Genomic DNA, 144,179 nt, shown 5'->3' with positions numbered 1-144,179 from the left:
TTGTGTTTTTTCATGTTGGGCAATTATCTCCCAAGAAGAACCCCCTGTTGGACAGAAAGGTAGAGGTGTGCTCCAGAAACACAGTGATGGCAAGGAGTCCTCCACTTCATTCTGGCATTTTTTTCCAGCTGGAAGCATTCCCAGTTGTCAACGGAATTGGTTTTGAGGAGTAGGAAAGACAGCATTGCTGGATTTCTGCTTTCTCCTCCATCCTATCAGACCACATCATGAGAGTTGTCTTTGTTTGATGTTCCTATGTCGCGTTCTGTTATTCTATATTTTTTTCTCTCTGATGTGATTTTATGTTCTTCTGTTATGTTATGTTCTTATGTTCACAACAGGAGTCCTTGCCAACACCGCCTCACAGACACCTGGGCCAAAGAGCAGGGCCTTGAGCGGCTAGCTCACCATGACAGAGCTCATTTCCTTCCCAGTAGCTGCCAGGTGCCCTCTGGGGGCATTTTGGGGCTACAGCATGGGAAGACTTCCTTGGGGTGGGAAGCCATTGGGCTAGGAAATGGGCAATGTTCCCTAGGAAGGAAATCCCTGGGAAGCAAAAGCCTTGGGATGGGAAGTCTTGAATGGGGTGGGTACCATTCCCTGGGGAAGGAAGTGCTTGGAGAAGTCCTCCAAGAGAGGGGAATTCTTTGGGACGAGGTCTCTTTGGCTGAAGAAACGCTTCGTGTTGATGGGGCAGATTTCGTCTGGGTTGCTGGGAATGTGCCATGCGGTGAAATGGCAAGGATGGGCACTGCCGCTGAGGCCGAGAAGCTGGTCCTGGGCTGGGCAAGCCTTGGGCCGGGCAAGTGGTGGTGTGGAAGCGTCCTGGGCATGGCAAGTGCTGCGTGGGAGGGAAAGCCTGCTGGGGATGGCCAAGTCTTGCGCTGGGCAGCCTGCTTGGCTCCAAAGCCTGCAGTCCTCCCCAAGATGTCGGCGAGGGGCTGGTCAGCCGTTGGGACGGAACCCCCGTTGCCCGCGTTCCCCAAGCAACCGCCCCACTCTCCAGCCACCACGGCAGGTCCAGCAGCCGGCTCCCGCTCCTCCTGGGGCTGCGGCCCTGCTGGCGAGCCCAGCGCCCCAGAGCAACATGCGGCTTACACAGTAACCTGCTGAAATTACAGCTATAACCATGGAGCACAGCTGCCGATCAACACAAGACCACCAATCGCTCACATTTCTAAACTGCTCGTCACAATTCTTCCGTATGTAGGCTGTGATGCTGCTCATTTCTTAAGCACCCATCCATTTCTTCTCTTCCCAGACCCTCAAGGTGTCCTGGTCAAACCACCTCCCTTCCTCTTGCCCCATCTGGCTCTCCCACCTTCCTTTTCCCTCAAGGCTCAACTTTTTTTTTTTTTTTTTCAGCATAGGAGCTCCATAGAAGCTGCTGCTGCCCGCCTCCGAGTTGACTAGGGCTAAACTACTGAAAAAGAAAAGAAAAGCTATAAATAATAGTGAGAGATGGTGAATACCTAACCATCTCTTAAAAGCAGGAATTGAAGAGAATAAGTAATTGATAAATGGAGTTAAGATCGGAGGGAAAAAAATCCACTGTTGCAATCAATAGAGTTAAGAAGTTTTTCAAGTACATTAGGAACAAAATTTAGACTAATGACACTGATCTGATATGGGATGGGTATTGCTTCAGTGAGAAATGATGGAAAAAAACACAACACAACACATGTGTATGTGTTGCTGGGTATTTGTAAAAAAAAAAAAAAGAAAAAAAAACAGGTTAATGAAAACTGCATGCTCAATTAGATGATTTTTTTGTTGTCATTGGTAGGGAATTGTGTGCTTTACAACACAATATGTGTTATATATATATATATTATATATGTTTTATATATGTTTTAATAAAATAAGGAAATGATATTTTTTTTCTACGTTTGTGGTTTCCAAACTGTAGTTAATAAACATTAAACAAGATGCAATAGGATCTCGTTAACTCTTTTGTTTGAAAAAACAGTGGCTCAGTTGAAAAAACTGGTGCTCTACTAAGCTAGTGAGTGAACAAGAGAGAAATCCTCTGCTAGATGACTTGACAAATTGGGTCTGAAAATAGTGTTGAGGCAGAATAGTCCACGATTTTTGCCTTGGGTGCACAGAGGGATTGGGTGTTGTAGACTTCTTTTATTCTTCATTAAGATAAACATTTTCAAAAATGTGCTTGTTCAACCTTGCTCCCACTGTGTGCATGGGAGGGAGGTAACTGAAAGTGGGGAGCGTTGCTTGGATCCTGCAAGTGGCTGAGGTCCAGTGGGGTTGGAGGCTTTCTTCCTCCTTTTGGAAATGCAAAGCAACCCTGCACCTCCCCTGCACTTGCAGAAGGATCGTGACAGCCCAAAGCACAGCGGCTTTGTAATTGCTGCATACACTTCGATCGGATTTACGTGGCAAGGGTTTGGTAGCAGGGGCCTGCAGGGATGGCGTCTGTGAGAACAATCCAGACAACAGCCAGCTCCAGATAGCTCCAAAAGGGCCCCGGCGCTTGCCAGAGCTGAGCCAATAAGCGATGTTGTTTGCACCTCTGGGAGAGCAGATGTAAGAAGGGGGAAATACTGCTGCACAACAGAAGCTGGAAGAGCAAGGAGTGAGAAGCAGCCCTGCAGCCCCCAAGGTGAGTGCAGCAGGAGGCAGGAGGTGCTCCAGGCTCACAGCAGCAGTTCCCCTGCGGGCTGTGCAGGGAGAGGCCCCTGGTGGAGCAGGCTGTCCCCCTGCACCCATGGGTCCCCCATGGAGCAGATCTCCACGCTGCTGCCCCCCTGTGGGTGGAGGAGCCCCCGGTGGAGCAGGTGGCTGTGGCCTGGAGGAGGCTGCGGCCTGTGGAGAGCCCCCGCAGGAGCAGGCCCCGGGCCGCAGCTGCAGCCATGGAGAGGAGCCCCCACAGGAGCAGGGGGGCTGGGGGGAGCTGCCGCCCAGCCGTGGGGGACCCGTGCTGGAGCAGTTTGCTCCTGGGGGATGGATGGATGGATGGATGGAGCCTGTGGAACGGAGCCATGTGGGAGCAGTGCTTGAGGAGCTGCTGCCTGTGGGCAGCCCGTGTGGGATCAGCTGGGGAAGGACGGCATCCCATGGGAGGGACCCCACGGGGAGCAGGGGCAGGGAGGGACCCTGAGGGTCACTCTGCTGAGTCTGCTTTGCCCGTCACGATACTTGTTGAGCCATCGCCCTGTCCTTATCTCAGCCCTGGAGCCCTTTGCATCGTATTTTCTCCCCCTTTCCCTTTGAGGAGGGGGAGTGAGAGAGCGGCCGTGGTGGAACTCGGCTGCCCACCCGCTTTGAACCACCGCAGTTGCAAAGTCCTGGGAAAGATTTCTTTCAAGAAATTAAACAAGGTGTTTAACAAAGAAATGCAGAGTTTCCTTTTGAAGGCTTCCTGGAGAATTGGGCTTCTTTCCTATTCCCAGCTCAGAGGAAGGGAATTGTTGATTTCACCTTCTTTTTTCTGACATGGAAATCAAAGGTGAACTGCTCTACAAGGACGGGCAACGTCTCAGAATCAAGCTCTTTTGCTCTGTAGTCCTTTCTCAAGGAAACGATTGATCACACACCTTCCACAGATGTAGGGGAGCAGGGAATAATTTGGGAACTACTCTAATTCAAGTCAGTTTGGGCATAGTGGTACTTCCCTAGCTGTTTCTGAGACAGACGCATTAGCAACAGAGAGTGTTGTGCCGTCACTGGGAGGCGCCTGCGGTGATGACTTCAGAAACAGAACTGAATTGTGACACCACAGCACTTTGCCAACAGCTGCCTCTGTGCACGTTTAGCTGGGAGGCACAGAGAAGGGTGCTGGATGCGATGAAACCACGTGAGGATTTGTGGATCTCCCCTTGAGGTGCACAGAGAGGGACCATGCCCTTCTGTAAGTGTTTTGATGCTTGGCTGAGGAAAAAAATGTGGTTTTGTTGTGAATGCTTCATTGTAGTATTCTGTAGTTTGTGTCAAGTCCTTACAGAAGCCTCAAGGTTGGTACTTTGCTCAATGATGGAGCTGCACAGAGTGAGAACAGACCCAATGTACGGGTGAGGGCCTCTGCACGTTCTCTTCTTCCTACAGACGATCAACAAATAAGGGGAGACAGAGAAGAGTGTGCTGTGGTCCTCCCATAGACCGCAAGTACTAAAGCATAAACAAGAGGCTTAAGAGTCCCCCTGTCATGTTAAAATTCAGGCAGCAATGGACTTCCTCACACGGGCTGGCCTGTCGACTAGTGTCTCAGGCTGTGGCGTATGAAGATGCACTCCATCTGCTTTCAGGGTAGCAATGGCAGTGGGCAAGCTGCCTGACCTTAACATTTGTCATTTCATTTCTCACCTGAGTTTTGGTGGTTCTCCACGATTCATTCTTGGTCTAGAAAAAAAAAAAAAAAAGTGAATTTGGATCAAAATAAAAGGATAAAAGGATTTCCTTTCCATTAATTACATGTTCTTACCTTTGTAACAGATTTGGTTATTGACTTAGAAGGCAAATATCTGGCCAGACTGCAAGACTTGTGCTCGCAGCGTGGGACAGCTCTCGTAAAGGTGATTCAGGGCAGTTTCTGGAAAACAAGACATCAGATCTCCCAAACAGCTTTCTTTGTGCTAATGTAGGAAGGGTGAGTAAGTGTAAAGGTAAGAGCCCAGATACCGTAAGAAGCAGAAAGTGTGAAGGAAACTTCCTTCTGGCTGATACAGCTCCATATCTAGTTGTCAAGTATGAAGAGAGCAGTGCTAAGTTTCTTGGGGAGAGGAAAACAAAGAGGCTGGGAGAGTGTACAAAGAAAAAAATGGGATTCCCTATTTCAGGAAATCCTAGGAACTGGAAATAGAGATTGGAAGAGTGCTTTAAGCCAAGACAGACATGTTTTAAAACTAAAACCTAGGAGTTGAATGAACCAAGAAATGAATCCCTTTTGATTATGCAGTTGTGTCCAGTGTTATCTTGGGAAATATGGTTTCCACATAAAACGTATCTGGGGCTTGAAGTTCTCCTAAGGCCCTTCTCTGTGTATTCCCTACTGTTTGGTAAGCGCTGAGGTCACACTGCAGACAGCAGCACGTCCCCTCCCCACTACTTAGCTGTCTGTTCTCACAACACGTCTAGGAACAGAATGGCTTGGACACAACTGCGCCTAGGACCGAGTTCATTCAAGCTGCTGGACGAGGTAAAAGCTCTGGACAAGCGAAGGGGAGGGAGGGATGGGTGGACATACAATATGATCACTTTAATCTCATTTCTCTAAGAATCCTGGCTGAGAAAACAAAACAAAACAGAATCAAAAAGAACAGAAGAGAACAGAACAGAACAAATGAAGCAAGCAGCTAGCTTGCTGGAGACATTGTCTGGGAAGCAGTGAAAACACTTGCAAACAAAAACACGTCAAAGGACTAACTCTTTGAGCTTAATTCTAATCCAACAGCATAACCTCAAAGTCCTGTTTCTGTTCGTAACAGGCTGGTCCAGTAACATGTCCCATTGGATGACTTTGCAGCATAGATGTCAGGAATGCAGCTTGGGATCCCCTCCTTCTACTCAGAGTTCACTTTGAAGGGATGAGCAAGTAATTCTTCCTGGGTTGACGGAAATCTAAAGTCTGTTTTCTAACACTCTTGCAGACGCTTCTCTGTCCATCGGCCTGTCCTGCCAACTCTGGTGTGAGTGTGAAGTTGTGGCAAGAGGGATTTCCCATTCCTATTTGACCTGATGGACACCAGCTTTCCTCGGAAATGGCTGATGTTGCTGAGGAGGCAGCAGTATCAAAGCCCTTGCTGATGAAGGTACAACCAGCTAGGGAGGCTTTGGCATTTCTGCACAACGCTGCTCCCTGACTGTCACTCCAGACTCAGATTCGGAAAGAAGCAAAGCAAGCTAGAGGAAAACTGGATGTCCTGGTAATTTTCTTTTTCTTTTATTTCTTCATTCTTCACTTGTAAGAAAATCTAAATCTTAACCCTTTGTTTGAAAACACGGCTTTATGGAAATGCTTATGGGTGTGCTCCTTCACCTTGTGTGGAACCTGCTTCACCTCGCTTCAGCTATAGGACACCTATGCTCCAATTTATGCTTCCCATGATAAAGCGGTGTTCTTTCGGTGTTCTTTTCTGTGATGCTTGCAGGCGAGGTTGAAAAGAGTTGTCAGTAGGATTCTTCGTTTCCTTTGCAGTATCCAAAGCTCCGTATTACCGTGGATCTTCTCCTCTGATCTGGAAAGCTTCACAGGCCAAAAGAGAATTGAGATGAAGAAGGAAATAGAGAATGCTGACCAATATTGCCAAGTACCACCCGTAAGTTTTGTGAAAGAATCCGGTGCATTTCTGTAGTGGTAGAAAGTTCATAAAATCATCGTCGTGCACTTGAAGGCAAGCAATGCTGTAAAAATGAAGAATGCAAGGCCCTGCTTAAGGACAATCTTCAGGCTGCTTCTAGATCAACAGCTTATTTGCTTCTTCCACAACCTCATCTCCGCTTGCTTAGAAGTTGTGAAGGTCGGAAGCACACTCCGTCTTTTTCATCCCCTCTGTGTATCTTTTCCCTGACAGCAACTTCTGTCTTGGCTCTTCACATCCAGCCAGAGCAGTTGCTTTGCCTCCGCAACCTGCAGGCTGACCTCTCGTGTGTACCTGTGCTGGACTGAGGGTAATGCTTGTAACGCACACAGATGCTGCATTCACTGTGACTTTTAGAAAAGAGAGCAAGAAGCTAACCTGCACAGCAGACTCTTAGGTTTCTGTATCTCTCTCTCTCTCTCTCTCTCTATCTGCATATATATTTCAGTACTTATTTACTTCTTTAAAGATACCTTAAATAGAATAGATACTTTAAGAAAGCTTACTTGTTCTTCCCCTTTCCTTGTTTTTAACGTTTGCTTTTCTAACCAATCCTTAATGTTACAACATGGGATTGATGCAGTACTCAGTCCTTAGAAGTTCTCAAAGCACATCAGTGATTTCTCTATTTCTCAACCTTTCCATCTTCATTGAGATCTCTCATCTGAATTTAGGTAGGAGGTGAAGAAGAACACTGCAAGCAGCTGAAGCCGTATCAGACACATGCTTCTGCTAGGAAGTCATTCCGAGTGATTCCACGGTGTACTTTAGACAGGTTTGCTCTGGTCCTCTGGACTCAGCATCCCCAAGGGATATTTCAAAGCTCTCGGAAGGACCCGTCATTATCTCTGACACTGCAGCCTCCAGTAGGAAGGGGTAGTTATTCCTTGACCTTGTGCAAAGGAACTACTCAGTTAGCTGTTTCTAACCCAAATCTCGTTGTTGTCTTCTATTGACAGACACCACCCGGCTAGCCAAGCTAAACCACTGAAAATGGAAGGAGTGGGACATCTTGCAAAGCCTGCTGCTGCTTCTAAGCAGAAGTGCGCTGTAGGTGGGGACACAGCAAGAGGAAACGTCCAGGCCACGGTGGAACTGCAAGGCACCTGTCTGAGCCACACAACGAAGTCAGCGATTCCCAGTTGGAGACTGTTGCTCGACCAGTGACACAGCAGCTGGAGCGCTTCTGGTTGCTGCTGATGGGTTCCCGTGAATCAGCCAGGGACAGGAGCTATGAGAACGACTGAAGCGATTTGAAGTTACCCGAAAGAAAGAAGAGAGGAGAGAAGAAGACAAGAGGGGAGGGAAGGGGAGGGAATAAAAGGAAGGGAGGGCAGGGGAGGGGAGGGCAGGGGGAGGGTAGGATAGGATAGGATAGGATAGGATAGGATAGGATAGGATAGGATAGGATAGGATAGGATAGGATAGGATAGGGTAGGATAGGATAGGATAGGATAGGGTGGGGTAGGGTAGGGTAGGGTAGGGTAGGGTAGGGTAGGGTAGGGTAGGGTAGGGTAGGGTAGGGTAGGGAAGGGTAGGGTAGGGTAGGGTAGGGTAGGGTAGCGTTTTAGAGGGGAGGGGAGCATAGGAGAGTATAGGGTAGTGTAGGGGATCGGAGTTTAGGGGACTGTAGAGTAGGATACGGGAGGGGAGTGTAGGAGAGTGTAGGGGAGGGGGGCATAGGGTAATGTAGGGTAGTGTAGCGAACGGGAGTTTAGGGTAGGATAGGGGAGGGGAGTGTAGGAGTGTGTAGGGTAGTATAGGGGAGGGGAGTGTAGCAGAGTATAGGGACAGGGAGAATAGGGGAGGGGGTGTAGGGGAGGGGAGGAAACGGGAGGGGAGGGGAGGGGATGGGGGGGAGTGGAGGGGAGGCAAAATTGGGGAGAGGATCAAAAGAGGGTAGGGGAGGGGAGGGTAGGGGAGGGGAGGGGAGGGTAGGGGAGGGGAGGGGAGGGGAGGGGAGGGGAGGGGAGGGGAGGGGAGGGGAGGGGAGGGGAGGGGAGGGGAGGGGAGGGGAGGGGAGGGGAGGGGAGGGGAGGGGAGTGCTACCATAAATAAAATTGCCAAATACATGACACCTCCGTGTTGACTAGGGCTGAACTACTGAAAAAGAAAAGAAAATCTATAAATAAAAGTGAGAGATGGTGAATACCTAACCATCTCTTAAAAGCAGAATTTTAAGAGAATAAGTAATTGATAAATGGAGTTAAGATCGGAGGGAAAAAAGTCCACTGTTGCAATCAATAGAGTTAAGAAGTTTTTCAAGTACATTAGGAACAAAAATTAGAGTAATGACACAGATCTGATACGGGATGGATATTGCTTCAGTGAGAAATGATGGAAAAAAACACAACACAACACGTGTATGTGTTGTTGGGTATTTGTAAAAAAAAAAAAAGAAAAAAAAACAGGTTAATGAAAACTGCATGCTCAATTAGATGATGTTTTTGTTGTCATTGGTAGGGAATTGTGTGCTTTACAACACAATATGTGTTATATATATATATTATATATGTTTTATATATGTTTTAATAAAATAAGGAAATGATATTTTTTTTCTACGTTTGTGGTTTCCAAACTGTAGTTAATAAACATTAAACAAGATGCAATAGGATCTCGTTAACTCTTTTGTTTGAAAAAACAGTGGCCCTGATCGAGAGGTGCAAGTGAGAGGAGACAATATTCAGTATTTCTCTATGTTGTCATTTATTGGTGAAGATGAAAGTCTGCAGTTCATGTTCATTACACTAGCATGACAACATGACCACAAGGGGGACTGTCTGATAGTGAAAAGGAACTTCAGCATGGATTAAAAATCTTTGCCTTTCTTTATTCTGAACTGTTTTTCTTATGGCTGCTAGAGAGAGATTCTCTGCCTTAGAAATAAAACTGCCCAGGCTGTTCTGATAAACCTGCAGGGTTAAGGCACTTCTACCAAAACAGATTTCAAAAGGCAAGAAGTCAAAAAGCAACAATTCAGTAATCTGTGTACGCTTCTATATTAAGTTTTAAGATCACCTGGTTTATATTTAGTTCACACAAATTAACCAAACATAGCAGCATACAACCTAAGAAAAGCTTAAGAAATTTATTAGATGCACAGATAAAGTGCTGTAACAGAGAAACTTGTGTAAATCTATTCTAAAATAAATAAGGTACAGTTAAACCACCTTTGACTCGTTTTAACTCGGAAAGAAATAACCTAAGTTTTAATCATTTGAATTTTAAGGTCAAGGTGAAATATACCATAACTATAACAGTGGTTGTGATCTGTATCAACTATTTGAGGCTCCTGTTCCTCTTGAGGTCTCCCAGAAACAGGAAGGCTATTGCAAAATGTGTCCATTAGACATAGTTCCTTTTACAGAAACATTTTTGTAATAAAGTCTGGTTGCTCAAATACATGTTAAAAAATTTAACAAGGAAACAATTTTCTCCTGATCCAGTCAATCTTTTAAACAAGACAATGTATTTTTCCTATGACGCAGCCCACAGGAGGGAACAGAAGTAAACATCCTCCTGAACTGAAGACTGTTTTGCTTGAAGAACTAAACTATTGCATTATTATATGAGAGCAAGAAATATCCATTTGGGTTATCCCTTTCTCCAAACATGGTGCCCAGTGATACATGTATTTTTGCCTTAATCTCAAAGGCCCGTTTGTCTCCAGGTAAGGTACGTTAAAAAGAGATTCCCTTTAAGCATCTTATCACAAGATCTCTTACTGCCTTTCCACCCGGGGAAGCTTGTGTGTTAAACTGCCCTTGGAGTTTTGGATGCTACTAGATTTCTGTGCTCTGTTATCCATAATTTCAGGCACTTCGGGGCTAACATGGCTGTTTAAGTCAATGCAATAATATTACCAATATATTCAACACTCAGAAGAGTCACCACAGTTTCCTTCACACACTCAGGATTTCAAATTCTTCTTCCAATTCAAATAGCTTGTCAGTAGATTCAATGAGTTCTGTAAAAAAAGATAAAGAAAAAAATGCTTCTAAAGACATGCCTGATTTTGTTCACTTAAAAAAAAAAAAAAACTTTGAAAGACGCATTCCAGAAAAGTACTTTGTAAGAGTGAAAAAAAAAAATCTGTGCTAGCAATTGTATGGCTTGTTTGGATACATGCCTGCTATATATTGCTTGACACTCACAAAGGATAGTTATTCTACCTGTGATTATTCTTTTATTTGCTAACGAGGAACATAACATTGCACAATTAGGCTTTTAATCAGTGCCTTACCTGCTCCTGTGGTTGTCACTTCTGGTTTTGTTGGAGGTATGAAAGGAGGCCAGTGTGGCGGGTGCTTCTGGACCAGCTCAAACATCCGTAGACTCTGCTGCTTTAGAATCTCCTGAGGACAGAATGCTTTCATTTTAAAAGCTGGCTCGGGGGACGCTTCAAACACAAAACGTGTCTGCTTAATTGAAAGTGTTTTTTAATTACGCATGTCCATCAGGAAAAAAAAGTCTTTATACAGACATACTGTGAAATCCAAGCACCATGGTCTCTGTAATACATCCCTAGTTAAAACACATCTGGAAGACAGATCTCTTGAACTGTACTACAAATTATCAGTCTTATCATCTTTTGATATCAGCTTTGATATCTGCAAACCTGTAATTTTGTTTACAGGTAGCAAGCACACTAGGAATGTACAATATTTTCTGCTTTTTAAAAGAAAGTTGCTTGCATAGAACTCTCCTCAAGTTTTCTGTTGATCAATAGCACAAAAGACAGATCTATCAGCTCCTCCAAAGGGGAAAAAAAAAAAAAAAACGCATCAGATTTTGAAGGACAGGTTTTGGTCAGGAAAAAAGGTGTTCCTGAAGCCAAACGCTATTCCTCTTCAAAGAGAAGTTACCTTCTGTCCTGTATTTCAGTTATTTACAAATTGTTTTCCTTAGATGATTTTTTTTTTTTTAAATAAATGCCCTTAGAGGTTGATGGTACTTTACATTCAGACGTCTGGTGCTTAGCTTAACAGCTGCATGCAGAAACATCCTCAAGTCTGTTTCCTGTGGCAGCCAGCACCTTCTGTTCTCCCTAGATCAGCAGGAGCTAGAGGCCTGCAGCACTTACAGAATCAGATCTTTAAGATAGCAGGGACTAACAGTCATAATTAGAACACGCAATCTACTATGTCAAACAATAAAAAAGGATCAGGAAGCAAATCATTGATACATCACTACAATATGGCAGTTAAACCTTAGTCATTTAGTGAGAATTAGAAGTTAAAAGCAAGTGTCACCCAGTAACACCTTCAAGTGTGGATGTTTACACCCATTTTCCAACTGGCAGGGTTTGTGGCTGGTAAAGTGCTGAACAATTTCCAATTAGCAATTCAGTAGTATTGCCTTACCCTGATGCTTTAATGCATTCTTCTCCATGGCTCATACAATTTGTATACAAAGGAAAATGCAAAGGAAAATTTTACAAAAAACAGACAATAAAAACCAGACTTTATAAAGAACAAATCGAGATGCTAAGTTCCCACTCTTACCTTTTGTACAAGACTACACCGGTTATCAAAATCACATTCTTCTTTGCAAAAGAAGCCCTTAGGGGAAAAAACAAACACACAGAGTTTTACCTTTGCAGATGGTAGGTATGTGGTACCAGCAGGTAAGGCGGTTTGACCTCTGATACAGTAATGCCCTGTACGATCAGTAGATATAAGACTCCAAATATGTGGCAGCTCTAGGGAGAGAACCCACGGGGAGAACAAGGCCCTGCAAACCCCTAACGAAATAGTCAAGCAAAAAATAGCAGCAGCTCCTGTGTGCTCCTCCATGGAGCGCCACCCAGTTCCTACAGTCCAGGTATCAGCAGAAGCTGAAAACTTGTAGATGATGGACCACCTAAGGAACATTTCCATTCTGGTATCTATACTGAAAATATTTGCTCTTCATTATGATTTTGTCTGTCTCGTTGCATCATGCCACATTTTGCACAGTTACGTAGTTAAGTATTAAAACAAAACAAAACAAAAAAACTTTCTAAAAAGCAGCAGTATTAAAAAACAGGTATGTGAATGAATGACAGATACCGGTATCTTTACAGATTGTTTAAAGCTTTAGAAACACATCCCACTGGTGACAACTGCCAATCACCCAATCACAGGATACTGGCATGGGATCAGATCCAATTTTTTCAAATACCACAGTACCCCCATGACATTTTGGGTGAATTACAAATAATACATTTGTATTTGTAATTTGGGGTGAAATACAATAATTCCACTTAAACATTTTCAACTTATGATAGAAAGTAAGTTTAAGTAACTTGTCTAGAGGTGACCAAACATAAAGTAGTGATAGAATAAAACACGTAAACCTGTTTCAGTTCCTTGCTCTGACCATTATAATGCCTCTTGAAAGAAGTAAAAGCTGCTCAGTAAAGAAAACAAAGCGAGCTCCCTACAGTACAGACAGCTCCCCACTTGCCCTAAGATTCTCCATGTAGTTATGTACAAACTACTATGTGTTGATCACAGAAGACAGCTTTGTGATCTTGGTTCTGTTCAAGGAGATGCATTGCTGCCCTTACCAATGTAGAGAGACATTACTTTGAGATAAAGTACATGCATTCAAGATTTCCTGACACTTACTAAAGCTACTGAAGGGTCCAAATTCATGATCTTCATTCTATGTGGGGCTTCCTGGCAGTGGAAACTCTCATCGTCAACCGTGCCATTTTCTTCTGAATCTACAAAGCTTTGAGTGGTGTGAGGGTCCAGATAGATCAGCTCATTGCCTGGATGGGTAAAAGCCGTATGTTAAAAATAAGCAAGTGACATTAATAAGCACTTGGTCCAGAACTGTAAAATAGAAATTAGATTGCCATCGCAGTCAGTATAATCTAGACTTTCCAGCTAGGGATTCTTTAAGAGAATCGGAAGGTTTAGACACAGCGTTTCCCACAGGGTATTTAGTATAACTTCCTATTGTCACCTATTACTGTAATTTTTTGGTTGGTTATGTTCTATCTTTGTCACATACTTTTATTTTTCCATGTGAGATCCAGTACTTTTTTTTTTTTTTTTTTTTAAATCTCAAGTGTTGTAAACACTAACATTTGACAGATTAAAAGGTACAGGATGTTCACAGATGCAATCTGTAATCCCATTAGGCATTCATTCAGAAATTGGAACAAAAAAGCCTAACTAAAACAGGTTAGGTTTTACAAAAGGACAAAATAGGGTTGCAAAATTTTGGCCCAAAGTGGGGTGAAATCTGAAGGAATGCATTTTAAATTAATTAGAGCAATACTTAATAACAGAAGGTATGCAAAAGGTGAAAAAGATACTGCTATCAGAAACAGTTTTGAAATACAAGAAAATAAAAGTGACATTTGACCAATACACTTGTCAAATGCTATCAGCTATTCTCAGTATGTTGCTCTTGTTGATGTCATCACTTATTTTTACACCTAGCTTTGCTGTTAACTTTCTGCTCCTGTTAAGGATCATCTCATACTGTTTCTAAACTCTTTTAGATATGCTTCTTCATTTATTTTATTCTATTCTCATCTTTCTTTACTTCTAGAGGTTCACGCTTAGACCCCTTACTATTTCCCCTTCAAAAAATGTTCTCTTTTGATCATCTGCACATTTGGAATAAGTTTCTTTTTTCCTTACCTAAAAATCCTATGAAATAATAGGCATTATTTGGTTTCCCTCCTAATGCTCCCAAAGACTGTGGCATCTTAAAGCATTCCTAGGAGTTCAAAAGGAATAAAGGAAATTGTCATTCATTTCTTTACTGACATCACAGATACCCAAACTTATTTGACAGTAACGAGCAATGAATTGAAAGAAAACCTTACTTTAAATGCATCAATATATACGGGATTTATGTGATTTATCCCTAGTCGTAGAGGTATAATAAGCAAGAGGGCTTTCCAGCCTGTGCAGAGTCCTCCTGCCTTCTTGCTTCGGCCAAGAGCACTTCTGTGCAAATGTGCACTGCTGTGGGACGCGCTGCTGCTCTGAGGAGGGCACCAGCACATTTTTTCTGCGGGAATAAAACTAGAAATCAGTCAACGCACAGAGGAACACAAAGCAGATCTTCCTCTCAGTAGTGAATTAAGCTAGTTTGCCAGGGATCTTTATAGGGCACCCAAGACAAAACGAGCCGGGCATGGCAATTACAGCTATTTAGTAGAAGTAATTCTAGCAGACAGTATGTGCTGGCACGTCCAAGTGAGACGTTAGATCAATGATTGGGGGATGACAATTTAAGACTGCAGTGACATGTCCTATTAATGTTATTAATAGTGTCAAGCTTTGCCTATAAAACGCCAGAGAAATGAAATGGCAGCAATGATGACAGTAGAAATTCTTCAAGGAGCTCTTCACATCCAGTGATGTGAGCACGAAGTTGGCATCAGGGATCAAAAAAACACAACTGAGTTTGTATGTCCTTCTTCCCTCTTCTTACCCTTGCAAGACAAACCCATGCCCCCCCAAGTATTTGTTCATGTTTAGATACATGCTGGCAAATGGAGTCAAATCAGAAACTGTTACCAGAAAACTGATGAGGTGTCACTTCCTGATGTCTTCAATGACCACCGTATTGCCCATAGATACATAAACTGCTAATGAATTCCATTCATCAAATAAAGCAAGCTTCCTAGAAAACATTAAGGTACTAATTAATATAAACTAGTTGGATCAAAAGGGTAGCTTTACACTCAAAACCATTTATTTATTCTTTTTTTCTTAAGAAAAAACATCCTTTCTGCATTTTTTAAAGTCTCCATGTAAGAAAAAGAAAACTTTAAACATTAAATGTTTAATATCTTTAGAAAAATAGGTACTGAGTGGTACCAGGAAAAACATATGCGCTGCACCATGTGCAAACTGTTTTGTCTTACTGCTAAGTGCAGTGACAGTAACAGTTCAACTACATCAAGTTTATTACTTTTTATTGCACTCGACAGTCTCTGCACTGGGTTCTTGCCCAATTGTGTCTTTTCTCATCTGGAAAAGAAAAAAATTCCTATGCCAGTTTTGCAGATTACTTTTTGCTTAAGAAATTCCACTGAATTCAGTGGAATTACTTCTGCCTGAGCCTGCGTGCACAGCAGAAATGGGGCGTTAAAAGCTAAATCAGCTAAGGGTTTGGGGCACCAAAACTTCAGTGGGAGACAGCAGCACACAGTTTTATGTCCACTTCTGCAAAATCCAAACCTTTGGGGAAGGGAGCTACACTCTTAAGCTGCACTGGCAGAATTAGCTGTTTCAAATAAGCCAGAAAGAAATGGGGGTGAGCGTTTCACCATGAAAAACTTGGCCATGAAAGATCTGGAGTCCAGGGCATGCTTCAGCTCCCCTCCCTCTTCAGATCATGTGCCTGTTCCAGGGTGTCAAAGACTTGCTGCTGAGCTCGCAGGACCTGTAGCCTAGCCCCTGCCTGAGGTAAGACACCTCCACGTACCCCTGGAGAACTGAGCAGCCTCAGTTCCTTTCAGTGTGGCTCCCAGACTATGAGGAGCTGCCCATCTTTATCCAGTAGCCTTGCTGGCAGAACTGCTGCTCAGAAAGGGAGGAATTGCAGCTCAGTTCCCTCCTCAGCCGAGATGGCTTCTCTCTGATGTTTCACACCACCACTCCGACCTACACGGTGGCACTCTCGACCTGCCAGAGCTGTGCCACTGTGCAGAAAGGAATATACATCTGTGGTGTGACTGGTGAGGGCATGCAGACGGCGTAGCAGGAGACTTTCCTGCAGTTTCTTCTCCTCAGGCTCTTCCTTTATTAAAATTTAGAGGTCACCCATTCCCAACTCAGTACCTGCACACCGAGCTGTGGCATGACATTCCATGCTGCACTTGTAAATAGATGGCAAGTACATTCCTGACTGTGGGACAGGGGGAGATGCAGCCTTCAAAACTCTGCCTGGGCCTTCTCTTGGCTGCCCCAGGGGAGTACGTTCTGAATGAGACTGGTATGATCTCACTTACTTTAGTACTTGAGCAACTGTATTTGGTCCAAACCATTCTCCAATTGACTTCCCCTCTCCAACACCCACCTGTGCTGTTTTCATAGTGAAAAAAAGACACACGTACACAAAATCAAAGAAAAATGAGACCATAAAGAATGTGGGAACAATATACAGTAAATACCGTGACTGTCAAACATTCTAGAGTAACTGCAATCTGTATTTAGCAATAACAATTATTTTCTCAATCTATGCTCTTTTCAAAACTTAGGGAGTGCCAGTTTCTTTAATAAACAAAAGGCTTCTAAACTACAATGAGAATTACAAGTTAACAAATGTTAGTGCCCTTTATTACAAATTACAGCAATAAGCTACAAGACTGTCTATTCTAACATTACTGACTCTGGTACCCAAGGCTTACAGAGTTTATCAAGAGCTACATTCTAGTACATGGCTTTATTTAGGTCTCAGGGAATGTTTCTGTACTACTAGTCTTTGCGCCCATCTGCATACCTTTTTATTTTTGTATAAGCATACACCTTGTCTTCACATCCACTTTTTAAAATTATGAATTAACATACTGCAAATTAGTGATTCAACACAGTAGAAATTTCAGTGGAAAAAACCTGAAAGTTTATGTTTGTTCTTACCCATCTGGTGGATTGAATAACAGCAAGCCTTCCTGTCGAGAAAGCATCGTAGGATTCTGTGATATTCTTCTGGTTGTTTTTTGTGTTTTTCCCATTGCCAATCTGAAAGGAAAAATTGATATAGAATAAAAAATGGTGACGTTTTCATTACACTGATCAAATGTCTAGACAGCAGAAAGCTTTATAATGAGATGTTAAAAGACATTTCAATTCATCTCGAATATTTACATTTTGTGTAGAGCTCCTAGAATTCCAGGCTTGTTATTTATCATCAAGCTGCCCTTTATCATCATAGGCTAGATTGTAAAAACAGGGAAAATAAAACAAAACAAAAACATCAACTGCAAACATATTCTGACGGATCATGCTGCGTGTTGATAGCCATTCCAGTATCTCTGAGCTTCCAAGATTATTTAAAAGTACAGGCTGTGTTTAGACCTTGTTGGATTTCTAAGCACCCATTAAATAACAACATAAGATCCATACAGAAAGTCCAAACACTCCACTGGCAGCATCCTGGGATGTGACATGCATGCTTAAGAGCTTGCACCAGGGGCGTTTGGACCTCGTGCTGCTGACAAGTGAGTAGTGAAGAGAAGGGTAAGAGCACTGTCCCACGGTGGCAGGTTTTCCCTTGGCCTCAACTTGGGTGTTACACTAAAAGCTTTATAAAATAATGGCGACAGGATTCCCCATTTGTTCTCCTTCTATGCCTATTTCTCTGCTTCAGGCTGGGATGATTTCACCCAGCTGAATATGAATTGATTCATTAGGAACTGTTACCAGGGCATCAAAGAAAGTCTCACTAATAAATTCAGGGTTTGTGCTTTTAATGGAGTACTTACGAAGAAGCGTCTGCAGACAATACCGAAGTTCCCTCAGGACCAGCACTCACCTCTCCCTAAGTGTCTGCAGATCAGTGCTTGGGCCAGCATCATCTGCCCGCATCGCAGCATACATCCCCAGCCAGCGTCCGACGAAGGACTCGTGCCTCCTGTTAGGAAAGTTCATCACAATCAGTGCAGGCTTTCAACTGGGTGCAGCACCACAGAGGACATTTCAGACTGCTAGAAAACAGATAGGGCTGCTGAAGCCTCCATGAACTGTCCTACAGATAAAAGGCACACAGCAAGACTTTGGTTCCATGCTGTTGGTCTAATTCTAATCTCTGCATTGCACAAATAAACAAAATTCATTTATTCCTTGTGGAGCTGACTTACTCTTTTCATTCTTCAAGCAGCATTCACAAACCATTTACTGCATGCTATACAACATGATCACCTGTTTACATACAGACCTAAATAAACACTGATTTTAATAATCTTCATGTTTGCATAAACAGTTAAAATGATGCTCAAAATGCGCTAATACTCTAGAAATATTTTCCCAGCCTACGATGCCATCACTTATCTTGCTATTTAATTTAGAACAATGCAGCAAATCTGCAGTATACTCACCAATAGGCGAAAACTTTCTTCTATACGTAAACCACACGTAAACCACAGTAAACCACACGTGAACACACCTTGGCTTATTGTCTGACTTTGGCTTATGGTGCGTCTGTTGCTGTGTCCAGCACAGTGCAGCCCCTAAATTGCTACCAAAACCTTGCCACAAACCTCAATCCCCCTCTTAAAAGAGACCCTCTTGTTTGTTGCCCTTCTTTCGACACTCTCTAACAGTTTTATGTCTTCATACATATATATACAACAAAACATCAAAGAGCTCAGCAAGGTCCACCAAGGAAAGGAAGCAATGCAGGAGAAAGAAGACAGGACAAGAGGGAGAATGGGCAGCATAAGGGAGGAGGCAGCCAGTGGCCTTAAAAACAAAGCCTAAAAAATAACTTCCACTAGTGGGACATAGTGAATTGGAGCTCTGGGGTCTGCATCTAGAGATGTCTTTTCTATTTATCGTCTTGTTGCGGAGATGGGTCCTCTGGCTTTGGTTGTGTTTTTTCATGTTGGGCAATTATCTCCCAAGAAGAACCCCCTGTTGGACAGAAAGGTAGAGGTGTGCTCCAGAAACACAGTGATGGCAAGGAGTCCTCCACTTCATTCTGGCATTTTTTTCCAGCTGGAAGCATTCCCAGTTGTCAACGGAATTGGTTTTGAGGAGTAGGAAAGACAGCATTGCTGGATTTCTGCTTTCTCCTCCATCCTATCAGACCACATCATGAGAGTTGTCTTTGTTTGATGTTCCTATGTCGCGTTCTGTTATTCTATATTTTTTTCTCTCTGATGTGATTTTATGTTCTTCTGTTATGTTATGTTCTTATGTTCACAACAGGAGTCCTTGCCAACACCGCCTCACAGACACCTGGGCCAAAGAGCAGGGCCTTGAGCGGCTAGCTCACCATGACAGAGCTCATTTCCTTCCCAGTAGCTGCCAGGTGCCCTCTGGGGGCATTTTGGGGCTACAGCATGGGAAGACTTCCTTGGGGTGGGAAGCCATTGGGCTAGGAAATGGGCAATGTTCCCTAGGAAGGAAATCCCTGGGAAGCAAAAGCCTTGGGATGGGAAGTCTTGAATGGGGTGGGTACCATTCCCTGGGGAAGGAAGTGCTTGGAGAAGTCCTCCAAGAGAGGGGAATTCTTTGGGACGAGGTCTCTTTGGCTGAAGAAACGCTTCGTGTTGATGGGGCAGATTTCGTCTGGGTTGCTGGGAATGTGCCATGCGGTGAAATGGCAAGGATGGGCACTGCCGCTGAGGCCGAGAAGCTGGTCCTGGGCTGGGCAAGCCTTGGGCCGGGCAAGTGGTGGTGTGGAAGCGTCCTGGGCATGGCAAGTGCTGCGTGGGAGGGAAAGCCTGCTGGGGATGGCCAAGTCTTGCGCTGGGCAGCCTGCTTGGCTCCAAAGCCTGCAGTCCTCCCCAAGATGTCGGCGAGGGGCTGGTCAGCCGTTGGGACGGAACCCCCGTTGCCCGCGTTCCCCAAGCAACCGCCCCACTCTCCAGCCACCACGGCAGGTCCAGCAGCCGGCTCCCGCTCCTCCTGGGGCTGCGGCCCTGCTGGCGAGCCCAGCGCCCCAGAGCAACATGCGGCTTACACAGTAACCTGCTGAAATTACAGCTATAACCATGGAGCACAGCTGCCGATCAACACAAGACCACCAATCGCTCACATTTCTAAACTGCTCGTCACAATTCTTCCGTATGTAGGCTGTGATGCTGCTCATTTCTTAAGCACCCATCCATTTCTTCTCTTCCCAGACCCTCAAGGTGTCCTGGTCAAACCACCTCCCTTCCTCTTGCCCCATCTGGCTCTCCCACCTTCCTTTTCCCTCAAGGCTCAACTTTTTTTTTTTTTTTTTCAGCATAGGAGCTCCATAGAAGCTGCTGCTGCCCGCCTCCGAGTTGACTAGGGCTAAACTACTGAAAAAGAAAAGAAAAGCTATAAATAATAGTGAGAGATGGTGAATACCTAACCATCTCTTAAAAGCAGGAATTGAAGAGAATAAGTAATTGATAAATGGAGTTAAGATCGGAGGGAAAAAAATCCACTGTTGCAATCAATAGAGTTAAGAAGTTTTTCAAGTACATTAGGAACAAAATTTAGACTAATGACACTGATCTGATATGGGATGGGTATTGCTTCAGTGAGAAATGATGGAAAAAAACACAACACAACACATGTGTATGTGTTGCTGGGTATTTGTAAAAAAAAAAAAAAGAAAAAAAAACAGGTTAATGAAAACTGCATGCTCAATTAGATGATTTTTTTGTTGTCATTGGTAGGGAATTGTGTGCTTTACAACACAATATGTGTTATATATATATATATTATATATGTTTTATATATGTTTTATATATGTTTTAATAAAATAAGGAAATGATATTTTTTTTCTACGTTTGTGGTTTCCAAACTGTAGTTAATAAACATTAAACAAGATGCAATAGGATCTCGTTAACTCTTTTGTTTGAAAAAACAGTGGCTCAGTTGAAAAAACTGGTGCTCTACTAAGCTAGTGAGTGAACAAGAGAGAAATCCTCTGCTAGATGACTTGACAAATTGGGTCTGAAAATAGTGTTGAGGCAGAATAGTCCACGATTTTTGCCTTGGGTGCACAGAGGGATTGGGTGTTGTAGACTTCTTTTATTCTTCATTAAGATAAACATTTTCAAAAATGTGCTTGTTCAACCTTGCTCCCACTGTGTGCATGGGAGGGAGGTAACTGAAAGTGGGGAGCGTTGCTTGGATCCTGCAAGTGGCTGAGGTCCAGTGGGGTTGGAGGCTTTCTTCCTCCTTTTGGAAATGCAAAGCAACCCTGCACCTCCCCTGCACTTGCAGAAGGATCGTGACAGCCCAAAGCACAGCGGCTTTGTAATTGCTGCATACACTTCGATCGGATTTACGTGGCAAGGGTTTGGTAGCAGGGGCCTGCAGGGATGGCGTCTGTGAGAACAATCCAGACAACAGCCAGCTCCAGATAGCTCCAAAAGGGCCCCGGCGCTTGCCAGAGCTGAGCCAATAAGCGATGTTGTTTGCACCTCTGGGAGAGCAGATGTAAGAAGGGGGAAATACTGCTGCACAACAGAAGCTGGAAGAGCAAGGAGTGAGAAGCAGCCCTGCAGCCCCCAAGGTGAGTGCAGCAGGAGGCAGGAGGTGCTCCAGGCTCACAGCAGCAGTTCCCCTGCGGGCTGTGCAGGGAGAGGCCCCTGGTGGAGCAGGCTGTCCCCCTGCAACCATGGGTCCCACATGGAGCAGATCTCCACGCTGCTGCCCCCCTGTGGGTGGAGGAGCCCCCGGTGGAGCAGGTGGCTGTGGCCTGGAGGAGGCTGCGGCCTGTGGAGAGCCCCCGCAGGAGCAGGCCCCGGGCCGCAGCTGCAGCCATGGAGAGGAGCCCCCACAGGAGCAGGGGGGCTGGGGGGAGCTGCCGCCCAGCCGTGGGGGACCCGTGCTGGAGCAGTTTGCTCCTGGGGGATGGATGGATGGATGGATGGAGCCTGTGGAACGGAGCCATGTGGGAGCAGTGCTTGAGGAGCTGCTGCCTGTGGGCAGCCCGTGTGGGATCAGCTGGGGAAGGACGGCATCCCATGGGAGGGACCCCACGGGGAGCAGGGGCAGGGAGGGACCCTGAGGGTCACTCTGCTGAGTCTGCTTTGCCCGTCACGATACTTGTTGAGCCATCGCCCTGTCCTTATCTCAGCCCTGGAGCCCTTTGCATCGTATTTTCTCCCCCTTTCCCTTTGAGGAGGGGGAGTGAGAGAGCGGCCGTGGTGGAACTCGGCTGCCCACCCGCTTTGAACCACCGCAGTTGCAAAGTCCTGGGAAAGATTTCTTTCAAGAAATTAAACAAGGTGTTTAACAAAGAAATGCAGAGTTTCCTTTTGAAGGCTTCCTGGAGAATTGGGCTTCTTTCCTATTCCCAGCTCAGAGGAAGGGAATTGTTGATTTCACCTTCTTTTTTCTGACATGGAAATCAAAGGTGAACTGCTCTACAAGGACGGGCAACGTCTCAGAATCAAGCTCTTTTGCTCTGTAGTCCTTTCTCAAGGAAAAGATTGATCACACACCTTCCACAGATGTAGGGGAGCAGGGAATAATTTGGGAACTACTCTAATTCAAGTCAGTTTGGGCATAGTGGTACTTCCCTAGCTGTTTCTGAGACAGACGCATTAGCAACAGAGAGTGTTGTGCCGTCACTGGGAGGCGCCTGCGGTGATGACTTCAGAAACAGAACTGAATTGTGTCACCACAGCACTTTGCCAACAGCTGCCTCTGTGCACGTTTAGCTGGGAGGCACAGAGAAGGGTGCTGGATGCGATGAAACCACGTGAGGATTTGTGGATCTCCCCTTGAGGTGCACAGAGAGGGACCATGCCCTTCTGTAAGTGTTTTGATGCTTGGCTGAGGAAAAAAATGTGGTTTTGTTGTGAATGCTTCATTGTAGTATTCTGTAGTTTGTGTCAAGTCCTTACAGAAGCCTCAAGGTTGGTACTTTGCTCAATGATGGAGCTGCACAGAGTGAGAACAGACCCAATGTACGGGTGAGGGCCTCTGCACGTTCTCTTCTTCCTACAGACGATCAACAAATAAGGGGAGACAGAGAAGAGTGTGCTGTGGTCCTCCCATAGACCGCAAGTACTAAAGCATAAACAAGAGGCTTAAGAGTCCCCCTGTCATGTTAAAATTCAGGCAGCAATGGACTTCCTCACACGGGCTGGCCTGTCGACTAGTGTCTCAGGCTGTGGCGTATGAAGATGCACTCCATCTGCTTTCAGGGTAGCAATGGCAGTGGGCAAGCTTCCTGACCTTAACATTTGTCATTTCATTTCTCACCTGAGTTTTGGTGGTTCTCCACGATTCATTCTTGGTCTAGAAAAAAAAAAAAAAAAGTGAATTTGGATCAAAATAAAAGGATAAAAGGATTTCCTTTCCATTAATTACATGTTCTTACCTTTGTAACAGATTTGGTTATTGACTTAGAAGGCAAATATCTGGCCAGACTGCAAGACTTGTGCTCGCAGCGTGGGACAGCTCTCGTAAAGGTGATTCAGGGCAGTTTCTGGAAAACAAGACATCAGATCTCCCAAACAGCTTTCTTTGTGCTAATGTAGGAAGGGTGAGTAAGTGTAAAGGTAAGAGCCCAGATACCGTAAGAAGCAGAAAGTGTGAAGGAAACTTCCTTCTGGCTGATACAGCTCCATATCTAGTTGTCAAGTATGAAGAGAGCAGTGCTAAGTTTCTTGGGGAGAGGTAAAAAAGAAGAGACTGGGAGATTGTAAAAGGAAAAAGTGGGATTCCCTATTTCAGGAAATCCTAGGAACTGGAAATAGAGATTGGAAGAGTGCTTTAAGCCAAGACAGACATGTTTTAAAACTAAAACCTAGGAGTTGAATGAACCAAGAAATGAATCCCTTTTGATTATGCAGTTGTGTCCAGTGTTATCTTGGGAAATATGGTTTCCACATAAAACGTATCTGGGGCTTGAAGTTCTCCTAAGGCCCTTCTCTGTGTATTCCCTACTGTTTGGTAAGCGCTGAGGTCACACTGCAGACAGCAGCACGTCCTCTCCCCACTACTTAGCTGTCTGTTCTCACAACACGTCTAGGAACAGAATGGCTTGGACACAACTGCGCCTAGGACCGAGTTCATTCAAGCTGCTGGACGAGGTAAAAGCTCTGGACAAGCGAAGGGGAGGGAGGGATGGGTGGACATACAATATGATCACTTTAATCTCATTTCTCTAAGAATCCTGGCTGAGAAAACAAAACAAAACAGAATCAAAAAGAACAGAACAGAACAGAACAAATGAAGCAAGCAGCTAGCTTGCTGGAGACATTGTCTAGGAAGCAGTGAAAACACTTGCAAACAAAAACACGTCAAAGGACTAACTCTTTGAGCTTAATTCTAATCCAACAGCATAACCTCAAAGTCCTGTTTCTGTTCGTAACAGGCTGGTCCAGTAACATGTCCCATTGGATGACTTTGCAGCATAGATGTCAGGAATGCAGCTTGGGATCCCCTCCTTCTACTCAGAGTTCACTTTGAAGGGATGAGCAAGTAATTCTTCCTGGGTTGACGGAAATCTAAAGTCTGTTTTCTAACACTCTTGCAGACGCTTCTCTGTCCATCGGCCTGTCCTGCCAACTCTGGTGTGAGTGTGAAGTTGTGGCAAGAGGGATTTCCCATTCCTATTTGACCTGATGGACACCAGCTTTCCTCGGAAATGGCTGATGTTGCTGAGGAGGCAGCAGTATCAAAGCCCTTGCTGATGAAGGTACAACCAGCTGGGGAGGCTTTGGCATTTCTGCACAACGCTGCTCCCTGACTGTCACTCCAGACTCAGATTCGGAAAGAAGCAAAGCAAGCTAGAGGAAAACTGGATGTCCTGGTAATTTTCTTTTTCTTTTATTTCTTCATTCTTCACTTGTAAGAAAATCTAAATCTTAACCCTTTGTTTGAAAACACGGCTTTATGGAAATGCTTATGGGTGTGCTCCTTCACCTTGTGTGGAACCTGCTTCACCTCGCTTCAGCTATAGGACACCTATGCTCCAATTTATGCTTCCCATGATAAAGCGGTGTTCTTTCGGTGTTCTTTTCTGTGATGCTTGCAGGCGAGGTTGAAAAGAGTTGTCAGTAGGATTCTTCGTTTCCTTTGCAGTATCCAAAGCTCCGTATTACCGTGGATCTTCTCCTCTGATCTGGAAAGCTTCACAGGCCAAAAGAGAATTGAGATGAAGAAGGAAATAGAGAATGCTGACCAATATTGCCAAGTACCACCCGTAAGTTTTGTGAAAGAATCCGGTGCATTTCTGTAGTGGTAGAAAGTTCATAAAATCATCGTCGTGCACTTGAAGGCAAGCAATGCTGTAAAAATGAAGAATGCAAGGCCTTGCTTAAGGACAATCTTCAGGCTGCTTCTAGATCAACAGCTTATTTGCTTCTTCCACAACCTCATCTCCGCTTGCTTAGAAGTTGTGAAGGTCGGAAGCACACTCCGTCTTTTTCATCCCCTCTGTGTATCTTTTCCCTGACAGCAACTTCTGTCTTGGCTCTTCACATCCAGCCAGAGCAGTTGCTTTGCCTCCGCAACCTGCAGGCTGACCTCTCGTGTGTACCTGTGCTGGACTGAGGGTAATGCTTGTAACGCACACAGATGCTGCATTCACTGTGACTTTTAGAAAAGAGAGCAAGAAGCTAACCTGCACAGCAGACTCTTAGGTTTCTGTATCTCTCTCTCTCTCTCTCTCTCTCTCTCTCTCTATCTGCATATATATTTCAGTACTTATTTACTTCTTTAAAGATACCTTAAATAGAATAGATACTTTAAGAAAGCTTACTTGTTCTTCCCCTTTCCTTGTTTTTAACGTTTGCTTTTCTAACCAATCCTTAATGTCACAACATGGGATTGATGCAGTACTCAGTCCTTAGAAGTTCTCAAAGCACATCAGTGATTTCTCTATTTCTCAACCTTTCCATCTTCATTGAGATCTCTCATCTGAATTTAGGTATGAGGTGAAGAAGAAAACTGCAAGCAGCTGAAGCCGTATCAGACACATGCTTCTGCTAGGAAGTCATTCCGAGTGATTCCACGGTGTACTTTAGACAGGTTTGCTCTGGTCCTCTGGACTCAGCATCCCCAAGGGATATTTCAAAGCTCTCGGAAGGACCCGTCATTATCTCTGACACTGCAGCCTCCAGTAGGAAGGGGTAGATATTCCTTGCCCTTGTGCAAAGGAACTACTCAGTTAGCTGTTTCTAACCCAAATCTCGTTGTTGTCTTCTATTGACAGACACCACCCGGCTAGCCAAGCTAAACCACTGAAAATGGAAGGAGTGGGACATCTTCCAAAGCCTGCTGCTGCTTCTAAGCAGAAGTGCGCTGTAGGTGGGGACACAGCAAGAGGAAACGTCCAGGCCACGGTGGAACTGCAAGGCACCTGTCTGAGCCACACAACGAAGTCAGCGATTCCCAGTTGGAGACTGTTGCTCGACCAGTGACACAGCAGCTGGAGCGCTTCTGGTTGCTGCTGATGGGTTCCCGTGAATCAGCCAGGGATAGGAGCTATGAGAACGACTGAAGCGATTTGAAGTTACCCGAAAGAAAGAAGAGAGGAGAGAAGAAGACAAGAGGGGAGGGAAGGGGAGGGAATAAAAGGAAGGGAGGGGAGGGGAGGGGAGGGCAGGGGGAGGGTAGGATAGGATAGGATAGGATAGGATAGGATAGGATAGGATAGGATAGGATAGGATAGGATAGGATAGGATAGGATAGGATAGGATAGGGTAGGGTAGGGTAGGGTAGGGTAGGGTAGGGTAGGGTAGGGTGGGGTAGGGTAGGGTAGGGTAGGGTAGGGTAGGGTAGGGTAGGGTAGGGTAGGGTAGGGTAGGGTAGGGTAGGGTAGGGAAGGGTAGGGTAGGGTAGCATAGCGTAGTGTAGCGTGTTAGAGGGGAGGGGAGCATAGGAGAGTATAGGGTAGTGTAGGGGATCGGAGTTTAGGGGAGTGTAGGGTAGGATACGGGAGGGGAGTGTAGGAGAGTGTAGGGGAGGGGGGCATAGGGTAATGTAGGGTAGTGTAGCGAACGGGAGTTTAGGGTAGGATAGGGGAGGGGAGTGTAGGAGTGTGTAGGGTAGTATAGGGGAGGGGAGTGTAGCAGAGTATAGGGACAGGGAGCATAGGGGAGGGGGTGTAGGGGAGGGGAGGAGACGGGAGGGGAGGGGAGGGGATGGGGGGGAGGGGAGGCAAAAGTGGGGAGAGGAGGCAAAAGAGGGGAGGGGAGGGGAGGGGAGGGGAGGGGAGGGGAGGGGAGGGGAGGGGAGGGGAGGGGAGGGGAGGGGAGGGGAGGGGAGGGGAGGGGAGGGGAGGGGAGTGCTACCATAAATAAAATTGCCAAATACATGTCATTTTGGATCTGGAGCCAAATCTTTGTGTACATGTCCTCTCCGTAGCCCCACGTGCTGACCACCCACCCGAATCTATCATACTGTTGGTCAGAAAGAACAGGGAGCATAGGGGAGGGCAGGGGAGTGGAGGGAAGGGAAAAGAGGGGCTGGGAGGGGTGGGAGCGCTACCATCAATAAAATTGCCAAATACGATGAAGGAGCAGCAGAGCCTGCAACCTCCAGTCCCCAGCATCCTCCAACCACCCCCCACTGCTCCGTGGGAAATAGATAGAAGAATCAAGACTGAGGTTTAGCCTGGGATGGAGGTAGTGTGGCGAGGTGGTTTTCTGTTTGTTTGTTTGTTTGGTTGGTTGGTTGGTTTTAAAGTTTTTAAATTCTCACTGTCCTACTTTGTGATCAGTTGGCAATAAATTCAATTACTCTTCCCCAAGCCAAGTCTGTTTTGTCCATGAAGCCATCTTCCAGTCCTGAAATAAGAAAGGAAACAGACCTGCAAGCAACTGTTACACAAGTGCAGGAAGAGTGACAAAGGAGGGTTTTGAGGCATGAAGTTCCTGCAAGGATGCTCTGCTCTTTCCTCACTTCAGTATGAAAAGCACGGCACTAGTGGGTGGTCTGTGGTGGTAGTTGTTTTTTTGTTGTTTGTTTGTTGTTTTGTCAGCTCCACCCCACAGTATTTTGCTTGTTCTACTTGTTTTGGTGTGCCCCCATTCCCTCCCTCAAGGTAAAACATCCCTAGGGGCCATAACTTGCTGTTAGCAAACAAGATCTTGCAAAAGAGTGAAGTTAACATGGCACCACCTGCACTGGTGTATAAATAGTTCAAATATTTTCCCTCACTTTCCTGTAACTTTCCTGTAAATTGCTGGTCAGGAGATAACAAGTGGAGAAATTTAGGATAAGAGAGAGAAAGTTGTGTTTCCTATTGCCCTGGAGTTTCTGTTGGTCTGGCCACGGAAATGGAGTACTCAAAATCCTCAGGACACTCAGTTTATACCAGATTTATCCTAAAACTGCAGTATTTCTAGGCCCTTGGGATTCTTATCAATTAAAACATACTTTTTCACGCACAGAAGATGCAAAAAAGTGCGTCTACTGCAGTATGCAGACAGAGCCAGTCCTGTCTCTTGATTCCTTCTGCCTTCTGCCTGAAGAGCAGCAGACAATCGAGTTCTTGTCTTCAGTAGCTACGGCCTTAACCAACTGTGCAGTCTGTCCATTCATACACAGAGGAGGAAAAATAGCGTGGAATAACTCCTCTCCTTTGTGCTAACAGAGGAGGGTACAGCTTCCTCACTCCAACCCCACCGAGGCAAACCAGTCAGCAGTGCACGCCAGAGCCTCTGTCTCTTCCCCGTCTCATGATGTGCAGCTGGATCACTCTCCCTTCTATCCCCAGGATCGCTTTCAGCACAGTCACAGAAGGGTCAGACTCACAGCTTTAGGAGCCATCAGAAGAGGCTTTCACTCTTCTGCCACCACACCCCCTATACACATGCAATTTCACACATGCAAAGAGACACCATGGATTGGGGAGTTGCACAGAGAGGAGACCACACCCGTTTGCCTGCCTGCAGTTTGACACCAGTAGGGAGGTAATTCCCGTCAGGAGTTTCCATAGAGATGACAGAATATGGCCCTAGGGTCCTGCTGCTTCTTTCAGCCCTAATTCTTCAAATCCATAGGAACGGAAGAAACCTTCCCAGCCAAGTGCTGCATATCTTGAAGGTTGGAGAACCCACAGCCTTCTGCTTCATTTCATTTTAAAGATCAATCCCAATGTCACTCCCATAGAAGTAGTGGAAGCCATCTGGCTGGCTTGGCTTTCTCTCCAAAGAAGACCAAATGAGAGTTGGTCACGGGTGAGGATGAGCCCTGACAGTTCCTGCATTTTGGTTCTCCTGCAGCCCACAAAGCTCTCACTGCCTTGCCTGAATTTGAACCCCTTTGGAACCAAATCTACAGATTATCTCTGTAAATCCAAAACAGCACTTATTCACCATGTGAACAACAAATGCCTGGGATGGTTAACAGCACTTAGGTGCAAAAAAGAGCCCCCGCAGGAGCAGGCCCCGGGCCGCAGCTGCAGCCATGGAGAGGAGCCCACGGGGAGCAGGGGCAGAGAGGGACCTTGGAGGAGGGAACTGTATCCTCTTTTTTCATCGGTGCTGAGATTGAGGATCAGGATTTCGTGGTAGGAATTTGTTTAGATGAACCAATTTACCTCCATATGGGTTTTGTATGTTTCTTTCACCTTGTCTTGCAGGACCATCTTGGCTGGGTCTGCAGTGTTGTGCAAAAGTGAAGTTTTTCACAATAAAGAGCAGCTTTCTTTTCGGGGAAAAGGCTGAGGTGGCCTTCATCAGAGTCTTGTGACCTGAAAATGCAGAAAATGGGTGCATGGCTGGCTGGATGGGTGGGTGGGAGTTGGGAATTCAGCCTTGGGATCAGAACTGGGACGTTGTTGGGATAGGAAATGATCAGTGGGATGGGAAGTGATGATGGGGATAGGAACTCATTGGGATGGGATAAATGGGTTTTATTTTTATTGCATTCAATCCACTTTCTTGACTGTGTTGTACAGTATGGCGTTGTTTTATTACTATAAAATTATGATGATTATTATTTAATCTTATTAATTAAACAATTTTTATACGTTATTATATTATAAATTATAAATATTAATATTTATTATATTGTTTTTATTCCTTTTCTACCCTATTAAACTCTCTTTATCCCAGTGCACTGCTTTGGACTTTAGTTTTCCTTCCGAGTCGTTGTGGATTCACTCCGGATGGGGGGACATTAGTGAACGCCTGTGTGCTTCAGATCCAAGGTCACCTTTGCCCTCAACTCAAGATACATGTTTGCATCTATTGTCGTGAAACAATGTTAACAACATCAACAAAAAAGTTCCCTACTTGCTAGCAGCATCCCTACGTTTGCTGGGGTCTGCTCTGTGCATTTTGAAGACCGTTCCATGCTATTCAGCCCCTTCAGGAGGAAATGGATGGTTCTAGGAAAATGCGTCTTGACCTGATGCAAAGCTGTGACTCAGCACCCTGCAGCCCCCGCAACCCCTGGCATTTTACCTGCAGCCCCTCCAACAACTCTGATGTTCCCTGCATCGACTTCAACCACTGCGCTGGGACCTGAGGCCCCTCAAACCCGTGTCACTCGCCCTGCAGCCCCTCCAGCCCCTGGCATGTTCCCTGCAGCACCTCGAGCCCCTGGCATGTTCCCTGCAGCCACTCCAAGCCTGGCACAGGCCCTACAGCTGGCTGCGGGGACTATCCAGAAATCTGCTCCAGAAATACAGTGATGGCAAGGAGCCCTCCACTTCATTCTTCCTTTTTTTTCTAGCTGGAAGCATTCAGAGTTGTCAACGGAATTGGTTTGGAGGAGTAGGAAAGACAGAATTGCTGGGTTTCTGCTTTCTCCCAGAAACCATCAGACCACAACATGACAGTTGTCTTTCTTTTACGTAATTTTACACCGCCAGGGTCCCTTTTTATATCTTGGTAATTCCGGGATTACGCAGCACATCCTGGTATATTCTGCGACTGCGCGCACTGTTGCTAGGGGGTCGTCTCTGTCCCTCTGGTGGTCATGAAGATGAAGGCCGTAGTCTTCCTCAGCGTTGTGGTTCAACTTCTTTCTTTATTTGGTCATGTTGGCCCAGCGTGAGACAGGAAGGCAAGATGTTGATACACTAGTTTAACAACTTATCAGGAGATGGTTACATGAACTTTGCAGCTGTGTTTTCTGAACAAAAGAGGCTACTGAGATGCAGAAGGAGGGAAGGGGAGAGGATTCTCTTTTTTGTTACATTAAGCAATGGAATTTTCATAGTGTCTAGCCAAGCATTATACAGCTCCTTACTTCAGCAGGGAGTTTTCACAACTCCCGTTCCTCAAACAGAACTCCTTGTTTTTACAAAAGACAATGAACAAACATTTATTGTGTATTACACACACTCCACTCTCTGCTTCCTCAAAATGGATGTTTGGACCCTAAAATTCAGGCCTCGGCTCCTAGAATGAGGATTTGGGGATTTGAAAGCAGGGCTTTCTCACTTACGACTTTGCCATCTAAGAAGGACGCATTGCATCTTATAATAAAATTGTGGACCCTAAAAATAGGGAATTGCCCCTTGGAAATGGCAACCTACTCTGTAGGATTGACGTGTAAGCAAAGGCGGCTTTGGATCCCAACTATAGGCTCTCTTGTCCTGAAAACGTCCTGAAAGCTGGGTGCTTAAGAACAAGGCTGTGGTCTATACAGAGGAGCCTTGGTGCCATGCCTGTATGCTTCTCAGCTGCAAAGGAAGGGTGAGAAAAAGGGTTTGGATCCGCAAAAGATGCTCTTAGCCCTGAAGAGAAGGGGTTATAGGGTGAAAATGAGGCATTTGGCCCTAATGAGGAAGGCCCCAAGAAGGCGGCTCTGAATTCAAGAGGTGGGTCTCTGGGCCCTAATATTAAGGCTTTGGTCACCAAAAAGTAGACTCTTGGCCCTACAAAGGAGTAGGTAGGCAATCAGGAGGGGGCTTAGGATCCCAAAGCAGCGTCTGGGCCCTGAAAATCAGGGTTTGGAGCCTGAGCATGAGACGTCAGCCATGAAGAATGAAGTTTTAGAGCCTAGCATGGGGGTCTCTGGACACTAAAATGGGGCTTTGAACCCAGAAAATGAGCCTTTGTACCCCAACCTGAGGCTTTGAGTCCCAAGGAGAAGGCTCCGGGTGCTAAAAAAGAGGCTTTGGGCTCTCAGGTTGAGCCTTTGGGATGTGACTGTCAGGCCTTGACTCAGCAAATGATGATCCTGGCACGGAAAAGGAGGGTTCGTTCTCTAAAAAGGGCTTTTGAGCCCAAGGAGGATGCTTTTTGCCCTAATATGTGATGCTGGGGCCTAAAAATCATGGACAGCGCAGCCCGCTTCCTCTGTCTGGATCCTGAAGTGATGCTTTGATCCCTCCAGATGGGTGTTTGGACCCAAAGAGGAGGCTTTGGACTCTAACATTCAGGCCTCATCTCCTAGCATGAGGATTTGGGAATTTGAAAGGAGGGCTGTTCCTCTCCAATAAGGCCTCGCCATCTAAGAAGTCCGCATTGCAGGGAACCAGGTCCGTTGTGTCCGTTGGGACAGGACCTGCCACAGAGGCCCTGCTCCCGGTTCCAGAGATGGTCCCTGGGCCCTGATGTGGCAATAATAAGGTTATAATAAAATTGTGACCCTAAAAATAGGGGTTTGTTCCTTGTAAGTGGCAGCCTGGTCTGTAAGATTAATGTGTAAGCAAGAAAAAGCCACTAAAAAGGAGGGGTTACCCTTTCAGACAAGGCTTTCAAGCCCAAGGAAGAGGCTTTCTGCCCTAATATGTGATGCTGTGGCCTAAAAATGGTGGACAGTGCGGCCCGCCCTCCACTCTCTGCTTCCTCGAAATGGATGTTTGGACCCCAAAATTCAGGCCTCGGCTCCTAGCATGAGGATTTGCGAATTTAAAAGGAGGGGTGCCCTTCTGATTGCCTTGGATAAGGCAATCAGAAGAAGAGTTCAGATACCAAGTGGAGGTTGTGGACCCTGAACATAGGGATTTGGGGTGAAATAAGGAAGCATGGGGCCCTAATAATGAGGTTTGAGATGGTTAAAATATCAGGAGGGGAGGAGGCAAGAGGCAGTGAGGAGGAGGAGACGGCGTGTCTTGTATCTCCAAGTCAGGCTTTGGAGCTGAAAGCTGGGCCTTTGGACTCTGCAGCTCAGGGTCTGGGTTCAAAAGTGTTGTTTTGCACCCTCCATCTAGGTGTTTGGACCCAAAGAGGAGGGTAAAAAACAAGGGGTAAGCATCTTAATATCTTTATTATCTTTTTTATAATATCTTTTTTATAATATCTTTATTATAAATGGAAGGCACAAAGCAAGCCAGCAACAGTCTCTGTCCAAGAGAAATACTTGGTGCTTTATAAACAAACAAGGAAGTACCCTTAGGTGGGTGTGATAATCCTCCTCTAATGCGTTTTTGGAGTGCAAAAATAGATCTGTTCTTTTCTTGCTCTTCTCTCCAGGACAAAGGCAGAATAGGCAACTGCAAAGTTAGACCAGGGAGGTCAGTTTGTTCCATACTGAGAAAGACAAGCCTGTAAAACAAACTAGACAGAATTTCTTGGTACTATTTATCTTCCTTCAGCAAAGGCAAAGCTTATGACACTTGTTGGTGTGTGTATATATATTTATCCAGTGCTCTCACAACAAAATTTTGATTTGAAGAGGACACACAGATCTGATTTTTTTTTCTTTTCCAGTAACTAGTATAATAAGCACTGGTATTTTTGTATAAAAACAGAAAAATACAAAACAAAAGACTGAATATTATGTGGTATGCATGACATTAAAAAAAAATGGTGGTTTCAAAGCAATATGTACCCTGGTGTGTTTGCCATATCCTAGAGTCCAGCTTAAAGTGCACCTGATCTGTATTGCATTTTGATATTAATCTCTATGTACAATGTTTTGCATGTAATTTATATGGTTCTTGGGAGAAAAAAAAAATGAATGAATTGTCAGTTAGCTTCTTCTGAGAAAGCAGAGATATTACTCAAATCAGAAGTGGACGAGCAGTTGAGGGGTGGGAAAAGGGATACATATACTAAATAAATAAATAAATAAATAAATAAATAAATAAATAAATAAAAACATGCTGGGGGTGGGGGAGAAGGGAAATGGTTTTGAATCAATAAAGCTTTGGCTGTTGAGCAGAAACAATGCGCGAGTGCATCCAGAGAATAAAATGTGCCCACATGTAACTGTGACGTCCTCAGTGTGTCCACCAGCTTGTGAAATCAATCCCACATCTTCTCGTGGTGCTGGATGAATGGCTGAGCTTCCCATCTGAGCAAGGCAGAGCGTGCGAGTAGGGCCTGCAGGGTGGAAAGAGGGATGGGGATCAAGAAGCAAGCCCACTGCTATGACAGAGTCCCTATAGGCAGTGTGGGTTTTCTCTCTATGCAAGCCTCATTATTCAGAGGCAGAGTATGGCTTCGTCCATTCAAGGTCCAGAATCAGTTGTCAAATGCTAGCCAAAGCCAGTGGCTCCTGGGCTATGTGACAAACTAACCCTAGAGCAAAAACCCTCCTTGTCCTCTTACCTGGTGCCCTTTCTGCGATGCCTTTAGGGTGAGTCAAGGCTATGATCTCCACCTTCTGGGGCTGGTGTTTGAGCTATGTCCTACCTCAGTGCTGAGACTCTTTTGCCTCTGTAGAGGCCCTTTGCCATGACACGAGTGACGATGAGAACTAAAATCAACTAGCCTCTGAAACGTTCTTGTTCCCAAGCACAGCTTTTTCACTGGATTGCTTGAACTCCTAGTTTTTGGCCGAGAAGCTATTGTTTCTCTGTGCCTTTAATAAGAGGCTTTCTCTGGAGCCAAGTCAGGATGGCAAGATTGAGCTGGGCAAGGCTATCGAGGAGGAAATTCAATCTTCCCAGCTGGGTGTCTGACCCTTGGAGCCCGGGCCAACTGATCTGAAGCGGCTGTAAAAGCTTTATTTCGCAGCATCGCTGTCTTCCCTGCTCGCATTCTAGGCACGGTGTTTCTGCTGACAGCATCTTCCACCTCCTCAGCAGAAGCTGCTTCTTTCTTTAAACGTAGTACAGGCTGGACGCAAAGAAAGAAACTGCTAGCGGTGCTTTTAGCTATTTAAATGGGGAGAAAAACAGCCACTGTTTCTTTCTTTGTCCAGGGCAGCCACGAATGCTTGCGTGACGTGGGCTCCTCTCCCACGTCCTTAATTGCCAAGCCGATAGCGGCTCTGGTGACGTGTCCCATGGGTGTCTGTGCAGTGACGGGGCTGCCTCACCCCTGTGTACCCCAGGACAGACATTTGGGGGGCTCTTTGCTGCTACCACAGGGCGCAACCTGCGGGTCCTGGGGCAGGCAGGATGAGTGCTGCTGGGCCCGGAGGGTAGGCCTGGCCTGAGAGGAGACAGTAAAGGAGGCAGGTTTGGGGCTTAAAGCAGGCTTGTCCTGCCCCAGCCTTCTCCAGAACCTGTGTGCCTGGCTCTGGAAAGCTGTGACAAGACATAAAATGACTCGCAGCTTGCCAAGAGAGCTGCGGTGGTGGAGGAATGGCCGCCTCAAGGGGCTGAGGCCAGGCACCATCACGGGCAGGACTCGAGAGACGAGGCACGATCTTGGCACAGACAGAGAAGGGAAGGGGAAGCACTGCTCTGCTGGCCCTGAGCGGTGCAGCCCCAGGAGAAAAGAAAAATCTGTGTTTCCTTCCGCTGATCTCCACGCTGAAGGTGCAGAAGGGTTCCGTGCTGTTGCTTGGGTCAGCCTTGTTGCCAGGTTGGGAATGTTTAGCCTCCCGGTGCTTCGGTGCTGTTGGGCTGCACTCAGAGTGTGAGCTCTGGGCATTATTTCTCAACTACTGCATTATTGGAGCGTACAGACCCAAGATATTCTGCGGATAGGTGATTTAAGCCACGTCAGAAACACCGCTGTGGCATGTGCCAGCGTCGGACGCCCGTTCGACTGGTCGGGCGGAGCAGGTGAATTGAATTTGGTGCTGGATGGCAAGGTGGTGTTGGGAGAAGAGCTAGGCTAAGGAGAGCTTCCTCTTGCTCTACCCCTTCCCATCTCAAATGGCCGCTTCCTGGGGAGATGGGTTCGTTGGGAGGTTAACTACAACGTTACAGTGAGGATGAGGAATCCTCTTTAGTCCCGTAGGTATTTGCTGCCAGGCGGCAGCGTTGATTTCAGAAATTGTATTTCAAAAGGGAAAAAGAAAGGATATCTGTATTCTTTGACATACTCTCTTTTCTCGGAGAGTAGATGTAGGAGCTTCAGCAGTGCCCTTCCTCCAGAAACGATTCCCAGTGTCTGCTCAGACACTGAGGAGGAAAATGGAGGAGAGCCACCCGTTATAAATAAAGGAAAGAAGGGGTCATGGATTAAGGGAGAACCACTACTTCAAAAATTGGTGCTCTCTACAAACCGGTTAAGGGTTTGGGACCTGCAGGTGCTGCCTACACCTGTGTGCGTTGCAGTCGTGCCTGTTGCCACTGAGCAAAACGGGGAGAGCTGCTTTGTCGAACGCGGCGTGTTAAAGCACGTGACACTGCCTGGAAGAAAAGCACGGACTTCTTCCCTCGTGTGGGACTTCTTCCCTAGCGATCTGTGGTTTACCTGATGGTTTCCCATAAGCTGTGAATGTTTAAAAGAAAAAAAAAAAAAAACAAAACCAAAACCCAACCCCAGCGTTGAGAGTGGTGAGGCAGATCCTCACCTGGGGACTCAGAATCAGCGGTGACATCACCATGCGAAGCATTGTGTGCGCTTCGGGTCGGGGCTGCTGTGAGCCTCGCAGCGGGGAGGGAGAGCGGATCCGGGGTGCCTCTGTGTCAGCCCTCTGCCCTGGTGGCTTCGTGAGCACTGAGAGTTTGACTCCTGTGTTCCCAGCTCTCGCTTCCGCACCTGCGGTGTGGCAGAGCCAGCGAGCTGCTTCCTCAGCTGGAGGAGGAAGAGGAGTGACCTCAACATTGCTGAGGTAAAGCACAATTATTGAAAAGATTTGGCAAAGATGTGGGTTGTAGCAGCGCGGCTGCTGCAGCTGCAGCAGATCCTGGAGTATTGGAGAAGATAGAGAGGGGTTTCTTGGTGAAAAGAATGCTGTTAAAAGTGTTTTCATGCCAGAAATTAGGATAAACGCCTCTGTTGTTTGACATCCTCTATTGACCTGGCACATTGGCATTACAGCGTACCTGGCACGCTGTTTGTATGAAAAAAAAAGGTCTTTTAGTCAGGGCAGGCCAGAAACCTGCCTTGGCACTTCCACATCGCAGCAATGCTTACAGACCCTGCATCCTGGCTGCCAGGCCACGATCTAAATCCGATGGTGCTGTTGGTAAACTGAAGCTCAGGAAGCGCTTCTGGGTTTTTCTGTACTTCCATGTGAATTTTTACCCTCTGAAGATGGTGTATTAAGCTATTTTTGTAACAACAACTAGGTTTAAAAGCAGTTTCAGTTTAACATCTACATGCTTGGGTGTTATTAACAGAGCTTTGTATACTGAGCTGGTGCTTGGTAGGAGAAAAACCATAAATCTTCCCTGGGAAAGTTGGACCCCCTCAGCTACATACTGCTATGAGGAAACTCAGATGTAAGAACACACTTAAATAACACATCAGCAGAGCTGTTGTGCTCCTGACCACCAAAGGCACCTTTTTTACAACACCGTCGTACTGGAAGTTGATGCAGCTGGTTCCATCCTTAACGTGGGACTGTACAGTGCTGTAAAAGAAATATTTTTTCACAGCTTTGGAGAAAGTGAAGCAGAGAAAACCCCACCTAACCACTGATACCTGGACCCCAAACTGCCACAGACTGACAGCGATGCCCACTGGATATCTCCTGCTGCCTTCTGCCTGCTCCAGCAGAAGTCCCGTTTGAATTAGCCAGCAGGTCCCTCTGAGTGGCTTTGCTGAAACTCCTGCCGTAGGAAGTATCCTACGGGAGCCAAGTTGCTAAACTGATGTGTGGTTTTCCCTTAACCCCCACAGCCCTGACTTTGCAGCTCCTGACGACACTGCCAACGTGTGCAGTGTCACCGTGTACCAACTAGGTGCCAGCTGCCATGGTTTATAGATTGTAAAATGAGTGATTTGGGACTCGTGAGCACTGAGAACAGGTTAGCAATTGCTTAAGAGCTTTACTTGTGTCGCTCTGGGGCAGGGAGATGGGTGAAACATAGACCAAGAAGAACCAGCAAAAGTCGGGTGAAAAATGAAATGAAAAATGTTAAGGCCAGGCAGCTTGCTCACTGCAAGTGCTAATCTGAAAGCAGATGGAGTGCATCTTCATACACTCCATCCTGAGACACTCCACTCAACAGGCCAGACCAGCTGATGAAGTGCATTGCTGTCCTGAAGTTTCATGTGATGGGCTACTTTTAAGTCTCTTGTTTATGCTGTAGTACTTGAGGTCTATGGCAGGACCACAGCACACTCTTATTTGTCTACCCTTCTTTCTTGATCGTGTGTGGGAAAGAGAGAACGTGCAGAGGCCCTCAGCCACATGTTGCACCTGTCACTCTGTGCAGCTACATCCCTGAGCCAAAGTACCAAACTTCATGCTTGTGAAAGGACTTTACACAAACTACAGAAATCTAAAATGAAGCATCCAAACACTTACAGAAGGGTGGGCCCTCTCGATGCACCTCAACGTGGGATCCACAAGTCCTCACGTGGTTTCATCCAGCACACTTCTCTGTCCCTCCTCGCTAAACTTGCTCAGAGGCAGCTGTTACCAAGGTGTCACAGTGACATCATTCAATTCTGTTTCTGAAGTCATCACCGTAGGCCCCTGGCAGCGGCAACACAACACTCTCTCTTGCTAATGCGAATGTCTCTGAAACAAGTAGAGAAGTCCCACTCTCCCCAAGCTGACTTTAATTGGAGTAGTTCCAAAATTATTCTCTGCCCCCCTACATCTGGGGAAGGTGTGTGAGAAATCTTTTCCTTAAGAAAGGATTACAAGCCAAAAAAAGCTTGCTTCTGATACGTTCCCCTTCCTTTTAGAGCTGTTCACCTTTGATTTCCAAGGAAGAAAAAAGAAGGTGAAATCAACAATTCTCCTCCTCCGAGTTGGGAATATGAAATAAGCCCAATTATTTAGGAAGCGTGAAAAAGGAAACTATACATTTCCTTGTTAAACACCTTGTTGCTTCTGAAAACTTTTCCAGTACTTTGCAGCTGCAGTGCTTTTCGGTGGGTGGGCAGCCGAGCTCCATCACGGCCACTCTCTCCCTCCCCCTCCTCAAAGAGAAAGGGAGAGAAAATACGATGCAAAGGGCTCAAGGGTTGAGACAAGGACAGGGAGATCGCTCAACAAGGATCGTGATGGGCAAAGCAGATGCAGCATAGGGAGACAGTAAGATTTCCTGCCTAACTACTACTACTACCAGGCTAGACAAGTGAGAACCAAAGGAAAGAAACCAAAAACACCTTCCTTCCCCCCATCTGAGCTCTTCCAGCTCCTCCCCCCGTGCAGCGCAGGGGAACAGGGGGACTGGACTGGGGGTTGTGCTCAGTCTGTAGCACTTCATCTCCACCACTCCTTCTCAGTCCCTCTCTGCCCCTGCTCCACGTGGGCTCCTCTCCACGGGCTGCAGCTCCGGCCCGGGGCCTGCTCCTGCGGGGGCTCTCCACAGGCCGCAGCCTCCTCCAGGCCACAGCCACCTGCTCCACCGGGGGCTCCTCCACCCATGGGGGGGCTGCAGCGTGGAGATCTGCTCCATGTGGGACCCATGGGTGCAGGGGGACAGCCTGCTCCACCAGGGGCCTCTCCCTGCACAGCCCGCAGGGGAACTGCTGCTGCCTGCCTGCAGCACCTCCTGCCCTCCTGCGGCGCTCACCTGGGGGGCTGCAGGGCTGCTTCTCTCACGCTTTCACAATCCTCTCTCCCAGCTGCTGTTGCACAGCAGTATTTTCCCCCCTTCCTTAAATCTGCTCCCCTGAAGCCCACCCAGCAGCACTCCCTACCTTGGCTCTGGCCAGCAGCAGGTCCTTTTTGGAGCCATCTTCAGCTGGCTCTGCTGTGACATGGGCCAGCTGCTGGCCTCTGGTCACAGAAACCACCCCTGCAGCCTCTCCATTATCAAATCTTTTTCATGTGAACCCAATTAACCGACTTTCCACAGAACACTGAGAAGAGCTTAATATCAAAAAGTCCTTTACAGCCAAACGTTTACCACAAGCAGTTCAACCATGATCAAATATCTTTCAAGGATATTTCATTGCATGTTAGTTTCCAAGTCTCAAAAGAGTTTCAGAAACTGACAAATCAGTTTGCTATGGATAACAGGGGCAAAGAGAAGTAATGTGTCTTTATTGAACACTGAAAAAATATATATATGTTGGTACCTTTTTATAAGCAGCAGTGCACTTTTCTATTCCGTTACCTAGCATACAAAATGGATGTAGAAAATGAATGCCAGGACACAAATGAGGGTTGCCATGATGAGACTCACGCTAAGTCAGTTTCTCTCCACCTTTAAAGACACATCACAAAGCATTGCATTGCATTATCTCACTCTCTTTCTTTAAAGTGCATAAAAACTATCCCTCCTACTAGATTCAGAATATTCCATGCCATATTTTTTTCTGAATCTTTTTCTCTGAGCTGAGAGAATGACAACTTCAGCCAGTACTGCAGAGTTATAGAGATAGTCATTTACCTCTGCTGGAAATCTTCTACAAGACTTTTTATTGATGACTTTGGGCTCTTGCTACAGTTGGAGCAAGTTTGATCTGGGATTTCTGGACATTTTGTCTGAGCAGCATGGTCCATTACTTACTTACATGGTCTGTTACTTTCTTATGGGTACCAGAGAAGGAATGTTTTGATTTTGTTTTCCTTATATCTAGACTTTTGTTGCCCTCCACTGGACTCTTTCCAGGAGATCCCTGTCTTTTCTGTAGTGGGGAACCCAGACCTGGAGACTACTCCAGGTGAGGCCTGACCAGGGAAGAGTAGAGGGGGAGGATCACCTCCTTTGACCTGATGGCCACAGTCCTTGTAATGCAGACATTAAAAACTTCCTATAGTCAGCAGGTTAAAGATATTCAGAGAGTAAACACAGATCACATTGACGCATGGAAAGATCAATATCATCCAATTTTTGTAGTGGTGAAGAGTCTTAGAAAGATACTGATATTATGCAAAATGCTACCAAAGTGAGAGAAATACATGAGACATGGTTTTGAAAGCTCTAATAAAAAAGTGAAATATTGTTTATTTGTAAATGGCACACTGGCCTAGTTATCAGTGAAGCATCTCAGGCCTAGTTATCAGTGAAGCATCTCAGATCCATGCTTTAAAATGAGATTCTGCATGCTGAGTCATTAATATTTTTATTCTTCATACCTTTAATTTTTCTCATGAAGTACACATTGCATTTTGACTGTACTTTCTTCTGGATCACTAACATCAGAAATGCAGTGTACCGATAACAAAACTAAAGGGAATTTTGGGTAACACTGACAAATTCAAATTAAAAGTAGAAAGAGGAAAAAATAACAGCTTTTTATATACTAATCACCTACATATAATAGTTAAAAATATTGCAAAATCTCACAAACATTTCCCTCTGTTACTCCTTTCAGTGCAATATCAGAGAAACGGGACACTAATAATGAAGTTGACAGAGCATCATAAATTAAACTCTAATATGTTTTTTTTTGTTGTTTTTGTTTTTGTGGTGTAGTAAATTTTCATAATGAAATGGGACACCCATTCATAAGTTGTATTTCCTTCTCAAAAAGTACTTAAAGCAGCTTTTAAATATATGGTTAAAATAACTCAAATTCATAAACAAAGATCAGAAAATGAGTTTTAAAAATGAGGTATTCATACTATAAAAGCCTGGCAGCTTTCTAAGACAAAGAATGTCACCTCCCTGAATGTGGATAATGGCTGAAAGAAAATAATTTTACCTCTAATGGCTTTGATTTTGTTAGCAATATCTCATAACAGGGTGCCTGAAAAACAGCTTCCAGACACAGCCTCCATAGTAAAGCAGGAATGAATGTGATAAAGGGAGCACTCTGTCAATACCACTTTACAATAAAAGGCCAAAGCAAATTACTCTCAACAATGAATGCAGACAAAATGAAGATTCAAACAGGATTTTTTTTAAGTAGGGGACATGGAGTGAATTTCTATATAAGCAACCCATAAATTTTGCACCCTCATTTTAAATTCCAAGAGATGGGGAGAAAAAGAACATGATAGGCCTTCAATCCACAGGACAGAAAAATGCAGGGATTTCTTGTTTTCTTTCTCTTCTTTATATCCCATGTAGACAATCTAAAAGAAGCTTGGTGTTTAAACTCTAAAATAATTTTTGGCTGATTGTTTTGCCATGGCGTATATTGCTTTGTGCTTTCTCTGGGTCATTTTTTCCTTCCTGAATGTTGTGCAAATCTAATTTGCCATTCTGCTCTATTATCACTAAATGAGCTTGATCTAACAGTGTAGACGTACAGAGTTGCAAATCTAACTATAATGTAAATCTAACGAGAAAGGAAAGGAAACAAGAATACAGAATTAAATACAACCTTCACCATGTTACTTTCATGAAATAGAGTGAGATACCAGATGTGTAAGTACCTTTTGCTATGCTTGCTATACTGAGAGCTGCAGTGAGTGCAATTGGTCCTCTCTGGACTTTTTCACATATTGGTCCTCTTACCTTTTGTATGCCTTATGTAGAATAAACTACAGAAGAAGTTATAGAGAATTTCAGAATTTTCAGCCAGGGTACAGAGTAATGTAAACACTAACAACCCCTCTCTCTCTTCCCTTCATGATCCAAATAATTCCCTACATTTGTAAATTTAATTGGAATCAAAGCTGGCTATAAAATTTGAAGAGTGGTAAGGGAGTATGAATGGAAGGAAAGCAAGAGAAAAGATATAAAAAACTGCATGCAGAAAAGCATGATAAAAAGTGAACTTTGTGTCACATGAGTTCTGTGTATCAATTCTCCTCTTGTTTGTAAAAATGTTCACAAAGATCAAGGGATAGTTACACAGAAATGTTTGTGTTATTCAGAGTCCTGTCTTTGCAGATGACATGAGAAAAAAATCTTAATTACTTACTTAATTAAAAGCTGTTAAGAAGAAGCTACTTAGATTTCTATGCCAAGCACAAAAAGTAGGAATAGTTAAACATATGTTTCAGTGAAGCTAATCATACCTTGTTGGTGCATACACATCATAGTACAGATTTTATGAATTAAACAGCTTGCAAGATCATTTAGTTATTTTTGCGAAGGTCTGCTGGGCAGTTTTATAGAGATACGCTCAGCCCATCTGCTGATCTTTGTAAAGTAATTTGTGGGTCTGTGTGGTGATTTATTACTGAAACACTGTGAAGACGTACGAGGAACAGCTGAGGGTGCTGGGCCTGTTCAGCCTGGAGAAGAGGAGGCTGAGGGGAGACCTCATCACAGTCTACAACTTCCTCGTAAGGGGGTGTCGAGAGGCAGGAGATCTTTTCTCCATTAACACCAGTGACAGGACCCGCGGGAACGGGGTTAAGCTGAGGCAGGGGAAGTTTAGGCTTGACATCAGGAGGGGGTTCTTCACAGAGAGGGTGGTTGCACACTGGAACAGGCTCCCCAGGGAAGTGGTCACTGCACCGAGCCTGTCTGAATTTAAGAAGAGATTGGACTGTGCACTTAGTCACATGGTCTGAACTTTTGGGTAGACCTATGCGGTGTCAAGAGTTGGACTTGATGATCCTTAAGGGTCCCTTCCAACTCAGGATATTCTATGATTCTATGATTCTAAATACAAGACAGCATGTAAGACATAGGGGATCTCTTAAAGAAATGTCCTAAACCCTGTTGGATACCAAGAAAAAATTCCTCATGATCCAGAGTCACTAGAATTAGGTATATGAACTAAGACTTCCTAACACAACAGAAAAAATACATAAGATACAGTCACACAAATTTCTTCTCAGATCTCTACAAGTTTCATTGCCTAGACATTATCAGATTAAATAAAAAATTATCAACAAAAAACCATTAAAAAAAAAACAAACAACACATTAAAAATAAAATATTAAATAACGTGTAGGTACTAATACAGCAAGAATAATTCAAATACTTTAAAATCAACAATTAAATTGTGCAAAACTTCCACCATGTGCATATAAACACATACAAACTATCAGGAATAAGCAGACTGATAGCCTGTTAATTAAGCAATTATTGCAAGCATTATAAAATGCAAAGAAGTACCTAATGTGTCTCAGCAAATGTATTAGATTTCAAATAGATTCAATCTTCTAGCTCAGCAAGTTCTCTTGGAGTTTGCATCTCTTCTATTCTTGATTATAGCCCTCCTGTAGGTAATTTTTTTTTTGTTATCTTGGGTAAAAAATGGTCTTGCATATGAAAACTCACAGGTGTCAGGCTGTATTTATAGCTTACGTACTAGCCTTTACAATGGCAATGCATATATTTAATGTGACAAATAAATTTTCCAGTTCCTTTCTCAATTTGCTTCTTTTTAATTGAGTAAGCAATCATTTTGTCTGTGTCCTGATTACATTTGGGATAATTTTCTTTCTAGTAGCTCATATGGTAGCTGTGCTTTGGATTTAGGTTGAAAATACTGGTCATAACATACCAATGATTTAGTTACTGCAGAGCAGTGCTTACACAGAGCCAAGGACTTTTCAGCTTCTGGTGCTGCCCTGCCAGTGAGGAGTGCACCAGGAGCTGAGAGGGAACAGAACCAGGACAGCCGGACAAGACTGGCGAAAGGGATGTTCCATACCCTGTGGTGTCATGTTGAACAATAAAAATAGGGGAGTTGTCTCAAGTGCAGTGGAGGGCTGTTGTTTGGGGTCTGGCTGAGCATGACCAGCAAGTAGTGAGCACTTGCATTGTGCATCACTTGCTTTTCTTATATTCTGTTGTTGTTGTTATTGTTTCCCTTCCTTTTCTGTCTTATTAAACTGACTTTATCTCAACCCACAAGTTTTTTTACTTTTTTTTTTTTTTTTTTTTTTCATTTATTTATTCCTTCTCCCATCCCAATGGGGTCAGAGGCAAGGGGGTAGTGAACAAGCAGCTGTGTGGTGCACTCAGCTGCTTGCCAGGTTAAACCGCAGCAATCTCAAATACAGTTAAGTGAAGTTAAGACAACCAATGAAGTTATACTGGTAGAACAAGTGGAAATTCCTTGAAGTTATGCTATACATTGGACACAAGCAACTATACAAAGTCACAAGAAGTTTCAGGCATTTGGGCAAACTAACTTTTTCAACACAAGGTCCCTAACACCATATTCAGAACCTGGGAATTTCACATGTATGAATAAGAAGTTCATAGTGCTAACTACTCTGAAAATCATACCCCTTTTAACATGGATAAGTTTGGCTGTCAAGATTTAACTTGAGGGAAAGACATAGTGATATGTGAATGTCCTGTTGTGTACTATTCAACTACACAGTCCTGATATCTATAATGTATTTAACTACCAAAAGTATCAGGTGAACACTAAAAATTCATGGTACTTCTCTAAGCTAAACCTGGAAATTTATTAAGAATTGCTTTTCACTGGTAGAAAAGTCAAAATGTTAACTGTATTAAATTTAACAGTTAAATTTCAAAGCTTTTGCCATTAAAAAAGACACCAAATGCTACTCTACAATTTCTGTGAATAACAAGGTATATTTTTTCACCAATTGTCCATTTGCAATTATTTTAAGGAAAATGGCAAAAGTTGCGAAGAGAGTTTAAGGCATCACATAGCTCTGATAGAAGATTTAGTACAAGATATTAATTGGATAGTAAGCAAAATAATGAGAATATTGAAAGACAAAATAATGAGAATACTGAGAGACAAAAAAAAAATAAAACAGCCCCAACCCCCCCCCCCCCCAAAAAAAAAAAAAAAAAAATCTAAGCATTTAGAGCTCTCAGAGAAAAATGGGATGAAAAACAGCACTAACATTGCAAATCTATGCTATCTGGGAGGCATGATTTTTCGTCGGGAGCTAGGACTAATAGAAATGCTCTAAGGTATGAAATGAAATCATTAAATATTTAGACACAATATAAAGACTTTAAGTTCAGATTAATTAGCACTTATGTTATTTATTAGTTGGATTTGTTTTTACAACAGGAAGGATCTGTCAGGGCTTTGAGGGCACCGAAAGGTTTTTATGTCCCTGACCAGCCTCTCCTCAGGACCATACCCACACTTCCATAGACTTAAGTTCAGGCCTGGGCTTTCTGTCCTTGTCTGAATTATATTGTAGGTGTGCCTGTCTACAGTTCTGTCTCAACCTGGACAGTCTTTGGACCCATGCTTCAGGCAGCTTTTCTTCTTGGATGGTACACTTTGATGTATTCTATAGATTGCCTGTAGTCTCACCTTTGGCTCTGTCTCCTTTCACTCTTGACTGGATTCCTTGTGTACCACTGGATCTGGCTTATTGCTTGCTGTGTCTGAGGGTATTGATGTTACTGACGCAGTTACCAGCACCTATCTCCTGACTTACCTGGCTTTAGGGAGCAGCTAGCTTTCACTGCTTTCTGACAGGATTCTTTCTTTTATGAGATGAGCTCACTCAAAATAGAGACAGATAAGGCCTAAGAAGGAGTCCTTGCTTGGCTGCAACACTTAACAACACAAGAATGCAGATGTTATACATCTACATGTAGATAACTGATATATGAAGGCATTCAGAGGGACATTTGTTGTTGTTGTTCCCTGGCCCTAGTCTTTTAATGTTGATTTGGGGAGAAGTTTTCAATATCTTTCAGAATTTTTGTTGTTGTGGTAGTCATTATAATTTTTTTTATTATTTTTTTTTTTAATGATGAACTTTATCTTTCACCTCCCTTGCCAGGTAATTCCTTACTTGAGGTACCACTGAAGTAGGGTTGGTATATGTTCAGATAGCTAGACAGTTCAGCAATGTCAGTGTGTGGATGCCACACAGGTGTATATGGAGGCCACACACAGTTTTCAGCTAGTAGCCGTATTAGTCAATAGCCAACAGCTTCCTAAATTTACTCATTGTTAACTGTTTATAGTTTAAATGAAAATTGAAACCATGAGTTGAAGCCCCACAACAAGACACCCTGTGGGGCTTAAACAAGTAGACCTCAGGTATCTACTCACAATTCTGTCCAGTGCCTTACATACATGCTGCCAAAGTGGTGAAACATGAGATCACTGGTGAGCTTCAAATATTTGGCACTCATAGGATGTTAAGGTAGAAACTAAGGTAGAAACTCTGGAAAGTGTGAAGATTCTAACAAGCTTCCTTTTTTTTTTCTATGTGAACTCTAAAGATGTTACATATAGGGATCATAAATTTATTTCATTTTATATCTGCTGAGACAAGACATTTTATATCTGCAAGACAGCTTGTATTAATCTCATAGTCTATTATTATTATTATTATTTGTGTGTGACTATAAACTGGTGTTGATTTGCTCTCCTCACCTCCCTCATATATTTAAGAGAAAGCTTTGCAAAACAAGGGTTATTTGTGTTAATGTGTCAAGCTCATAAACACTTACCAGCTTATGAGTTCAGCCTAAATAAGAGTATTTATGTGTGGGGGGTGAACCATGAACCTAAGGCTTATTTCCTAAGAAAGAAAAATAAAAAATGTGCTAATTCATTACATCACATAACCTCCTCTAATTCTGAGCTCTTAAAAAAAAAAAAAAAAAAAAAAAAAAAAGTGAACTTACTCAATACAAAATTTCCCAGAGTTTACTGTTGGATTCACACTTGCAAACTTTATGAAGCAGGCATTATTCATAGAAGCAGTAGACAATATTAAAAGTAAATACTAATTTTGAAAAATAATTATCCCATTTGGTATCTACTAATGCAAGAACTCTTTTCAGATGATACAGTCTTTATGCTTTTCCATACAGACAACCTTCTTCTTCAGAACAAAGTCACACGGCTACCACAGCACAGATGTGAGAGGGTAGAAAAACTAGCCACCTGTGTAGATTAGAAAACATTTTGCTTTACACTTTAGATCACATGGTGTTTGAACAGTCTTTGTTGAGCTTATTAGCAGGCCATAAAATAACAAAGACTGAAAATTAAATTGATTGTACAGAAACAAATTGCAGTTGCATTGTGATACAAGCACCATCTTGTGATACAAGTTCACCATCTAGATGCCCTCCAGCAGAAGCAATATGGAGCACTACAACATACATATTTCTAGATATCAAAGAATCACAGAATTGAAGGAGTTGGAAGGGACCTCTAAAGATCATTGAGTCCAACCCCCCTGCCAAAGCAGGTTCCTCAGAGCAGGCTGCCCAGGTAGGCGTCCAGATGGGCCTTGAATATCTCCAGAGAAGGAGACTCCACAATCTCCCTGGGCAGCCTGTTCCAGTGCTCTGTCACCCTCACCGTGAAGAAGTTCTTTTGCGTGTTGGTGCAGAACTTCCTGCGCTTCATCTTGTGGCCATTACCCCTTGTCCCGTCCCCACAAACCACTGAAAAGAGGTTGGCCAAATCCCTCTGTCTCCCACACGTCAGGTATTTATTTACGTTGATGAGATCCCCTCTCAGCCATCTTTTCTCCAGGCCAAGCAAACCCAGGTCTGTCAGCCTTTCTTCATAGGGAAGATGCTCCAGGCCCCGTACTATCTTTGTGGCCCTCCACTGGACTCTTTCCAGGAGATCCCCGTCTTTTTTGTACCGGGGAACCCAGAACTGGACACAGTACTCCAGGTGAGGTCTGACCAGGGCAGAGAAGAGGGGGAGGATCACCTCCCTTGACCTGCTGGCCACGCTCCTTTTAATGCACGCCAGGATCCTACTGGCCCTCTTGGCCACAAGGGCACACTGCTGGCTCATGGTCAACCTGTCATCCACCAGGACCCCCAGGTCCTTCTCCTCAGAGCTCCTCTCCAGCAGGTCATCCCCCAGCCTGTACCGATATATGCAGTTGTTCCTTCTCAGGTGCAGGACTCTACACTTGTTCTTATTAAACCTCATTTGGTTTCTTTCTGCCCATCTCTCCAGCTGGTCCAGGTCTCACTGAATGGCAGCACAGCCTTCTGGCATGTCAGCCATTCCTCCCAGCTTTGTGTCAGCAGCATACTTTCTGAGGGCAGACACTATTCCCTCATCAAGGTCATCGATAAAGATGTTGAACAAGACCGGACCCAGCACTGACCCCTGGGGAACACTGCTAGTCACAGGTCTCCAGCCAGACTCTGTGCCACTGATCACCACCCTCTGAGCTCGGCCAGTCAGCCAGTTCTCAGCCCACCTTACTGTCCACTCATCTATCCCACACTTTCTCAGCTTTGCTATCAGGATGTCATGGGAGACAGTATCAAAAGCCTTGCTAAAGTCAATGTAGATGACATCCACTGCTCTCCCCCCATCTACCCAGCTGGTGATGCCATCATAGAAGGCAATGAGGTTGGTCGAGCACAAATTCCCTGTGGTCTTCAAAGGAAGAGCCTTCTGCCTTTAAATATTTCCCCTTTGTTGATGGTACTTCCTCTGAACAGTTTTCTGATAGTTTAAGGCCACTCCGCAGACCAGAAAACCCAGTCAATAATTTTCTTGCATAACCTACTTACTGACTATTCATGATTATAAATTAATATGGTAGGATATGGAATGTTTCAGGTGAGTAAACACTGTATAAAATAAAATGAATTTGAAGAAATCCAGGACTTGTAAGCAGATGAGTCAGATTCATTCCATCATGAAACAAATGTGTCTTATTGGCGGAATCACTAAGAAGACCTGCGGAGCTAAATATTGCCTTATAATGTTCTATCGGTCCTGACCTGTTGAGTTTGAAGGTAGAGAATATGGCACAGATAACCACCACTTGCGGTATTTGCCATAGTTGATTCCTTTGATAGGAAACTACTAGTCAAGTAAGATCAGAGAGAGCTTTCCTGGACATCCTGAATTTGGAACAGGCCATTGTCACCTGGAACAGTGATAGTAAGCTACTGTGCCCTCCATTTTGTAGACTAAGGATTTTAATGTTAGTGAGGGTGCCATAGCTGGCCCCTCTCTCGCATGAACATCTTTGTGGACTAGTAGGTGTACTGTAGCTTCTTTGATTTGGAAATTCTTCAGACACAAAGCAATCCTTTGTGTGTGAAAAAGATAGTAAAAGTCTGATAAATTTTTATTTATATTGCCCCTTTCTTCTTGCTAAGATCTACCTTAAATTATTGATTCTTGCTGTTCTTAATCAAACTTACACCAAGAGTCTAGATCTCCTCCTGTAAGGGAAGAATATTGATCTCTTCAGTTTCTGTGTTGACCCTGTAATCTTGACCTTCTTCCCCACCCTCTTTCCATTCTCGTGAGAACAACACTAATGTTCACTTTGATTGCAGTTGCTTTAAACTGTACATCTGGAATATAATCTTGAGTTACCATAGTCCCAACCCTTCTTAATACCAGATGTTGCTCGTCTGCCAAATGCTCAAGCAGCAATTGTTCAGACCATTTGCAGTTCTGTGCTTCAGCCCACATCTGAAGTCAGTCTATGCACTGCAGAAAATCAATATTTCAGGAAGGTTTGCCTGTATTAAAGTCCTCAGACCTTCTCTGTTAGCAGCTCCATGAAGCTTCTGGCCTTTCTCTGAGATGTCATTAACAGCTGTCCCGTGCCTTCTGCACACATCCAGAATAAGATCAATTCCATAAAGAGATTTTAATAAGGCTACTAGAAAGCAACCAATACTTAGCCCCTTAGCTATACCGTAAAACTGCCTGCCCTGCCTTTGCTCAGACCCCCCATAGGCAGTTGCAGCTAACAGTATGGTTCACCCTGCTCTCATCTTACAGGAGAGATATGTGGCACAGATGCACCTGCCTCTGGCCTCTAGCATGGAACTTGTTTAGGGGTCTTTCTGCTCTTTTTGAACGCCATCACTATTCATGGTATCTAAGTTGGAGATAAGTTATTCCATTCTTGATTAAAAAGAATACTGACTTGCACATTAGAGCATCTTTCTTCACAATTTATTGTCTTCCACTGAATCCTCTACTTAGTCAAAATTGTACAATATGGATCAATTCAGATGGCATCAGTTCTGTATCTTAAAACTGAGGCTTACAAAGATTTTTCTCTCTCTTTGAATGTCCCATGACCTTGTCTGCCATTTTTAATGCAGCTAAACATTGTCCAGATGGTTTTAGTGCTAATGATCTTCCCAATGATACCACATAATGACCTGCTCTTTGCAATATGTGAGAAACATGCTGGCTATCTCATCTGATCAAATTACTAATTTGCTAAATTATTAGCTTCCTAAGCATCACATTTTCCTATACCTAAATAACCTTCATAAGTGTAGTCATGAAATAAATTAACTTTGAGGCCAAAATTATACAATAAATTCAGAGAAAGGGGAATAAAAAATCATTTTCTTGGCAAATTTCAAATTTCAAAATATGTACATGCAAAAAATGCCAAAAAAAAAAAAAAAAAAAGGAGTCAATGAATAATTTCAAAAATATTTAACATTTAACATTATACACATTTTTTACATGACTGCATTCTTTTCTTCTGAACATGAACATGCAAATAAAACTAACTCTTTACCCCCAGAGAAGTTTTGCAGAACCATAGTTACAGTTCAGACTGAATTATAACAACTAAATGGTTTTAAATGATACCCCATGTTCCAAACTAACAATAATCTCGGTGATGGCAAATTAGAGTTTCTATTGCTCAAAGCACTATTTAATTAAAGTAACTGCTCAAACTAAATCACCATAATTCAAATAGATAAATAAATAGATAAATTGGTTAGACTTTCTGGTGATTAAAAATTGGAACCACAAGTTGGAATTTTATTTTTTGCCTAAAATAATTCTATTTATCTTTTTCCAAAGCACAGGAAATTAGGAATTGGTTTAAAGCTTTACTGCTAAAATAGGACATGGTTGTGGACATTAGGAAAAAATAATAGAAAAAAAAAAAAAAAAGAAAAAAAGAAAAATCTAGAGAAAGTATCTTGGAAAGCAAGGAACAAACACCTTATTAAATCTATCTCTCTATATATACATATAAACTGTTTGCACTTTCTCTCTTTCTCCCACCCCCACCTCCCAATATATTTTCTTAGAAATACCAGCATCGATTAATTTTTTGCTGTTATTGCATACTAGCATTATATTCAATCTTCTTATTCACATTAAGTTTTTCTCTACTTATGGGCATCTGCTTAATTCTATTATGGGGCGATTGCCTATGGCTAAGGCATCTGGATGCTGATGAGCATTTATTTCACAAGAAAGCATCAAGCAGCCCTTGCCACTCAAGATAACACTCAAAAACATATTTTCAGGATTATTAGGGTGAAATAATAAGGTGGAGCTATCAGAGGACATGTGAGGAAAAAAAAAAGTCAACAGAAGTAGCAGGTAAAACAGCAACAACAGCAAACAACAATAACAACAACAACAAAACACATTCTTTCTGTTTTGGTATATCCAAGTATAATAAAATCTAAAGTTTAAGATAAACAAACTTGCTGCAGAGAGGCGGTTCTACTTTCAAAGTTTAAGTAAGGGACCTTTAGCAAACAAAACATGATTTGAAGGTTTTCCTTTTATATATCTCCCATGTAGTTATAAGATGCTTCTTTAAGTATGCTTGTCTGTGCTCTTGAATAACCATGGAGATACTGAACCACCACTGTTGCATCTGTTATCAACATAAGCATATGAAAATTAAGTCTGTTTAAGTTAACACTTCCCACCTCCCCCCCAAATCATGTTGGGTTTTAAAGAAAATACTTTTAATATTCAACAAGTACACGATAAAGTCCTAGTTCAAGGATAGACTTACAGCATAGGGAATTTCCTTTTTTTAAAAAACAAACAAACAAACAAACAAACTATTGTGTTGTCAGCTATGAGTTGAATACACATACACACAAAAGCTACAGTTTGTTGGGTGTTTCTAAAGCAAGTAAAAATGTTAAAAAGCTCAGTTTTTGTGGAACTAGAATGACTTTCTATCTGGGAAATTTCTGAAGTCATTTATATATATATGGTATTGATGCAGAGGTACTGCTCATCTGGTATTCTGTTCTTCTACCTTGGCAGTTACAAATTGGCACCTTTTCCCCGAGTCACCCCAAGCTCTCCAAATATAATAGTGAATAAATAAAAAGTGAATAAATGTACAATGTTCTTTATTTGCAGACAAAAGGTCTCGCACATGTTACATGTATATCTATCAGATCACCTATCACATGAGAAAACATGCTTCCCTTCTGAAAACACATGTGTGGGAAAAGACTGGCTTCTGTTCCTACACAATCTTCTATGAACACCAGAGGAGCACTTCTGGACTAAGAATAAAATCCGCTCTCCCATATGGTCTTGCAAAGTAGGTGGCAGATGAGGAAGAGACAGAAAGAGCCATGTTCTCTCATGTTTAATTACCACCAAAAAGCTGGTGCCCAAATGCCCTCAGCTTCAATTCAAATGTTTTCTTTACTTCTTTTTATTGGAACAGTGACCCAGAAGCTGGGATTTGACTAAGACAAAGGGTAGAAAGCCAGAGAATGAAGAAGGTTATAGAAAAATCCTTGTTTTCTATAACCCTGTTATAGAAAAAAACTTTTACCAATCGTAGACTCTGCCAAATGTAAAATCAATAAAATTATTCTATCTGCATTCCTACAGAACTTTATTCCTAATCAAAGGTCACCACTGTGAGAGTGGTGAACAGACAATAAACTATTATAAACTAAATAAGTTTCAGGGGAACCAAAATAATGACATGTCAAAAGGGTATTGACTACACTACCCTTCTGCTGATTCTGTCTTTAATGATAGGAAGCAACAGCTAATTATGCTTTTAGCATATTGCTTTTTACTATGTAAGGTTTTCAAGGAATTTATGCATAGAAAAGGTCAAAGCATTTTCTCTAAAGACAGGACTGAAGAAGGTCACAGTCCAGTAAAGAAATCTTGCTGCAGTGAATGATGCTTCCAGGATGAAAGCAAAGCCAAGTTTTCTTTCCAATATATTAAAAACACACTTCCAAAGGAAACATCTTCCTTTTTGTCTACGTATGGGTGAATTCCTACTAATAGTGTTGTAGTGTGTTCATTCTGCAAACTGTATTAAGAGCTAGAGACAATGACAAGTGTTCATAAACACGGGAACGCGATTTAACAATCCATGCTTTTGTATTATGCTTTTGTGCATGGAAAGGTAAATGGATTTGTAGGCTCCTATTGAATCTGACCCCCTCCTCCCCCCCCCCCCTTTTTTTTGTACCTGCAAAAAACAATGATTATGCAATAAAGGCAGTAGAAAGGCATTCTGTAAACTGAGTCACGCTCTCGCAAAAGGTCATCTTAGAAATTCCCACACTTACCAGGAACCTTCTACAAAAACAAATGTACTTGCCTAACAGCCACTGAATCCCCAAAACATCACATTATTTCTCATATCCATATTTTCCAGTGTTATGAATGCACATTCAATGAGCTTTGTTTGGGTTTTAAAACAGCCTACTGCAAATATCCCAGGGTTTCTGAGCAGTTGAATTCACTTGAAAGCGAATTCACAGATGCTTATATTCTTATTCAAAACTAAGTACATACTGATGATGCAGTATGGCCAGACAGCCACGCAGAGGTACAGAATCTTCTGGTCTGATAGAGATTTTCATATGTAATTTGTTCATGCTGGGTTTCAACATTGAAGGGCCGTGTAAAGTTGTGATGCCTTACCCCTCCTTTCCATCTCTCCCTCTTTCCCCCAGCCTCCCCTCCACTAGTACCAGGAACAGAAAGCCAGGCATTAACAAAAGTCTTTGAAAATGAAGTAGAAGATCCGGGATCGATAAGCAATTAATTGAAGGTGTAAACGGAAAGTGTTAGCTACAGGTTTAACACAAAGAACTGATGGGAGAGTTGTGATACTGTAGGATATTGGACAGTAATTGGAGAATATAAGAAAGCATGCTGGGGAGCTGAAATATTATAACAGGTTTTAAGTAGAAAATGGATAGGGCCTAATTTGTATACCATTGTTAGAAAGGCCTAAAAGTAAACCTCAGACAGGAATCAAACCCCAAACAGGAACAATAGGGAAGGGAAATGTTCCTGGGAAACAGGGGCAAATTGATTTTTTCAAACTCTCAAGAAAAGGAGGCTTTAGATGCCTATTGGTGCTAACAGACACCTTTTCCAGATGGCCAGGAGCATTCCCACATAGAACTAACAAAGCCAGAGAAGTGTCCAAAGTATTGTTGAATGAAATTATACTGAGATTTGGTGTACCCTCAGTAAGGTCTACTGACAGGGGACCACATTTCACTGCAGAACTGACCCAACAAGTCAGCAAAGTGCTGGGGATTGACTGGCAACAACACACTCCATATAGGCCGCAGGCAAGTGGCCACGGGAAAAAACATGAACCTTTTGATAAAACAACAGATTGGTAAAATCTGTCAAGAGACCAATATGTATTGGTAAAGATAAGTCTCTGTTGAGATATTGTATGGAAGGCCTTACCAAATGCCATACGAAGGAGAAGATCTAATGCAAGGAGGAAACCAATCTTTGCAACAACATCTTATAGTTTGGGGCAAGCAACTAGAACAAATCAAAAAGAATGTTTAAGCACTAGACCTTTTAGTTGCCTTCCAAGGGGAAGTATGCACTTTAATAAAGCTGAGTTGCTGTATGTATGCAAATGAGACAGGACGAATTGAGACTGATCTCTCTCTATATATATGTATTTGGAAAAGACCAAGATCCTACATAAGGTAGCTCAAGATGACACCTCATAGGGTTTTGGAGAATAAATTTACCTGCTTTATAACCATCCCAAGGTTGTAGACAGAGTCTGATTTCCGCAAGTCATTTGCTGAACAACACAGTAGAGCTCAGAACAGGTGTCGTCAACAGACTTCAAGTGACTGATCGGCTAATTTGATGAGCTAATATGACTAATTATCTATAGCTACCAGGACTAACAGTTGGGTCCTTGTGGAGAAATGAAGGAGTGTTCAAATGATGATGTACTAGTTTTGAAGTCTACGAGGATATTCCACCAAACTTTTGAAGGATAAATTCCATGCTAGGCCAATTGTAATGAAATTTTTCTATTATTTCTACAAAGCTGTCTCAGTTTGAAAACGTGAGACAGTTCAGTGTTGGGTAGTCATCTGTCTTAAAATGCTGAGAAGATGGGGCTGCATTCATTTCCAAACTGGCTGTGATAAAGGCCTTAAACTTTGCATTACGTTGAGGCAGTGGTGATCTCAGCCTTATTATATTTCCCTGCGTAATGTAGCTCCCAAAAGAGATCCCAAGGTCCAGAAAAGACATGGAAATAACTGGTGGGTTGTAAGGAAAAATCATATTCCATTCTACAGCAACACCAGAGCTGTCTGGAGAGTTTAGGAGTCATCTGAAGTTATTTATGTTTGATTTGAACTGAGTAAGATCTTACTGAGTAAGTATTTATTAATAATTAATTATTTAATATTGCAGAACTTACTAGCACAGGTATTATGGTTGAGTTTGGGCCAGTGATCTTAATGTTGCCATGAAGATTTAAAAGGCAGTCCAGGGAAATGTCTTCCAAATATAGAATCATTAAGGTTGGGCCTTCAGAATCATCTGGTCCAACCATCTACCAACGTCACCCACTAAACCATGTCCATAAGCAACACATCCAACCTTTCCTTAAACACCCCCAGGGACGGTGACTCTACCACTTCCCTGGGCAAACTGTTCCAAAGCCTGACTACTCTTTCTGAGGAGAAATGTCTCCTAATTTTCAATTTAAACCTCCCCTGGCAAAACTTGAGGTCATTCTCTCTAGTCCTATCACCTGTGAGAAAAGGCCGACCCCCTAGATCCCCATAGATTCCTTTCAGGTAGTTGTATATGCATTACTACTATCTGTTTAAAACATCTGTTACTTTCACTCCTTATCAAGATGCAAGAGAGATTTCAGACAATGCAACTCTTCCACATCTGATTTTCTCCATAATTTTCATTTTTCATCTGAGACATCTCCAAAGAGGGCACAAGTTCATAAGAACTTCCTTCATTCTGCTATAGATAGAGTCTACTTACTGGAGATGATTATGCTATTAACATAGCAGCAATTTAAATTACCAGAAATATGTGCACCAACACTGGGGAAAAAGGCCACAGTATTAATGTAATTAATAATAATAATCATCATCATCATCATCTAGGTAGGAAATTAGTATTTGCCTAAACTGTCTGAGAGTTGTATGAGTCAGCTGAATTTCTGCTGATATTCAACTTACTGTTACACCAGCCAGGATGGACTATTTTATAAACAGACTTAAATAAACTCCATAGTGCAGTGATTACAAAAGTATAAAAGACTTATTAAAAACACAGATTAAATATATTGTTATTTAAATCTATTTCTGGAAGATGATGTTAATGTTCCCTTTTTAAGTACCAAACATAGCATTCACATTATTACAGAGCAGTCTTGGTCAGCCTTTGTAATTTTAATGAATCAACAACTGCAATAGTCTGAGTGCATGTGTATAAAAGGGGTTTGTAAGTATAAGTAAGCTCATGTTTCTTTTTCAGACTATGTTTTGCATGATTTCACACAAAACTGTGCTGCCATTGCCCATCAGACAGAATCCTGCCACAGAAAACAAAACAGGATTTAACTCTGCAAGGTATTGGATGACCAAGAAAATTATGTTTGAAATCATAAATGATTAAATTTTACTCAAAACATATTTTTTACTGATTCCACTACTAACACAGGAAGTCTCTGGAGCCAAAATGAAGAACGTGAAACACATGGATTTCACAATGGAGGAAATAATGTGGTGCCATGTTTGTATTTGGCTATCTTATTGCACTAAGGCACATATTTTCCTGACGGTGCAATGGAACGATTACAATGCAGTTATATACACTCCCAAAGTAATTACACAGCCCAGCATGACTGCATCTGTTCCCTCAAGAGACCTTTCTTGTTTTACTATGATGTTATCCTCTATAAACAGTTTGGGGTGAGACATTGAGCTAAATGAGGCTCATGAAATTGAAAAAACTTTGTACATAAGGAGAGGCTGGCCTTGTAGAAAAAAAATCTGCTTAAAAATAAATAAATAAATAAATAAATAAATTATATCACTGTGATTTCCTCATCTGGATGGGAGAATGGAAGCCAGACTTTGTTGTAGACACAATGGCTCCCACTGGGATAGATATAAAGTCATCCAGCCACAAATGTGTCTCCAAAAGAGATGAAGTGATTGCTTCTCCAAAGAAGAATCCTTCCTATTTGCCTGCAAGTAAGAAATATGTGTGTTTTGTGCCATCCCTTTGGATATCTGCAGCCTTCTGTCCAAGATGAATCCTGAGGCCCTTAGAAGAGAGAACAGAACAACATTTTGCATCCTTAGTTTTCTATAAGCCCTTAAATTATTCACATTCCCTACTAGCATTAGGAAGAACCCATTTCTGTTCCATAATTTCAGGGCTTTCCTCTACAGTTGTAGTAAGTCTTCAAAGGGCTAATTTCTTTCACTTCCTCTAACCCATTGTTTCTCAATGGACAAGACCAAACAAAGGGCAGGTAAAATAACTGGTGTGATGCTGCTCGTGTGCTGTCTATGGTAATTCCATAATAAAAGTACAAGAAGAAAAGAAAGTTCAGGTCAGTTTCCAGAGCATAAATATTTGGTGTTAACATCCCTCCTTTCACTTTTATTCTTAAACTCCTACTTTAGCCCCTACTTAAAATGGCTTTCACTTGCTTGACAAAAGTCCTGTGAATTCTCCAGTGAAATTAGTTTATTCTTTCTTCAAACTGAACTGAAGTTTCTGGAAAACCTGAAGTGATACTAAAGCCAAGAACTCCCTACAAAATGCCTTTGCATTTAGATGGAATCAGTGATTCTCTAGCATAAAGTGACACCTTCTTCTAAGAGTTAAATATTCAAAACTGAGATGTTTTGCATTTTTAACTTCCTTCCATAATAAGTATTACCATATTGATATTTATATTCATGTATTTTTTCACTCTATTTGTTCCATGTCTGATGAGTTGAAGCAAACATCAGTCTCCATTCCATACTTGCCTACACTAGCTGTTAATGTAGAAATATTCACTTGCTCCACACTTTGAAAAATCTTGAGAATGTAAGTCAGTTAATCCTCTTGATCAATTTGGTGTTTAAAATCTGTTCAAAGTCATATCTGCAAAAGCTAGCACTTGAGATCACAGAGCCACATTAATGGTTAGTGAATCTACCAGGGGAGGTGCCCCGCTGGACATGCTGTTCACAAACAGAGAAGGACTGGTGGGAGATGTGGTGGTCAGGAGCTATCCTGGGCAGAGTGACCATGAAATGGTGGAGTTTTCTGTTCTTGGCGAAGTAAGGTGGGGGACCAGTAAAACCACTGTCTTGGACTTCCAGAGGGCTGACTTTGAGCTGTTTGGGACACTGGTTGGTAGAGTCCCTTGCAAGGCAGTTCTGAGGGGCAGAGGAGTCCAGGAAGTCTGGGCACTCCTCAAGAAGGAAATCTTAATGGCTCAGGAGCGGTCTGTCCCCATGTGCCCAAAGATGAGCCAGTGTGGAAGAAGACTGGCCTGGCTGAACAGAGTTGTGGCTAGAGCTTAGGAAAAAAAAAAGAGTTTTTGAGCTTTGGAAAAGAGGGCAGGCCACTCAGAAGTATTATAAGGATGTTGTAAGGATGTGTAGGGACTGTGTAAGGATGTGTAAGGAGGACTAAGGAGAATCTTCATCCTTTACTGGATGCGGGGGGAAACTTAGTGAGGAGAGATGAGGAAAAGGCTAAGATGCTTAATGCCTTCTTCGCCTCAGTCTTCAGCGGCAAGAACAGTTGTTCTCTGGATACCCGGTACCTTGAGCTGGTGGAAAGGCATGGGGAACAGAATGTGGCCCTCATAATCCAGCAGGAAATGGTTGGCGACCTGCTACAGCACTTAGATGTACGCAAGTTGATGGGGCCAGATGGGATCCATCCGAAGGTACTGAGAGAAGTGGCAGAGGAGCTGGCCAAGCCACCTTCCATCATTTATTGGCAGTCCTGGCTATCAGGGGAGGTCCCAGTTGACTGGCAGCTAGCAAACATGACGCCCATCTACAAGAAAGGCAGGAGGGCAGACCTGGGGAACTATAGGCCTGTCAGTTTGACCTCAGTGCCAGGGAAGCTCATGGAGCAGATTATCAGAGTGTCATCACGCAGCGCTTGTAGGGCAACCAGGTGATCTGGCCCAGTCATCATGGGTTTATGGAAGGCAGGTCCTGCTTGATGAACCTGATCAAGTGACATGCTGGGTGGATGAAGGAAAGGCTGTGGATGTGGTCTACCTTGACTTCAGCAAGGCTTTTGACACAGTTCCCCACAGCATTCTCCTCAAGAAACTGGCTGCTCATAGCTTGGACTGGTGTATGCTTCGTAGCATATTCGTTTATTATAAGACATTGCACCTTTGAAACTGATGGCTTTAGTATTGTATTGCTACAAGGTGTTTCTCTGCCAACATTGGCCAGTAATATCATATAAGCTTGATAGTTAAGATTTTATAAGGCCACTTACGAGTTTCTGTAGCATGAAGTTCTAGTCCCAGAAGTGGAACAGCTCTTACTCATATGGCAAATTCAGAGGACCACCAAGCAAGCCAGACTGCTAATGTGGATGTGCTTAGGCAATAATGAGTATCTTGTTTTATATCTTTATATCTTGTTTAATATTGATGTATCAGGCATCATAATTTTGCAGACCCCTATTATTTGACACTCTTATAGAAAGTCTCTATTTTAGTTTTGCATACTGCTAGTAACACTTATGTGACACTAACCAAGAGCATGGAAGTGCATTTTGATGTTTGCCATTGAGCAGTATACAAAACAACACTTATGTAGTAGTAATACCTTATATCACTGTATTGCAGGACAGATCACAAACAGAATCAGCTTATCTAATAGAGAGGCACAACAAATATAAATTCTTTTAGATTTAAAGATTCAGTGGCTCAGTGCCTGGATGACAAGAAGGATAAAGATCTCTTGATGTGACATGTGTGTGACATGTGACAGGCAACTTTTTACATTTTTTATGGAAAAAAAAAAAAAAAGCTAATCAACCAAAGATGGAAAATTTGAAAAATTACTATACCTTTATGGAAAACAATTAGCTGCCATTAATACAAATAGCAGATGTATTGTGTGTACTTGGTGCTCAATTCAAAGACACTCTGTGATGTCACTGGGCTTTAAAAGGAAAATCAAGACCAGTTACTGTTTGCATATTTCGTATGTAATCAAAGGTTGAATACAATCCAGAGATTCACATTCGCTGATATCTCTACTCAGACGAATGCTACTTGGTGATTGGCTGCAGTTGGCCTTCAAAAATTTAGTAAAATGATGTGTTTTTGAATGTACCAAACACAAAGCAGTATAGTCAGTGATGACTATACACTAAACAATTTTGCAACTATAAGCCTGCAGTTATAAGTGTGTTATTCATTTCTTGCTTTCAATAGGCTGTTTCACAGTATGTACCTATCTGTCTCAAATATTTGTCATGTATGTTTAAGAACCTGGGTTAAATAATGCTAGTTTTCAAAACACTGAATGCACACAAAGTTATCCCGAGAAAGAGGTATGAAGAGGTAACGAGGAGTGAAGACTCCAAGCAGGGATTTTGGACTGGGCAAGGAATAGATGAAACAGAAGAAATTTATGACTGAAACAGGGCAAAAACTGTTCCTTTTAGGAGTGGCGTTATTACAGAGCAGTTTGTGTCATGTATAAGTAGTTTATATTTTTAAAACATAGTACCCTTGCACTTCTGAAACAGGCCCCAAGCCAATCTTATCTGGTTTCAGATAACCATTATTAATTATCTCCTCTACTTCCAATGCTTCAGGAAAGAATAGGGGTCCATTATAATAGGTTTTATACAAATGGCTATTACAAAAATTCTCCAACTGTAAATAGCTCACACACGGAAATGGTGGGGAAAGAAAAATAATATTCTTTGTTTACTCATAACCATCCTCAACATAATTAGTTTAGTAATTTAAAGAAAACCTTGAGCTGGAGGAATTAATAACTTCATGGTTATTCAAGTCATATGGCATGTGATATATTTCTTGATTACAGCAGGACTTGCTCCTAATATCTAAAACTTATTATGCCTCTGTGGCAATTAGGTATAAAACAGCTTCTGAGAAGTCTTTCATAAGCTACTCTACTTGTCATTAGTTCTTTAATTTTATGGTCTACACTACTCAAATACGTGCATCATGATCATTGGCAAGAAAAATTCATAGACAGCACAAAGTCAAAGAACTGCATGTGAACAGTAGAGAATGAGCAACTGTCACACTGTCTCGGAAAAGATAAAAGTTATTGGGATCCTTAAACTCAGCTTTTATGTTTTTTTGTTTGTTTGTTTTTTCTGTTATTTATTATTATTATTATTATTATTACTATTATAAAGATAGCTTGAGGCATTACTATAATTATATGAACAGCAAATGAAAATCTTTGTAATCTCTTAGGACAACTACAAATACAATTTTATAAAGAGATGAATAGAACTTGCCAAATTCAATTTGTATAGACAACAAACAAGCAGCTGCTGCAAACAGCTTGCTGTCTGTTCATTTTCCATTTGCCATTTTCATTTAAAATGTTGTATGTCAGCTACTTTCTAGACAAATAACAGGTGCTTCTACAAAACAAATGGATGGAGCACCTGAGTAATTGCATACACTATGGAATTACACACAGCACAATAAATAAATAAATAAATAAATAAATAAATAAATAAACAAAGGCCCCCCAGTGTGATCATTTTAAATTCTACCTGAGTAAGTAGGTCCTTTTGTTCATATTTATTTACAGGAATTTGTATTTATTAAATTTGAGAAGTTACCTTATTATCCTAGATCACATTTAAAAAGACACTCTCTGTCTGTCTCTACATTACTGACTGTGACAATAAATCAAATAACAAAAGAATTAAAAATACATCTTCCAATTTAAAACTGTACATATTCACTCTCAAAGCCTAGATTTACCAGCCCAGTTTTATTGATAGCTTTACTGTAAAAAAAAAAAAAAAAAAAAAAAAAAAGAAGTAGGGAGAGGAGAGAGCGAAGCAGTACTAAAATGGTCTAAAACAAATCTCTCTAAACTTCTCACATTACTGAAGAGAAACAATAAAACACTACCTATTTTCTGTTCACAGAAACTCACAACAAAACCCTGAACAGATACCTGAGGATCAGGGAATTGGCCCACAAGGCAGACATCCTGGTGGGCGTCTGTTGTAGACAGCCAAACCAGGATGAAGAGGTGGATGTGGTCTTCTATAAGCAGCTGGCAGAAGTCACTCAATCAACAGCACTTGTTCATAGAGGACTTTAAATTCCTGGAAAAATGCTAGCAATACTATACAGCTCAAAGGAAGCAGGCTAGGGGATTTCTAAAGTGCATGAAGACAGCTTCCCAACTCAGCTGGTTAGTCAGCCGGCCAGAGGGGGTGCCCTGCTAGACCTGCTGTTCACAAACAGAGAAGGACTCATAAGGTGGACTGGCAGGGAAGAAGAACAGCATGACTGAACAGGGAACTTTTGCTGAGTGTCGGTGAGAAAAAGAGAGTTTATGTCCAGTGGAAGAAGGGGCAGGCAACATGGGGAGAGTACAGGGAAGTTGCCAACATATACAGAGAAAAAAACAGGAAGGTCAAAGCCCAGCACGAGCTCAACCTGGCCACTATGGTTAAGGATAACAAAAAATGTTTTTACAAATACAATTACAGCAAGAGGAGGAACAAGGAGAATCTTCATTATTTACTGGATGCAGGGGGGAACTGAAGATAAGGAAAAGGCTGAGGTTCTTAATGCCTTCTTTGCATCTGTCTTTACAGACAGATGTCTTTACTAGCCAGACCACTTATCCTTGGCATACTCAGCCTCCCAACCTGGAAGTCTGGGATGAGGAATAGAAGAAACCCCCCACAGTTCAGGTGGGAACAGAGACCTGCTGCTCCACCTGGACCGTCACAAGTCCATGGGACCAGAAGGGATCCACCCGAGCTTGCTGAGGGATTTAGTGGGTGTGATTGTTGGGCCACTTTCCATCATCTATCAGCAGTCAAGGTCAACCTGAGAGGTGGACCATGATGACTGAGATGACTGGAGACTTGCTAATGTGATGCCCATACATAAGAAAGGTCGTAAGGAACACCCAGGGAACCACAGACCTGTCAGTCGGACCTTGGTGCCAGGAAAGGTGATGAAACCAGTGATCTTGAATGTAATCACACAGTATATGCTAGACAACCAGGGGATCAGGCCCAGTCAACGTGGGTTCATGAAAGGTAAGTCCTGCCTGACCAACCTTGTCTTCTTCTACGACCAGGTGACCCATGTGGTGGATGAGGTGTTGATGTAGTTTGCCTAGACTTCAGCAAGGCCTTTGACATGGTCTCCCATAGTATTTTCCTGGAGAAGCTGGCAGCCCATCGGTTGGACAGATACACTCTTTGCTGGGTTAAACACTGGCTGGATGGCCAAGCCCAGTGAGTGGTGGTGAATGGAGTGACACCCAGTTGACTACTGGTCACCAGTGGTGTTTTTCCACTGGGGGCTGGGGCCCATCTTCTTTAATATCTTTATTAAAGATATTAAAATAAAGATATTAAAGATATTAAAGATTATTAAAAGATTATTAAAATTAAATTAAATTAATTAAAATTAAATTAAATTAAAGATTATTAAAATTAAAGATATTAAAGTGCACAGCTACATGGCTAGTGTAGCTGTGCACTGCATCAACAAGGTTCAAGTAATTCAGGTCAGTCCCTTTCTGCTTTTACTCCCCAGGTTTGGCTTGCAGGATCTTTTATCTGTCTTACAACATGCACTAACTTGCATAAAAGAAACTTGATCTTTCTCTGAACTGTATTTTTGGAATCTTTTTATATTAAAGACTTTAAAAATGAAAATATAAATATTTTTTCATTTTTTCTGCTTCTTCCTCTTCCATACTCTATTAGTATCCATTTTATAAGAGAATAATCTCAAGAAGTCAGTCTCTGAAAACACAAAAAGCTGCAAGTTTCAGATCTATGTTTGATCTGTGAGAGTGTGTTAGTTACACTTCTCACTTGTCAAAAGGAGAAAAATTTTAACCTCTCCCTATTTTTCCTAGTACTTGAACCTATTAGAATGATTATCACAACTAGAATGATTATCACAACTTTAACCCAGATTCATGAAGCTTTGTACTCCCTTACACTTTTCAGTGGAAAAACTTTGCTGATTTAAATGAGCCTTCAGTGAGCTGAAGTCTCACTCTTTCAAACTTCAAAACTTCAAAAGCAAAGAACAATCAAGGAAAGAAGTTGGCACTCCTCTGCAATTGTGCATCTGTTGTATTGAATAGTCTTCACATTAATCTGAATAATAATCCTTTCCAATTTGCTGATAAAGTGACATTAAAGGCAGTGACACATTCAGCTTGGCCCCACAATTAATTTTTTGGCACTTTAGAGTTAATGCATCATCTCTGCAGAGCCTCTTCCAATAAAGTTTTTGCTGGCAGCAGTGTCTGTCCTTGTGAGGCATTAAGATGGTGAGAGGAGTCTCATGATGTAAAGGACAGCAGTGAAATTGCTAGACTGTCAGCCTGATGAGATCTTTCTGAAAAGAGCAAACAGTTCTGATTTAAATCCAGCTGGAATGTCATAGAGTTTAACTCACAACACATTGTTTATCTCACTCACAACACATTATGTTAATTAGATGGTGACAGCATCAGAAAAAAAATCAAAACAAACAAACAAAATCTTTTCTACAGGGGATGGTTTAGGATAGGATAAGACAGTGACACATGAAAACCTCTGAACAAAAGTACATCTGTTATTTGGCAGATTAAAATATTAAGGATTTGTCCATATATTTGTTGTTGTTGTTGCTTGTTTGTTTAGTTTGTTTTTATCTCATATACATACTGTCTGCATAACCATTTATTGCTGACAAGTTTTCACAAAACAAAAGCCAGCATAGACAGTACCGGGCAAGGAAGAGCAGAACTTTCCTGTCTCCTTCTGTGCCTAATGGCAAACAAAGAACTGTCTCACTGAGTCAACAGAGTCACACTGGTGTAAAATTAGGGAAAGCAAGGGGAAATATAGGCTTTGTGAACTATAAAATCTGGAGTCTAAAAGCTGTCCATTTGGCTCAGTGAACTAATACTGTAATCTCTCTGACTGCTAGTGAATACTCACCAAGTCAATGAAGAGCTCACATTGTCACCTGTGGATCAGCTAACAGCTCTTGATGTATGCTACAGAGAAATCATCAGATGTTACTGGAAAGAGTACTTGAGCACTTTACAATAATATTTAATTGTTTTTTAAATAATTTAAGATGTAAAGACAATAATTTAAGATGTAGAGACAACTACAGAATGCTGTAGAAGCCAGCAGGGGATGGGAAGGACTGAATTTGCTGGTGACCATGCAGAACATAAAACAAATGGAAATGTATCGTGTTAACAGGGAAGTAGGTGAAGTAGAGAATGCCTCTTAAGGATTACAAGCCACATGCCAGTAAGGGAACACAGTCAAAAGCAAGAAGGAAATGTACTGTTTTTTGAATCTGAAATGTCTCACTGCATGGTAGCCTGTTAGTTCAGCATCACCAACAGGCATCAGCTGCTTTGTCAGATTCTGTTTTCCATCTTCCTGAGCATGTGGTGTGCTCCCTATGAATATTTTCAACATGTTGATTCCAGACCAGCTGGCACAGTACTTGCTGCGTATTGAATGTGGCAGACATACAAAATTGTTTCCAACATAGTGAAAGGGCCCTCAGTAAAAAAAGTGGATGCTTTAAAAGAGGATTGTTTTGTCCTTCAATCCTTTTTGATAGTCAAGCAAGCTGTAAGTAGGAGCTCTATGGTTACCAATGGTTACTCAATGAATAGTGCACTGGCTCTAGAAAGTTTGCTGAGATTCTCCAAATGCTCTACCAGAGCATGTGCACCAATTTATTTATCACCCAGTTTCAATAAATAACTTATCTCATGAAGCAGAAAGAATAAAGTAGACTTAGGAAAATCTTATATATATATATACATGTATATATGGAATAAATAGAAAATTTTAAAAACACATACAAGCTCATTGTAATTTGTGCCATATACACATTAAGCACAGACTCTCTCAAGAGAGGTTTGCTGCCTGCCTGTGGCCCGTATTCTTGACATCACAAGGAGGCTACTGAGACTGGTCAAGCCAGGTGGTTACAGCTGAGGCCATGACAAAGAGACTCGGAAACATCAAAAGGGACTTTATGTCCTTTGGAATGATGCTGAAGAGATCAGGAACACAAGCAGTGTTCTCATCAATCCTTCCAGCTGGAGACTGGGATCAGAGGAGGAGGCAGTGTACGGATCAGGTGAATGATTGGCTGCATAGCTCATGCCACAATCAAGGTTTCAGGTTCTATGATCTTGGCATGCTTTTGAGAGACGGAGCATTCTGACACAGGAGGGGCACACCTGACCACATGAGGCAAGAGCAGTTCGGGTAGCATGCTGGCTGGATTCACTAGCAGGGCTTTAAACTAGATTCGGAGGGGAGCAAGTAATATTGGGGGAATTCACATCAAATTGTAATTATGAATACTGTAATTCTGGTTATGGCCATACTACTTGTTTGCAGAAAACAGGAAAGAGTCATGACAGTTTTATAGAAACATGTTCTGTTGTATTTAGGAAATTTACTGATTTTGTAAACACAAACCACTAAAAAATCTTAGTTAAATGGCTTATAAATGTGAAAGTAACTGTCAAAATTAATTGATTTTGTGTCTAAGGATAAACCATATGCCCTCCTGCACAGCAATGAAATTAGATTAGTTTCTGCAGAAGTACAGGAGTAAAATTCTCTGAAAAAAAACTGTCCTCTATGCAGAGTTGATTTAGTGGGACAGTTTCTACCTTTTCTGACTACTTTATTGTCTATTCTTCTGTACAGTAAGACAGAAACCAAATATCAGGGTGCAAAGACGATCCATACTCTAATGAACAAAAATTCCTTTCCATTTCCTCATATAGTCAAAATTTCAGTGACAGAACTGTAGAGCTGCAGAGAACATTAACCTTCCAGGAATGACCCTGTCAGACATACAACCACTAGGTCAGGTAGGACCTGATTCCCAGCACCTTTATGTGGCAGCATTAGACTGCAGTCATGAGGTCTTCATGCAGAACCAAATTCTCCATTATTTGTCTTTTCCTACACTCTAAATCCTGTCTTTCCTCATGTTTTTCCTTATAATGAATAAAGACAACAGGAATAGACAGAGAATTTGGAAATTTTCTCTTGCTCAGCCAAGACTTCAGCACTTATGTGAGAAAGAAGAGGAAATGAGAGGCAGATAGTAAACAGGCTGGGGAAGCTGCAGTGGAACACATTCAGAAGAAAGAGTGATGGATTAAGTCTTAGCATGGTACTCTACAAGTCATTCTTATAGTGTCACAAGTCTATCCGTTGATAGTTACATAGCAGATCCTAACAGGATTTATAATACGTGGAAATTCCAAATTCAAATACATCATTTGTCCAATAAATTGAATTATAGTCTATTGGTGCTGCAGAATGATAGCTAGCAGAACAACTCATATTTTTTTAAGCTTCTTAATGCAAGGGCAGAATGTTTGCCTACCCAGATTTTTAATATTTTCTGTATATGTTAAAAAAATGGAAAAAAAAAAAAGACAAATTTATGTGTACCTTGGTTCCTTTTATTTACTGCTTCAATTTTCAGCTCCTTAACTGGGCTTTTGCTGTCACTGTCGCTCTACAGGTTTAAATCAACTGTCCCAGGTATGTGTAGTGGCAAGGCTTTTGTAGTGGGGGGCATAGGGGTGGCTTCTGTGAGAAGAATCCTGAAGCTGCCCCATGTTAGATAAGGGGCCGACCGCTGGCCAGAGCCAAGACAATAAGCGATGTCATTTGCATTTCTGTGAGAACAGATTTAAGAAATCAAAAAGAAGAAGTGATGAAAAACAAAAAGAGGTGATGGGCACATCACCAGAAAAAGAGGTAATGGGCACAAACGGGAACACAGGAACACAGGGGCTTCTCTCTGAGCATCAGGAAGCACTTCTCTACTGTGAGGGTGATAAAGCACTGGCATAGGTTCTCCACAGAGGTTGGGGGGTCTCTTTCCTTCGAGACCTTCAAAAGCCTTCTGGATGTGGTCCTAAGCAACCATCTTGAGCAGGGGTTTGGACCAGATCACCTCTAGAGGTCCCTTCCAACCTCAACCATTCAGTGATTTTGTGAGATAAAAATGAGACACTTTGCCCAGTGATTTTGTGCCTTCATTGGTGAAAACATGTAATTTTGAGAGAAATATAAGTTCTGTTCCAGGCTCTGGGAATAATACAATTAGAATCTAATTAGAGACAAGAATCTAATTAGAAAAATAAAATGGAAATAAATGGAAATTTAAAATATTATTCTATATTGTTTTTCAACATTAATCTCTTTCTTGAGACGAGCCACACATGACAAAGAACTTGTCACAATTAGTGGCTTAAAACTCATCTGATTTGACTTAAGTTGTTCTGTATCACTCACACTAGCTCAGAACCTAAGAAGAAGAAATTTATGAATCTGAAGCTTTCCTGTTGTAAGACACTTTCTTACAGTTGAGATGCAACAACTAACAGTATGATGCTCTTGCCTCCTTTTTATCAGACCACAGCCCCAGTTCACACCCAGCACAGTTGGGTAATCAGTTAAAGAAGTGATTTCTGGTTCTTTATTGGACTACATTACTGTGTTACCTGATATACAGATGAATTTGAATTAACCATGTGCTATATTGTATAGGACAGTTTAAAATCTTTAGTGTCTCTAGGCAATGGAGTAAGACAAAAATGAGAAAACCCCTCACAGTTCTGATTCAGGTTTCCAGTAAAAGTTCCAGTCCCCTTTTCCGAAACTCCTCTTTGAATGTCATCACATTTCAATTCAATTCTTAATATTATCCCAGTGTCATGGGTGCACTTGGTTTCCTGCTGACCTTGTATCTGACTCCTAGTCTTACTGTAAGTTTATATTGCAGGAGTACATTTTTTTTTCTTTAGAACTTTTTTTAAATCCTTTACTATTTTCGCTGCAATACTTCAGATCTCCAAGTCAGATCTACAGCATGAAAAACTTTAGTCTAAAAAAGATAAAAGCTCCTAACTGTCACAAATAGGATTTTATTGCAGAAACTCTTGGGCAACTTAAATAGACAATACGACGAGACCAGGATGAAATACTGTAAAGTATTTATTGTAAAGTATTGTAGATGCACTTAGAAAGAGTAATCTTTTATTTTTTTAAGGTGACAGCAGTTTCTCTTCTGAGGGCTAAATGTTTCTTTGACATCTTAAAGCATTATACTTTCTAAAAATATTTTTTAATTAGTCCTCTTGCCTACTGTCTGTAGGATCTCAGAGAATAGAATGTATATATATTAGAAGGAGGAAAATAAATCATTGTCTCCTGTGATTTTGATATCACTTTTATTAACGTGTAGTCTTAATCTCTCTCTCACGAAAGCCTTTGAATCACAGTTTGTAATGATGGCCTGATGACTCTTGTGATGAATGATTCTCACTGAGTTCCTCTATTCTAACAATCATGTAGTGTGCTTCAAGACATGTTCTTTGTTTTAATATACTTCCTAAATGTACTTGATTTCATAGAGCTATCTAGAATGAGTGCTTGGTTTAAAACAAACCACCCAGTACATCATGAAGTACAGACAAAAATCAGAACAGTCGCACACATGATAGAGACCTTCAGTCATCATGAGGTTTTGGTCTGCAGTGTGTTCCATGAGTGGTAGCACATTTTCAACGAAGCATTGTGGCTTTTCTCCAGTTCCCTAAAATGTGAATATACTGACTAGTAGAGAACTTCCATGTGGAACTAAAAAATCTGGATGATATCACCAGCAGTAAAAGGTAAGGAGTTATGAGAAGATTAAAATATCTTTATGAGTTTATGGTATTTAACCTCAGTCAGTGTTTTATGGGTATCCAACCTTTTTGGTTTTTGCTTTTATCTAAGGTAGTTGGCTCAGAAATTGCAGAGTCCAAGAAATAGTTTAGCAATAAATAAATCCTGTTAAAATTCTTAGACCTCATTTACTTCATTAACTGACAACCATTCTTTATTTCCTCTTCATCCAAAGCAGCCTGAATGCAATAAAATTCCATGCATTCTACAACTAAAAACAAATTTAAAGATAACAAAAATAAAAACAAACAAACAAAAAATGAAACCAAACCAACAACAACAACAAAAAATACAAACAAAAGGCAATGAAAAAACAACCCCCATTTTTTCCATTTTTCAGAGATTTTTGAAGAGGATAAGGAACTTTCATGAAAGGACAGAAAACCCTGAAAAGACTCTCTGGGAGTCCTTTCAATTATTATCTTTTTTTCATTGATGATTTCATTAATGGAAGAATTAGCTGTGTTTGAAGGTATGCAACATTTGTTCTTTTTTTTTCCTTTTTTTTCCAGATCTGTAGAGAATGGTTTACCAAGCTCTGCTGCAAGTGACAAGTTGATCGAGCTAGGAAAAAGAACATTTCATCAAGTCTTGGCAAAATAATTTTACAGTCATTTCTACAGTACTAAATTTCTTCCAGTACGAGAGAACAACAGTTTTCCCTGCACTGAGGTAACTTATGTTTGTGTATGAGTTTCAGCATTGGTTCATTTTGATTTATACAATAATTTAATTTCCCTGTTATGAGAATAAACAAGGAGAAATATTAGATCATGGCAATGGACCTTTTGGTAGGAATGAATATAATACTTATATAGAACAAAATCACTTTTTACAAGTTCTCAAAAGAGAACTGTTTTTGTGGTTGGTTTTCTGCTTGGGTCTTTTTCCTTAGGCAAGTATCAAAAAATCAGTTAGTCTGATTATATAGAAGTCAGAATGTGTGCTTCTGAGGAATGGAAGGAATACTTATAACTACAGCACCCCTACCATCATGGTAGAAAAATCTGCTTACTTAATCAGTGTGCAAATTCTGCTGACAACTATGCTGACAGCTTTTTAAGTTGTTAACATACTTCCCAGAAGCGCATCCTGTGGTCCCAAACTGAAAGGAACTGATCTTGAAAAAGAACATAATGAAACTGCATTATTGTTTCAAATATTACACTTAAAGTCATTTTTCCTTCTTTCCTTCATCTTTTTTCTTTCTTCTCAGATTCAACCTGTTGACCTCAGAGTCCCTCCAATCACATCTATTCTAGTCACACTGACATGGAAGAATTTGAAGAAACAGAAAGGTAAGAAAAACAGTCACTTGGGCATGTCTTTTTGCTGAAATCCTGGGGATATACCAAACTAAGTGACATCATGCACCAACATTTCTGAGAGGTGAAACTAAAGGTGAATGACCTGTTGATAAACTCAATCACAAGCAGTTGACAGATTTAATTATCTTGTCACCAGTTCAAGTGCTGCCTTATTGTACGTTTCACTGAAGCACAGGCTGACAGTAGCCAGAGGAACTGTGTCCCCACTTCTCCCATTCATCCATCATTAGTATTCATTCTGAGTTAAAAAAAAAATAAAAAAATGCTTCTGGCACATTTATCCAAGTTGTCAGCAGAATTCCTAACATCTCTGTTACCTTCCAGGTGTCATGACTGCTCATTTCAAGTCAAGAAGCACTCATCTCCCTTAGTCATTTTTAAAAGCAGAGCAGATTACATGCCCTGACTTTAATTTTTTCCCTCATGGCACACAAAGTAATTTCTCTTAGGCTCACAGTAGTTCTTCTTGTCTTCAATACTTATTACTAAGAGATCAGACTAAGAAGAGGAGAAAAAGAGTGTTTCTGACAGAGGCTTTGATACAAAGCCCTAAATTCTTAGATGTTCCCAGCTTCTCAAGATAAAGTACAATATCTGCACTTACTTGCTAAGCAGTAGTAGATGCACAAGCCCAGACATCAGAGATAACAAAAGCATCTAGAAGAGCTGTGAAAACAAACACCAATACAAAAATAAGGCATATTTGTTGTTGGTTCATAAAAACAGGTTTATGTTCTGTGTTGGCCAATAACGAAAAGTCCAATTACATTAAGTATCTAGGTGTAAGCAAGAACTGGAACTTGACAAACCTTCCCCTGAACCTGTTCTTTCCCACAGAAGGACATGCCACTGTGCACCAACTACACCTTCTTTAAGGTTCACATGGTACACGATATGCATCCATAATGATGCATCAGCAATATTCTGTTATGACTAAGTAGAGAAGAAGCTATTGTTTCAAACTAAGTTACAAAAATAGAATACAGAGCAAGAGTAGCTTGGGAACAGAGAGAAGGCTAGTTTGAAGAACTGAAATTTTTAAGTAAAACAGAGAAAAGCTGGTCAAAAAGAGAACAACTACTCCAAGTGAGGAAAAGTCTGCCACTTTCATAATTTTTATCAGTGTAATAATTGTGAAGACTTAAAATTCCATTTATTCCACATGAAATGAGCCTATTTTCTACACATACTTAATGTTAGTTTGTAGAATTTGGCTGGTGTAGCCAGAAATCCACTGAAGATTATGAAAACTATTTTTAAGATTCCAGCTGCTTATGTATGCAAGAAATTAATCCGAAGCAGAATATCCTGAGCTTCATCCTTTTGAACTAGTTTTCAGAGCCAAATGAACAGGTTTTGGAAAACACTATAGAAGCTGATTGTGCCCATTAAGTTTTTCATGGACAATGCTGCATATTCCTGAGCACAATGAACTGTTACTTTATCTATGGAGATGTTCCTCCAGAAGAGTATTCCTGTATTCTCATGTCTGAATAGAAACATGAGGACAGCATTGTGGTGCTTTCAGGGGCTGTATGACAGAAGGATAGCTGTTCTTCAACTGTACATGCTGTACCTCTGGAGCTGCAAAATCCATTCTGAATACTTTTTTTTTTTTTTAATAGAGTTTGTCCCATTCGAAATACATTTTTTAAAATAGTGTTTGCTTAGTCTTCATTCTTAAAATCTTGTGTTACCATTTTGCATATGTATACTAGCTATATCCAGTAACCTCATGAAACCCGTATGTATGTCATAGAAATTAAATTAAATCAAACAGAATACCTGGGCTTAAATTTCATTATTACCACAATGAAATAGAACATTGCCAGAGTTAACCCTCTGCTTAGAATACTTAGAGACATGACACAGCTCTAAAGAAAGGGAGACAGTGGTTAGGATACTTTGGAAGCCAGTCAGAGACAGTTGATGATAATCCAACCACAAAGCAATCTGTTGGGTCCGACATTAACTACCCCAACATCTAATAAATCCCAGTACCATTAAAGTACCCAACAGAAATCATGCAATAAGACTACATTTATGCTACATCTCCAGGGAGTGAACCAATGTCTGAGTGGTAGGGTGATATATAGGCCCAATTTCATTTCTCTGTATGGAGACTTGGCATTTTTTCTAGAGTTATTTGCTTGTGGTTTGGGTTTGATACCTACTCTGTAGTCTCTATGTGGACATTCCCATGTAGTTCTTAGTTTCACAATCTCTAAGTCCACACTGGCCTGTTCACAAGTTTATCTGATACCCAAAGTAAGCTGCAATGATCTGCTTCAGTAACTTGCCCAGTATGTTTTCTATGTAGATATCTCATCGCTCTTCTTCCATAAATACAACAACAGTAATATGTGACCATAGAGTCTTGATACAGCAAAGAAGGAAGCAAATATTTAATCATTACTGTTGCCAAAGTCTTTGGTAATGGTGGTTTTTTGTTTGTTTGTTTTAATAATAAAAAGAAAAAATTCAAGTGTTGAGGCACTTTCGAATGTAATCTCTCTCTTTTTATTAGAGACCACAGTGTTAACTAGCTCTAATGATTGAGATCACATGACAAAAAATTTTGCCATTTGACCCATTTTAGAAAAACTTTCTATTGAGATCCATTACATCATTTTATGCAAGAGTAGCATTTAATAAACAAATAAAATTACTAGAATGGTCTTTTTTTTTTCTTCTTCTAAAACAACAGTATTTAAGCTAATTCAGTATTGATAAGCTTACATCATGCCATATCACAAGTGAAAGCAGATACACACGTGTAGATTCCCTTCTCTGACACCCAATATAAAGTGGCATTACATTGAGAAAAGCAAATGCAACATTAAAACTGTAGAATCTTTTCTTTGTCAAGGATTCTGGAGAATTTCAGGGAAAGTAATATGATTTTCTTGATTCTCAGCTGACAACTGGGGTTACGAAAGAAGACAGACCTTAGTCATGCAGTAAAGATGAACAGAATTACACTAACAAAGGTGAGTTCTAATGCTGCCCACTAGTAGAAATGAATGGATTTCTATTTCACTTGACTATATTTTTATACTTCCTTGGACTGTGAAGTAGCTTATTGTCAAGAAGCATGTTCACTGAAAACTATCCAGGGAAAGCACAAATAATACTAAAAGCAAACAACAAAGCAAAAACAACCCTAACAATAAAAAGGAGCTCTGTCCTGTTACATCTCCAGCTTAGTTCTCTTGAAAAGCAAAATTCTCATTCTTTTAGTGAAAACCACACCCTGGTTTCTGAAAGGTTGATTGCAGTCTAACTGCTTTCTGGTATATATGGTCAGCATCTGCCTTAGTAAACAATGACTAAAGAACTTTTTTTCTGTTAATCTTTAAATAAGTCTGTCCTCTTAATCTCAGTTAGCCAAATGGAGAATAACCTTACCTAACCTTATGGATATGAGAACAGTTGTAGTGCCAGGTGTTACTCTGTAAACTTCAAATGTAATCACTCTTTGAACAAAACTACAAAAATTTCAACTATGGTCTTAAAAAAAAAAAAAAAAAGATGTTATACGTGCCCTAGCATACCAAAAAGGTGGTCAGTTCTATTGAAATTAATAAAATATTGATTCCTCAATAAATTGCAGAGTTACACTGTAGGAAGCTTTTAAATAAATATATAAATAGTTTTCAATATGCCAACTCATTAAGCTTAATTTGAACAAATCTCTTTGTGTCATAGCAGTGCATCAGTGATACAGCAGCACTTATCAATTAAATTACTTCTCATTAAATTTTTAAAAAGAAATGAAAACACAAGAGTTAAAAACTTCAGTACACCTAAATAACTAAACTTAATAGATACAACTTTAAGACAGTGCATAATTTATATATATAGGGAGAAAAACAACAGGAGAATACTTCCCATTTTTAATCAAATGGTATTGAAAGAGGAGGTGAGGCTGAGTACATCCATGACAGATGAGAGGAGAGGGGGCAGATCCTCCTTTGGCATTGTATCTGAAAACAGTTTCTGCTCTAGTTTAGTTTCTAGACAGCCCTCTGTCTCCACTGACCACACAAGGATCCTGGGGAGAATTGAAGTGCTGTATAACCTTTATGGCGTTGTCCCATTATCAGACCATGGGCAATCATAGGTGAATTTCTGATTAAAGGAAAGGGAAATTCTATGTTCCCCTAAGTGGTATCAAGTGCTCAGTACTGAAGTCCAAACCCATAAAGTCCATTCTTCCTCCAGATGATAACAACATCATTTGTTTTTTATAAGCAGGTTCTTGCTGATATTTGATTTAAACAAAGAATAGAAAAGCACAGGATAAAAGTGTGTCACTTCCTTGCAAACCTAATTCTATTACTCTGCTTTGTCACTGTTGTTTTGACCAACATGTTTATTATTTCATAGAAGAGGAGTACTCATAGTAAAAATCTGAAGGAAAATGACATTTTTTCATTGTTTTTGTAATTGAAGTTATTGTTTTGCTACAAACTTGCAGTCTTCCTTATTCTTATTTTTTGTCCTTGTGTGTTTACATCCCTCAGGTTTGGGGTGGAATAAATCATCAGGTGGAATAGCAGGTGAGGAGGAGAATATTGGCAGACAGATGATAATGCTGCTTAGCTTTCTGCACAGGAGATGCTTTTCTGGGCAGCACATTGCCACCTACCAGCAGCTTGGCTGAGCAGCACATTCCCCTTTATGGCTGAAGCATTTCCAACTGCACTGAAATGCAACATGAACGGTGGAAATAACATGCAACACTGCAAGCTGCACTTAGCAAGTGCAGATGGAGATCTCCCTGGGCTCATGCAAAATAAGAAACTAAGGGCATGAGACTACCACATGAACTAGAGAAAGCCCAAATTTCAGCATCAACACTAAAAGGAAATTCAGTCTACCTTCATGGTGCTTTTGTAGCTTTACTTTTAACACCTTTCCATGCACAATCACTGAGTCCATTTGAGAGACCAGTAGCATTAGGGTTTTTAAGTAGTTGACCATGTTGCAAGGAGTAGTCTGATGCTTAGCAATTGTTTAGAAATTCAGACATAATTAGGCAGTTCCTCCAAATATACTGTTGTGCAGCAAATTGTTTAGGAGAATGCAGCTACAACAAAGAAGCTTCCAGAAAAATCTGAAAAATCTACCTGGCCATGTGATGAGAAATTCTAAACTGCGTGAGTCTTTAAAACGTGATCAACTTTTATTCCTTTCTTGCAGGGAAATAAGAAACTTTTTCAGTGTGCTCAGTGACCAAGGTGTATCTAGTTAAGCACATGGTTTCATAAATCCAAGCTCTTGAGGTGCTAGCTATTCTGAGAAAATAAGTCTTCGGAAATTTCTTTATGAAGTCTTCAATCTGAAAATATTTTATCTAAAAAATGCTACTTTTTAAAGTCTTCTGTGCATGAGCAGATTGACTATGAATCTCTTTTGTCACACCTGTAGAACTCTATTTACCATATATAAGCTAACAGTGACAAGCACTCCTTTGCTCTGCTCTGGGCTAAGAGCCAGCTGAAGTCAGCTGCAAGCAGCTGGCTTGGCTCCAGTGCACCTTACACTCTTTCCCACCATTGAATTATTACCAAATTCATCTTCTTAACAAGTCATCAATCCTTTATTCTGCTGCCCTGTGCTGCCCTGAGAAGCTGTCATCAGCCCAAGCTTTTCCTGTTGGTCTCTGCACATTCCCTAGTCTTTCCATTTTTTTTCCCAGCTGTGGATAACATATTGAAGAAGGATCCTGTAAACATCTGTGTCAGGTTTATCATTCATTTTAAATGAAGATACTGTTTTAGTATAATATCCAAGCTGGTAAACTCCTGACAGACTCTCTGAGATGCAGTTTCAGCACTAAAGCAAATAGGGAAACCAGAAGCTTCCTTATCAGTTGCATTCTATAACAAAGAGAAAGACGGGAAAAAAAAATATGTTTTAACAGAGGGGAGCTTGCAGAATGACAGGCAAGTGGAAGAGAATCTACTAGGAAATGCTACTACGGGAGTGTCTAAAAATAAGTATTTCTATTTTAAGATTGAAAGAAAGCACAAAGTACTGCACGACTACGTCCTTTTGTGCAACAAACGTGCCAAAGGTCTATTTTTTGATGTGTTTGTTTTTTAAAGCAATTATTTATACAAATAAGAAAAATTGAAATATTGAAGTGAAATCTGCAGCTTAGGGGTTGAACAAGAGCAATTCAGTCCCTTATCCATAAGGACTGATTCACTGTCCTGGAACCGCCTCAAAATCCCAGTACATCCTACGCCTTCTTCCTCTTAATCGAGTAGCAGCAATAGTTCAGACCCATGGGCCATCTAGGTCGCAGCCAGAGAAAGGGATATCCAGTGCTATCCAACAGTCATTTGCAATATTCCACAAAGGAAAGGGCAGCCAGCCAACAGACAGTAGCCTGGATTTGGTCTGTAATTCACACTGATTAAGGGTACAACAATGATGACCTCTGTCTGATATCAACTACAGAACACTGACATCACTGTTCTATGCCTTAGCTTTCAGTTTGAGATGGCTAGACAATAGCTGTTGAGAAATACTATCAGCTAAGATAGTATATCTTAACATACAAAATAACTTTAACTAAGAAGCAGAAAGATTTCTTGGATTTTGGCAGTCCTGGCTACCAACTTGAAAGGAAATTGTAAATATAACAAACACTCAGGATAAGACCTGAGTTTCGTAAGAGGACTGTAGATTCCAGCCAGATAATTTGATTGAAACAAGGAGCATCCTTCTATCACTAAGTTTCGTTAGCTAATAAATTTTCAAACTCCTATCGAGCTGATGAAAGTCACAAACAAAACACTGTTTTTGGTGGCCTTCCTTAAGCACAACGGCGGTTTCCCAGATAATATTCCTCACAGCCTCCTCATCGTCTAGCACTTATCTTCTGTTTGACTTTGACTATGCTATTATTATAAAATGCATTGCAGAGCACTTTACCATTAAGCTTTAAGTCTGTGAAGCATATTGCAATGATCTTTTTTGCTTGTGTTAAAGGACCATGCCAGATTTAAGAACATGACATCTCATGGCATACAACTTGTCATTTGGAACACAAATGCATGTTGCAGTATGTCTGGTCCAGAAGACAGAAGTTTCACATGGTGAAACTAGTAAATTAACCGATATTGCAAGATGACCTCAGATAGCTTCACTGCAAAACACTCCCTTTCAGTAGACTGATTTAAGTAGTCAGAAACAACTTTCGGAGAATGAACCACCAAAATAAATAAAAGCCTTTTGTGTCCCATATAACTTTAAAGAACCAAGAGCCATATCAAACAGGTTGCACATTTTTTATCTCAGGTGTTCCTTGGTAAAGAAAATATACCAAGTTTATATTATTTCCATAAAAGGTCAGCTTCAGTGAAATTTCATTTCTCCAAGGCTAAAGAAAAGAAAAAAAAAAAAAAAAAAAGAAAAAGAAAAATTAATCCAGGCAAAGTTTAGCTACAGTTGCATATTGTACACAAAAACTACTCTCCGCCTCCCACCCCTACATCCACCTTTTAAAAATCAGCTTGCCAGTTGCTATCTCCAACACATTCCTTGAGAGTTGAGGCATATCTTCTAATTTTTGCTATTTTCTGAAGCACCGGACATGTGCCATTTGCAAGCACCTTTTAAAATAGAGTTCTCCAAGGACAGCTTATACAGCATGCATCCAAAGTTTTAATAGAAGTAAAGGCAAAGACAGCTATTTGAGAACAAGATACGGGTATTGATCCATTAATAGAGTTTTAATCTTCACATAGATTATGATTAGACATTTTTCCTGTTTTAATAATATATTGCATGAAGGATGGAATAACATTATACTGAAAAAGTACATTTGCTTCCAATTTGATTAAACGTAGTCTGTCAAAAATACTTTATCTCCTCCAGTATTCTTCCCCTTAAATTTTTGTTTCTTTTGTTCTTAATAAGCACAAAGCCAAACGTTAGTGCCCTGAAATCCTTTAAGAAATGGAAATTCAATCCTCAGCACACATGCTTTTGTCACATGTTTCTGGTTTTATTTTATTACAAGCCACAGCACCAACACAAAGCTTGAGTACAAGCACAATATTTCATGACTGCTGCAAAGTAAGCAACAAAATATAAAAATCTGTTTAGTAAAAAACTCGAGCAGTGTCTGCCTAGCTATAGTGGTGCTTCAAATATCTTCGGATTAGTGCCAAAGTAGTGCAGTATATGATTTAACAAGCACTTCAAATGAAGTGTTTATTTCATTGGTTATTTTATTTCATACACCATTCCCCCTAGATCTGCTAAAACATTTGAGAAACAGTAAAATGTAGTGGCAGACACACTAAGCCATACAACAATCTACTGAGGACTTTCTCAGACAGAAAGCTACACAAGGAACAATAATGAATAGCAAAGAAAAAAAAAAAAAGAATATTGTAGTATGTTCAAGGAGCCAAGGATGTAGGCAGAAGAGGAGTGATCTTTTGGCATAAGGAATAAATTTAAGAAGCAACAGCTTTAGCTTTTAGATCCTGCCTCATCTGAACCAAGGCTTGTTGGACACTGTAGAAAAAATTCTTTTGATGTCCACAGGTTAGCAGTACTTTGCCTGAAGCCATCCAGGGGTGAAGCCTGATTTTTTCTTTGCTCAGGCTGCCAGCACATAAACCTGAACAGAAAAGGTGAGGGCCATCAAATTAGAGCAACAAATTTGCTGATTCCCAGAACACAAAAGACAAAATACCAGGAATCTTCAGCAGAGATGTATCCCAAAGCAAAGAAGTGGGAGGAACATATACTGTGGAAGTGCTTATTTCACCCTTTCTTTTTCCTCCAAACCTTGTAGACTTACACCACACATAAAATAAGAACAATGATGCCTCTCTAAGTATGGGAATGGGAAGAGGGAAGGCTGCTAGGCACAATGGTCAGGAATGTGATTCCAAAGCCAAACATAAACACCTATAAGTTTGTGACAGATCATCTAACCAGACTGCTTCTGAGGAGTGGAAATAATAGAGGCTATCTTATAGAGATGCTTTGTAGTATTGATGATTCTCCAGGCTCTTATTTTTTCTTCACAACAAACTGCATTTATTAATGCTTCTGCATTTGCTCTGTTCTAAATTCCCTAACTACTTGCATCTTTTCCTCATGTAGGGTTCATTTTGAGGGTTCACTTTCTTTCTTTCTTTCACATACACACATTTTTAAAAAAATGCAAACCACAATGAGCTGAATATTAGTTGGACTCTAACTACAACTCTACTAAGCTAGTAGAGTTTTCTGTGCCTACCAGCAATTGACATCCGTGCCTTACTAGAAGTACATAATCTACAAATTTCATAGGCATGAGTAAGATGTCAGCTGTCCAGTTGCCTGCCTGTATGAATAGCTCTTCCCCTTTGTATTCTTTTTCAGCAAGGTTTTTGACCCATTCTCATCAACTCTTCCTATTAAAAATGATATAGAGGAAATTTGTTTATTCATTTCTGACATTTGTGGGAGTCTTGTTCATTCGTTACTAACAAAATAGAGCATGATTAGTCATTAGCATGTTGCCTAGCAATGGCAACAAAGAAAAAAAAAGAACCTCCAGTGCTCTGCAGCAGGCACAGTCCTTTGAAGTGTTAATATTAAAATTTCTGAGAATGCAACAGAGTTCCTGTGCCAGACAAACAAACAAACAAACAAAAAAGTGAGGAAGAGGCCTGCAAAAATGGAAACAGAAAGAGGGAAGGGAGACATTTCCTCAGTTTTCCTGAAATTTTTAATTGGTATTACTCAATCAGTTGTTAGCATCATTATTTTTAATTGCTATTACTAACTTTACAAATTAAATACATTATTTTGTAAACACACTAGTCCTTCTCTGAGAATGTGTTGGGAACAGCCCTGAGCAGGAAGCACCTCTCCTATGAAGACAGGCTGAGGGAGTTGGGGTTGTTGAGCCTAAAGAAGAGAAGGGTCTGGGGGGACCTTACAGTGGCCTTCCATTACCTAAATGGGGCCTACAGTAAAGCTGGGAAGAGACTCTTTATCAGGCAGTGTACAGTGAAGGGGACACGGGGTAATGGTTTCAAATTTAAAAAAAAGGTACATTTAGATTAGGTACTAGGAAGAAATTATTTATTCTAATGGTGGTGAGGCACTGGAACAGGTTGCTCTAAGAAGCTGTGGATGGGATGCCCCTGGAAGTGCCCAAGACCAGGTTGGATGGGGCTTTGAGCAACCTAGTCCAGCAGAGGGTATCCCAGCCCATGGTAGGGGATCAAACATGATGATCTTTAAGGTCCCTTCCAATACAAACCATTCTATGTTGATAAGACAGGTGGAAAATTTAACCCCTTAACTAATACTCTTAAGCGTTGAGTTTGGCTCCTAAATTCACTAGGAGAATATGGGAACAAACAAACAAACAGACAGCGAGACAAACAAACAAAAAAAACAAAACCAACCAAACAAAAAAACCCTTTGAACAGTCTTTCTTGCCATTTCACTTTAGCTGCAGTGACTCTGAATCTAAGCATAGTCCTGTAAGAGTTAGGAGGAGGTGGGAAGGAATAAATAAAGGAGCAATAAACAAGATAGCACTTTACCCTGAAATTAATTCAGATCCTATGAAAGAACAACCTTCACGTGACAGACTTCTGGGTGCCATAAAAAGGTGGTTGTTAGAATATTACAACAAATTTCCATAAGACTAGAAGCTTTGTGCTATCTCATTAACATGGCTAAAAAAGTAAATATCACTCCTGCAGAGGTTTTAAAAAATATTAAACAACAATAACAACGAAGCTATGTTTCAAAAGAAAAAGCCAACCTTTTTTTTTTTTTCTGTGAAACAGATGCTAAGCTTTCCAACAAAATTTACTCAAAGAAAACAACCTTTTTGTTTTGAAAATTAATTTATTAAATGCTCTTTTAAGGTTTTAGAAAATAAATACTTAGTGATCAACAACATATTTCCAACATATGGCTTAATTAAATCAAATTGATTTGTAATCTTACAAAGATACTAAGGAATAAAACTAGCTCCTTAGCCTTTAGAAAGGTCGTTCTTTTTTCCCCTGATTAAAACTCATAATTAAATTACAGCAGCTATGTTTTTCATCAAGGAAGTGGTTAAATTACTAATGTTATATAAATACATTACATGCTAGCTCAATAAATTAGAAAGAACAAGGATAATCTGGTTAGAATCCAATTCAGAGGAAACTGTGGGCGGATCCTTGTGTGCTAAGGATCCTTGAGCTGTGTAATGGCATTATTGGATGTGCCTACTAAATAGTTACAAAACTGTGTCTGTAGGAAGCCTGGAAACTATCAATGCGTTCTGCCAGAGCGAACTGGCAGCAAACAGAACTGGAGGTGTGCAGAAATTAGAAACGAGTGGGAGATAAGAGGTGACAAAGTTTGTAACATGGTAGAAGGGATCATAAAAACTAACTTAATGCCTTATTCGAAAAAAAAAAAAAAAAAAGTCTCTTTACTAGGTGAAGCTGTGTCAGCTGTGTCCTGTTGTTTCTGTACAGTTCACAGAACAAGCTTTAGAGACTCTGACTCCTAGTATCTGAAACTTTTAGTCAGTTTTTACTGAATACAAGATTCAAAATCTCAGGTGTATTTAATGATATGCATCCATTTCCTGCAAGTGCAAACTTGCTTCTGATCAACTTCTTAGAGACACTAGAAAAAATGAGGGCTTCATGGAAACTGGGCAGGTGTTTGTGGTCATCTAGCACAACTCTATAACTTGAAAGCAATTACTTGGTGTAGCTGGGAACCACTGAAGAACTAGTGAAACTGTTTCAGCTCCGTGGTGTGCCAGGTTAGTTCCTTGCTCTGTTTAAACAAATGCAAGAATTTTTCACTACATCTTTATCTCACACTTTGCATTTTGATTTTGAGGAAATGCAATATTTTTATTTAAAAAGAAACCAAAAACAGGCATATGAGGCCTTAAAAAAAAAAAAAAATTATATATATCATCCAAGTAAACTGTATATTGACAGATTCCAAACTTTGACACACCTCAAACGAGAACATCTGTAGGTCCTCTGCAGTATGTGAGGCAAAATGCACTCCTAAGACACAGCTTGAGGTTGCCTTAAAGTAGAAACTGTTGGTAATTTTTGTTTTTTGTTGTTTTTTTTTTTTTTCCCCACGTGCTGACTTTGCAAATAAGTAACTTCTTTGGAAGCCCGTAATAGAAGGCTGTGAACATTGTGTATGCAGTATTTTCTTAAACTCGTGTTCCTACAAAAAAAACACACTTCTAAGCATGTAAAAGCTTACTTTTTCAGTGGCTATGGCTGTACAAGAAAGATATATAGGGAGACCTTTTAGAAATTAAAAGAAAATCAAAAAAAAAAAAAAAAATTGTAGAGCTTAGGGATATGGTTTAGTGGGGACTGTTAGTGTTAGGTTAGAGGTTGGACTCGATGATCTTGAGGTCTCTTCCAACCTAGAAATTCTGTGATTCTGTGATTCTGGATGGCCATTTACATGAGAAAGCACAGGATAAATAAGGTTCATAAATTATTCACAGCTCACCAACAAAATTTAGGGCATCAAATCTTTTTAGAAATTAAATGAGAACTGCTGGCAGAGTGATTCAATTTATTCCCCCTGAAGGGAGAGAAAAAATAATTTCCAATCTTCTAATAATTCTGATTTCTTTATTTTGTCAAAATTACCCTAAAAAGGAACCAGTGACACATCACACTGTCACCAGTACTGGTATTAACCGTCTTGCTACAGTTCCGATGTTTCAAGGCAGATAACATAAGATTTTTTTGATTAAGTCTTTCATTTAATTAATGAATAAAAATGTCTGGTATTCCATTTTCTGTGTGAGTTACTCACATTAAATGGAATTTGGCCAATTCAAAAGCCAAATTTTTTTTGCAGCTTTAGAAAACTGCTGGTAGTGAAGTAACAGTCTGCAACCCTGTCAGAAAAGCAGTCTGTGGTGTGCATCAGAACATTCTAACAAGCTGGTTTTTAAGCTGTTCCTAAATCTTCCTCTGTTCAGGATCTGAATCTACCACTATTATACTATGTGAAAAGTTCCAAATTTAGGTGTTATCTTAAAACAGAGTAGGGCTTTTCACCTCCAGAATCTTTTTTTTTTCTTCTTTCAAAAGAAGAAGAGCAAGACTTTGCTCTCCCTCCTTCCAGCTAAGCTAAGGTTCTTGCTTCTTGTGCCGCAATAAAAGTTATGATGTAATCCTTATTTTTCCACATATACTATCAAGGCTTTATTAAATTAAATCTTATGATTAATATGGCAGTTACAGAAAGGAAGCTGCTGTCATCATACAAGGAAGCATTTCCAGAACCATTACTCTCTTCCTCCCTGCCCTGCCTTCTTTAAGCCCTTTCCTTCTTCATGCCCACACTGTTTACAGAATCTGTCTTCAATAACTAGTTAAAGCCAAGAAATATCTAAAAGGGAACGCATTGTACCTGCTTCTTCAATGCCTGAAGAAGGTGCAAAGTTCTGCAAAATCTGTGAAGTGCGAAGTATAGGAAGGTATTTGAAGCACAAAATCTGTCATGAAAATGAAACAGGCTGAAAAGGCTTTGCTATTTTGAGGCACCTCACAGGACTAGTCAGATTAGTGAGTTAGTTCTGCACAGAAGCCGTTTGATTTGTTTAGAATGTAGTAATTTCTTACCGTATTTACAGTACCCCCAAACCATGTATCTCTTCTCTTTCTTTTAGGAGGTAAATAATGGACAGAGAAAAATGGCTTCTCTTTTCCCGTACAAACTAAGCCTGGGCCATAAAAACAAAAACAACCACAGATTTTACAAGTTTCTGAAGTTGTGTATTTTTTAATGTATTTGTTGTATCTGCACATACGGATTCAGTATTTATGTACTTGCAGACTGTTATGGTTTAATTTGACACTTCTCATCTTTCAAGTGGAAAATTTTTAATGATGTGTAAAAGTCAAACATAAAATTGTGAACAGGATGGGTTTTTTGTTGTTTGCTTTTTTGTTGTTGTTTGTTTGTTTTTGCAATCATTTTTAAGCATGTTTCTTGAAAGAATCTTCCCTTAGTCCTACCCATACTTAAAAAGGTTTTTCTATTTGTCAGTGTTTGCTTCATTTAAACAAGCTGGTACCTCGATTTTCTAGTGCACTTCAGCACACTGAAGTCATTCTGACTTCAAAAATTAATTTACCTGCCTGTCTATTTCATGAGTAATTAGTTACCAACTACTTTTATTAAGAAGCAAAACAAAACAAAACAAAATGTAATGTGTGCAATGAAGTGACCTGGATTGTTTTCTGATAGATAATCTATGCAAGTAGATTGAGGACAGTATCTACCCTAGACCTCCACTGTAGAAGAGCAAACTTGGCTAAGATACAGGCCTGTGGCACCAGGTTTCATATTGGTCTATGCAGATTATGAGGTATTTTATCCTACAGAAATAAATTACTGTTCTAAATCTTCAGAGTACAGAAGAACAGATTGGAGTGCAGTTTTGTTACATTCAACAATAAGCAGCCCCATATCATTTTAGAGCATCTAACAAGTTTTTCCACCCTCAGCCTTTGACAAAGATTTCATTTTACAGACTTTTTACCTGTTGAAATCTTTTGGATACAGAACCAATGACTTGATTGATTCTTCTACTGATTTCTTGTGTAAGTTCATCCTTTGTATAACAGGAATAAAAAAAGATGAAGCACATAAGAATTCAGCCTCACCTTCACAACCAAAGTAGATTGTTTGCTGACTCTCAATGTCCAATATGGACTGTGTGGATATTTGCCAGGCTAGACTTAAACAGCAGAATATGAAACGTCATAAACTCATATTCTGTTTCAATTTTTCCTCTTCTCAAAAGACTGACAGCAGAAGGTGGTCAAAATAATGGTATTTAACATGATCAAATGATTGCATCTGAACTTCCCAGCTAACCTTCTAAAGGGGCTAGTGCAATCTTTGGTTTGGGGCAGAATACAGAAAAAATAAATAAATTTTATTGAAAATTATCAGTGCACTTATGCTGCAGTCACTAACCTTTCAGATAACTGAAAACCCTTTCCAAATTGTGGAAACTACGTTAAAATACTTGAAGTCTTCACGGATTCTTGCCTGCTAGCTGTCTTAATCTCTGCTAATACAACTGTATACTTCTACACTACTAGCCCTGCTATGGAATGTGACAAATTAGTATTTTAATTTGGGACAGTCACAATAGCAGCTTCCACTGGCTATATGTATATTTGGTAATCATCATTTTCAACTCAGATAACAACAACTGGAAAAAGAGTCAACTGCTCTGAGCAACCATATATTCATGATATGTCCATCCCTGGAGATATTAAAACTTGACTGGACAATTCACTTAACAAGCCAATCTAAACTGATCTGGCTTTGAATATGACAGTTAACAAGATGTCTTTCAGAGACCAAATTATATACTTCTGATTTCTGTTTTGTACAAGTCCAAGCAAACATTCCCAGCAAAGACATAATTTTTTCCACTTACAGGTTTGGTACTATGGAAATGGACTGTAGGAGCACACATATTGATGTGATGGAAATATAGAAGTTCCTGTATTGTGCCTTGAATTGGTGTTACAGCAAGACCACAGGGACAGACTCTGAAGAGTTGAAGACTTCTAACAGTATTTAAAGGCAGTTCTCAGTGCTTTTGTATTCTAACATATGATGTTTGGATAGATATTATTTCCTCTCTTCATTTTCAAAATGCATCATTTTTCTCTACTCCTGCACAGAATTTGATACAACATGGATTTTAAGATATTTTATCTGCTGTATCCCAAACAAAAATTAATTTATTCTTTTCCATGGGTAGAGAAGGAAGGAGATGACACTGGCCTAAAGCACTTGACTTTGCCCTGCATCATGTAATATTTCAAAATGATGCAATAGGAATTTTCTTCAGATGGAATCATTCTGTCATCAATGGTCTTAGCCTCAGATGTATCATAGCATCTATCTTCAGTTCTCAAAAATGTCCATGTAATCTCAATGGAACAATGATCCTTGAATCACAGAATAGCAGGTGAGACTGGATACAAAAGGGCCTTTCAGCTTGTGCTCACCAAAAATGTTATGACTATATTTCACAAAGCCATCTTCATCACTTCTTTCCTATTATGTCCATCTCTAGCCTCTACCACGCCCACAACTCTTCCTCTTACTACCACAAACTCCGTTTTGAAGCCAGCCTATTCTATCTGATCACAACTGATAAGCACTGGCTGTTGATACTTGTCTCAGCTCAGCACAATGAGAAGCCAATGACAAGATAAAAACAGATCTGTTCGAGAAGCAACTCAGATGATCTTCCAGTGGTACAAACTACAACTAAATATACACTCTTCCTTCAGCTGGAAAGACAAAATATATGAGCCAACCCTTGGCAATCATAAACATGAGCTTTGAACTCGGCAACCAACACTACCCTATTAGCTTGCATATCAAACACATTTCCAGGGGTTCATAGACAGAGATCAGAAAGCCAGTCTAATAAATATAGTTCTTGCCTTTGAAGTTGGAAGTGTTGAGGCCTACTTTGATTTATTTTTGCTAACAGAAACTGCACACGTAGTTGAAAGGAAATAGTTAAAAAAAAAAAAATCAAAACAACAACAACAAAAAAAACCTGCTGAACTGCTGCTGGAAAGAAAACAGAAGATTACATGTATATGATTGATTACTAGCCAGCTACAGTACATTGCAGAGCAGCCATAACAATTGTAAAACAAAATAAAATCAAGTGCTACACATGCATAAAAAAAAAAAAAAAAAGAACAGACACTGTCAGAAAATAGAAGTGATGGGCATCAAGGGTTCACTTATTCCTTGATGTTACAAGTGATACTGATGCACAGCATCTGGAGCATGCGCTGCCAAGTTCCTGCTATAGTTTGAGTAGAGAAGATGAAGGTTCCCCTCAGCTGCATTCACTTCCAAAAATGTATTTATATATCTCTCAAAACACTACGGAAAAATAGAGCCAATTATTCTGAAACAGAAAGGCCATGTCATGGCTCAGTACCCATACAAACATAATGGATTATCCAGTTGATTTTAAAAGGGCTTTAAAATTTATGCCGCTGTTCTCCCTCTATTTTCTACAAAATTTTCTCTGCAAAGGTTTGCACTCAGCTTCAGGGTGGATATAAAATTCACACCACCTTATCTCCTTCCCTCAGCTACATCTGAAGCTGTGCTTAAAACCATAAATAACCCCATCAAGATGGCTATTTTACTGCAAGCTTTCAAACCTTCATACACATTTTAGAAAACACGGACAACCTGTGTATTGATTACTGTTTTGAGGTTCCATTTTGCATGGACCTAGCCAATTTTTTGGAAGGGTCCGCAAACCAGCTGCCCAGGTATACAGAAAAAAATCTGCATGGAAAATTCTTTGTACACTGTCCTCCCAGTTTCCTGCATTATCTGCTCCCTTGTGACACTGACATAATACCTACATGCTGTTGCTTCTTTACTTTCTGTTCAGCATCACGTGTTCTCTATCTACTGACTGTCACTGTAAATGAAGCAAGTTATATATTTTTGAATGACACACTAATTTTCAGAGCAAAACAGTCAAACTTAGGGACAAGGCTGGTGCAGACCAAAAGTAATATTCCCCCTCTGCTGTACAGGTGACAGAGCACTGGCACAGGTTGTCCTGAGAGATTGTGGGGTCTCCTTCCTTGGAGATCTTCAAAAGCTGACTGGGCATGGTCCTGGGCAGCCTGCTGTGGCCGGCACTGCTTGAACAGCAGGTTGGACAAGATGACTGCTAGAGGTCACTTCCAAACTAAAATAGTCTGCAACTCTATGAGATGTGAGATAAAGTAGAGAAGAAAAAAATAAGTCCAATTTGGCAGGAATTTTGGATAATCTTCTATTTGTCAGAGAGATCAAAGTAACTCTTTACTATAAGTGATCAACTGTGCACTAAGGCAACAGACAATAGCTTGTAGGTGTTGGCTTTGTAGGTGTTTTTGTGGCTTTCTCCTATCACTGTCTATGACCAGAATAAGCATTTGCATGACTATATGAAAGAGGATTTTTTTTGGTTTTCATCTTCATCATTAAGAAAGAAACCACTAACAATTCACAGAGATCACAGACAAAGGAACTAAATGACAGATGGTTCTGATTTTTAAGCGGCACAAAGTACCCCAAAACATTGGAAAGTAGAATTTACAAAAGGCCTGGCTGCCTAAACTAATGCTGAAATTGGTAAATTTCAGTCCCACAACTGATCATTCACCTGTGATACTACACATAGCTTTACAAGCAGCACCTGCTTCAGGTACAGTTTCAAAGAAGCACATTTCAAAAGTTTAATATCCTTTACTCAGGATTCATTTTGCACTGTTATAATTAATTGTGTGTGACCTGTACATAAGCTTAAAAGGTTCTAAGACATATTATCGACAGCTATGGCAGGCACAGAAGATTTTGAATATTGAACATTAGAAACTATTTTCTCCTTACATTTACACCTAAATTTAGCAGATTTGTTTTAAAGAAAAAGTTTAAGTACATGCCTATTTGTTGAGAAGCCTAGATTACAATTTTTTTCTTTTCCAATCTTCTGTTGCAGAGGTGGAACTAAGCGGTTGGTTGCTTCCAACCTTACTGAACTGATTCCATCTGTTTACAAAGAAAACAGCTTGACTTTTTTCCTCCTGGATGAAAAACAAGATTTTGTTTATAGCAGGATGGCATAAACCATCTGCAAGGCTCCTTCAGATCAGTGAGAGTGATTTAACTTCCGTTCAGTACAGCTGTAGATCTTGTACAAACTTAAAGCTGCTTTCATTTATAATTCATAAAGGATTGACCCCAGTTTTCCAGATGGATGTATATGCTGAAAAAATGTGTCACAGTCTTCAAAGGCTGTGATTTTGCCATAGCACACACTCGTTCAAGTTATGGCCTATTTTATGCTACTACCAGTTCAAAATAATTTAAATAGCTCTGACTAATTTAAACAAAGCAACAATAACATAGGCAAAAAAAAAAGCCCTCTCAGATGCCATTAGTATTTATGTAAGGTATCCTTCAGCTAGTGTATGTATTTTGATAAATAGATTCTTCATTTAGTTAAAAGAAATATTAGGGTACCCCAGTAAAACAAACCAAAAGTGAAACCATGAATTTGCAAAGTTGCTTTAGAATTTGACATTTCTGCTATTGGATTTCAAAACATATGTGGTATTTGACAACAATAAAACAAAATTAAAAGACCTTATAGTATACTGGGAATTACGCACTTATGATTGTATATATTCTAGAAAACAGCTTTATTTGTTGTTTTCATAACTACATACATTTATAAAACAACAGCAGAGAATCAGGAGGTAAGTACTGATATAAATATTTAGGTGTATCTCTTTAAATAAAAAGCAATTAGCCTTGATAATAATTTTGTTCTTCTGTCATATGTGAAATGTTGACTAAGATAATGGATGTCATTCCCATATGAATCATTATACTTACATATTTACAGAGGAGAAAGTTTCTTTGTTTTAGAGATAAAAACACTAAATTGTGATCCTACTTGCTTAGTCTTTGCATTGAATTTAATCGGAAAATTTTGTCTGACAATTCCAGATATTTAATACACATACAGCTGAGGAGCAAAAAAGTAAATAAACAAACAAACAAAAATCTGTAAGATCACTAGAACTACTAGTATAATACACAAAACAAAAAGTTTAAATATAGTTTTAGGATGAACAAGTAGATGTTTTAAATGAGTACATTTGGATGTCGGCATTCACACTGATCAGTTTAAAATGGCTTCTGTCAGAGAGGTAGAGATAATTGAGCTTTCTTTAGCTGGCAATCTTGAATCTGAGTATTAGTCACTTTTTCATTTCCAAAGTCATTCTTAGGGAGAAAAAAAAAAATGTTTTTTTTTTTTATTTATATATTCAGCTGTTCGAGACATTTATGCATTAATATAGAAATTAATGCATTAATATGGAAAAAGCATTATGTTTCAGACTGAATATGTGTATGGAGAAAAAGCAATAGGAAGTTTTTATGATTAGAATAATCAGCTACAATGAAAATAAAATCTGTAACTAAAAGAAACCAGCAGAAATCTTTGAAAATTGCTACGTAAACTGGTCTGGATGGATAAGTCTGTATGCACAATTAGCAAGAGGGCAAAGTTCTGATATGGACATTTACTGACTTAGAATCATAGAATCATAGAATATCTTGAGTTGGAAGGGACCCACTTGCTTCATGGAAACGCTTCTTCTGAAGAAGAAGCCAGCATACTCTCTTGTGTTAGAAAGGGCCAACTGCAGTGTGCTGTTTGACACCTATAGCAGTAACACTTTGGTATAAACATAAGCCATCAAGCCAATAGCAACAAAAAAAGTTAAATAAAAATTCACAGGAGATAGTATATGCAACCAGTGCTTTGATGTGAATTTTTAGTTTTAAGGCCACAGTAGCTGATAAAATGTTAACAACAGAGCTATATGATACAGCTTGTAGAGTAACCTGGATAGGAATAATCATATTTTATGACACCTCTCCATCCCCACTACCTCTGGAATATTGGGTAATCCAGAAAGTATTAAGAGACCCATTTGAATTTCCTCTCTGTCACAGTGAAAATCACAAGGTACTAATAAATATTATATCACAGCCACCCACTATAAGTGTTACTATAACCCAAGGCACTGTATGTCCTTCTCTACTAGCACCATAAATAACTGATTATGACACTCTAGGGAAGGTGGGTGGTTATTTTCAGTTATAAGCAGGATCCATGTTCAAAGAACAGATTACAGATAATTATGTGTGCATTTATCTCTATTAATTATTCATTAATAATTATGCATGTTTATGTCTCCTGTCAGCTCAGCCAGCAAATCACTGTTTTGAAGACAGTCTCATCATAAGACAGCTGGAAGCAAAATGAAGGCTTACACTCCATCTTTCAATAAACAGACACTATGCATTTTGTAGAACCTAGATATCTTCTAAATCAAAGTGTGTTCTACCTTACTAAAGTTTCACCTTCACCTTGTAAAATGCAAAAAGCTGAAACAGGAATACGACCAAAAACTTATATGCTTTCCTGATATTTAAAAAATAAAACATCAACATACATGTATATGCAAAATAATAACTACCAAACAAACAAACAAAAACACTTATTATGAATATTTGAAAGGGTCAAGCCAAAGAATTACTAGAACTTGACAAAACAGTAACAGTCCACAGTCACTTTACTGCAGAGTACTGAATTTCTTTTTAGATATCACTAAAAAGGAATGAAAAGGAATGAAGGGTACATCTGTCTTTTTTCCTGTTGGAAAGAACAGAATTTTTTTTGAGCCATAATTACTAGAAATGAGCAACAAAAAGGGAACAGGTCCTTCATATCACTCCCGCAGTCATCTATGCCACAGAACCACAAGTTCCAAGTCTGTGCTTACCAGCAGTAGCTGTAATGATAATCAGCCTCAGAATATTGCTGTGTCAGGACAGAACTGAAAATACAATGATTCAGCAAATCATGAAAAAGTTCACTGCTCTGTCAAGAGAATGTCACAAGATTTCACTGTTACATACTTTCCCATCTACTTCAATTATAATGTACATTTTAAAAATAATCTAGTTTATATTAATTAATACTAATTAAATATAAACACTTTACCAAATCAGAGCTATTGCTAGATAAATTTATTACATAAAATAAAGTGTAGGCACTTTGTAGGTACTGAAATCTCTAAATCTTGTTAACAGTATGCACTGAGCATGTATGGTGAATGTGTAACAGGAAACTCTGTACCACAGCATGCCAGAAGATGAAGCATCTTATCTGCACAGTCCCTTCTCAGGACACTTCCCCAGCTGGCTCCAAAGGCAGAGTTGCTCATGGAACTGCCACCTAGGCTGGCCATGACAAGGTGCATGTGGAAAGATAATTGGGAAGTCCCAACATGCTAGTCTTGTGATTTCACCACTGAATTAGACAGTGAGAATCTGCTCTACAATTGTGCACTTCAAGCTTTATCTTTTAAAACTAATCTGAATGAGGTAGGCTTTTGTTTTTATATTACCCCATCAGCTGAAAAGAGTTTGATTCTATCATGCTGTCCTAACTTGGAAAACCTTACCTCTGCAGTCATTTACACAGAATAAGCAGATTCACTCTGCACAGACATCAACTGACATGATAGTTCAATCTCATTTCTCAACTTTTTTTTGCTGGAAACAGTCTCTTTGTACTGTTGAAGAAAATTCCCCTGGAATATACTACTCAATTTTATTCAAATGTACTGTTACTTTTCAAGCATTTCCAGATAAACATACCTTCATTTTAAAAACAGCAACATAGTAACACAGAACACACAAAAGAGGAAGCCGGTGCGTAAAGGACATATGCCTTCAGTTATAAACCGAAATGATAAAGTTATGGGAAAAAAAAATCCAACTTGCAATGCTCTCTTCTTTACTCCACACCAATACATGTATAACTAATTAAAAGGGAAATTTATTATTTCTGTAGCTTCATTTCTTCTACTCTGTTACCACAGAATTTTGTTTTACTTCTGTTATTAACAAAAATGCTTAAGAATAGCAGTATTTATTATACAAATACTGTTGCTTAGTGCGTTTTCTAATACATTTACGTTAATTAGGAAGAATTTATGCTTGCACAGAAAATTCAATATATCTTTCCCTGTTGCATTTTGTGTCTCTTAATATCTCTTAGTTTTCCTCCTCCTTTTTCTTCATTTCCAGGAAGTTTCTTGATCTTTGATTTAAAGTCAAAATCTTAAAAGTTTTGGCTCTCCTCATCAAATCATCATCATCATCTAGAAGAAACTGAGAACCATAGCTTGCTTTAGTTTTTTGAAAACATTTTGGGGAAGGAATGGAATAACAATCATTAAATATTTGTAGTCATCAATATAAAAATAAGCTTTGTTTCTGCTTCATTTCTCTCAGTCATTCTTCACGAATCTTCACCCATCACCACCACAACTAATACTTCATACTAACAGCATCTGCTTAGCATATTCTTTTCTATAAACTTCTTGTGGAAAGCTTTACCTGAACCTTGTTATGTAACTTAACATCAACTTTTCCTCACAAGTCCATTTAATGACATTATTACTTGCAGTCTTGGAAGCAGAAGGCAATCTAATCCTTGTCTTTCGGTTCTACTCAGTATTTTCCCCAGTGAACAACTAGTCTGAGTACAACGATTTACAAATACTGAGCTAGTGTCTTCCTACACCTCCCAATTTGTCTCAGAAACTATCCTTTCTGAAGGTCTTATTGCCTGGCATAGGACGCTGGTGCAATTGCTAGGCCATCCCTTGTGAAAGCAGTAACTAATGCTCTTCTTTTAAGAAACGCAGCATTCCTCTGAGTTAATAAATACAACTTACCTTGCCTGAAATTCCCTTCTTTTAACTATTCTTGCCATCTTCTCCCAAGTCTGTAAAGCAACAGAGGCCATAAGTGAAGGAAGAAGAGGATAAAACATGGATGGAAACACAAATGGCAGTCACACACTGTGCAAGCAGAGATGCACTTTTCACACTGTGGGAGGCCTCAGTAGCTGTTCAAACAGCAGGGTCTGAGTAAATCTCAGCTAGTCTGCCATGAAGAGAGTTATTACTCCCATTTCCAGGGAATTATAGGCTACCTGGTATAAGAGACTAAGAAGCAAAAGAGGATGATGTCTCGAACTCTCAGCAGAAAAGGTTGTAGCCACATTTTAAATTGGCTTAGAAAAGAGCATCCTGCAAAAGCAGGAGAGCACTGTTCCAGGGCCAGCCTCCTGGAAACCATCTGAGACATCTCTGCAGCTGTGGTCCTGGCAGTGGGCAGAAGGGAAGGCCTTAGCAACAACTTTCTCCAAAGACCTTTCTAAAAGGTTCTGCACATGCAAAGTAATGGCTACTGGCTTATTAATGTGGTTATAGCTTGTTTTGTGATTACCTGAAATACATGAATACGGATATGCATGAGATTTTATGCCAGACCTCCACAAATCCACAAGTGAGTTCACTGTGAACTTCTACAGAAGAATTTTTTTTCTTCTAATAGAGAAAATAGTTTACTAAAAATAAATTTAACTGGAAAATACATTACACTTCTGAAGATCTAGCATGTTGGAACTTTGGATTTCCTGTCAAATGTCATTGAAGCACGAAACAGTAAGATTTGAATCCTGTTTTAATTGAAAATATTGCTACAATTTCAACCAGGAAACTGCTAACAAAGCTTTCATAATAAAGATTTTAAAACAAAATTGTTTGTTTCTAAACTCTACACATGCACTCAGTTTTATTTTGACTGAAAATGTAATTATATTCTTAAAGGCAAGAATTATATTCTCTTAAAACTGAGACTACTGCTGAATTATGCCAGTTATACAGCCATTTCAAATTCATATTGAGCTTTTTTTTTAAGAGAAAATAAATACTTCCAAACAATCCTTTGCTTCAGAAAATATAAGCATCCTTTTCATGATAAATTTGTGTGTGTGTGCATGTACAAACACGTATATGCATGAAAAAATAATTCTTCCCACAGTACTTGTCTTCAAGAATCTCACTGATCAATCCCTTATTCTATCATCCCTTATTCTATCATGGCAGCAACTAGGAATTAGTTTTATGCCTTGCAGTAGATGGCACCTTTTGTGTTAATCATGCTACAAAGCTTAAATTTTATAGCTAATAACTAAAATTCAACAATGTGAGCGATATGCTAAGGGCCACTTCAAACTTCAGAATAGCAAATCTATTTTCTGCTCATGGTTAAGTGTATTTACATTTCTGGAGGCCTGAATAAAGAGGTCCTATTTACACAAAGGGTCAGCCATTCTTGAATTCTGCATATTGAATGGCATATTTTCTTTTGTCACTCATGGTATGGGTACAGGACAAACAACTCAAGTTCAGGATTTCTACAGATATTCTTTACTTTTTGCAATGTGGAGGTGTGTCATTTCTCTGTTGTTAATGTTTTTAATTCAACAACCTTCTTAGCAAAGAGGGAGTTGTTACATAAAATACAAGGACAGCAGTAACATGAAACTACTTAAATTTAAAACTGAATTATGTTGTGATATTATTGCACACAGACATGAATTCAAGCAAGAAAATGAAACATTTAATAAAGCAAGATGAATAAAAAATAAAAATAAAAATAAAAATAAAATTTGCAACTTGTCATGACCACACTTCCTCTCAAATCACTTTTGAAACCTGTTTTCATAACTTAACCAAGACTCTAATCTTGACTTCCAAAGCTTGAAGTCATTTTAAAAAATAACCAACAAATCAAACAATGAACAAACAATTCACAAGAATCAACTCACTTAGTTTGCTACACTGTCCTGGGTTCAAATGATATGACTGAGTTTGGGGAATTACACATCCAATATTGGTATACTACAATTTGAACTTTTGAATTTTTTGAATTTTTGATTTTTTTTCGTTTATTATTATTATTATTCCTATGGCTTCACAAAGATGGAAACAATTTTGTTTCAAGGGAAAAAAAAAAGTTTTTCTAGTTAGAAAACATTCTGGTTTAGGCCACTTACTTATTCACATTACACTAAAAGAGACCTCAGCATTTCACATGCTTCATTTCTCAGCACTATGACAGGAAAAGCTGTATCTCTAGATAGTCCTGACAATGATATTTCTAGAATTCTGGTAGGAAAAACTCTAAAAACTCATGGACACATGTAGCCCATTCCTGTATGATTCCATTACTTTTATATATATATTTTTTTTTCTCCTGAAGTGTTGTCTGAAGTTCTTTCTTTCAGTTTATATCTGTTACATATCTTAAAATACATTGCCCAAATCTGAAATGGACACCTTTCTCTGTGTAGCAGACTTTTTTATGGTCAAATATCTATGTTTCTAAATATTCAGAGTTTTTCTAAACTTCTTGGACTAAGCAGCTGCAATTCATTCACTTGTACCTAGCAGATAAAGATTTCTAGATCTCTGATCATGTTCATTTGTAGCTTTTGAGACACTGGGGATCAACTATCTGGGGGCTTGGCCAGAGTAATTCAGTTAAAATTCAAAGCTGAACTTTGAAAAAAAGCAATGCTGAGCACTTCCATTACCAGGGCTATAGCCCTGTTCATTCATCAGAGAAACAAATTTGCTAAACATTCCTTCTCTCAGTTAGTTTTTTTCTCTAGTTAGTTTGTTATTAAGCAGATAAATAAACAAATCTAATTCTTGTATATTATTCTAGCACTGGCAATTAAATAATTTCTTTCACATTTTTGTGTTTTGTGGTTTTTTTTTTTGGTTGTTGTTGTTGCTGTTCTCAAAATCATGTTATTTTAAGTACATTCCATTTGTTCTATTTTTCCTGTTTTTGTCACTTTGTTGACTTCTTGATTAGACAAGTCTGTCGCTAAAAATGAAGTTCTCAAGCCATCCACCTTTCTTGTTCTTGCTGTACAAAAGTTGACCTACAGTCTGCAGTATCTAATGTTTTATTTTCTACTTTCTAGTTAGGGATTAAATTCTAGACCTCCTGCTCTTAAATTTTCTCTGAACAGAATGATCCCTCTGGCGTTATTCTCATACAGCACATTTCTGAGTTCCTTGAAATCACCTGTAACCCCTGATGACTCTCATGGAAAAGCATGTTTATGTGTTAAAATATGTATGCTCAGAGACAGCTAGATAAAGAAGCCCACTTTATCGTGCAACCTTAAATCTGTGTGTGTGTGTGGTGGTTCTACTGTGCTAGGCAGCCAAACACCACAACCACTCTCTCACCCCACCCCCCCAATACAGTGTGCAACAGTGTTGTCCACCTTTTCTACGATGCATAACTTACGAGCATCACCTGCTATTAACAAGTAAGCAAACACTTTCAAGCTTGACATTTCTTACAAATTGCTATAATTGTCTCATACGCAGAAACAGAGCAAAACCTGCCTCAGTTGTTCTGTTCATGCTCTCTAATACAACAAAACAAACTAACCAAGCATTTAATTTTACCATTTAACAAATACACTACTTACAAACACAGAGACCACAATACTGGCTTGTGAAATCAAACCCGATCTCCTGCTTGATTATTTACGTTTCAAAATCTGTCTTCCCTACTGAGACTCTACAGAGAGGTTCAAGTCATTGCAAGTTCTAGTGGAGACAATTGCCTATTCATTTGAAACCACATAAGCATATTTCATCTATACAGCTAAAAAAAACCCACCCATGAGATGGTAAGGTCTTGCTGTTTTATTACAGGGCTGCCTATGAATCAGTCGCTATACAGACAAAAAAGTTTCAAAAGTCTTTTATTATCTCTGAATCAGAAGTGATCCAAGAATCAGCATTTTCTCATTTATCTTCCTTCACTGAACATAATCAGGAATCCTCACTGATCAACAGAATTATTTTGCATAGGTTGGCACATCTGGAAAAAATGGATTGCATCACTCTTCATGCTGATAAATATTTTAAATTACAAACAAACTTTGATTATCATACTTATCCACTTATCCAAAGCATAGAGAAGCATAACTAGAAACATGGGAAAATGATATGCATAAAAGCAACAGACAAATGCAGCAAGCATAATTTAGGTGATTTAAAATGTAAGGATTTGGACCTAAGAAATATTCTGCCAAAAGTCTGTAAAATTTGGTTTTATTATTTACTGAACTATAAAATACAAAGTTTAGAAATGTAAATTTTGCACAGTGCAGATGACACACGATGTGAAGAAAGTAAGCAAGTCACTATCACATTCCTTCAGAGACTGATGACGTCTAGTTGCATGATAAATGTGCCTTAGGGAGGCTGTGGTAAGCTCTCATAGGACTAACATGAAGATCAGTGTTTGCCTTGTGGCAAGCAGGTGTTGGAATAATTCGTTAAGTTTTCCTTTAAGAGCACTGTGTAAAAACAATAAGGCTATGCAAAGGAATAGTAAATGTTGTGAAATAAAAGGAAGCTGATTATGCTAGGTGAAAGGCCACAATCTCCTTTAAGCACCTGCAAGAACAACTGCAAAAATGCTGATGTTTATAAAGTAGCCTGCTGGGACTATAATGAAGATGTCAAAACCTCAGGCGGGCAGCCTTTCTTTAGTCCCCTTAAACCATCTGTGGATAATGTGTGGAGGGGGGGATGATCTCACAAACCATGTAATCACAAATTTCGTGTCTTTTAGTCTCTTAAAACAAATATAAAAACAAAGATCAAAGCCACCATTTAGACTGTGCTGATTGACTTTTTGAAGAACAGCCCAAAGCTAGCATAAGCAAGCACTCAGAGTTCTAAACAATCAGTATCAAAAAAGACTAAACAAGAACATGTTTATCTACCAAATATCTTCTTGTATCCTTTTTCTGTTTAAATCTTCAGCCAGCTGGACATTCAATTTATTGAAAGCATGCCTTCATTTACTAAGAACATGAGTATATTCTTATGGATATGAAAATATATATTTATAGACAAAGTAGAGAGAAAATACATATTAAGCTGTACATAAAATGAGGCAAATGGCTGAGAAAATATGTACTCAGGCAATGCATCAGCTGGTTATCTTTATTTTTTCTTTTTTTTCTTTCTTTTTTTTTTTTTTTAAATGGGAAGTTTTTATTACAACTTGTTACATAGCTTGTAAAGTAATGTAAAATCTCTGATGTAAAGTCTTATATTTCATATTGAAATGCAAAGAACCTGGAATTAAAACTACCACTTAAAGATGATATTTTTATGGAAACTTGAATCCTATCACTGTTTTTGATTCGAAGTGTTCTGAATCATTATTTCTCATAATTACATGCAAATTAACATCTCATATGAACACATGGATTTCTATTTTATTTCATTAAGAGACAGAAAATAGCAATCACAAACAAAAAGTAACTGAACTCTTTCCAAAGTCTGAAAGTCTACAGACAAAATTTGCTTTGGTCTTTCAATAACCCAAGCACTTGCCCAAATTTTTAATCTTTCTGGATCCTGCTTCTCTGCAAGTCTTCCAATGTTTTTGCTAGACATAGCCTGATTTCATATGGCAATAAATATTTAAAACAAGAACAGACCCAAAAGCACAGATTTCCTGCAACAGACACCGAGATTTAACTCTTAGTTTTTCACTAATCCAGGAGCTCCAATCGTCAAAAATAATTTACAGCTTTTTTTGTCTTGGTCCCTCATTAGCTATGCTAAATGTCCTTGGCATCAAGAAATGAAGTAGCCATTTGCTCACTGTAGTATCCTTTGAATGGCTGTAAACCAGTAACATCAGGAAAGGTACTGCTTTGCCTCATTAGATTTATTGAACTAGCAGGGAACCATTCTGTTGCATGACTGAAGTCACTATTTGACTAAGTAAACATTTAATGTATTTTAACTAATGTTTCATGCCTACTCACAGCTTACAACTATTGCAACTATATATTTCAGCCATTTTCCTTTTTTTTCCATAACTGCCTCTGATTTTCTTCAGTCTAAACAAGACAAACTATAAAAAGGTCTTGCTCTGCCAAACTGCCAACCTGCATTGGTAATTTACATATTAATAATTACATACATAAAAGAGTAAAGCATTACTTAGCACAATTCATTAACAAAAAGCAGTTTGCATGTTGCCAGAGTTGAACATCACACAAGAATTGCAAGACCTGTCGCCTTTACATTAATATGCAATGCAGGACTTCAGCAGGTGCTCTACCTCCTGAAATCATTTTCATGAACAATTCGTCATGAAAAGTACTCTGATGGAAATATAATTTGCAATAGAGACCAGTGAAAAAATCAGATGTTGTCTCTGGCAACTGTACCAAAATTTCCAGTCACTTGTATGGGTCAAAAAAAAACTTAAATCCAGTTCCATACCCTCACGTCAAATAAAAAGATAAACTTATTAAGTACTGTCCATAAGGATATGAGTGTTTTTATCTGCTTTTCATGAAAAACAAAGAAAGAAAAACACACGCACCCTATCCCAAAGTATCACCTCTCCTAAGGCTTGAAATTTGCTTTTAATTGAAGTTTTAACACATCTGTGCTCCATTCCTACCTCATCTCTGTGTGCCAATGGTGTCCATACAGAAATACATACTTCATAAGAGAAAAAGAAAGATGATGACAGTTCCCTTGATCAATTTTTAGCAGGCTCCTCTAGGCAGCTGTAGCTTTAATCCCAGAGTCAGAAATTAAGACTAAATCTGTGAAGAAGTGCATTAAACAAATTTCACCCACTATGAGGGTGGTGAGGCAGTGGCACAGGCTGCCCAGAGGAGCTGTGGGTGCCCCATCCCTGGCAGTGCCCAAGGCCAGGCTGGATGGGACTTTGAGCAACCTGGTCTGGTGGGAGGTGTCCCTGCCCATGGCAGAAGGGGTGGAACCAGGTGGTTTTAAGGGCCCTTCCAATCCAAACCATTCTGTGATTCTATGAATTGTTGGAACTGTACTGTAGCATTCCAGCCAAGCTTTGTGTACTGGGTACACATGGTAAAGGTTTGGCTGCAGGGGTGAGCAGAGCCCAGCAGCTGCCTCATGTCAGAGCAGAGCTAGCTCCGGCCAGCTCCAAAAGGTTCTGGCTGCTGGCCAGAGCTGAGCCAGAAAGTTTAAATCACGAATTTAAACTTTCCACTTACCACAGCAAACTTCTATGTATGTCACCTCTTGGTTGCTTAGATCTCTTCCTGATGCACAGTAGCGCAAGGCTCAATTTTAAAAAGTCCCTTATTAGGAAACCAGGATGAATGTGACAAGGAGGGAACAGTTTATCACTTCATTCTTTCTCTAACTATCTCCCATTCTTCACTTCTAGGGCGGGACGCTCAATTCACTATAAGCAGTAAAAAAAAAAAAAAAAAAAAAGGCAACAGGCTGTAGCCACCAGGAAAAAAACAGCTATGATGGAAAGCCTTCAAGGTAAATCATTAGCTCCTAGACCTTTTTAAGTCCAGTCAACTGATCTCGTCATAAAATGAAGATGAAAGACATGGTCAATACAAATTCAGAGAATGGTAGAACAATCTGTTTCTTCAGACACAGAACGTCTGCATCCAGCTAGTTTGCAAGTAATCCGATGTGCACAGGAGGATCAGGTGGAGCAGTCAGTTTACTGCAATACCACTTTTCTCAACTTATAACTTTGTAAGTGCCTTGTTTTATCTCTGCTTGTCAAGCCTTTTGTACCAGGTATGTTTTTGTACCGTGCCTTCTGCCTATTCAGGAGAAAGCAGAATGATAAGGACAATATGCTTGCTTGCCTACTGCATGCTACAGTAGACAAATCATGGAAACCTTAAACATGGAAGTTAAAATTTTCATGAACGTCTTAAAAACAATAATAGGAAACTTCTTTAATAGTTGCTATGATCAATCTAAGCACAACTTTTAATTTCCAGACCACTTGTTTTCAATTTTTCATTTCTAGACTATGTCTTTCTAACTGTGGGATGGGAAGTGGACAATAAAATTAAAAAGAATCATGGATGGATTGAAGATAAATTAATACTGATATTACTGATATATTTTTATTAACAGGCTGTGAGCTGTGTCTATTTTCAGATTAAAGTTTGCTATAAAAATACGAAGCCAGCATAAGTTTAAAGCCTTCAAATATATTTTGGGTATTTGCATAATTACACTTGCAAATTAAAATTCCACTATTAATTACATATATATACAAGCACACCTTTTTATTACTTTTTTTTTTTTTAATGGATTGGCACTGGACATTTTCTGTAACAAATCTTTAAATGACGTTTAGATGTAGAGCTTAGTGATATGGTTTAGTGGAGGACTTGTTAGTGTTAGGTCAGAGGTTGGAATAGGTGATACTGGAGTCCTCTTCCAACCTAGATGATTCTGTGATTTTGTAAAATATGAATGACCGTGATTTTACCACACTTATTACAAACAATTAAATATCATGCCAAGTTTATTACATCAAGGCACATATCTTTGTTGAAGAAGATAACCACAATGCAATTTTAACATTTAAATGATAGTACCCAGCACCTCAATTAACCTAGTGCTCATGGCACTGAAAGGAAAAAAAAAAGACAAAGAACTCCATATGCATCTGCACATTTCTTAGCAAACAGCAAATTAATTCTGAGTGAGCAGTTTTGAAGTTAGATACATCATGCATTTGTGTCTCTTGGTAAGAAGTCAGTTTCTCTCGTATGCACGGTTGAGCTACAAAATAAGGAATTACCAAGCACCTGACCTGTTGTATGTCCACACAGATATGGAAATCAAGCTGAATTGTTTGCAGTTTCTATCTTTTCTAGAAACCCTAACAGAACGCAATGAGGATAACACAGGTTTAATTCCTATTTTCCAGACAAATGGCAGTCCTCCCTCTAACATAGTCTATACTTATGGGTTTAGCTTTAGACAAGTGTACTTCAGAGAACTGAAAGGATTGGCCATCTTAATAGTAACAAAGGAATTTCTCAGAATTACTGACCACAGAGATTCATAGGAGCAAAGAGTAAGAAAAGATTTTGTAAAGGTTTGTGTACTCTAGGAGACCACAATCTCTTTGTCCCCTCGCCCCCCCCACCGCTATAGCCAGAATTGCAAATGGCTCTGTAAATGTTATGGAGAGCTTTTCTGAAATCAATTCTAATAGCTTTGAATATAACTATAATCAGATTTTGTTTAAAGCTCTTGATATGTTCTTTGCACAGGATGGCTATCAGGCACATATAATTGAACATTATATAATAAAGAAAAAATACATTGGCTTTTTGTTCTAGGCACTAGTTTCCATGGACTACTTCTCATTGTATATTACCATTTTCATAAAAGCAGCTCCAAACAGTTGCAAAGACTTATATATGTAGTCATTTTTTTGCAACGCCCACAAGCTTTAACATTTCAGTTGTTCAGAATCTTACTGACCTATGCCCCTTTCCCCAACAAAGGAAATAAGGGCAACAAAAATAATTTCTCTTCTTGTTTTCTAATGTCTTAGAACAACACATATTCTACCTACACCTGAAGAGGCAACAAGTCACCAAATTTCAGGAAGCATAAAGCATTTAAGCAGGGAAGTCATGCATACACTATTTGGCATGTGTGAAAACCATTCAATTTCAAACATTCTTATCTGTATGGAGAATTTAGGCACTTCAGCAATTCCATGCAAATGGTCCAATACTGCTTTCACCATGTTCTCTCTTAAATAATGTTAACCTCATTCATCTCCAGAATCACAAAATTGGTGCAGTTTACTAAAATTTTGAATGAATTCTCCACCTATTTCCAACACTTGCTTGGAAACAGAGCTGAGAGTGACACCTTACCAAATATGTTTCATTTAGAAAAGATTAGAAGACAAAACGTAAGTTTACTGCAAGGAAGTACATAAATTTTAAATTATTTAGAAATATTAGTACACACAAAAAGCAATATACTATTTTGAATAAATTCCTGGTGCATTACTAAGTAACTTTAGGTAAAATAATGTTTATCTAAGAGAAACACGGAATTGCTTTACAGGCAAGGAGTAACCTAAAGAGGGGAGGCTTAGTTTAGATATAAAGAAGAAATTATTTGCTCTGAGGGTGGAGAGGTACAGCAACAGGTTGCCCAGAGAAGCTGTGGATGCACTTACCCACAGAGAAGATGTGGAACACTTCCCCACCCCTGGAAGTATTCAAGGCCAGGCTGGATGGGTCCTTGGGCAACCTGGTCCTTGGGCACCAGGGAGGTGTCCCTGCCCTTGTCAGGGGGCTTGGAACTCAATTATCTTTAAGGTACCTTCCAAACCAAACCATTCTATGATTCTGGGATTCTCACATCCTCTTTCCTTACTACCCTTTTGGAAGTCAGTACTCTTCAGACAGCTGCAGGCCCTCTTTCAACCTACATTTCTGGGAACAAAAACAAATTTTCATGTTGAATTTATGTCTCACTTTTGAGTATTTGGGCTCCTCAGTGTTGTATTTGTAAATATTTAATTTCTCTGAGTTTGCCCTTTAAAAACCAAGGGCATTAAAGATCTCTTCCTGTTTACCCATTTAAGTTAAAGCAAATCAATGAAGAATCATAGGATCTAAAGTTCTTTTGTTTTTTCCTAAAATTTTTCTTAATCCTCAATATCAGATTTGTCATGGCAAAGAAATCAATGAAGATACTGGTTGAATGTCAGTACCTAGGCTCTTGGATTATTACTACCATTTTTTTCCCCATAATCCATATTTAGAAAGCTAAAATGTCATATATGACTAGAGTGAACACTCCTATCTACTTTTTTCCCTTTAATACTGTTAGAGAGATCTACAGTTTCCAAAAACTACCTCATCAGAAATTCCTTAGTATCTCTTCCAGACTTCACTGACTCAAGAAACAATGTTATTGACCACACATCTTAGCTTCCTTTCTATTTTCTCTGAACATCATCTTAATTTTTGTAATTACTTTCGTTAGTTAACCTATAGAGCTGGGGTTCAAGCAGATCAAGTTCCTATGTCTAGACATATGTTCCTATGTCTATGAGACTTCCCCCATTCCACACGAACACCTCTATAGTGGCATGCTAACCACAACTAATTAATAATCAAATCCATTCTTCAATGGAGTTACATATCTGGTTATCCCTATTATCAGTATTTATATCTTCCTTTTTCCCTTGCCACTTCTCCTATTACTCTTTTGCTATTTTTACTACATTTGCCATTTTCTTTTTTTAATTCTTCTTAAGTACTAAGTTAGTTTAAAAGAATTCATTACTTCTTCCGAAGTCTCATTTTTGACACTTTCTTTTACTATTTTTCCACTCTCAATTTGAAGATTACACTATTGCAGTGGAATCTATCCATCATGAAGAGCTTGATTTCGTTGAATGTTACCTTGTAGTCAGGTATTCTAAATGAATCTTGAAGTGATTTTTGTTTCTTTTTTAACTTTTATTTATTTATTTATTTATTAAGGGGATTAAAATAATTTCACCCATATAGCCCCAGCACCTTTCCTAATCTTGGGCAATTACTCGTTACAGCAAATAATTGTCATTTGTTCCAAGTACCAGTCTTTGCTAGTAGTGACATTGTTACCAGCTTACTGTCCCCCTCCATACTAGACACCCAAAATTTTCTTTTTAAGTGAAAGAATGTCCTTCTAGAGAATGGAAGTTTTTACCCTGACATCTTTTAAGGCACTGATCCTTTATTTCCGTCTTACTATTCTAATCTTACTAATTACTATTTAACCCCCAAACTACTCTTTCCCATTATGTTTTTGTTTGTTTGTTTGTTTTTTTTAACATAATTTGCAAATTGCTTTCAGGAAAGCATTAAAGATAATGTTATTTCATTAATTTAAAATTAGTCAAGGTGATTCTCATGATATTTTCTGTTGTTCTTATGCACAAATTGCAAAACACAACTTTTATTAGCCTCACACTGAATTACTTAATTACAGGATGAAATCATATTCAGTAATAACAACTAAAGCACTTAGCCGTGTTCAAGAATGAAGTGAAAATCATTTAGATTCTTGCAAGTGGGTTCTCAGAGTTCCAATACATTTTTAAAGATACTTTTATATCACATAAAACGCATTCTTTTATATGATAGGACAATCCATAACAGAAGAAAATGAAGATCTTCATCCACTACAGCACTCTTTACTCTGAAAGAGAATGTCATGCTATAACCATTACAAAGAATTTCATTATTCTCTCAACCACAGCAGCCACCCAGTGGCTACTCTTTTTAATACTCAGACACGCATAAAACCAGGAATTTAGGAGATGGTCAGAACCTGCAATTTTCAGTGATAGCCTCTTGCATTAAATATTCCTTTTATGTGAAAGAGGAAATAAAGCCATCAACATTTTTTCTTTGGAAGCAGACTCTACACAAACATTCAGAAGAAGAGGAAGAAGAAAAAAACAAAGATATGGATGTAAATGTTGTGAGGCTCTTTTGTCATTACTGTTTATATATATATATATATATATATATATATAAAAACATATATATAAACATATATATATATAGTGTCTGCTTTTCTTTAAATAAGAGTGTTAATAAGAAGATATATTGTTAATAAAGTTTTAATAGGAAACTATTTCTGTGTGATAGGCTATTTTTTTTCTTTAAACTATAAATCTAGAGAGAAAAAAAAAGTTATTAAATGGAAAAAAAGTTATTAATGGATGTTAAAAGTATCAAGAAATTTAGACCAACAGCACTGACAGATGTTTCTGAACTACATTATAACTCGTTATGAAAGTTTTGCAACAGTTCTCAATCTTGCAGGAACATAAGAGAATTTATTTCATGCCTTATTTAAGTGTCTTTTTGCGTAGGTGCCAGAAAATGGCTTCATATCCAAAAGTTTGCCTGTTTTTTTTTTTTAACTGTATTGGTCTAGCTAAAAATGTTACTCTCCCTGCCATTTTTGCCTTGAAGATATCTGTAAACCTTCACAGTTTCAATATTAGTGATTATTAGACACTTTAATATTTATAAAGCAATTATATACAGCCAAAGAGGAACTTAAATAATAAAATTCATTTAAGATGACAAGAAGCATGAAGTTCTTCATCCACATTCTTATGATCTTCCAAATACTCTACTTGAAACCACTTCTTTCCATTTTCTAAGTTCCAAGTTTAACAAAATCTGTGTACATAATGTTTCAATAATGAGGAAAACCTCTATAAAATTCAAAAACTATAACAAATATAAATTATTATCAATGAATAATGCATGTTACTACCAGACAAGAAGTGACAGACGATTACAAAGAAAAGAACCAATACACTTTGTTGTAAATGGCATCGGTTTCTGCTGTGCATACCTAAGTATGTTGGAAGATATATACTTATTGTTACAGGAGTTCCCTCCAGCAATCTTAATATTTGGAAACTGCTATAGTGCACTCTCATTTCAATTGAATGAATGCCATTCTTTGATATTCCTGTATAAGAAACAGAATCAGGAATGATTCTTTGAAATATAAACTTGTGTAATAATTTTGCATTCTTTCACGTTATTACTAGCCTCTACAACTGTATTACTTGTGCTTTCAGTAAACTGATAAAAATTTTTGCCATTTCATCTATAATGATAATGATCTCTAGGAAACAAAATACATAATTAAAAAATCATAAGCTGACCTTCAATGTATGTTTGACCAAAGTCTGGAATTTCTCTTTGAACTGAATCTGATAATTGTGTTCTGTGCTAGAGACGATCACGTACAGTCAGGACTATGCTGCAGCTTCCTTGACACAAAGCTACACAGTCAGTGTCACCAGTCTTCCATACATGTGTAGGACAAGCCCACTTTCTGCATCAAGCTGAGTGAAGGTCTACATGAAGTCTTTTAGCAGCACCTACAGATTCCTGTTTTTTTTTTGTTTGTTTTGTTTTGTTTTTCTCTCAGAGATAGCCACTTCTTTTTGTCACATTTTCTGCTTACTTAAATTTCTTTTTCTTCTCCATCATTATTAGTCCCCAACTTCAAGATGACCCATTTATTTCTGCCCATTTTTCTTTGTAGAGGGTTCAGAACCTCTAACTGAGAACCCAGGAATCAAACATTTTGACACATCTACTTGTTGGTTTGACACCTGGAATTTGATATATAAGTTCAGGTTGAGGAACTGGTATGTTCTCCAAAGCAGACTGCAGGCAACACACAAAAAGTTAATGGAAATATGTAATTTCTTCATACATCATCCCTTCTCATGGAGGAAAGTAGTTACTAGCTTATCTTTGTTCAACTCCTTAACCTGAAACTATTTGCTCTCAATAATTTATATTTGACTTTAATTACGTTTCAGTTCTAAGTTCCAATGAATTCTGATAGACCATATTACTGAAAACATTTGCTTAGTGTTTGCATCATTTAACCAAGGCTAGGGTCGATAAATATTAGCTAGCAGTAGGCCTACAGTCCTAATTTTTATTTTTTTTTAAATTCCTTCTGCTGGACTACAGTACTACCTGAAGCTATGACTTCAGTTTTTCCACTGCAACATGCTTAGCCACTGACAGACTAGGCTGTTGTATGGATAATACCCTTGCCAGAATTTTAAACCCTGCCCAGTGAGATTCAATTTTTATTGGACATTGGAATTAATAATGAAATCAGTTCTTAACTGAATTTAGCAAATCCCAAAGACCTTAAATTCTCTAATACTTGATTTTTTATTTTCCACTTGGAGTTTCTAAAACAAAATGAGAATAATATTAATAAAGTAGTGGAAGTAAACAAAACCAAGCATTAATATTGGATTAGTATTAATGATCCAATTAATGGAGCAGTTTGTCATTCACTGATGGATCATCAGATTAGCCATAAAACATGCAACATGTTACAAAGAAGGGTTCAACATATCCACTATTTAGAATAAACAACTGATGTAGTGTATGCCTCCGTACCTGATGTACGTAGTGTATAAGTGAATGAGAAATTTGGAAGAAGCAATAAAGTAGAGTGAGCCAGAGCACAAGACGGTATGAGAGATGAAGAGGGACAATGTGACTGTGTAAGAAAAAGACTTGGGCAAGCACACAAGACTAAGCATGAAGAAGCACGTGTGAGAAAGACAGAGCAAGAGAGCACGTGCCCATGACTGAACACAAAGGAGCATACAGAAGACTGACGAACAGCAAGTGAAAAGGCAAGAGCCAAGACAATGAGAGACAGCACGTGAGCAAGAGGTAAAATGAAGAGAGTGCGTAACAGAGGGCACACGGGGGAAGGGGTGCACACCCAATGATGGCATGAGAGCACAACAGAGATACAGAGCACAAGGTCTCTTCTCTGGTATCTCTTTTAAAAATCAGCACATTATAGCATCCAGATATTTTCTCATATTAGGAAAAATCAGGCAATGTTACCCACATGAGTGATCACCACTCAAACACTGTAACTTCACATAGCATTTGGCATGAAAGGCAAATTACTGGTTTGGAAGGTGGGGGGGTTAAATCTGACAGGGAGCTAACACACACACAAGTGAAAGAGGAACTCTTCACACGCTACTTTCGTGTACAAACAAGAATTTCATCACAGTGGAGCAAAAATATATAGTAGCAATAGCACAGGTGTCCTATGATCAGCAATATCAACAATAAAACCACAATCTTACCAAAGACAGGAGAGAATATTTAAGGTTTTAAAAACAGAGTCAAAAGTTAGTAATTATTTAAAAAAAAATGACTCACCCACTCACCTAGTGCATTTTAAATTGGAGAGCAAAGTTAGGAGAAAGACAGCAGCTGTCTCTTTCACCAATTACCTGCCAGTGCTAAAGTACTACATTTGCATCCACAAAATGCAATGCAAAACTAAATTTTACTGCATTAAGAGAACTGCTTAGTCTATCGCTTCACAGTTCAGAGAAAACATAGAAGACCCAGAACAGAATCTTGATGCACTTCTGTTTTAAAATGCAAGTCCTGACAACCTGACAATGTTTCATGTAGCCCCTTTATCTCAAAAAATATATAATAATAATAAAAATTAAAATTAAAAATCTCTCTCTCATATGAAACTTGAGCTATCCCAGAATGTATTGTTTCATTTCCAGCACACATGAAATGTAACAAGATATTGCACTTTGGTTGCCTTTTAAAAACAGAAGCACAGCAGAACTCAACATTATCCATAATCCTTTCATTCACATATTTCCTCTCACGTCTTTCATTTTTTAATCAGAGAATTGAATTATTATTGGCCTTAAAAGGCTGATACTTTACCACATCTTGCAAAGTACAAAAGCAACTTTACCTTTTCCCTGCTGCAGCCTGCCTTTTGTTCTTCTTAGATTAGTCATTTTTAAAATCTTCTCCACTGTGAAATCAAACAGGTCGCGCAGGCAGGGCGAGCAGGAAGGGAGGAGAGCAACCCCCGCCCACACGAACGCCTCTTAACGACGGTCTTTAGCTAGGCGATAATGGTCTCCACAAGGCACGGAGCGCTCTGCAGGAGGTCGGTACACACCCAGACCGACTGCCCGTTAAAGAATGCAGCGGTTCAGGTCACCGGATGCAGGGAGTGTCAGAGCCTGCTGCTGCCGTCGGCGGGAGGCAGAGACACTGCGTGCGTGAGATGTGAGCAAGTGGATGACCTGATCCGCATGGTGGCGGAGCTCAAGGAGGAGGTGGAGAGGCTGAGGGCCATCAGGGAATGTGAGCGGGAGATAGACTCCTGGAGCAACTCCCTGCAGGGCCTCAAGGAGAGGTACCGGGGTGAGACACCCCAGATGGGGGTGGACCCCCTGCCCTGTCGCCGTCGGGCAGAGGGAGGGGATCTGGGAGTTGAGGAGGAGTGGAGACAGGTCCCTGCGCGACATGGCAGGCGATGCCCTCCCCTTCCGGCCCCACCTTCCCAGGTGCCCTTACAAAACAGGTTTGAGGCCCTGGAGATTGAGAGACCAGCAACTGAGGAAGAGATAGAAAGTGTTCCCAGGAGGATGCCTAGGGCGAGGAGGTCGACTCTACGCATCAGGACTGCCTCCACCAAGAAAGAAAGAAGGGTGATTGTCGTGGGAGACTCTATCCTTAGGGGGACAGAGGGCCCTATTTGTCGGCCTGACCCTACCCGTAGGGAAGTCTGCTGCCTCCCTGGGGCCGGGGTCAGGGACGCTGCCAGGAAGCTCCCCAACCTGGTACGCCCCTCTGATTGTTATCCTCTCCTGATAGTCCAGGTGGGCAGTGATGACATTGATGACAGAAGCCTGAAGGCTATCAAAAGAGACTTTAGGGGGCTGGGACGGTTAGTGGACGGAGCAGGAGTGCAGGTAGTATTTTCGTCCATCCCTACGTTGACAGGGAGGGGTACGGAGAGGACAAGGAAAGCCCACCTGTTAAACACATGGCTCCGGGGCTGGTGCCTACGCAGAAATCTTGGGTTTTTTGACCATGGGGCAGTTTACTCAGCACCTGGTCTGATGGCCGTAGACGGGTCCCTATCCTTTAGGGGAAAAAGGATCCTGGGCCAGGAGCTGGCGGGGCTCATTGATAGGGCTTTAAACTAGGTAAGAAGGGGGATGGGGCTGAAGCAAGGACTGTTGGGGCTGTGCCAGGGGGAGCAATGGCAAGGCCGGAGGATAAGGTAAAGGCCCAGCTGAAGTGCATCTACACCAATGCACGCAGCATGGGTAACAAACAGGAGGAGCTGGAAGCCATCGTGCAGCGGGCAGGCTACGACTTGGTTGCCATCACGGAAACGTGGTGGGACCAGTCTCATGACTGGAGTGCTGTGATGCCTGGCTATAGGCTCTTCAGAAGGGACAGGCAGCACAGAAGGGGTGGTGGTGTGGCTCTCTATATTAGAGAGTCTTTCGATGTTGTAGAACTCGAGGCTAGGAATGACAAGATCGAGTCCCTTTGGGTTAGGATCGGCAGGGACAACAAGGCTAGTGTCCTGGTCGGGGTCTGCTATAGACCGCCGAACCAGGATGAGGAGACGGATGAGGAGTTCTACAGGCAGCTGACAGAAGTTGCGAAATCGTCGGCGCTTGTACTCGTGGGGGACTTCAACTTCCCTGACATATCCTGGAAGCACAACACAGCCCAGAGGAAGCAGTCTAGGAGGTTTCTGGAGAAAGTGGAAGATAGCTTCCTGACGCAGCTGATTAGTGAACCTACCAGGGGTGGTGCCCTGCTAGACCTTCTCTTCACAAACAGAGAAGGACTGGTGGAGGATGTGATTGTCGGGAACAGTCTTGGGCAGAGTGACCACGAAATGGTGGAGTTCACTATTCTTGGCGGGGCCAGGAAGGGAACCAGTAAAACCACTGTATTGGACTTTCGGAGGGCTGACTTTGGGCTGCTCAGGACACTAGTTGGTGGAGTCCCATGGGAGGCGGTTCTGAAGGGCAGAGGGGTCCAGAAAGGCTGGGCGCTCTTTAAGAGGCAAATCCTAATGGCGCAGGAGCGGTCTATTCCCATGCGCCCAAAGATGAGCCAGCGGGGAAGAAGACCAGCCTGGCTCAACAGAGAATTGTGGCTTGAGCTTAGGAAAAAAAGAGGGTTTATAATCTTTGGAAAATTGGGCAGGCCACTAAGGAGGACTATAAGGATGTAGCGAGGCTGTGCAGGGACAAGATTAGGAAGGCCAAAGCTCATCTGGAGCTCAATCTGGCTACTGCTGTTAAAGATAACAAAAAACGCTTTTATAAATACATCAACACCAAAAGGAGGACTAGGAAGAATCTCCATCCTTTACTGGATGCAGGGGGAAACTTACAAGAGATGAGGAAAAGGCGGAGGTGCTCAATGCCTTCTTTGCCTCAGTCTTTAGCGGCAAAACTGGTTGCTCTCTGGATACCCAGTACTCAGAACTGGTGGAAGGGGACGGGGAGCAGGATGTGGCCCTCACCATCCACGAAGAACTGGTTGGTGACCTGCTACGGCACTTGGATGTCCCCAGTCAAGGGTTTTTTGGCCATGATGGTAATTGGTGATTTCCATGTTCTTATCACAGGTTAGGAGCTTTTCCACCCTGCCCTGTCAAGGACAGGGTGTGGGAGGCTGGAGGAGGCTAGGTGGGCACCTGGCAGTTGCCACGGTCAAGCTGTTTTACTGGTAAATAATATTCATGGTGTATTTGGGTGACCCCTGAAGAGACACTCCAGAATACAGACCCAAGTCTGTATTTCCATGAAAAATACATGCCAAAACAAGCTCATTTTAAAAATCTTACCCCCTTTGCAGAAACATACCTGTCTCTAAAGGGAAAGAGGAAAAAAAGAAAGAATTAAATGAAGCATTTGCCCTGCCAATAACCATTATTTATTAATGGCAACACCTCACACATAGTCTGAATTAATCATATTGCTTACAGAGTTTGCATTTACTGCAAGGTAAGTTTTAAATTTTTATAGATGGTTAAAATACAAATGTATCCTAAATTCTCAGAAAGTTGCAAGCATAGAGGAGTAATGACTCTAAATTTCTTTACGAGCATTACGTGGGCAAAAATATATGCTGAGTTTTGACTGCGGATTGGATTCTCGTTAGAGAGAATACTTTTCTTCTTTTTTTTTTTTTTTTTTTTTTTGAGCAGAATAATAAGGGTGTATTCTTATAGCTCCCTTTCTACCTCTACAATTACTTTAAAATGTTGTGAAGACTCAGCTTCTCAGCACAAGCTAAATAGGCAGTTCTTTGCCAAGATCCCTGTCCATTGTGCATTCATGAAAGCAAACATGAATGCCATTGATCCCAGCAGGAAGGCTTGCAGGCTTGACACACTCTGTGCCAAAGCAAGGGCTCTAATTAGTGATCCTTCCAGCTGGACAGTAAAGGCCTTACCCTTCCTTAGGGAATAATAAGACAGGCCATGTCTGAAGTCCCCAAGTAAGCTTTATAGAATAGGGAGCATGCAGAGAACTGCATTAAAGGCACTAAACCAGCCGACACAGGTGACCGAACAGTGAACTGTGCACTTGGCAATGAACAGAAAAATGCCTGCTACACAAGCATCATCTGGTCTTTGGTTCCTCCTGTTTGCCTGAATTACTGTCAGAATTCAAAGGACTGTAATGGATGGCGCAACTATTTAAAAGAAAGCAATAGATTTGTTGCAACAGTGATAGTTTTGAATATCTTCAAACCTTTTCTTCAAAAACAATGCTTGTTGACAATATAACATACCAATTCATAACATCACCATTCTTTGCAGAATAATGATAAAAAACTCATTAGCAGTAACAGGCTTTGAAAAATAGGCAGCATGTGTAATTTCAGCACTTCAAAACTGTTCGCAATAAAGTCACTTTTAATTATATTTCTTTATAAAGAAAAATTATCTAAAGGATTAAAAATAGAAAGTCCTTTCATAGTAAAGATTACTAGCACTAGACTGCAAACACTGTAACCAGAGAAAAGCACTTGTACATATATGCAAAGTGTACATCTAGGTTTCTGTATATAAAAGATCTTATACAACTTCTTTTATTGCATTGCTGCTTCAGAATTCTGACAACCACAATATTCAAAACGCGAGTTTCACTGAAAAAGCAGGATCTACTGAAAACAGTGGCTTATTTAAACATACTTTACATATAAGCGCATGAAATGTATAAAGAAGCATTGACATCTTGAAAGATTACAATGCCAAAAATTGCGTGAAGCTACAGTAGAAAAAAAATCCAAATGGTATATGCATATCCATTGTATACATCAATTATCTATTAACAAATTCCCAACGTAGATAAATTCCTCCTCTGTTCAAAAATAAAAATAAAAAAATCCTAAGTTAACACTTTTAAAAATAAACGAGAACGTACAAGTTTACACCCTTCTAATCCAACCACATTTGCTTTTTGAAAGCAAATGCAAATTCTAAAAGTGAAATATTAAAAGTATTTAAAAACGAAAATTTTTCACTTAGAATTATTATCCTACCTTGAGAACTGCAGTTTCTTTAGCCAAGCAAAATGCTTGGTCCTTCTGATGTTTGTTCCATTTTCACATCAAGTGGATATTAATTTTAACTACTAGCTTTCACTGAGAATCTTTCATTCTTGAAGAGAAATAAGAAAATTACTTATTGAAAACAAACAAGTCTCATTTCAAGATAGCAGCTTTTAGCCAATAGTTTTCTGATTTTCTACCTTTTGTTTAATACTGGTTATTCTTACTTGCCTGAAAGACTGCTACATTTCTCTTATCAGCAACATTATTATATTTTTTCTAAAAATAAGATTGAAAAAAGAGAGGAAGAAAGGCTGTAAACAAAAAGCTGTAGAATACAAAGGCAGTTAAAAGTTGGCTTCACAGCTCCTCAAAATAAATACTGAAGGATTATGATTCTGTAACCACAATCAGGATCTTTTTTACATCAAAGCTAGAGAAAAAGTAATGATATTAGTGCTTTGGACTCTAAATGGAACATACTGTTATTGCTGGGCAATAACTGTCCTTGTGCTGAGTGACAAAAAAAAAAAGGGGAAAAGGCGCACTTCCCCTCCCACATTCCCTGTATATCTCTAAAAATAAAGGACAGGTGAATATTCAAGGTGAAAATCAATATAATTTTTAAGATAGCCAGGAAGCCTTTAAATTACCTGAAGCACATTCTGTGCTCATTTAAAGAACATTCTGTATGCAGGCTGTAGTAAGAAAAGTATCTGTAGAATTAAGCAAAAGATCAATGAACAAATTTTCAGTGTACCACAAACACAAAGAATTCATAATGTAATAGTTATAAAACAATTGACTTTATGATTGTTTAATATTATCACAGGCTCATAGAGATGTATATTCAAGGTATTATAAGGTTGCATTAAAGAAGGTCACATTAAAGTGAGGACAATAGCTCTGAATCTCAAAGGATTTGGTCTAAGAATGTATTGGAAAACGAGAGATTCATAATAGTTTTTTCAGCCTGTTTTAGCATGTTTTCTAATACCATGAAGTCTTATGACATATTTAAAGTCAGTTTAAAGCTTATTTTTCTTCATTAAGACAATGAAGTGTGTTTTTCCTACATTCATGCTATCTATAGCACTTTGGTTTGCACTTCCGGATGCAGCCCAGCTAGTATGCATTTTCTTCTACATTCACTAATGAGGTGGTACAAAAATAAAAATAAAAATCAGGGAATAAATTAGGAGACTAAAATGCAACCTACAGTGAGATGCAATCTACAGGTGGAAAAACATAAAAATTGAGAAGTATGTCAGCGTAAATTCATAGAATCATAGAATATCCTGAGTTGGAAGGGACCCTTAAGGATCATCAAGTCCAACTCTTGACACCGCACAGGTCTACCCAAAAGTTCAGACCATGTGACTAAGTGCACAGTCCAATCTCTTCTTAAATTCAATCAGGCTCGGTGCAGTGACCACTTCCCTGGGGAGCCTGTTCCAGTGTGCAACCACCCTCTCTGTGAAGAACCCCCTCCTGATGTCAAGCCTAAACTTCCCCTGCCTCAGCTTAACCCCGTTCCCGCGGGTCCTGTTGCTGGTGTTAATGGAGAAAAGGTCTCCTTCCTCTCGACACCCCCTTACTAGGAAGTTGTAGACTGCGATGAGGTCGATTGTTAATTGATTGTTAATTGATTGTTATGCTCTGGTAAAAGACGTATTCAAGTGGAGAGAATATCTGTCCAGGCTTGGAGTCAATCATATGCAGTCAGTAGAACCTGGCTCAAATAACAAAACCAGTTTCTGACACTAGGTCCTTACTACTTCAAAAATGAGCAGCTAGGTTCATTTGATGCTAGACACTGCCCCTCTGGTAGTCTACCCAGGGCCTAGAAGGGACATACCTCCAATCTCTAATGACCTAATAGGTGGGCTGGCAGGAAACTGGCCATCCAGAAAATGACAGGTCCAAGTTTGAGGTTTGATAGGAAGGTTTTGAGAGCTCTCGCTTTGTCACAGCCTGCCAGTTTTCTATGCCCAGGAGAGAGCTCTACTCTTTTTCTTCTCATGGTTTTATTCTCCATCTGAACACATAGAAACTGGCTTCAAAGTCTCAATTCTCCCCACACTGTGATCAAATAAATGAAGTAGTATCGAGGCTCATTCTGATCTCTCCACTCTAATTTATGTACCAGAGCTCTCTAAATGGCATCTGACAGACAAACTCCCTCTGCACCCATGTCTCTGGCTGGACAGCAATTCAAATTCAAATAATAATAATAATAATAATAATAATAATAAAGCTCTCTGTCTTTCCTTCCTTTTTTGAAAACTAAGCAGTTATCACAATGACAAAGAAAAATGACTGCCCTCCTTAAGACATTTGCAAACAACAGATGATTGATGATTATAGAATTTGGCTTACAGAACCTTAGTAACCAGTCAGAAGAACTGCCAATGGCATATACATGTATACAATTTTACCACATGGCATCAACTTGTACCCACCTCTGACTGCCACACACCTTAAGTTAGCACCACTCAGTCTGCAGGAAGGGGCTGTTACCTGCCTTTAATGTTAAATGTTTAATGTCTAAAAAACACACTACCGTGTATAGAACTTGTTGGAAGTCTCTCACCAAACATAAGAAACTTAACTAGCTTAGCAAACGAGCCAACCTTTCAGACTTTATGTTTATCCCTACTAATGAGAGCAGTACCACCACGATGAGGCAGAGCTGAGAAGCCTGCATGTGTGGAAAGAAACCTCACTAATGTACTGCACGAGCACTAAGCTTTACATACTGCTCAACATGAGCATTAAAATAATGGTGTGCTTTGCAAGCCCTATAGTTTTTAACAAATAAAAGAATCTGAAAAGCTGAATTAGTAAGTATTTTAGGAAAGACTTAAGTGTTAAATATTCTGTATCACTGAATTAAAGCTGAAAGGTTCCCATGTTATCCACTCTAAAAATATCCACTACCCTGCTTTACAGCCTTTTGGAGGCTGTTTTCAGCTACGATGGGGGAATAGACCCCAGCTAGACCTCACACGTATCAGACAAGCCTCAACTCCAATGCAAACGGAGCTGTCTGACCACCAACTAAGGCTCATGAAGTGACTAAACACTTCCTTGACAAGTGCCAAATGCTGATCTAAAATTCCAGATATAAACATGTAGGTAACATAGAGCCACCACTGTGGGCTCTTTATACATACAGCAATTACTTTTTTTTTTTTTTTTTTTTACTAATTCACACACCTTAGCAATTACCTAAACTATAAACTTTAACGCTCCCACAATCTATTCCCTTTAGGTTTATTACTAATTTTCATTTGAAACGGAACACCTGAAGCAATAAAACTGCTAAGCATTCATATCTATCTTGAGAACAGTAGTTTCCTAAAACTACTATGAAAGAGCCCACTATATGAACTGCACTGTTCAAACCTTACACTAACCTACAGCTTTTGGGGATTTATAAAACTCCTTGCAGAAGAGAATGTGCAGCATTTGTACACTTGGCATGGATTCTGCTATTCATTAGAAAAACTTTATAAACACTGAGTTTTTTCTGACACCACAATGATCATTCATGTACATACACATATACATGCATGCATATAAAATGGGTGAAACCTATAATGCTTAAAAATACAAAAATTTGAATGTACTTATGTGTATTCTTCATGATGTCAGCCAGGTCCTTAGAAGTATACTGACCAGTCAAAAATAACAGTATTTTTTACAGTGCTTATTAACAGTTACATCAGTACAGACTTCTAGAGAAGTTTCATGGTTAAACTTCTGACTTTAAGATCACATTTTGTTTTTTGCTTTTTTGTTTGTTTGAACTGTTCGTCTGTTCATGCTGAAATTTAAGATCTGATTTCACAAATTCAACTTTCCAGATGCCTTAAGAGCCAAGAAATAAATTCTGGATAGCCTTACTGTCCACTATATTATGCATATATTGAAACAGCCAGCCTCTTAATTAGCTGATTATACAGGGAGTTAACATCCCCTTTTTTTGCATGGAGTTACCTCATTTGGATACTCACGTTGCAGTCACATATTCCTCATGTTTCTAGCAGAAATACTTTATAGACTAGTCCATATAGGCAGCTTATAAGAAGGACTACACGAGGACCTACATGAGAAACCAGAAAATAATTTCTCTGCCATGCCATCTTGCAGGACGGAGGGGGAAGGAACCACCACCAAAAAACACTTCAGTTTCATCTCTAAAACACTGCCGCCCCCCAGAGGCAGCGGTTCGCGAGCTGCAGCTCTGTCAGCTAAAATTTGCAAAATTCGAGCAAAATTTGAGCGCCTGAGAAACATTGCTGGGCGTTTTCGCGTTAACCGGTGCAGACAGAGGTAACCGTGATAACATATAATGGAAAACCAGCCTCCGTGAGCAACATCACACCGCAGGTTAGACATGATTTGTTCCCAGGTATTGCTACCTAACCACACACGGATGGGATGGCTGCAGCTGTATTTCTGCCTCTTTGGGCCCCGGTATTAGTTATGGCAATAACGGGGTGTCACGGCGAAGAAACGTGTCCGCCCCGGGACTCGAACCCGCAACCCCCGGGTCTGGAACCGCCCCGCCCCGCCCCACTGCCCTCTGCGTGCGCACCGAGCGGGGCTGCCAGGCGCATGCGCACTGGGAGCCTCCACCCCCCCACACACACACCCTCATGGCCGTGGGCGGTGGCCGCGCATGCGCAGTTGCAGCCGGGGGGCAGCGCTCTGGGTGTCTGGTGCCGTGGGTGGTGTTCCCACTGGATCGGTCTGGGCAGATACACATGCAACCCCATTAACTCTTTTAGAGTAGAGCGAGGGGTTAAGCCATCACCTTAAGGCTTATTCTGTCTCGATTCGTAGAGGCTTGTTTTGTCTCTATTTTGAGTTGTAAGTGACTTTGCTACCGGCTCGGTATGCGAAGATACATCGGAGGACACGCGTCTCTATGTAGCTGCCAGGACCCAAAACAAGCTCCGCCGGTAGGGCGAGGTAGGGGAGAGGGGGGCGTGCGCATGCGCGGTGCGTCCGCGTGAGGCCGGCCAGCCCTGTGAGGGGGGTGCGGGCGCGGCCGCCATGGGGAAGCTGAACGTGGCCGTGCTGCGGTACCTCAGCGGGCAGCACTTCAGGGTGCTCACCGCGGTGAGACGGGACGGGACGGGGACAGGGGAAGGGAAGGGAAGGGAAGGGAAGGGAAGGGAAGGGAAGGGAAGGGAAGGGAAGGGAAGGGAAGGGAAGGGAAGGCGCAGCTCCCCCCCCTCCCCTCCCGTCCCCTCCCCGCTGATGCCGCCGACCGTTCCCTCTCGCCCCCCGGCAGGTGGAGATGGGCATGAAGAACCACGAGATCGTGCCTGGCAGCCTGGTGGCGCCCATCGCCAGCCTGAAGCACGGCGGCTGCAACAAGGTGCTGCGGGAGCTGGCCAAGCACAAGCTCCTGGCCTACGAGCGGACCAAAAGTGAGTGTGGGGCCTGCGCTGGGAGCCTCCTCCCGGCCCTCCCGGTTCTTCAGCGCCGCAGAAGTGCGGTAGCTTGGTCATTCGGGTATCCGGGGCGTTTGTGAGCCCCGTCTCGCCTTGGGGCTAGCTGGGGAATGTGAACTCCTTCAGCAACAAATGGTGTTGGTGATTTCTGAAATTCATGGATTCGTTCGTCCAAATTCGTGGATAAAATAAATAATTGTTAGCTAAGGTAGTATTTAAGTTCACATAGGGATCAGCCCAAATGTGTTACAGTCTTACAGCAGACAAACTGGAGCGGACTGCAAAAGCCTTATACCTTCAGCCGGTCAGGAACGATCACTAAAGTAGTATTTATTCTGTCCCATTCTGTTAGTAGCGTTGGATTTCCTTTAGTCTTGCACTTGCATCTGGCTTTGCAAGCACAATGTGGGAGTCTTCATGAAATTCATCTCCTTTTTGTCTCCGTTTTTCAGACCATTAAGGTTTGGTTTAGGTCTTTGAAACAATCCTGAATCCTTGCCGTGTCTCCTAAGTAATCATCTTTCAAAGTAATCCTATGCAACTTGAACCATTGTCACTGCCTGCGTTACCAAGGGGCTAACAAAATGTCTACTTTTTATCCAGTTAGTTTTCAAAAGGCTTGCACGAATTTAAACTTACTGTCAAGTTGGGTTGATACTAGCCAACAGTGAAAATACTATTTGAGTGTTGTGTACCATAAGCAGGAAAAAAAAAAAAGAGAGACCAAAATGAAACTTCTTTTAAAAGAAACACATGCATAATATGGAATGAAATGTTGTGTATATTATTTTTTCCTAGCTGTCCAGGGCTATCGGTTAACTAAGGCAGGATATGATTACCTTGCCTTGAGAACTCTGTCTTCCCGGCAAGTCATCAGTTCTGTTGGAAACCAGATGGGTGTTGGCAAAGAATCAGGTAATTTAAAAAAGTGTTTTCAGTATATAATTTTTTTTTTTAGAAGAAATGGGTCTGTATTTTTGTTAATTTGTTGGAAACTTGGTGAATTTACCTTTGGATAGTCACATCAGTTAATCTGTCAAACACCAAAATTTATGGTCACTTCAAGTTCTGTGTGAGTCTTGACTACATCTGATTTTTTTCACAAGTGTTGTTCCACTTTGACCATTTTGTACAATTCTTGGATGGTTCCTTAAAAGGTATTTTGCAAACAGGTGACAGTTGTCTTGTGACTTGCAAAGAATTTTGAAGCCTTCTGTCAAAAAGATTAACATCAAATGTTTCATCCCACCTAAAAAAAAAAAAAAGTAATATACAGTCCAAACTATTGGAGTGCTATCTTGGTTTCTCATGCTCATATGTTGATTGTAATTTGGCACAGCATGTCTTTTGTCATTAAAAAATGACGAAAAAAAAAAAAGAGGATTATTGGGGACAAATGGTAAAAATGAAACATAGCCAATTGCTAACACTGTTTTAAAGTAAGAGGTACCTTGAGTTTTCTGTCCAGTCAGGAGAAGTCTTTTCTAGTGTGCCATTAAGTTACTTCTTATCCCCTAGTCTGAAATATGTTTCAGATCAGATGGATGGTTCAACCAGATGATCTTGGAGGTCTTTTCCAACCGTAATGATTCTATGATATTCTACTAGTGGAGCAGCATAATCTCTTCACCAATGACTTCTTCTTGTTCAGATTTGTAATACATAATATACAAATTTGGTTGTCTTTTCTGTTAAAAGAAGTGTAGTAGACTTTGCTATTCCAGAAATAGCAGTTACAAGAAGTCAAGTAACCGATTTCTCACTGCACTGTTGCATTATATACCTGTCAGATACCATTTATTTCTCAGATCTGTGCTGCTGTTTTTTCTCCTAGATATTTATATTGTTGCAAATGAAGACGAGCAGCAGTTTGCAATGAAATTGCACAGGCTTGGAAGAACTTCCTTTCGCAGCCTGAAAAATAAGCGTGACTACCATAAGCACAGGCACAAAATGTCATGGCTGTATTTATCCCGGCTAGCAGCAATGAAAGAGTTTGCCTACATGAAGGTAGGTGGTTGTTTGCACCATATTAACAACGATGTAATAGTCTGGAATGTACTTCTCAGATTATCTTCTCATCACTTCATATTTGCAGTATATGTTAGGATGTATGCTTTTTATTTGTTTTTTTTAGTGGACTTAAAGTATACATTTCAGAGAATGACAGTGCTGATGCATTTTGTATACTTTCAAGTGACAAAATCAAACTTTGCCATGGAAGTCGTATGGAACTGAAGCAATTTCCATAAAATTTCAGGTGAAGCTGTCCAGTCATCTGAGTCTTAATAAAGGCAGTGAATAAACTATCACCATTTCACTTAACCTTGTCTTAGGAAAGACTATATGCTAGGGAAAATTCGTGAAGTATCTACTAGTATTTTAGTCTTGTCAATTTGGATCACTTCCACAAACATAATTACAGAGTATTTGTTAGGTCTGTAAGCGATGAGTTTCAAACTGGGAGGAGAGCACACTGAGAGCAGCCCTGCAGAGAAGGACTTGGATGTTCTGGTGGATGAAAAGCTTGACATAAGCCAGAAGTATTTGTTTGCATACCTGAAGGCCAGCAGCCTCCTGAGCTGCATCAACAGAGGAGTGGCCAGCAGGTGGAGAGAGGTGATTGTCTCCCTCTGCTCTGCCCTTGTGAGGCCCCACTTGGAGTGCTGCATCCAGGTTTGGGGCCCCCAGCACAAGAAGTATGTGGAGCTGTTAGAGTGGGCCCAGAGGAGGACCACAAAGGTGATCAGAGGGGTGAAGCACCTCTCCTGTGAAGAAAAGCTGAGAGTCAGGGTTATTTAGCTTGGAGAAGAGAAGGCTTAAGGGAATGCTAATAGCAGCCTGCAGTACTTAAGGGGGCCTACTGGTAAGCTGGGGAGGGACTCTTTCAGGGAGTGTTGTGATAGGACAAGGAGTAACAGTTTTAAATTAAAATAATGGTAGATTGAGATTAGATACTAGGAGGAAATTCTGTGCTCAAGATGGTGATGCACTGGCATAGGCTGCCCAGAGAAGCTGTGGATGCCCCATCCCTGGAGGTGTTCAAGGCCAGGATGGATGGGGCTTTCAGCAGCCTGGTCTAGTGGAGGTGTCCCTGCCCATGGCAGAAGGGGTGGAACCAGGTGGTCTTTAAGGTTCCTTCCAACCTGAGCCATTCTGTGAATCAAGTGAATGATTTGGTAAATATGGTTAGAGCAAGCTAACAGAGCTACAAAATACTATGGCCTACCTTTAGTTAATCTTTAATGTAGTGTAATACTGGATATTAATATTTAAGAAGAAACTTTTGCCTTACTGAGACTGAGTGTGGATTACCTGACCAGGCCAAACTGTATTTACAAGAACTGTTGAACCTTTTTCTAACACCCTATTCCCAATTATCTGCTGGTGGTTTCTTAAGCTAACAGACCAGATACGATTCTGCTGTTTTTCTATCCTGTTGTGTTTTCCTGCCACCTGCAGGATAACTAAACTCTGGAAAATACAGAAGCATAGTTAGTAGTGAAAGTTCAGATTGCTCTTCCTCCTTAAGCACATGATTTGACTTTTACAGTTAGCAGTTGAATAATGTGTAGGATGCTGCTTCCGCAATGGTGCTTAACTGCTTATCTTATATTTGTAGTTTGTCAGGTATGTAATGTTTTCTTAATGGTTATCTTTTATTTTTTCAATATGTTGTCTCTTTCCAGGCTTTGTATGACAGAGGATTTCCTGTTCCAAAACCTGTAGACTACAACAGGCATGCAGTTATTATGGAACTCCTTGATGGCTACCCTTAGTAAGTTTGGAAGCTTGAAGTCTGTTTTACAGAAACCCTAACAACGATAGGTTCAGTAAGACAGCAGGGATGACGTTTTTCCTTATCGTGTGAGTCAGTTCTGATCATGCTGAATAAAGCATGAATAAAGTCAGGCCCAGAACAGCTAGGGTTCTGCTTCATTATATTTGGAGAAATTGGTGAGAGAAGGAAAACTAAAAACATACTCTCTTTGTCCAAAAAGACTGGTGGAAATAGACTTTTTTTTTTTTAAGTACGGAATACATCAGAGGAGCAATGTGATACAGAGGTTAGTGCTACAACCATTTTCTACACAGAAATTTTATGTTCTATATGTTATCTATTCAATGATATTCAATATTGATATATTCAGTATATCAAATATTCAGTATTGAGTTGTGTATCCTCCACGTTCTGAGCTCCAGTTCATGATCCATGTTGTGGTAAAGATTCAGGTAGGATTACAACTTGTACAGTTGCCATTGTAGAACTTCTGTGTTGATTTTTTTGGGGGGTGTTTGTTTTTTGTTTGTTTTATTTTTTATTTTATGTATTTGTGTGCATTGAACGCTGTTTTTTGCTCAAGGAAGATTACTTTTCTTCAGTTTTTCAACATCCAGAAACATGAAAAAATGTTGAATTTTGTATGTGAATGAATGGCTTGTTTTGTTTCCATAGCAGAATGCAAAATAGCTATTTGATACTCTGTATAATGTACAGTAACAAAGGTTCAGTGTAATTAATCCCAAAGTATACAGTTGAAGAGTTACATTGAAGAAGTGCCTTTTAAGACTTTATTCTATCCCATTTCCCCGCCTTTGTTAAATAGTTCCACATCTGTCCTGTAGACAGAAAGCTTTAAAGTTACATGTGGGCATTGCAGGTGAGGCTTACCATGCTATCCCAGTTCTGCAATTTTAACTAAGCATTTCCTGAAGGAGATGCTGTACTAGATGAGAAATTATTTCAGGTGATCAGCATCTCAGAAGATACCAGTTTAGATGACTTCCAAATTCAAAGAACAAATGATATATTTTATGATACAGACCTCTGGCTATAAGAAATGTCACCAATTAATTTTGCTGTTAATATGAAAATATTCAACAGCAGCCTATTACAGAGCTGCTTGAATTCCATTGTGTTTTGTTTGTATGTGCAACTGATATGTTCTCATAACACTACAGTGTTGCATTCAGGCCAAAATATATCACAAATTAGCTGTAAATGACGGCTTCTTGACAGCTCCTGGTATAATAAGACAGCTGCCTATTTATTCTGCTTGTAAAAATAAGGTGATGTCTATTCTGCGCACTTTTGGGGCAAAACATATACTTTGCTTTTATTCTGGAGTTTATGCTGGAGTATATTCTGGAGTGCTTTAAGCTTTTTTTTTTTTTTTTTTGGCTTTGCCTTATCCCCAGCTTAGTCTTGAAAACACTTTTTTGTGAGACATTTGAATGGCATTTGAATACAAGAAGACCTAAGTTACCTAAAACAATCCAGACATAAAAATTCGCTGATCCATTGTTTAAATTAGGCAGCATAACCATCGTGTTTGATAGGAGTACAAGAGACAAAGGGCTTTAGTTAAAACGAGGGATTTAACCTGGAGATAGGAGAAGCTTTCTCCCCATGAGGGCAGTGTGGTGGAGATTGCACAGTATGTTTCCATCCCTGGAAACTTTCAAGCCCGCATTGGTAGAGCTCTGATTAGTCTCATCTAATCTCAGAATTGACATAGCTATGAGCAGAGTATTGGACTAGTAACCTCTGGAGATCCCTTACGACTCAAATTGTGACCCTGTCATTCTCTCAGATGTAACTCATATGCCTTGTCTATATTTTTAAATTAATTCCTTCAGGGTTCAGGATATTTTCTTTTTTATTTAACTTTCCAGATGCCAAGTACACCACATCGAAGACCCTGCCGCTGTCTACAGTGAATTAATGGATCTAATTGTAAAACTTGGCAATCATGGTTTGATTCATGGGGATTTCAATGAATTTAATCTCATACTGGATAATGATGATCATGTCACTATGATTGATTTCCCTCAGATGATATCAACATCACATCCAAATGCTGAATGGTACGTACAAATGATGTATGCAAAATAAACCAGTTAAGTGCTGATAACAACAAATAGTCAACCATGATTTGTTTTCATAAGCCTGCTTCAAATTCTTTTTCTACTGTTTTCACCATACATTACAAATGCAATTTGTTTCATGAATGAGTAGAAATCTCCTTAGGATAAATGTGTAATTAATTGCTTCTCAGTTAATATTATTTCTTTCAATTAAGAAATGAATAGAAATAATCTGCATTTATGTATGTATACCTACACGTGTACTTTCTCACTTCGAGTCACTGATGGTTATTAATATTCAAATAAAAGGCAAGAAAGTAGAGTAAAAGTTTGTCATACCAGTAGACTTAATTTCCTTGATTATTGCATTTTTACAATTCTGTATTTTTTAAACAGGTATTTTGACAGGGATGTTAACTGCATTAAGGAGTTTTTTAAGAAATGCTTCAACTATGAGAGTGAGCTCTTCCCATCATTCCAAGATATCAGGTAAAAAATGCCAGCTGACTCGTAATTCCCCCATGTTATGGTAGTTACGTTGGTTTTCTGAGAAAAATGGATGCCTCTGAGAGATGATTTTAGAAGTGAACAGGGGGAAAAAGAGCCAATTTGAAATATTTTTGTCATTCTTACAGTAAAAAGGATACATACTTTCTTCACTGGCAGTTACTAAAAGTGGTTTCCAAAAACTGAAGCACGTCTTAAAATCTGCTGTCTCCTTTGTCTTACCTCTTGCAGCTAGGGGAAGGAGATACATCCAAATGCCGTAAATGTTACGGTGACGCAGAATTAGTTTCTCTGACTCTTAAAACCATATTTAACAGTCCTGGGGGATCAAGTATTAACTTAGTTTTTAATTTTAAATTTAATTTTCAAAATGCTAGTACATGTGGTGACCGCCTCTTCAAATATTATCTTCAAAATTTTCCTACTGTAGCTTGTCCCTTTTGAAAAGCAAACAATTTTCTCACATATTTTAAGAGCAAAGCTGATTCAGTTAAAAGGGTTTTATATCACTCTGAGCCCTTTCTCAAAGGGGAATTGTCTGTGTGTGTGTCAACATGTCCTTCATCGTTCTGTTTGCACAAGCATAATTTAAGTATTATATTTGTTAAAATCAAATTGTTTGCTTTCAGTAAGTGCTGATTATGAAGATGGAATCATCTTGTATGAAAGTCTGGTTCTGTCAGGCTACATTCTGCTAACTACCCAAAGCCCTGCACTGTAATATGTTACCTATGTTCCAATGGAGTATACTCTTTTTGTTAATAGCATGGTAATTATAGTCTAACTGGATAGTATTTTTAATCCAAAATACAGCATAATGATTTGATATATTAAAAGAAAGCTCACTTCTATTTCTTTCAGGAGAGAGAGTTCTCTTGACATAGAGATTGCTGCCAGTGGTTATACAAAGGAAATGCAGGAAGATGATGAGCTGCTTTTCCCAGAGTGCTCTGATGAGGATGATCATACAACAGAGGAGAGGGAATTTGTAGAAGATGCTGAAAGTAACGCCAACTTCCTCAGCCAAGATAAAGAAAACAATGCAGACTTCATATATGAAGTGGTTTCTGAAAGCAGAACCTCTGAAGACTTGTTATCACAGTGAAGATGCTGAAGCCACAGAAAGTAGTGAAAATTCACAAGGACTGAGTATGTCAGAGTTGAGTTCAGCCTTAGAAAAGGTTGAAGGGCAGCCTGTGCTTTCGAAGTCCAGTGAAGATGCAGAGAGTTGTGCACTTGGTTTTTCTGAGCACAAAAGAATACCTGACAATGCTGCTGAAAATCAGACAGAGGGCAGCAGTGATAAGGACAACGATGAATGCCCTGATCTGGTTGACTTGTCAACTTTAAATAAGGAATTGAGACCTTACAGGTAAATACTTATATTTACTGTCTAGTGGTGTGGTGAAATTTTCTTCTTTTTTCTTTATTTCTAGTAATAATGTGAGTAAAAGGTTTTTTTTATATTAAAACGCTGCTGCTGCTAAGTAGCTTTGACAAGTGAGTTTATAATTAGAGTGCTCTTTCTCAGCCTCTGCCCCTCATTCGGCTGAAATTAGCAAGAACAAGCTCTTTGGAATATATTATTCAAATATATTTTACTGAACGTCATACCATGTGGCTTTTAATGCCTTTACTGACACACTTGGAAATTCCTTCTTACCTTTAAGCTAACCCCTTCTTATATAAAATTCAAACTATTAGTTTGCAAGCTCCCCATGTACCTGAATGCATATATAAAGTTCATATACCCTGTTTTCTTTTTGAATTTTTCCTTTTTCGTGAAATTCTACGCCTAGGCAATGTACAGAATCTGAATTAATCTTTTTAGTGTTCTGAAGCTTCTTTTTCTTACACTACTTTGTGTAGTATGTATGTGGCTATTGCACTATAATCCTTCCTGTCATAAAATGTGTTTTTTGAACTAGTGTTAATATTTCAAATGTAAATGTTCTTTCTGTAGTACTCAAATGTTCTGCTAGCACTTTTGATTGTATATCAAAAAAATGACTGAAACATGATGCTCACTGAATGGAATAAAACATTAATTTACATATTTTAGAAATGAAGACAGTATGGTTCATATTGCGGAGCACAGAACAAGAACTAAAAGTACGTCAACCAGCAGTGTTGGGAGCTGTTCAACCATTCCACCGGTAATTATTACTGCTACTGTCTAGTTTACTCTGATACCATCTTAGGACGTAGCTGTTGAAGATATTTTTACAAATACGTAGTTAGCAGTAACTGTCTTTAATTGATTACTACTATGTACATCTTTGGTTTGTAGTTCCATGTTCACAGAAAATAGGTCTGATGCTTTCTACATGTTTACAAGTGAATTATATCCAGTGCTGTACTTCATGTGTTGTTCTTTGCTCTTTCACAAAAGCTCTACTCCGGCATTAGCAACTTTAATTTCATTTCTGTTGCTAGAAATCAATTCTGTTGCCCATAATTAATGTTTTTGTATTTTAAATTTGCATGCGTGAGTAAAGATTTAACTTGGCCTTTTTTCATCTGTCTTTTTAACACATCTCTTACCACATTTCTGAAACATAGATATGAATTCATTGTAGTCATGGTGTCTTTGGCAATATGAATTTGACTTTCAGCATTACATAAATCAATACTTTGTGGCAGAATTTTACATCTTTCTTCATCCCTACTCAGTATACTATCCAGTATGGCTACCTCTATCACATTTTAAAGAGTGTGTCTAAATTTTAAATGGAAGAAAGGCCAGTTTTATGCATAAATAAATGTGTTAGGGAACAGCATGTTTGCAAGTTGTGTAAGACTTTTACAGGACTTCGTGTGAAGGAAAGAGAGACTTTTGTTAGTCATCCCTGTTCTTACTGTAGGACATGGCCTTGTGCCTTATTAAGGAGAAAAAGAATTAGCCTTGAATTATGAAATGAAGTAAAGAAGAGCTAGGATAAATGCTAGGAATCGCCTGGCTTCTGATCCATGCGATACATATTTTTTCCCTTTCAGTTTGCTAACCTAAATGTGTAGGATTTCTTTTGGAATCGCCTATAGATCCCTATTTGAAATTATATTTCTGTACACCAGTAGGTGGTAGCAGTGGTCACTCACTGTAGAAACCTTCCTGATTGTTTAGCAAACACATGTTTTTTCTGTAGGCAGACACATCGAACTTGTTAAAATATTCAAATGGCATTTAAGTACCTAATATTCTGTTCTAAAAGAAAGATAAAAGCAGAAGCAGCTTTCAAGAGATTCAGCCACATAAACATCCTGTGTCAATTTACTTTGTGTAATCTTTCCATTTATATGCTCTTACGCTAAGTAAAATGTTTCTGCCCATTGTTAAATCTTATTTGAACTTTTGAATACTAGAACTAAAGAAAGGATATGCATGATGAGCTATTTGTAACATCAGAACGTGATTGCAAAACGAAAAACACAAAAGGCACTGCAGTAAGACCCACTGAGCTGCTTAGAGCCAATGCCTGTTACTGCTTCTAGCACTTCTCTGTTGTTTATATAGCTTTCTCAATGAAGAAACACATTAAAACATAAGCAGGTTTCCAGATTAAACACACAGAAGGAATTCATATGGGCATGTATAAACAATAGCAGTAATAGCAGTAGGTGCAGTCATAGCTGGGTGACTGTGCCAAAAAGAAAGCCTTATGAGTTACAGACAATAAGCTATTCCAGACAAAATAAAATGTCTTGTTGTGCTTGTACAAATCTTTGTAGGGACTGCTGCAATTTAATTATAGGAAATAATGCAAACTATGCAAAAATTTAAATAATAAATGATAGATTTGTTTATTCATTTTGCTTACAGTCAGGCTTAGGATGATGGAGAGACTAGTGAGACTTGCATGCTGTGGTTGAGCAGTAGTATTTTGTGAATTTACATTTTTGCATAGTGAAAATATCTGGTATTTGTATTGCAAAGTTTCTTCTAGCGAGCCTTGTATGAACTGTGAAGGAAGTCATCTGTCCACTGAAGTGGGAGAAGTAGAGAAGCCTTCTTTCAGAGCTCTGCCTATAAAAAGCAGAGGATGACAATTGTCTTACTGACAGAAGAAAAACATCAGTGGCCCAGTTTAAACTAGTTCTTACCAGCTTTCCTCAGGAATTTCTTCTGGAATATTTTTAAAGAGCATTCACAGATTTAATTTCCAAAATGCTCTTGTTTAAATACTGAGTTCTGCTAAGCTTCCGAGGAAAGAAAGACAGATCTTATACTACTCTTTTTATTCACATTTTTGATAGTCAACCTGCATGTGGTAAAGCTTAGGAAACTACTATTCAGGTGAATACTATGTAATTACTACAGCATTCTTACTGAAATCAGCATTGGGTACCTGGATTTATTTACTACCTTGTATTTGCATAATTTAGTTGTATTAGTCACAGCAGTTTTTAAACAGTGCCAAAAGAATTCTTTCTGGTTCCTGACTTAACTACCAACTTACTACTTAATGTGCTGACAGTATCATAAACAAAAAACAAGGCAAGAGAAATTGGGGTAAATGCAAAAGAAATGTTACTAGATTGTGGGGTAATTTTGCACCAGCAGGTACCTCAGCTCCTCCATGCTTCTCTTAGCCCTGTCCTCAGGTGGAAAAAGGGGGAGAAAACATGATGATGTAAAAAATATTCATGGGTTGTGATAAGGACAAGGAGATCTCTCCTTGTGCTGGAGCAAACTCTCTTGGTCCTTTTTCTACTTACAAGATGTTTGTCAAATCTCCAAGCACAGGACATTATCATTTTTGCTGAAGGCATATGTTTTGCACTGAAAAGTACTGGTTCATTATGATTCCTGAATGAAAGGCACCTAAACTCTGCAAGATATCACCTAAGATGCTTTTTATTAGAGCTAACGCTAAAAGAAAAAAAAAATAGCACAGGTGATCGTACACCCCTTCAAATGCTAGAGCCCTGACCCTGACTCCAAACCACATAGCTATACTGTAGACCTTGTCTGTAGCAGAGGTTCTCCCCTTTCACTCAGTTGAGATAATTACATGATTTTCTTACAAAGAAACAACTCTGCTTGCTCAATTTCTGCTGTTGAGAAGAGGTGAAGTTCTTATTATAACTTCTTTCTGCTCTGTTAGATAAAGGCAAGACCACAGAGCAGTGGTAATCACTGGAACCAGGCGGAAGCTGCCTGCAGGCTCCTCTGTCCCAAGAAGCTGGCTGAGTTTGCCCCAGGCCAAGGGATTTGTGCAGCCCCACAGGGGGTTCTGGGGCCACACAGTATGGGCAGCACAGCACAGGGCAGGCCTGGGCAAACTCGAGTTAACCCTGGTGTGGATCACCAGCTGCTCAGCGCATGGTGGTCTTCTCGACAGGTTCACTACCACATGTTCATGTTAGTACTGAGAATACAGTATCATTATGGTAATGTTAGTACTAAATGATGTTCAAAAACTTCTGATACTGAATTGTTTATTTATTTGTAGGAACTGGTGAAAAGGAAGATAAAACGTCAGCTGACAAAACAGCAGAAGTCTGCTCTGAGGCGACGACTACAGAAAGGAGAGGCAAACGTTTATACCAAACAACGTCGAGAAAATATGCACAACATTAAGTCAAGCTTGGATGCAGCTAGTTTCTGGGGATAATTTATCATAGCTGCCACCGAACATGAGAAAACTCACAGTACATACAGCTAAAACAGTTACCTAATAACCAAGCATCCTTTTATACAGTGGAGGAAAAAGTTCTTAACGATACCGTGTATTTTTGGAAACTAATAAACATCACGCTGGTTCCTCTGGTTTTGTTTGCATGATTTTATTTTGTGTTCCTAGTTAAAAATATCGACTGTGATTTAAAATAAATTAGTAGTACTAGGTACGATCATTTAAGTACAGTATTTCCAACAGTATCTTGTTTTAGGTCAATTTTACTGTTTTTGTATAGATTAAGAATCTTCTGATGTGCAGAGGATTCCTCTTTAAAAATTTTCCTTTGTTCCTACAACATAAAATTTAAATGTGAAATTCTGCCCTCAGGTTACAAACAGATATTTGTTTGATTTAATTAAAAATCAAAAGGAAATAAAAACTGATAGCTTTTAACACTCTAAAATTTCTTTTGAACCTGTACAAGGATCATCAAACAACATGATAATGTACATTCTTTGAACCAAGCAATTCTTACTTGTTTTTCCTTTCACTCCAGGATCTTGTATAGATCTTGAAAAGATCTATAGATAAGAGAAAAGGAATAAGTCAGTGCTGTAGAGATCTGGCAGTCACTCAGGTTTTGAATTTGGCTGTGCAGTTACCAATAAATCTAATTCATTTAACAATTTACATAAAGTGGTGAGCATTCTGAACTTCTCTTTTTAAAAAATATTACCATGTTTTTTTTTATGTTATTTTGGGTCTCTGAAGACCTAGAAAAACAAGTATCTTGATGTATCTGTGATTTAGGTGAAGAGCCTTCCTAGAGACGTATGACATGGTAAAGTTTGTCATCAACCCATAGTTTGCAACGTTTTAAATCTTTTACTTGGCTGGGGAAATGAGGAAGTTTGGATTTGAGGTTGATTTTTTACTCACACCTGATACTATCTATATTCTACTTTACCCTAACTGAAAATCAGCTTTTAGTCTATTGAGAATTACAGCCTCTGTCCTGTCTTGCAGCATGCTCTGCTTTGGAAGTTTTCAACTTCTGTCTTTTTGCTTTTACAATAAAAAAACTAGTCTTAGCTAGCAGCGGTATACATTCTTAAAAGCATGGCAGGCCGGAGCAGAGATGTAATAGATAAGTGTTTCTTTTAGCATCAAAGCTGCAGGAAGGTCTGGTGACAGAAGTAAGGAAGTCCAATTAAATCTTAAATGTGATTGTTATCAAGGTATGTAGGGCTGTTTCCTGATGCAAATAGCTCTTTTTAGCACGGGCAGAAAAGCAGCCTAATTGAATTTAATTTTATTTCCATTTTAAATGTAAAGGGAAAAAACATACTTTTATGTTTCTACACTCTTATCTGTTAAGGGGTTGTTTCAGTGACTGCTTAATGAGATTTCAGTTGAAGCTCTTTGCATAAGATGTGCACACACTTTTTGGCTTCTAATTTAGAGCTTTTCACAGTGGGTGAGTTCTTTCTGGTGCATGACCTGAAGTCTGTCTTGGTAATGGGTTCCAAAAATATACAAAGCCTGTCCCGTTTTATTGTGCTCCATGAGAATAGAAAGGATGGAATGATGGAAATCCATGCTGTTTATTTTCAAAACGTTCCTTTAAAGCATCCATTAACTCTTTTAAAGGTATTCTAATGGATGGCTGTAAGTTATCATTTTCATTTACTCTGCCAGACGAGACTTTTCAGAGAGTAGAGTAAGTGAGGGAGTTACAGCTTAATATATCTTTATTAAGCCTTTTTTTTTTTTTTTTTTTTTTTCAAAGCAGCAGAATTCCTGAAATATCTGAAGTCATCAAAGGTCGCCACAAAGTTTACACATGGGATGAAGTTTAGAGTTCTCTTAGAGTGAACTTGGGAAAATGCAGAGGTTAAGACAATAGCATTATTGATTATCTTAGCGAATTCACCTAGCAAGGAATGTGCGGGTAATAACAAAATGGGTTTTAAATGTTTTAGTAAACAAACACAATGTTAGTTCATTAATTTGTAAACAAAACATGAAGATAAAGAGTAGATACACCTTGTGCAACGCACACTCTATAAATGAAACAGTATGTACTGAAACTTGCAAGTGATGGAGATAAAAGGTTGCCCAGCAGTTTTCCACTGCTGCATCTTTAAAAAGAAAAAAAGAAAAAAATAATTTTTCTTTGGGAAAGACTGTACAGTAATTAAAGAACACACATCCTTACTTTGGGATTTTTTCCAAATCAAAAAGAAGACTTTACTGGAATTGAAATAAAAGTAAGCTGAGCAAAGCAACTATTTTGTACAGTTTATGACTCTTACACAAATGTGTGTGACAGCAATGTATTTACATTCGTGCTTCAAGCTTTTGCCACTGCATCTGTGTTTGCCTTGATTGGAGTGCCTCTTCAGACCTCTGCATATCCCACAGGTCCTTTTAGATGTAAAAAGTTTAATTCACTGGTATTTTAATACATTTATTGTATAGGGAGTAAGGAAACTGCTTTTCAGGAAACCAGATTCAAATTGGGTTAACCTAATATATCACAAGTTTAATTTTGCTAATCGGATTAATTTTCTATTTGCCATTAATATCCTTCTTCTCCAGTTACATAGTTACAGGAAGAAAAAAAAAACACACCATACTTTTTATCGAATTTGTTGTTTTCAAACAAGAGCCTGCATGCTGCTTTCAGGCTATCACGTTTAGTATAGCTTTACATAAGTATTTCCTTATATTTGCAATCTTTTCCATAATTTGAGGGTTTGGGTGAGCAAGAGAGTCTCTTTATTCATTTGGTATGAACCAGAGAGGTCTTTGCCTCAGCACATCGCCAATAAACCGATGAAACAAACTTCTTTCTGGTGATTAGCTTCTCTCCCTGGCCTGTAGGTGGGTGTGTTTAACAGAAGGAAGGAGTAGGAATGCGCCTGTCAGCCTGCCTTTGCAGCTAATTAGCTCAGCATACAGCAAAGATAAGCAGTCCGGGGAGGTGGACCCTGCGGAGGGTCGTGGGGTTTGAGGCAATGCCTGATTGGGAGACGTGGGGAGATTCCTCAGGAATCCAGAGTTGGTACAGGACTTGCCTGACTCAGGCATGAGGGCAGCTTGTGGCTGCTTTCTGGAAAAGCAGAGCAGAGATGGATAGAACCTTGGAGTCTCTGCAACTTGTAATTGCCCAAGTTCTGCCTCATCGAGACCCTGCCCTGGTTTTTAAAGACTGTAAGTACCAAAGATAATGATTTTATTTCCCTGATAGTGAGTGTATTTAATTCAAATGTCTGTTGTACCCAACAAATTAAGAGAGAGAAGTAATTAACATGCTTGTACATGTATTCGTGTGCATACCACAAACTATCATTATTTTATCTTGCCTATTTGAAGGCAGTGTTGCTGCTTATTTTTTAAGTTTGCATTTCAGAAAACTGATTCACAACTTTTACCTAGGATATTTAATTACATTCTAATAACATGGTAAAAACTTTACTGCTTGACAATTTTGGAAAACTTTATGCCAACTCTCTTTCTGTGGTTAGTTTGTCCTATAAATTACCTTTCTTGACTGTAGTACTGCAAAATATCAAATATTGCAATCTTAAAACATAAGATGTTTTCCTGCAAGTATATGGAATGTGATTTCCCTCCCCCCCCCCCCCATATCAGACTTGACTATGGATGCACTTTTTAAACCTGGCCAAAACACTTTATTCTCTCTTTCTCTCTCATTTTACAAACTATCCCTTGTGAAATGTTCTGAAGTACCTTTCAGTAGATGGCACATAATAAACTGGCCTGATGCATCCCTTGAAACAGAGTTCAATGCAACTCACATCACGGAAATAAGAGTATTTAAATTTGAATTTATGATTTGAGTGGGGCTATGCATGGAACAAAGTGCTATTTAATTAGTAATTTCTTAGAAAATACATCCACAGATTTCATACAATGGAAAAAACCCTCTTCAACAGATCAAATGAAACAATAGTTAAATTCCATTGTTCTCAGTTTTCTTCACAGGTGAATGAGATCTCTTGATGTCATGCCCCCAAATCTGGTCCTACATAAACAATTTGATTGTAAAATTAGTATTTTGCTGGGTGTCATTTCAGTCTGAATCACCTAGTCAATCATTTAACATGCAAACAATGCTGGAACAATGTTAGATTTTTAGAAGGGAGTTTTATTTATTTATTTATTTAACATTCACTTCTAATTGTAATCTCCCGTGTGACCTGAGGCACACTGCAGAGACATTTATTTAATCTCCACTTCATTCTTTTGTCAACAGCTCTGTTAGAGTTAATAAAATCAGTCTCATACTGATGACCTCAACTGTTGCCTTCTAAACTTGCTGTAAAAGGAATAAAGACTTAAAGACATGGCTAGTGATGGACCTAGGGGAAAAACCCATGTACATCTGCATTAAACAACTCCACTTGCCAGATTCTTATGCTCATAGCCACACTGAAAAGTCAGAGGCTGACCCAGTAGTTCCCTGGGACTAAGTTGGATTTACTCTTGTAGAAGGATGCTACTCTTGTGTGAATGTAGCATAAGGATCTGTCCCAGAGCTTAGGAGTCTGACATCTGTTTCTCAGGCCACCCTGCAGGAGGTTTGTATGCTGCTGGGTAGGTTTGTATTACTGTTGCAGTCTTGGGACCTCGTGGAGCAGTCTGTGAATGTACACACATCACAGGAACAAAGAATTTGATCGGGGTGCAGTGTGGGGGGTGGGCTCGAGGAGAGGGGCATTCCCTTTCATAAGTTTCCACTGGTAACCAGTTCCTGCAGGTCTACTGACAAGGCTTTTATTGAAAGTGTATGTACAAGCTGCTTGGACAATGCATTTGTAACCACCCACAGATCTAAGGGAGGGAGAGATGATTAAATAGAAACAAAAGTGCGAGTGGATTCGTGTAGTTTTGTTTTTTTTTTTTTTTTCTACTTTAGATTTTCTGAGGTATGAAAAGAATTTTGAAGGCATTCTAATATAAATTTAACCTATACAGGCTTGAAGTTGCTGTGAGTGTGTGCCACTAATTCTGACTGGTGACAGACATTCATAGTGCTTTGTCTGTAAGTCAGATGAGAATTTACATGCATTCTTTTTATCTTCAGCAAAAAGTCATCTTTAGATCTAGGTGGTGTCCATCTCTGACTTTTAATCAGATTTAAATACAGCAAGCAAGTATTAGACTAGAAAGAACATAGTGTCTCATGTTTCCCCATGGGACCACGTCCACATCTCTTACAAACGCATTACTTTCAGACCTTATTGGAAAGAACAAAGTAAGAATGAAGTCCATTCAGGATCTACTTTGTTGCAGCAGCATCTACCCTTTTCACAATGTGGTGTGACTCAGTATGTCAACAGGACTGAGTTTTGCTAGGGCAAGATGTCAGAGCAAGTCTGCTCATCACTGCTCAGCACCACATACACTTTTTGTTCCCATTCCAACCTAGAGGTCTTGGCTTGCACTGTCCCAACACTTTGTTCTGTTGGGAATGTCTCACAGAGGGCTTTCTTCAACAGCAGCAGGGAGAGACAAGATGTTCAAAAGTCCCTGCCCTCCTGGGTGCAGCTTGCAGGAGCAAATACAGTGAGTGGTGCTGTGCCTGCTGCAGCAGTGCTCCTTCTGGGCTAGCATCTGCCCAGCAGAGGCAGAGATGATGGGATTTGGGAAAGATGCAAGATCATGGCTGGGTGCCCTGGCAACAAGACAGCAGGGATAATTTGTTTCTCACAAGTTCCTCCCTGCCATGAGAATGCTTTATCCTTATAGTGGTAAACAATCTTTGGCAGAGAGCAGGGGTCTGAGCAAGGCCCCGTGGTGCAGGCCTGTCACCAGCCCACCGATGGGGGACGGGGAACAGTGGGCTGCAGAGGGGCTGGCAGCTCCAGCAAGAATGGGACAGGCAAAGACATGGAGGAGGAAGGCAAGAAGAAGGAGCCCAGTGCTCAACCCATGCTACTGCAAGAGTTGTGTTTGCTTTTTGGTGTGTGTGTTTCCCTGAACTGTGCGCTGTATGTAGCTTCCATCCCAGATAACATGATAAAAAGATAATGCTTTCTACCATGCAGACCTAATTAACCCCAGCACTGGTCTAATCCATATGCTGACCTTATTACAACTTCGTTTTCATATCAAAAAATATTATGGTATCAGGTAGGAGTTACGATAAAGCTTGGAAAAAAGCTAAGTACTTCCAGAAAGTCTTTTTAAGCCCTGACTTGAATTCATGGTTCCTAGATGGATTGCTACTTGGTTGGTTTGTGAACATTTAGCAAAGTGATTTTACATCAGCTGAACAGCACTGTGTCTCCATTTCTTTTTACTGGTAGCAACAAATCGCACATTTTCCTTTGCACGTTTTGCCAGCAAAGATTTCAGGTCAGCAATAGATGGACAGGTTAGACTGTAGAGTTTTTAATAAGAAAGTATGTTAACTTATGGGGATCTGCCCATAATTTTTGGTAGAATCAGCCCAGCTCACTTTTCTTCATTTAACATTGAAATAGATTTGTCAGTGGGTACCATACTAGCTCTCTGATACAAGCTTTTAAATTGAAGTGCACTATAGCCAGAGTAAGTCAGTTGCCTTGGAGAAATATTACAAGATTAAAAGTTTTATCAAACAAACAGTCTTTTCCTTTCTAGATTAATGTTATTATTACTATACTATTCCTGTGCGAATCAGTTATACTTCTGATTATCACAGGAGATTGACCAATTTATAATTCTTTATTGCTATATTCAGATGCTGAAATTATACCAAGGTTCTTATCATTTTCCCATGTAATGCTACATAAGAATGTAGACCAAGCCAAGCTCTTCGGCAATGATTAACAGTTGTCTTCAGACTATCAGCTTAAAAACACCTGACTTTAGTATGTCTACTCATTCTGTTCCAAGTGATAACCTGCTTACTCAATTCATAATGCTGCAGGGATTGACTTTTTGCCTCAGTCCAACGGTGGTGTCAGTGAAACCCTCCCAGTCTCTACCCTTCCTTTCCCTAGCTGCATCTAAATCTGCTGTGACTACAAACATACCAATGGTTCACAAAGCCTACACCATTCTCTGAGCTGCTTGCCTCCAACATCTTCTTCTTTCTTCCTTTACTTGGTAACATGTTCAGAATGGCTCTTGAGGAGGCCATCCAGTTCATTTATTTAATTTTATTTTGTTCTTTTTCCAAATCCTTGAAGTCTAGGAACTGTCAGTCAGTGCTGGATTTAAGGTAGCCATTGCCAATTAAAGATGTTGCTTCTCACAAGTGGAATCTCACCCCACAATCAGATCTTCTTTTCCTGAAACAACATCTTGCTACTTTTTGTGCTTTTTAAGGGTTTTAGACAGAATCACCTAGTAGTCCACTGCTAGATCAGCTCACTCATATAGCATCCAAATCCATCATGGAGAAGGAAAAATGCCCCTGAAGTCCTCTCAGCATATTGTTGGTGTCCCAGTACATGATACTTGATAATGTTTTTATATATATTTAACAATATACCTAATTTCATTAGGTTTAGTAAGGATATGGGGCTTTTTATTTTTGTACATATACATGGAGAACAGAATAGTATAGCATATGGACCAGAATATCCTAACAAAATCACTGCTAACATGCTAATACATAACATAATATATATGATAAATGCATAGTAAGATCATGGGAAAATTAATTGATATTGCCTACTCACATTTGTACCTTTTTTTTCCTAAAGCTATTATTTATATGTTTAAAAATATGCAAAATAAATCAAAAGAGAAGCAATAAAACCTTCCCTCAAAACAGCTGGATCCCACTCCAGTTGCTGCCTTTTTTTTTTTTTTTCTAGAGATTTAAACAGTATCTCTTTGCTAGCCTGAGCCCAATTTAACAGCTTCCCTAAGATGTATGCATTAAGTTACAAGCCTTAATAGGCTGCAGCTGGGGAAGGGTGCACTTGTAACTTATGAACTTTGTTTAAACGATATAGTTTTACTGATTATGTGCCATGGCTTGATTTAAGACATGTAAGGGAACTTTACTAGCCTCTCACTGAAGAATCTTCTTTAATAGATTTCATATTACATATTTCTTTCATTCAAAAAGCTTGTATTTTTCTTCTGCATTCACATATTAAATTAAATCCACGAAGGCAGTTAAAAGGACTTTTAGAAACAGCTGTTTTAAGTTTTAAAATGACAAAGTAGGTGGTTATCTTGTGTGTGTGTTCTTTATACTCCACTCTCTCGGCAGTGAGACGTTGTCAAGTATATGACTCCATTCCACTTCAGTGGCAGAGTCACTTGGCTCCCACTCCGATTTGCCCTTCCAGTCTTGGCCAAAACACCCCCCTCCCAGTTGGCCAGCCTCCTGTTTATGGCATTATTTGTTTGCCTTGGTTGAGGTGAATGCCTAGCCAGTATTTTTAGCAGTAATTCACAGAAACCTGGAGCTATTTTTTTTCTGGCATCAATGCAGTGCAAACTTACTGACATAATCCAAGTTGGAGAGTTCTGTTTCCCACTTAGAATGATATTTAATTTGACTCACAGACTTCCTTGAGCAGAGGCAAGACAGTTGCTACTGAAAGGTGAGAAATTGTCTGGAAAACAATGTTGTGTTATAATAAATGTGTTATCATTTAATCCTCTTTCAAACACAGTTCACATCAAACTGTATTTCTGAACTCTCAAAAGAGCTCAGGGTTCATTTAGGGTAAATGCAGCTGTATAACCCACATATTTGTTGTTCCACAGAACTCGCAGCCTGTCCTAAATTCAAATATATATATATATATAAATAAATAAATAATAAAAAGTCCTTAGAGTCTAGGAAAACTTCAAGAACTCTACCAGGATTTGCACTTGGGGACAGCTTCATTTGGTACAATGCTCAGCCCCTGGGCAAGAGGCTTTTCCAGCTGAGTAAAAAGCAAAGTAGAGAAGAAAAATCATCTTCTCACCTCGTAACTAGGCATTACAGCCAGCTTCAAATAGACTGTTGTGGAACCATTAATATTCACAGATGGGAGAGTACTAAAGGAGGGTATATGGAATTCTTGCTCTTGAACTTGGTGATGCACGTACTACTATGAAACTCTGAGAAAGATCTGAGGTATAAAGTGGATAAAATATTGTCTGAATGGGGTCTTGGCATTGCCTACAACAAAATCAATACTGTTAACTAATTCAGCAACTGACAGTGTACAAAATAAATTGTTTTAAAGCATGGATGATTTAATCCTGAAGAAAATTGTTTGTCATTGCATACAAATACTATAAGCATTATCTTAAAAACTCAACCACATCATAGGCATCTTTCAAAATACGAAAGTCAATTACAATGAGAATGTCCTTTCAAAATGAGACGTAAATTACAGTATTTTGCTGCATTAAACCATGAATCTTGTTGTTTCATTTATGTACTTCTGAAAATTCTCATTGTTTTCCATACTGCATTTTTAGACTTAAGCCAGTTGGATTCCAAATACCGATATACAGCATAGAGACTGAACAACATTCTGCCTGGAATGTTTAGAAATGAAGGCAAACAATGCATGTGATTGCAGGAAAAATGAATATTGAGAGATCTTAATACAACATTAGTAATCATCATATTAGTAATCATTAGTTACTATCTTAGAATAGTAACTTAGTATATTTGATTGTGCATCTGATCATATGTATACATTTTTCACATCTTCCTAAACTACTACAAATCCATGTGATACATAATGAAGGAAAAAAAAATAATAGTGGCTGTAGTGGCTGTTAGGCATAAATAAAATCTTTTTTTTTTTTTTTTTAGTAGAGAACTGTTTTCACACACACCGAATTTTTACAAGTTTAGCTGAAATTGTTTTAATTATATATTTGAAATTGATATGCTGTTTTAATTTAATGATGATAAACATACTGATTCAAGCTAAACAGTTGAGTAAAATAAAATTAATTAAATCAAAACATAAAGAATTCTTGGGGAAAAAAAAGTTTGAGGCTTTGATATCATGGCTGCATTCTGTAGTTTAACCTGATGCATCTTCATGTTCATCACTGTTTTGAG

At 40.0% G+C, this 144,179-nt stretch overlaps 5 long non-coding RNA genes and 1 pseudogene across 8 annotated transcripts; 2 read left to right on the top strand and 4 right to left on the bottom strand.

The window, feature by feature from the left end:
• Positions 1-33,087: 33,087 nt before the first annotated feature.
• On the bottom strand, positions 33,088-35,771 carry LOC139999393 (uncharacterized). Its single transcript, XR_011804832.1, has 2 exons — positions 34,045-35,771; positions 33,088-33,332 (listed from the first exon to the last, which is right to left on the bottom strand). It is a non-coding gene; the product is annotated as an uncharacterized lncRNA (long non-coding RNA).
• A 1,066-nt stretch (positions 35,772-36,837) lies between these two features.
• LOC139999392 (uncharacterized) lies at positions 36,838-42,738 on the bottom strand. The gene is made up of 3 exons (XR_011804831.1): positions 39,790-42,738; positions 38,441-38,656; positions 36,838-37,540 (listed from the first exon to the last, which is right to left on the bottom strand). It is a non-coding gene; the product is annotated as an uncharacterized lncRNA (long non-coding RNA).
• A 22,304-nt stretch (positions 42,739-65,042) lies between these two features.
• On the bottom strand, positions 65,043-102,830 carry LOC139999387 (uncharacterized). Of its 4 annotated transcripts, XR_011804824.1 has the most exons (6): positions 102,333-102,830; positions 95,687-95,736; positions 93,722-95,117; positions 72,859-72,920; positions 66,124-66,182; positions 65,043-65,536 (listed from the first exon to the last, which is right to left on the bottom strand). It is a non-coding gene; the product is annotated as an uncharacterized lncRNA (long non-coding RNA). The 4 variants fall into 4 exon arrangements; XR_011804822.1 differs by lacking the exons at positions 65,043-65,536; positions 66,124-66,182 and adding an exon at positions 70,168-71,490; XR_011804823.1 differs by lacking the exons at positions 65,043-65,536; positions 66,124-66,182; positions 72,859-72,920 and adding an exon at positions 91,543-92,150.
• Positions 71,461-79,410, top strand: LOC139999388 (uncharacterized). The gene is made up of 4 exons (XR_011804825.1): positions 71,461-71,598; positions 72,143-72,224; positions 75,172-75,244; positions 76,781-79,410. It is a non-coding gene; the product is annotated as an uncharacterized lncRNA (long non-coding RNA).
• Positions 102,831-115,844: 13,014 nt separating the features above from the next.
• Positions 115,845-121,549, bottom strand: LOC139999384 (uncharacterized). The gene is made up of 4 exons (XR_011804815.1): positions 120,684-121,549; positions 117,318-117,380; positions 116,656-116,773; positions 115,845-116,474 (listed from the first exon to the last, which is right to left on the bottom strand). It is a non-coding gene; the product is annotated as an uncharacterized lncRNA (long non-coding RNA).
• Positions 121,550-121,650: 101 nt separating this feature from the next.
• LOC139999383 (serine/threonine-protein kinase RIO2-like) lies at positions 121,651-134,278 on the top strand (annotated as a pseudogene).
• The last annotated feature ends 9,901 nt before the right edge of the window (positions 134,279-144,179 follow it).

This window comes from Anas platyrhynchos, chromosome 24 (assembly GCF_047663525.1).
Source record: "Anas platyrhynchos isolate ZD024472 breed Pekin duck chromosome 24, IASCAAS_PekinDuck_T2T, whole genome shotgun sequence".
Lineage (NCBI taxonomy): Eukaryota > Metazoa > Chordata > Aves > Anseriformes > Anatidae > Anas > Anas platyrhynchos.
This window is presented reverse-complemented; position numbering and strand designations above follow the sequence as displayed.